Below are 144,179 nucleotides of genomic sequence, written 5' to 3'. Positions count from 1 at the left end.
TCTAGAAGATCCAAGGTCATGAATATTAAAAGCTCCAGGACCAGCTTTGTCGTCTCCAAGACTTCACATGAACCCCATGAATGAATGACATTCATTCTAAAGCAATGTATGCAACATTTTTGAAAAGCTGCAGTTTCCTGTAAAAAGCTTAAACATTCAAAGACCCACAATCCAATACAGCCCAGAGACAGGAAAAGGAACTCGATGCATCCATTCACTCAGAGTCGCCACAGCCCACAACCAAATAGTCTGTCCTCAATCTGGTCCTTTCTAGCAGGAAACTTTCAGAAGCTCAATGGTCTGTTCAGTAAATACTTTGTTGAACCTTCTGGGTCTGTGTGTGTACTTAAAACTATGATTTTGCACACTTTAAGAGTGGATTGCCAGGCCGGGCGGTGGTGACGCACGGCTTTAATCTCAGCACTTGGGAAAGAGACAGGCAGATTGCTGTGAGTTCAAGGCCAGCCTGGTCTACAAAGCAAGTCCACGACAGTCAAGGCCCTGTCTCAAAAAAAAAAAAAAAAAAAAAAAAAAAAAAAAAGAATGATTGCCATTTAGACTTCTCTCTAGTCAGTAAAAATTGGGTTGGACCTTGGAGAAGGTCCACTTACCCACCATGCATGAGGTCCAGGGTCGAATTCCTAGCCCCCATCATCATCATCATCATCATAAAAGAATTTAGTAAGAATTAGTTCTCATCCTTTTTGTTATCTTTCCTGAATTAGTCTAAAGAGACACTGTGTCTACAGGAGTCCACACATGAAGCATGACTGACCTTGCTACATACTCCTCACAGAATTAACCCTGGGTCTACCAAAGCTGCATGAAACATACTTTAGTTAGTTCATGATAAAACTGAGTTATAGGTACATATATTAAGTCTATTGTCCTATCCCTTTGTTTGGCTGGGAGGTTGTTATGTTGAATCAAACCCAGGTTCTGATTTAGGCAAGGCAAGCATTCTACCACTGAGCTCAGCCTAGCTCCTCCTAATGTCTTATCTGTGTTAAGAGCAGACCTTCCTTGAATTTGCAAGTCTCTATCGTAGCTTAAAGTGGTTTCTTTCCTTCAGGCAGTTCCCTAGCTTTCTATGAGGACTATGTGCCTGTCATGTATGTGCATGTCATGCTGACATCCATGTGAAACCAGAGCACATCACCAACGCATTGTCACTGCTCTGGTTAATGTAAAGGACTCGGCATTAGTGTTAGGACACTCAGGGTAATGCTTGGCACATAGTAGTCACTCAATAAACAGAGACCCAACTGAATGAAGAAGGCAGCTGAAACTAGATTCTAGGAACAGTACCCAACTGGAGAAAAATAGAAGTGCACATAATAATTGTGATAAGACAAAATCAACAAGCTTATTGCATTTCTAACTACCGTGACATTTCCCCTATACTTTTAAAGAAAACAGATGAAAGGGGAGAAGGAAGGAGGGTGTGAGAAAGATTTTCCAAATGGCATAGCCTCTCCCTACTGATAGGCTATTGTTCAAAACGCTTCAAGAACACCGTCCCTTTGACCCTACTCCCACCCCAAGTCAGAGCAAAGCAAAATTGGAAAGAGGCTTTCATCATTCGTCAAAGTCTGTGGTTGCTGATAGGTCACCTGCTTCATCCTTGTGGCAGAGTCTGAAAAAATGATTTGTGCACAAAGGGGTGGTCCAGTGGGCTGATGCAAGAAGCCCTTGGCGAGGGAAAACAAGAGAGGTGGCTAGAGCCTACACAGAGTGGATGGGCACAGAGACACCGAGCAGGACGACCGTAGAGTTTATTTGGATATGTTTTGGGTTGGTTTGGTTTTTCAAAACAGGGTCACTTTGTGTATCCTTAGCTGTCCTGGACTTGCTTTGTAGACCAGGCTGGCCTCGAACTCACAGCAATCCGCTTGCCTCTGCCTCCCAAGTGCTGGGATTAAAGGCGTGAGCCACCACCTCCCGGCTCATTCATTCCTTCTTTCACTCACTTGTTCTTGCTCTTTGAGAAGCTCCAGGTCTAGCCTAGAATGCATGTTAAATGCGTACTCTACTTCTGAGCTGAAGGAAGCCCATCTCCAGTCCCCTGTTCCCTGGATCCATTTTTAAATTCTGGGTGGATTTTATCACCTAGAAAGTCATAGGGTACAAAACTTTGCACATTAAAGAAACAAACCCACATTCTAAGCTCTGCTTAGCTCTGTAACCTTAAACAAGCCACAGCTTGCTATAATGAGTTATAATGGTTATAATTAGTCAAACTGCCCTTTGTCAACATGCATGTTTACTCTGTCAACAGCCATTGACTCCATAAAAAATATCTCAAAATTGTATCAATGTAAGTTTTTCCTCAGTTACTTAAAGTGTTCTTTACCCTAGCAACATGTAAGAAATATTATTAAGTTAAATTTTTCATCAGATATAAATATAGCACATTGCTTCTGTGAGGTACAGCTGGTAAACCGCACTCCATCCAGTCCAACCTGCAGACACCTGCAGCTTCCTGAGCTGGGAAGGGAAGTGTCAGGTTTCCATCTAGGGCTCCTCACCCCATTTTACCGGCATTTCAGTTAAGGCTGCAGAACACACTGGCAGAGGTTTGTCCTTAGCATTCAATTGGACCTGGGCTTAAGCGTTTGTCATGCTATCTGTAAGAAGCATGTTCCCATATTCCTTTGTTTCTCTATGTCTCTGCTTCTCCATCTGTACAGAAAAAGGTAACATGCTGGGCAGTGGTGGTGCATGCCTTTAGTTCCAGCACTAGGAAAGCAGAGGCAGGTGGGTGTCTGTGAGTTCGAGTCCACCCTGGTCTACAGAGTGAGTTCTACTATAGCCAGGGCTGTTACAGAGAGAAATCCTGTCTGGGGCTGGGGGTTGGGGTGGGGGGACAAAAGCAGGGATGAGAGAGAGAGAGAGAGAGAGAGAGAGAGAGAGAGAGAGAGAGAGAGAGGAGAAGAGAGGAGAGGAGAGGGGCTCATGTGGGGATGGATAATTGAGGCAGAGCTGGGAAGAGCCCAGCTCCTTCCACTTTTTCTTTCTTCCAGTCCGTCCCAATTCCCTCATCCTTCCATTTCACAGGCCACTTAGACTGAAAGCTTCCTCACCAGGCCCGGGTCTCCTCCCCTCGGCTGTGTTCTCATTTGGTGTTTGTTTTGCCTGGTGTAGGCTTTCAATACGCATAACCTTCGGAAACTCCGTCCAGTCTTCCAGACTCCAGTGAAAGGCTCTCCTTCTCACAAAGCTTTCTTTCCCTCTGCCTCCTGGAAGCTAAGCTCTCTTTCTGGGATACTTAGACCTTGGTTCTTACCCTTTTTATAAAGCTTCACGTTGTACTTATAGTGGTTTCTTCTAAATCTCATCCTCAAAAGAGAATTTTCCTAAGGACACAGTCTCTACTTGCAGTTTCCAGGGTCATCTTCTCACAGGGTTGTCACAGGTACTTAAAGCAATATTTCTGAGTGCCTGAATCAATAACAAATTATATGTATTTGTAAGATAATTCTCTGTGAATTGTCAATGACCAGTTAGCAAATAAGAAGTTCAGATTATCCAAACGAACCTAGAAATTCTGCTTTCCTTTTTACTTTATATTCATAAAAGAATCTGCACACGCTTCCCAGCAAAGTTAATGTCTGCCTTCATTATTTCAAATATTTCATAGTTTCTCATTTTCTGAGGAGAAAAGCAGATTAATTTAATTATGTCACTTCCCAGCATTAGACAGCTCTGGGATTTCATGTATAAGAAACCAAAGTAACCAGTGATTTCATTAACTCAATGGTGGGGAACGTGTCAAAATATCACCTGTCTTTGTACACACTAGTGAGTTGACTGCATTTTTTTCTCTTTTAATTTGTTTGGGGTCCTACAAATGGCATATTAAACACAACTACCATACTCGTTTCCCAGTTGTCTCTCCATAATTCCTTTAGGTTCTGTTTCAATGTCAAAAAAAAAAAAAAAAAACTCTAATACTTTAAAAATAATGTAAATTTTTCAAAGTTAAAAATGAAAAGCAATGCTTCTTTAATATGGTCAAAGATTATGAAACTGAGCCGACATGTCATTTCTGTCGTCCTGGTGGAAAGGATCACCAGCATCTGGTGTAAGCACAACAGAGCCCTTAACTCCATCACACTGTCCTAGGCATGGAAGGAAGTGCTCCACCAAGGACAGGGTGAGGGATAAGTTGGTTATGGGTACGGTCAACATCCGCTCATCCATTTAACCTGCCTGAAGACAGTTTGTCAGCATCACACTGTGAGGGTCCCAGGAAGCAGATTTGAAGCTGGATCACTGTTATTCTTTCTACCGCATTGTTCAAGTATTGTAGACCGTCCACAAGGAGAATTGCAGCACTACGGTGCTCTTTGTGGCTAGTTTATGACTGGTGTATTCTGTGTATGCGGTGAGTGTTGACAATCTTGAAATGCAGATGTTACCAGCCTGAAAGCTAAGCATGTCTTCTGCTACACTATGCAAGAATCTATGGCCTCTAACACATGAAGTACAGGAGAGTGCTTGTCTTAAAATTCAGGACGATGGGGCTAGAGAGATGGCTCAGTGGCTTAGAGCACACATCCTGCTCTTCCAAAGGAATTAAGTTTGATTCTCAGAATCCTTGTTAGGTAATTCACACCACTGTAGCTCCAGCTTCAGGACATCTATCGTCCTCCTCTGGACCCTGCAGGCAACTGCACTCTTTCACAGTCACACATAAACTTATGTGTGGACTGAGTCTGTTAAACACTCTAAGAGGCGGTACTGAGGTGGATGAAAGAAAATGATCAGAGAGAGAGAGAGACAGAGAGAGAGGTGGAGGGGGAAAAAGCTATCAGAATTCACTTGTGAGGCCTGCAGCACCCGGAGAAGCAGACTTTTTGAGAGCTAGTGGAGAGAAGCCCATTCGCTCAGAATTCATGGTTAATGTACAAAAAGAAATGAGGACCTGCATGGTAAAGTGCTTTTCTTTTTTCTTTTAAAAAAAAAAAAGGAGGGTATGAAAAGGATAGAATACAAATAATGAGACACGGCATGGCAATGCTAGCACCACCAAACAAAATAGATGCTCACTCCCAAGTCACAAAAACACAAGGAAGAGCATCATGTAGCAACAAAAAACAGCTAATCCAGGACACGGAGTGTAAACTTTTAGGCATCAAACACTAACAGTCTAGATAATATGAGGCAAATATCAATAGAGCTGAGGAGTAGTCAATTCTACAATATAGAGTAACTAGATAGAAGATTAGTGGGGAAATTCTGACATGAACAGCCCTGCACATGTGTATATATGAAGTGCGGCCCATGGCGCAGCATGGTAGTGTGACCCCCCCCGGCACCTTGGAAGCAGAGGAAAAGGACTGGAAATTCAAAGTCATTCTCTGCTACTAGGCAGGCTGAGGCCAGCCCAGGCTGCATGAGTCTCTCTCTCAAAAGAAAGTGAAAAGATTGGACTCATTCGAGATGTCGCTTCTAGTTGGAGCTGGGCAACACTAGAGAGCTGCAAAAGAAGACAAGCTGAAGGCATTGAACATGCACAGAAGCTGTAAAGGTGTTCTCACACAGTCAAAATAGAAATGACAAGGAAAATACACGCCATCTTGAGATAAGCAAAAGTGAATGCACGTCAATGATCAAAAGCAGTAATTGAGAGCAAAGTCATAACCGGGTATGTCTGTACTACAATGAAAGATGGCAAACCAGCAACTTAACTCTAGGTCTTACGAACTAAAAATTTAAGTTAAACCTAAAGCCTGCATTACCAACCAAAGAGTGAAAACAGAATACAAATGGCATTGTGACGAAAAAAAAAAAATGGTAACGAAACCAAGAATTGATTCTTTAGGAGATTAACAAACTGACCAACAGATGGCTAGATCCACTAGAAATAAAAAACTCATTAATAAAATCAGAAGCAAAAGCATCCATATTACTCTGAAATTTACAGATATAAAAATAGTTATGAGAGTTCTAAGAACAATTCTTTGACAGCAAACTGGCCAAACTAGAGGAAGTGTGAAAAATCCTAGAAACAAACACAATCTTGTCCTAAAGAATAACTCTAAATAGATATAATTCATAAGGGAATTGCAGTAATCAAAATCTTCCACAGAGGGTTGGGGAAGCCTGGACCATATAGGTTTATTGGTGAGCTTATAAATCTGCAGAGTTATAGCCATCTTCTCTGGACTTTGTGTTTCTCAAACAACAACAACATAACATACAAAGCAAAGCAGCACAGAAGCATGCCACTTTCTATCTATTTGGGTGGGCTGATAGTTTATTTTTAGTTAGTTAGTTAGTTAGTTAGTTAGTTAGTTAGTTAGTTAGTGAGTGAGGGTAGGATGGGGTAAGCAGTGATGTGTGTGTGAAACTCAGAGAAGAAGTCATGTCAGATGCACAGATCAAACTCAATTGACCAGGTTTGGTCTAAGTGCCTTAATCTACTGACCCATCTCAGCAGCCCCTGGATGGCTGTGCTTAAAAAGCAACAGTAATAACCTGAATAGTAAGTATTGGTACAAATGTGGAAAAACTGCAACCCTGTGTTCTGCTAGTTGAAATGTAAAATGGTACAGCTAAATCACTGTGCAAAACATACAACTGTGCACTCGGAAAAAATGAAATGTTATTATTCTGTGAGCCAACAGTTCTCCTCCTGTGTGTGTCTCTTGAAGGAGTGGAAAATGGGGTCTTAAGCAAATACTTGCATATTATCCACGTCCTAGCATTGTTCACAAGGTGTAAAAAGTTAAAGCAACCTTTGCCTAATAACAGATCGCAAGGGGATCCACTAAAATGAAGACTATGTGTGAAAAAGAATATGATTTGGGGTTAAAAAGAAATCTTATCACATGTTCAAAAGGTATGAGCAAGGGTCTATGACAATAAAAACCAGCCTGTCATGAAAGGGCAGACACTGTATGACCGTTGGCGTGAGTCTCCACAGTGGTCAAACAGTGGCGGCCAGGGTTCAGGGCAGAGACAGAATGGGGAACCAGGATTGAATGAGAAGAGAGTTTTAGGAGAGCCCTGGAGATGGATGATGGGGACAGTTGTGTAACATGGAAGTACTCAATGTCACTTAAAAGCACACATGAAAATAACTGAAATAGGAGAGGCATGGAAGAAAAACACGAACTTATTTATCTGGACCCCGTCCAAATGGCCAGCATGAGTTATAAAAGTGCTGCTGCTGAAGAAATTTTCATGTTACAAAGATTAATTGTTCCTTAAGAGAGGAGTGTGCAGTATGCTTGTGTGAGCTGCTTCTGGCTGCCTGTGATTTGTATCCAGTTCGGTTCAAACAGTGACCCTATCTCCATCTTTTCCTCCTTTGCTCAAACATTTTAATAAGCTGTTAACCTGAAGTCAGAGACTCTAAAACTTGATAGCAAAAAGCTTTGAATTATTACAATCAGAATGAATTTGCAGAATGCTAACTCGGTAGAAGCACATCTCAGGTCACGAGAAGGAAGGGCTCAGCATTAACAGGACTCCTAGCAAAGACAGCGTCAAGTTATTCAGAATGCAGCCATAAAAGAGTAGCAGGCGGGAGTCTGGGGAGCTCATGAAACCGTGTTCCCTATGATCATGGTAATGGGTCGTGAATCTATACATGTGTTGAAATTCATAGAAATGCATACAAAATAAGAGTCAATAAAAAGAGCCCGAGAGATGATTTGGCGGGTAAAGATGCTTGCAACTGGCTTTTTGATCCACAGAACCCGCCAGGTTATTGGAGAGAACAGATTCCTGCCAAGTTTTCCTTTGACCCCTACACATGCACTATGGCTGGTACACACACACACACACACACACACACACACACACACACACACTAAATGTTATAAAAATACTTTTAAATGTTTTTTTTTAATCAACAACACTTTTCAACAGCACAGATCCCCGTGTCTTGCTTGATAATTTTCATCTTTATTCATCTTCCTTCTTAGAGTCCACAGCCTATAGGGCCCTCTGGCTGCTAGACTGACACTTGTCATTCCAGATCATGAGAGGGAGCAGCTAATTGTCATCTGCACATGCCAAACACTCGACAACGTCTCTTCAAGCAGCCGAGGGCTAATCTGCATTATGTGTGATACGCTCTTCCAATCTCGATCTCTCCTATTTCCACTATTGATTGCTCTCTGGCTTTAGAAATGTATACCCAATAAATAATAACCAGCAGACACATGCCAGCAGCTCCCTGCTACAGAATATGCCTCTTGTCAGCTCTCCCTAGGAAGTAATCAGACCTACACTTAATATTCTTGTAACAATAGCAAAGCGCCTCCGGGATATGATGTGAGAAGCCGGAGTCAGAAATCATCTTTGCTTTATTTATTATGCTGTCATTTACTGTCATGTGGTAAAGGCCAGAGAATCTAATCCCTTACTCCCACTGGGATTAGTAAAGCATTTTTTTTTAATGTAGATTATAGATTTGAACAGCTCATAATCGGACTCTACTGTGGTCTTTTGTTATTCATATGCAATCTGAGTTTTACCGGGAGAAAAGTGAATTTGGGCCACCTTGCCTTACCTAACACCATTTCTTTGGACTTCTTATCTGTGGCAAAAATTGAAAACAACAGATCTAGGGAGATGGCTCAGTTGGTGATGTACTTGCCTTGCAAGCATGAGGACCAGAGTTCAGGGGCCAAACAGAAGAGCAGGGCAAGGCAGCGTGCACTTATGACCCCACACTGGAGAGGCAGAGGAGAGAGTGTGCACTTACTTTTGACCCCACACTGGAGAGGCAGAGGCGGGTGGTCCCTCAGGCTCACTGGGAAGTCAGGCACACTGGTGAGTGCCAGGCCAATGAAAGACCTTGTCTCAAACACAAAGTGAGGCCATTCTGAGAAACGACACATGAGTTTAATACATGCTTACATGCTATCTCAATACATATGAACACACAAACACGTAGACATACCAAAAAAAGCTTTTTAAAAAAACCATAGCTCAAATCTTCTATAGATATGTTTAAATCTATATCCCCAGTGTATATACTTTTAAACGCACTTGTATTGTTTGGATACTGACAGTACCAAGCCAAGGTCATGTTGGGCTTAGAAGAAAAACATATCATAGGCTAGATGTGGTTGTGCTTATATATAATCCCAGGGCTTATGAGGCTGAAGCAGGAGGACCATTCAGCCTGAACAATATAACAAGACCCCATCTCATAAATAATAATAATAATAATAATAATAATAGTTGTTGTTGTTGTTGTTATTATTATTCAGGACTAGAGAGATGGTTCAGTGATTAAGAGCCCATACTGCTCTTCCATAGGACCCAACTTTGATTTTCAGCATCCCGCCTCATCACAACTTGTAACTCCAGCTCCAAGGATCCAATATCTCTGGCCTCTGAATCATGCACATTCATGTACACGTATATCCAACGCCCTCACACACAAACCCACACACACATACCACATAATTTAAAATTTTTAAAGTAATTCAAAATTTGTATCTAAATGTAAGGACAAACTCCTATTTTCTTCATCATTGACTGCATATCTTCAAATATTTATCCTTTTTATTACTGTGTTCCGGCGACCCCTTTAATCGTACCTCAATAAACTCTCTCTAATTCTAGGTAACAGTAAAGGGTTTAAGTCAATGCACTGAGAGACAACTTACAAGTTTCGACATTTTTAACAGTGCTTGAGCAACCATATCGAATTTCTATGGCTGCTATGAAAGAACTCCACAAACCAGATTACTTCCTTAGGCACAGAATCTATGGGATTCTGGGCTCCTGATGTCTTTGGGGATATATGGCTTTGAAGGATCTAGAAAGAATCCTACTTTGTTCCTTCAAGTCTCTGGTGGTGTCAATGACTCTCCAGGCCCTTCTGGTTTCCAGCTGTGTCCCTCCACCTCCGTTGCCTGCCCAAAATCGAGGCAAATAAACACAGTTGCAAGACTTGGACTTTCAGTCTCCAAAATCCAAGGTCAATAAATGCTTTCTCTTTATCGTTCATCCAGCCTTAGGCGTTTTGTTATGGTAAATGCAAAACTAACACAAACTTGATCGTGGACCTAACATGAGCGATGCACTTGCATCCTAGTCCTAATCGTTTATTTCCCTCTTAATGTGCACTACTGACTCCAGATTCCAGAGGAAGTGCTAGTGAGACAGCTCTGCGGTTAAGAGTACTTAGCAGAGGCAGGCGGATCGCTGTGAGTTCGAGGCCAGCCTGGTCTACAAAGTGAGTCCAGGGTGGCCAAGGCTACACAGAGAAACCCTGTCTCAAAAAAAAAAAAAAAAAAAAAGGATAAACCGGGCGTGGTGGCGCACACCTTTAATCCCAGCACTCGGGAGGCAGAGGCAGGCGGATCGCTGTGAGTTCGAGGCCAGCCTGGTCTACAAAGCGAGTCCAGGACAGCCAAGGCTACACAGAGAAACCCTGTCTCAAAAAAAAAAAAAAAAAAAAGGATAAACCGGGCGTGGTGGCGCACACCTTTAATCCCAGCACTCGGGAGGCAGAGGCAGGTGGATCGCTGTGAGTTCGAGGCCAGCCTGGTCTACAAAGCGAGTCCAGGACAGCCAAGGCTACACAGAGAGACCCTGTCTTGAAAAACCAAACCAAAAAAAAAAAGAGTACTTACTGCCCCTGTAGAGGGCTCACCACTGACATGGCGGCTCACTGCTGCCTTAACTCCTGATCCAGGGCATCTGGCAACTTCTTCTAGCCTCTGTGGGTACCAACACGCATGTGGTGCACAAATATTCATGCAGGCTCAAACACATACTCACGAATTAAAAAGATATAAGCCTTTTTTTTTTTTTTTTTTTTTTTTTTTTTTTTTTTTTTTTAAGAAGATTCCATAGGAGTGGAGGGAGCCGCAGAAGGAAGCCTGGAAGGACTGAAAAGGCAGCATTGGTCTGTCTGCCCACCATCCACACTCTTCCCCATTGTTATGCAGCCACCGCCTTAAAGCAGTAAACCATTTGTTTAATCACCAGGGCTTTTCCCTGGCTGCAAGTAATAAAATGCTGTACCCTCTAAAATAATTTCCTAGCTACTTGCTAAGATTCATCTCTGACATTTCATTAAATATGATCATTTAACTGTACAAGTGCAAATGCATTTTTAATTTAGCTTACTGCAGATATTACAGATGTGGGGAAATGAATTCCTGTTGCTGTAGGAAATATATATCATTCACATATGCATGCCGCAAAAGAACAAATTATTAAAAATTACTGAAACTTCTATGAAGATTTGTATTTAACTTTTGCATTTCCAATCCCTGTGTCACTGTGGAAACACAGCGTGTCAGTTTGTCTCCCACGATTCTATGAAGAACGTGTGGGTGGTTCTGTAGGGATCTTGATCAGTGACACTCACCTCTGCCCGTTGACACACTGTAGTGCTAAAGGTGGTGGGAACTGAGCTTCAAGTGTGAAGTTGTGAAGTTAGCACACTTATCACTAGGCAATGGGCTACTCTGTGCAAGAAAAGAAAACTGGAAAAAGTGGACCTATCTACGTACTATAATCCAACTGTAGCTCAGGCCGCAGCTTTAATAGGAAAGCACTAAACTGAAAGCCCATGTCCTTGGTGCTTATGGTCACTGGGTTTAGAACAGCCAAGGAAAGGATGGGCCCATGTTTTAAACCTTGAGATATGAAATCAAGAACTTATACCCTGCAACCCAGCAATTATTACTGTCTATGGTGTCAGGTACTTCCACAGGATGTACTTTCAATCTTATTTTTAAAGTAAACTTGTTTATAAAAAAATCTTTACAATACATTTTAGAGAGAACCAAAGCAAAATAACAGAGGTGTAAAATACTTACCTTAGGAGAAAGTCTATTCTGAGAAAAGGAGAGGCTCGACACCTCCATGCATTCAAAAGCTAAGGGGAAAAGAAATCAATCAAAACGGGTGATGCCAGTGAAATGAACATTAAAAGTGACGGGTACTGAGAAGCAAGCTTTCTTGTCAGCCTGTTCTTATTCATGTCTTAGGTCCACGTCTAAACTATAGATTCAGTGGGAAAGACCCCACCCCACTTGTCGGTGTAGTCTCTAAGTCGTATAATCAGTTCAAGATTTTAAGTTTAGAAGGGACCTTCGAGGTTATCTGGATTAGGTCTGGTGCAGGTACTTACTGTGTCTTAATGGGCCACATGCCGTCCTTCTTTCCTTTACCAAGCTAAGAAGGGGGATGTCTCCAGTGATAGTTGATGAAACAGAATTGGTGAGAAATGATCACCCCTAAACTCTTAATACTTTGGAGTGATAGCAGAGAGTCTCCTTTGTCTTGGTTCACTGTGTGTTGCTGTAACAAAATGCCCAAGGGTAACATATAAACAAAAGAAATCAATTAGTCTCATGCTTCTGATGCTTGCAATTTCCAAGGTCCCTGATTGCATCTTGCAGTAAAAGTGCATGCAAGACTATCTCCGTGGTCAGAGAACTAGCAGTCAGGTGAGAGACCAGCCTGACAGCACATCAAATAACTCTCTCAAGAACTAATTTACTGAGACCTGCATAGATCCCTTAGTAAGGGTAATCCTGACTCAGTCACCTGATCACCACCCAGTAGATCTTGTTCCTTAATGGTCCCCCCCACCCCCCGCTCTACCTCACTACACTGAGCACTAGTTCTGCCTTTGAGCCTTTGGGGGGACAAAAAAAACCACATCTAAACCACAGCATCTCTGCTCCTTGATGAAGCACTTAGGCCAGCCAAGAAGAGCTTTAATTTGTGTGCTGCAGGCTCATACAACGCTGCCACTTACAAATGTCATGATGTTAGTCCTTTTGCGAGTGATGGCACCGAGTGAGGCAGTGTGCCTGCGAGGGATGTAGCTGATCAGCGTCAGTGAGGGGGAACACACCATCCCAAAGCCATTGGGTTGAAATGAGATTATCTTTACAAAGATTTTTCTTTTAACCACAGCAGCAAACATGTCGTTTTTCAAAAGCAGAACCCATAATCTGCTAAATCAAATAGCTTTTGAGTGCAATGTGTCAAAACATTGAGACTTCATTCTGTGTCTGCAAGACCTAGCAAACAGCTAGGCTAAGAGGAAGTATTGAATAAGTCTTCTGCTGTAATTATTTTTGAATACTTTTGGTACACAAGTGTGCAGCGTTCAGACACATATGATGAGATTTGCAGTGTATCTTTCACTCAAGTAGGTGGGGAGCAGCCTTCTTTGTCTTACTTAAGAACAGTAACATTTTTTCAGTTGCTTCTAGAATACAGAAGGATACTAAGTTCCAGCTGTTTAAATATTTTCCTTTTTATCACGAGTGACAAAAGAACCAGTAGCTGTGTGCTGAATAAGGCAGGATTCAAATACACTCACCTAAAATGAGGCAGGACCCTATTCACCTACAGCAATTCCCCAGGGAATAACAGTTAGCTCACCTTTGGTGCATTTCCACCATCTCCTCCTTGAGTTTCTGAATGTCCAGCAAAGCTATGTGCGGTGTATGATTTGAGTGTCTGCACAAAAGTTGATATGTCGAGGACCTGGTCGTCAATGTGGGAGTATTAGGAGGCAATGCCTTTAAGAGATGGGAGTCTACTAACACATAATTAACTACTGCCCATGGAAAGTATTGATATCAGCTTTGCATAGTTTCTTCTCTCAAGTGGAGATGGTTATAAATGGGAACTCACACCTTGGTGTTGTGTAGACAACCTGTGCCTTTTCTAGCATGGCAGTCCTATGAAGATGTAAAAAAAAAGGCGGGGGGATGTCTATTTACCCCAAATAAAGAAGGCACTGACAGGTCAAAAGATACTCCAATGAGTTCAACTTGGCCACATAACTGAGTTTATTAGGGTTATTTACAGGAGCGTGGGTGACTCACAGATGGACAGGTACACCACCCAGAAGTTCCAAGCACTGCTCATCAAACTCCTTTTCATTCGCCTCTTAAGTCTACAAGAGAATCGACACAAATCCGGGGTCAGAGCATTACCTGGCCTTGGCATGTTAGTGATGACCACAGGCTCATGCAACCTAAGACAAAGCCTAAGCCTGGGAAAGCGCAGTGCTTCTCCACAGTGTATCCTTGCTCACATCAAGAATTCTGCAGATCTCTGTAAACACTGTCCAACCATGAGAAGGACAACTTGTTTGGTTGTATTTTTGGCACATGATACCAGATCAACGGCACCTTGCTGCAAAATGGAGTCACTCTGACTGGGATTCAAAAGACCAGTCCCACCAAACCTTTGTATGTTCAAACCACATGACTTGTAGCCAGGATGCAAAGCTGTTTGGACCCTCTGCCCATCAGACTCATGAGCCAAATCTCATTTCTGTGTAAGGTAGCCAGCATAAAAAAAAAAAAAAAGTTATAGCATTACAAAATATCTTAAGGCAGCTTGACCCCTTAGCCACCCTAGCGCAGCAAGAAGCAAACCGTACATTAAAGGGCTGCCTGCGTTTCTCTGACCCCTGTGAAATTTGTACAAAACTCCTAAATTCACCCAGTTACACTCTGGGCCATATCTTACCTACTAGAGTTCTTCACTCATTTGTCTGTTGCCTCCCAGGTTCCACGCCTCTCTCTAAGCTTGAAGATTAGCATGGCCACCTCCTCCCCAGAGTTCTGCCTGCCTGCCTCTTCTCTCCCCCTATAGAATGCAAGATCTTTAAGATGGCCTAGACCCTGTAATGATCTCATGTTTGGAAGTGGCATCCCAATCTGAATACATGGATCCTATTTGAAATGAGTCATTTCTTGGACAATAGATGATTGTGTTCTCACAGTACCAGACAGTGAATGGAGGCTTTCCATGCAGTGCAAAATCCACCCTCCCTACCGAGTTAAAAGAGCCATAAGCAATCTGGAAGATGTGTAAGAGCCCTGCCACCCTCTCCTGAGGTCCATCATCCTCTAAAGACCTGCTTCTCCCGACTCCCACCGCCACCCTCGAGCCCCGCAGGCACCAACCATCTCGTAGCCTGTCTTCTGTTGCTTTACGTTTCTACCATGGTCCATTCTTGAGAAATGATAATTCTCCCTTCTTCACACCCCAGTGGGGAGCCAAGTTCCTGGATCAACCCACGGAAATAATCTCATATCCATCAAAAATGTCTAAGATAATTAATTTTAACAAATGTAACGATGCGGCTGGAATATCATATCAAGCAAGACATTTGAATCTCTTTTCCAATGTAATTCCACAAATGATGCTCTTCCTTGTCTGGTCCCCAGTTCTCATTCTGAGAAATAGCTGCAGAGGTGAAGCCGTTCTCCCACCCTGCCGTGAGTGAAAGGCACAGCACATGGATCTGTGTTTCACTTCCCACACTTGTATTTCATTGTTCCCAGTCAGGCTCCCTGCTAGTCTCAAGCTTGTTATGTAGCCCAGGCAGGCCTTTAGCCCATGATCTGCCTGCCTTAACCTCGTGAATTCTAGCATAACAAGTGTCTCAGTGAGGGTTTCCAACACACCAACACACACCTGGACTGAAAGCAACTTGGAGAGTAAAGGGTTTATTTCAACTTGCAGTTCCACATCACACTCTCTCACCGAGAGGAGCCAAGCCAGGAACCCGGAGGCAGACCCAATGCAAAGGCCGCAGTAGAGTTCTGCTTACTCGTTGCTTGAGCTAAGCTCCTTGGTGCTTGCCAGGTGCATTTTCTTATAGCACCCAGCACAACCAGCTCACAGATGGCATCACCTGCAGTGAGCTCGCCCCTCCCACATCAATCATCAAACAAGAAAATGCAGCACAGGCTTGCCCACAGGCCAGTCTGGTGGGTGCATTTTCTCAGGTGAGGTTCTCTCCTCCCAAATGACTCTAGCTTGTGTCAAGGTGACATAAAACTAGCCTCCACAAGTGTAGGCCACTAAACCTCGCACACGTCTCAATTTTTTTTTTAAAAGTACTATATTTGAAGAAAATATTTTGTTTTCTGTAATCTGAGCTCATTTGGTCTCAGCTCGAAACTATAATACCTTGTTTTGAACTTATATAATAAATTGAGGTCCCTTGCCTTAAACTGCATCCCTCAGTGAGGCAGAACCAATCCCGTTTTTATGGCATGTTGGGTGCTATATGGCCTACACAGAATACCCAGTGGTACTGAAGCAAGAGTAATGCTACTGATGCTGATTAGAATGATGAAGGGATGACAGGCTCACAGCAGTCAGTGACAAACCCTTCCTCTGCTATGATGTCTGCACCACAGAGTAGCCATTTCCTATGACTTTCACATTTCTTTCCTTGCTTGTAATAAACATCAAGTTTTGCTGAAAGGCTTTTATCTACCCTTTGGGTTGATTTGACAGGATAAAAGAAAGTAAGTTTTCCATGGCTGAAGAACTCTTGCTTGATCACAAGGGAACTTAGCAAGAAAATATGTCAAGTAGGATAAAAGAGAAATTGCAGAAGAAAAATAGATCAGAGTAAGCCTCAGATGAACTCCTCTGCATCCAAGAACTAGTTAAATATAGAAGAAATATAAATCTAAGAAACTTAAATGTGGCCAAAGCATGTTTGAAGCTTGAATGTGTCTCAGGAGATGCTGAAGGCGAAGATGTCATCTGATAATAACACTGAGCCTAAAAAGGCAGGTTTAGGTCACCTCTCCCATCAGCCGACCTGGAGCTGATTACCCATGGCAGATAGCTACACGTAATTGCTCTAATCATCCCAGTGAGTCCTTTACCTTGTCCTAGCAAAGAAGCAATGCATTAGCCAGCTTCAGAGGCCAGGCACCCCAAACCTGACATCTCTAAGGAAGTCACATCTATTCTAATGAAAGTATTCCCGGACGCCCTTCGCTGGGGAACAGCTCTATAATGGCTCCAACGCCGGCAGTAGCTAAAGGTCTCATTAAATGAGTTGGGAATTTGTCTCTGCAAGTTGAGCTGAGATGATGACCACTGGGTGGAGACTGATAATAGCAAGAAAGGCAAAGACATGTCGCCCAGAATTGTGTTAAGGATTCAGCTCTGGCAGAGAGCGGAGGATAATTAGGGCTTTGTGTCCTTGGAACTTTTCATGTCAACAAGGAAGCACCCTCTCCCTAAATAAGAAACTGTCAGATCCTGTTGAAGGCAGAAAAAGTAGGGACTGCTTTCCAACCTGCACCTCCTCATTGGATATGCCAACTTATTTTAGCAGGCTAAGCAACGAGGTGTGTTATTTGGATGTGTGTGTGTGTGTGTGTGTGTGTGTGTGTGTGTGTATGTGTGTGTGTGTGTGTATAATGCAAAACTTTTTAACTCTTGAGAAAATCATCTACAGCGTTCCTTAGCATATAAACATTTGTCTTCTTGCTCAGATAATCTTGACAACTCCAAACAAGGCATTCTGAGCCTAAGCAGGAAATTATCTAAGCAGCGCACGTGATGACAAGGGATTTTTCACAGGGAAAGAAGCGTTATGGGGAAGGCTTTCCAATGTGCTAGACTAGTACTGAATCAGAGAGAGCTAAACTCCAGCCACCACTTCCATATGACACTGGTGTCTCTTCACCAACATGCAGCTTTTTATCCACATGGAATTTAGCAGATCTTACTATAAATACTTGCTACCTCTCAGTGTAAAGCTGAGATGCTGGAAGGCAAAAGATGATCCACCCGTTTTCTCCTTAAAGTCTAACCCAGTAATGGCCACTTAACTAACATTGAACAAATGTTGTAAACTGATTTTTTTCTCAAAAATCTGGATCAACTGCTAATAGTTATTTTAACTAAAGATGTTTTTTCTGAAGTAATTATCGTTTTATATACCAGGACACCTACGGCCACTTAAAAATGCCCCCAGGTGGAAGCAGCCATGCTGGAAAATGTTTACAAGCTCTACTGCAGAAAACCGTGCACACCTGCACAGAGCCTTTGCCTTTTCCCTAGGGCACATGTAGATCCTAGTTGCTTTTGTAGAGGAAAGGCCATGCGATTAAGGAAGGAGCAGGGCCCACATTTTTGTTCTGATCAATCACTAGCCCAGAAGGAAAGCTTCACTGGGCCCTTCTCAGTTTAGCCATTCGCCCACCTACAAGGCAAATCTCTGCTTCCAAACTTTCTGCATCTTCCTATGGGGATTCACCTTTGTTTTCAACCTGATTGGGCTCAGAAACATCTAGAAGCTGGTCAAGCATTAGTTGTAGGTGTGGCTGTGTTTCCAGAGATGATGGCACATAGGTCAACAAACTGAGAAAGCGAGAACTTCTCTGAATGGTACCATCCAATGGAATGTAAGTTAGAAGGAGGAAGCTTGCACACACACACACACACACACACACACACACACACACCATGCATGCACATGCACGCACGGCTCCTCCTGAGCAGGCACCTTTTTACTCCTGATGTCAGCGAACATCAGACTACAGTTCTCAGCCTCTGAACGTCAAGTTACACCAGACAGCTCTCTACGAAGCTTCTAGGCTTTTACCTATTCACTGGAGCCAAGGCCTTGGTGCCTCTTATTCTGAAATTTCCAACTTCCAGTTTCTGCACTTCTGCTCAGCACACTTCCATTGTGGGACTGTCCAGCCACTAACCATGAAAGCCAAGCTAATATGTCCCCTCCTCTGATTAGAAATATAAAGGTAAGTGATTGAGTGGAGTGCTTGCCCATCGTATACAAGGGCCCTGGGTTTGATCTGACAGCCACATAAAGTGTATGGTAATTCACACCTGAAGTCTCAGCATGTAGGAGGTTGAGGCAGGAAGATCAAGTGTTCAAGGCCATCTTTGGATAAATAGATAATCTGTCTCAAAAATATACAAATGCACTATCTGAACTCTATACATGTATAGAATGCTGACGAATTCTTGTTCCACTGCTCTTAGCCATGACTGACTATGGTGATCATGGTTACCATGGTCACTATGACCTTTCTTGACTTGGTCCCAGTTTCATTGTCAAGCTTCATCTCTCTCTCTCTCTTTTTTTAAATATACTTTTAACATACTATTTTTATTGATTCTTTGGGAACTTCACATCATGCACCCTATCACATTCAATTCCCAGTCCTTCCATCTCCTTCCCTCCAACCCTTGTGACCCACCCCCCCCCCCGCAACAAAAAGTAAAGAAAGAAAGAAAAAACTTTTTTTAAAAAAGAAAAGTCCAATTTGTTTTATCTTTATACACACCGGAGCATGGTCAAATTCTCAGTGGCCGGCCACTTAAATAGAACCGAGCCACTCCCCTTCTGCGCCCTCGCCGGAAGCCGTCAATTGTGGAGATAACCTCAGCATCCATGTCTCATCTCTTAATGTCTCCATCTCCACCCCCACGCATCTTCCTCTACCTGCCAATGAGCCCTCTCACACCTCCACATACAGAGATGTGCACAGGCCCCATTTACCTGTGGTCTCAGTTTCCATGATCTTAGTTACTCAAGGTCAGCTAACTGTCTGAAAATGTTCAATTAAAAATTCAGAAATAAGCAACTTACACATTTTATTTTGGATAACATTCTCAGCACACTGTGAGTTCTTGCACATTTCACTCCATCCAGATTAGGACCCGAGTCACGCGTTGGTCCAGGGCATCCAAACTGTACCAGTTACCTACCCGTTACTCTCTGAGTAGCCATGTTCCACACCAGAGCAACTCATGGAATTGCAGTGCTTCTGTATAAGCAGCTGGGTTTTCCCTGATAATGATCCCAGAGTACAAGAGTAATGATGCTGGCAATTCAGATGCGCCAAGTGAAGCTGAAAATACATCCTTTAGACAAAAAGATGGAATTTTGTGGTTTAAGAAGAGACAAAAAAGTGGGGTGGTGGTGGTGCATGCTTTTAATCCCAGTACTTGGGAGACAGAGGCAGGCAGATCTCTGTGAGTTCAAGACCAGCCTGGTCTACAGAGCAACTCTGTTTCAGAGAGAGAGAGAGAGAGAGAGAGAGAGAGAGAGACAGAGAGAGAGAGACAGAGAGAGAGAGACAGAGAGAGAGAGACAGAGAGAGAGAGACAGAGAGAGAGAGAGAGAGAGAGAGAGAGAGAGAGAGAGAGAGAGAGAGAGAGAGAGTGCATCTCATGCTGAGAACTACAGTACATAACAGATTCTGAAAGACTGAGGGTACACTCACATAAATTTATTACAGAATATTGTCATAATTGCCCTATTTTACTAATACTCTTACTATGCTTAAATCATATATTAAACTTTATCATAGGTATTTGTATAAAAATGATGTTATCTATATAATATATACATTATATGTCATATGTGAAGGTTACATAGTATATGTTATATATCAACATGTATATTACATACATACATACATTTCCATTCTAACCACAGCTTCAGGCTCCATAGGGGCATCTTGGAATGTGTCTCCCATGAGTAGGGAGTATCTACTCTGTCCATTGCCTGTTACATACATTCCTTCCTTCCATCACCAAATCACCAACTCTCAGGAAATTCACCGTTCTTGGCTTGGCCAGCTATTTCCTACTTATCTCTCAGGTTACAGTTTGAGATCAGTCTCAGAGGCAATCTTACTCCGGGACCAGAATTTGGGCTCAGTGCCCCTCCCTGATGTACACACTGATGCTTGGGAAGAAACTGTTTCTCCCAGAATTGTCAAACTTCCAGAAGCAGCAAATTACCTACTAATTATGGAGCTTCGTGGTCACAGACATGGCTCTTATGCTCAGTGCCCCCTCTGTCTGCACTTCATGCACTTTACCCTCACCTCCTTTTCCATCATCTGGTTATTTCATCAGGCTCCTCTTTTGAAGCACTGGAGGAACCAATGGCCCTTGGAAGCGTCTGGAAAGATCCAGAAAGGACTTTGTATTCTGGGAGGATGTTATTCCCTAGCTGGCATTGGAAGGATGACCGGAAACCATGCAGGACCTAACATGGCATGGCACTTCTGCACTGGGTACAAAGTGACCAGGACATCTGAGTTCCCGAGATATTCATGAGTATCTCCTCCCACCTTGTCTTGGGGGAAAGGAGTGGGAGGAGGAGAGAGAATTTGAAATTTTTTAATTGACCCAATTTGTCCAAAAGGGACCATTTTTAAAGAAAAAAAAAAGACCATTATCTTTAGATGTCAAATGTAAGTCTTTTGAAAATCAATGGAAATGGAATTTCTAGAGTAGTGCATGTCCTAGTTAAAAGCTATAAAGAAAACTTCAAATTTTTTTGCACATCTTCATTATAATATATTAAATTGCCCTGGTTTTATCAATGAGACAAATTACTAACCCAACACCTCTGCCAAAATTATTATGTGTGAACATGATAGATATTTAGGGAGTCAGTAAATAAAACCTGTAAGAAATGTTTAGCATTCTTAGCTTAGTGGTGGCACATGCCGGCAATATAGCCATCCAGGATGCTGGGGTTCAAGGACTGACAGTTCGAGGTCAGCTAGGCCACATAGGAGGACCCTTCCCCATATAAGAATTTAAACAAAAGGGGCTTGGGAAACGGCTCGGTCTGTAAGGTGTTCACTGCTGAAAAGCAATCTCAGGCACTGACGTAAACGTGGAATGCTGTGGTGTGTATCAGTAGCCCTGACAGTAGGGCTAGGGGAGGCGAGGTATGGAGGCAGACTGATCCCTGGAGCTCACTGGCCAGCCTAGCTGAATCGGTGAGCTCCTGCTTCAGGAAGAGAATCTATCTAAAAACACAAGGTGGAGACAGATTGAGGAAAACGCCCAATTTCAACCTCTGCCCTCCACAAGCATACATACAAACACACCACATACATAATACATACACACAGAGAGAGACAGAGACAGAAAGACAGAGACAGAGATGGAAACAAGAAAAAAAGAAAAGAATAAAAAAGAAACACTTAGAACCCCCCAAAAACCAACAACTAAACCCCTTCATTGTGGTTAATCCACATGTGATACTTAGAACAAATTACAAAAGGATAATATTTATGGAGTAGAGGCATTTTCATATTATAAGGAAAGAATATTACACAAGGTTACATCAGAAGCAGAGGCTTCAAGCCTGTGTGTATTTCACTTTTCAAAATATTTATAACAAGACCTAACTACCTTTAAAGGTATAATACAAGAATGTTCTATAAATATGGAATACCATATATAAATCCATAACAATGTTTCCTTTTTTGTTGTTGTTGTTATTGTTATAGGATGTAGGGGAAGCAGTCCCCTAAAAGGCTGGCCTATTGAAGGCACGACCTCTTGCAACCCATGCCCAGAGAGGGGCTTTGGGGAGTGATTGTATCACGAGAGATCTGATTTCATGATCTGACTACATTGGTGGATTCAGATTTTAACTGACCGTTGGAAGGTAGGAGGTGCTGAGAAGCTTGCCATTGACGCATGAATTTGAAGGGTCCCTGGTACTGACCACTTCCTGTCCCTGTACGCTGCCTCCTGACTACCATAGGATGAACAGCCTCACCCACCAGTCCCTGAAGCCATGATGTCTCTCTCCTTTAACCCACAGTCACGGAACCAACCTACCACCAACTGAAACTGTGAGCGAAAACAAGCCCTCTCTCACTTAAGCTGATTGTGCCAGATAGTCTGTCACAGAGACAAAAACTATCCCAAACGTGCTAGGATTTTATAAATCAAAAGTGGAGCTATCTTACACATTAGCTACATATCAGCTATGACAAGCAGAGATAAGACAGCGTGGAAGGGTTTATGTTGGCTCATGGTTTCAGAGATTTCAGTTCTCGCTTGTTGGAACTGTTGTTGGTTTGGGGCCTGTGGCAAAGCAAGACATCACAGTGGGAGCACAGTCCTTTCTTCTCAGAGAAGCCAAGAGAGAAAGAAGGACCCCAACATTCTCTCTCGTGACCTGACTTCCTTTTACCAGACTCCACCTCATAAAGAGACCACCACCTCTCAAGCCCCGAAGACCAAGCTTTCACACGCGCCCTTTGAGAGATACTCCGCGTTGTGTGCTACAACATCTACGTGACCTCGGGCGTGTAATTTAGCCGTTGTATTTCAGGGCTTCCCCAAACGTAAGGTGAGAGAAATAATTCTGACACCAAAGGGAATACCTCAAGCGTAGTAAGGTGACAAGAATCTTAAGTCCCTTTGCCTTTTGTTTCCATATGGAAGTCTAGAGGGGAAAAGGGGGAATTAAAGAGGATGGAGGCCAACTTTGTCCGCGAACACGATGGCCACACCGTCGAAATGGCACGGCGTCTGCTCAAGCTGTTGAAATGGTTGCTTCCAACTCAAGGAACAGTCCTTCCTTCATTTCTTCTGCTCTCTTCTCTTCGGCTGTAAGAGGGGCAACAATGGATCATGTCTTCCCCAATGGCTGCTCCACAGTGAAGCACAAAACGCTACAGTGATCCTGGCTGCGCATCCCTAGCACGGGAGCTACAGACACGGTTCTTCCCTGGTTCTTTCCGAGTCTTCCAGGTAGAAGAATGACTACACGATGGGTCCCTGGTCCTCGAGTAACGGGGAGTAGGACGGGAGCAGGGGGAAGAACACACACACTCTGCAGCAGAGCAGCACAGTAGATCAAATGCCGATGTTCCTGTTGACTAGACCTCAGCTAACAGGAAAGTGACGTTATCTTAGCGTAGTTCACTGTGAAAATCATACTTTCCCTACACTTCACATCGAATTAAGCCGACGATGATTTAAAAAAAAAAAAAGTGGTTGCGCAGATAATGTGAACCAAGCCTGAACCATCATAAATATGTGTCACTGTTCTTCAGCATGTCAGGCACTGCCTGCTGGCGAGGATGCTATCAGCCAGCGTTAATAGCAAAAAGAACGAGAAGACGTCTTTATGTACTTTTTAGAAAGGCATCCTTGAGGTTAAGCCAAGAACTCATTTTTCTTTAAAGAAAATGATCGTCAAACAGGGCTAGGGCGTACACCTGATTTGCATTTCCTCTCCGCATTCCTGTACAGGTTCTCTTACACACGCCTGACTCCGGCACATACATAGCATCTTGCCATTTAATACACATTTTAAAATTAAAATGAAAGAGCCATTTTGATATATTAAATACAAATAAAGTTGTCTGGGGTTAAAGTTACAGTCTTTGCTCTTTCAAAAGGAAGATTTGCTTAGAAGATAAATTTGAATTGGACAGCTGTGTGATTAAAAAAAAAAAAAAGAACCGAGTAACTAATAAAGGCTGGGAGATTGCTCAACGGTAGAGCATTGGTCTGGCTTATGCAAAGATCTAGGTTCCATCCACAGCATCATGTGTGCAAACACAAAAAGAAAACAAAAACTCCTGGTAAGTATATTTAGCACTGCTAGAGAGCAAAGTTAGTGGCCATGACTGCAGTGGTTTTAGTTAACCTGCATAGTCCCTGGAAGACAGTGGGATTGGCAGGTTACATTCCTTATTTCCTGATGATTATCTGAAACTCCTATTTTTTTTTTAAATCAGTTATTTTCCCAAAGTACTGTTCCCATTAAAGCAGGAAGCATTTAGGAAAAATTATATTCTGGTTAAGCCTATGTCAGTCATTTACTCCTCAGGGTAAGTTCTCTTCTAAAAGCAAAATGTTGACAACATGAGTGTGTAGGGAGGTGAAGGTAGCAGCAGTGGGGACAGGAGAAGGTGCTCGTCCTTAGGCGACCTCTACAGCACTGAGAAGAAGCCCCTCAAAGTCTTGCCTTCCCTCCCGAAGGCAACTTCTCTGACTCCAAATCCTACTGCTGGGTGACTTAAACGACTCCCCAGTTACCTCCAGAGGCATGTACAATCCATTCTTTAATGTCTATCTCTTTCTAATTCTTTGTATATAAATGATTAAAGGGCTCACGTGGTTCTGTTACACCTAAATGTCACTGTTGATGGGTTGGGCAAGAAAACCAGAAGGAAGGAGAGAGAGAGAGAGAGAGAGAGAGAGAGAGAGAGAGAGAGAGAGAGAGAGAGAAAGAAGAAGAAGAAGAAGAAGAAGAAGAAGAAGAAGAAGAAGAAGAGGAGTAGGAGTAGGAGGAGGAGGAGGAGGAGGAGGAGGAGAGGAGAGGAGAGGAGAGGAGAGGAGAGAAAAAGTATGTGATTCACTCTCCGAGGAACTGGAATGTACTCTCTCTTCTCAGTGTTGTATTCCCAGCACCAGGAACAGACCTACTAGACAGCACTGTGTGATCATGGGCTGGCCATATGAACACATATCAGGAGACCATCATTTCTACTTTACCCAAACAGCCAGGATAAATAGGATTTAGCCAATGAAGAAACTGAGGCTGAGAAAAATTGAGTCCCTAAAGTCATGCAGGAACTGTGTGGGAGAGGCAAGGCAAAATAAATGGGTTTTTCATTCTGTTGACAGGCCCAGCACCTTGTTCTCCAGGCACCCTGCAAATACAGGGGCTTGCACGGCTCCTTCGATGCTATAGCTTGGTCACTTCTCTCTACATGATGCACCACCATACATTACTACCTCAGAAACTATCAGCTGGGACATGCACCTCGGTTTTGTGTACACTAAGAAGAAAACCATGCTCTCATCTTCACTAAAGGACCTTCATTTGATCTACTAGGCACAAGTTTTATCCTGTATCATACATACCTTTGTGTAAGCATTTTAAAGGCAGGAACTTAATTAAGAGAACTGAAAACATTTGCATTGAGTTCCGCCTGTCTGAATCAGTTTTTGATCCGATCACAGCTAGCTCATGATTACATTTTTTTGCACACATCATTTTTGGTCCCTTAAGGTCATCAATCATGCAGCACTTCTTAAAGCCATAAGAGACCACAACCCCAAAGACGAGGAGCAGAGAGGGCCGGACAGACTCCTGATAGCAGAAAGATGCTGCACCTTTGAGGAGTTCATGGCTGCCACTTCTGTCCCCTAAACATTTGCTCATAGGGATCAGAGGAGTGTTTCACACTGTTGCTGGAATTTTCTTTCAGGATGCTCAGTGACCATCCTGAATGATTATATCTCATGGTTTGGGCAGTGCTCACTACAGATCAACAGTGATGCATTCCACTATCAGAGAGGTTTTAATGTGTATGCATTTGAAATGGATAAAGGGCAGTGTGCGTCGATTTGCTACCTGTGTCCTGTGTCTCCCCACGGGATGCAGGGGCAGGTTTTTTGTCTGGTGTCTTCACTCCTCTGTCTCCAGTCCCAAACAGAGCTGAACAGAGGCAGTCAACTCACATTTACCACAAGTAAGATTAAGTTAATTCATAAAGCCCATTGAGTTTCTAATTTGAGGGCCTTTGTTTACAGTTAACATTGTCTTCTCCGGGCCAGGGCAAGTGCTTACCCAGAATTCACAAAGCCCTCATTTCAATCCCCAACACTAAAATAAAAGCATGGGGGAAAAAAACAGTATTTAGAGGGTCAGTGTATATCTTAGCGATAGAGTATATGCTTAGCTCTAGATGCAATCTCTCTTTATCTCTCATACACACAGAGAGACAGAAAGGCACAAAGGAAAAACAGAAAATAAGGTTGAGAAGATGGCTTCAATAGAAAAATGTTTTCTCCGCACACATAGTGACTAGAGTTTAAGCCCCAAGAAATCATGAAAAAATCTGGGCTTAGTAACATTCCTGTCATCTCAGCACTGGGGAGGCAGAGACAGTGTGATCCTTTTTTTTTTTTTTTTTTTTTTTTTTACAAGTGTGATCCTTAAGGCTCACTGCCCAGTCAGTCTAGCTGAATCAATGAGCTCCAGGTCTAATGAAAGACCTTGTCTCTTGGGCTGGAGAGATGGCTCAGAGGTTAAGAGCACTGGCTGCTTTTCCAGAGGTCCTGAGTTCAATTCCCAACAACCACATGGTGGCTCACAACCACCTATAATGAGATCTAGTGCCCTCTTCTGGCCTGCAGATGTGCATGGAGTACATGCAGGCAGAACATTGTATACATAATAAATAAATCTTTAAAAAATTTTTTAAAAAGACCCTGTCTCAATAATTAAGGTGCAACATAATTGAGGAAAATATCTCATATTAACCTCTGACCTCCACATGTGAACACACACACACACACACACATACACACACGCACACACACACACACACACACACACACACGCACACACATACACGCACACATACAAACACATACACAAAAAGTAAATGAAAAAGTACATTTAAAATAATGTTATATTACAATCTCTGTCTTTTATAAAGTGTATTGATAACTAGAAAGAAAGAGGCGTGGCAGTGGTGGAGCCCACCTTTAATCCCAGCAGTGGGGAGGCAGAGGCAGGAGATCTCTGAGTTTGAGGCCAGCCTGATCTACAGAGTGAGTTTTCCAGGAAATCCAGTGCTTCCCAGAGTAACTCTGTCTCAAAAACCTAAGAAAGAAAGAAAGAAGAAATTTAGTTCTATAGTAAGGTATTCATAATTGATTTTTCTTCCTTTTGTTTACCTTTACTTTCTACCACAAGCCTTATTGTTTATTATTTATAAGGCCATATTATCTGCATGTTATTTAAATACATCTGCCCTGTTTTTTATGTATCATGAGATCAAAACTCCATACTATAAGCAAAAGCATCCTGTCGATTTTTTTGCATTGACTGTTCAATAAGCTAATTTAAAATGCTTTCTACAGCCCTAAGATAAATGAGAAGAAACCAAGCTAGCGTACATTTAGACTCAAAGAAAAGCTCCCCACAAACCACAGGTTTGGGCTCTGGTCTCCCAAGTTAAACCTTTGCGCAGAGGCCCTCGCCAGGAAGGAGCAGAAACTCTCTCTGATCTCAGGACTCTGATCGGAGACACTGTGGGCTTTGGCTCCTCTGCCTGTTTTAGGCAACCCACAAAAGCACAGCCAAGCTAGTAAAAGTGAAGATCAGTCAATGAGTCAGCATCTCAGAGGGGTCACCTCCAATCTAGACTAGGGAAAGGGCTTTACCGGTTACTTCCCCCCCACACACCCCTACCCCCGCTGCGTCAACCTGTCTGAACGAAGCAACTTGCTCGAGGAAAGGGGCATTTGGGTGATGGCTCCACAAAGATCTCAGCCATGGTGGTGGGAGGCAGGCGTGGCGGCAGGAGCAGCTCCACCTGTGGTGGCAGAAGTGCTGAAGGAGCGGCTTGTCACATCACAGTGTGCCACCAAGGGATGGATATACCTGCCCAGATTCACCAGTAACAAACAGCCCACTTCCTCCAACCAAGCTTTACCGGCGAAGATTGCAGGGCTGTCATAGGCACAGGCTAGGGGTCACACATTTCAGAAGAGGAACCTGTAGAAAACAGCTTATATTCAAACCATAAAGGTGGAGGGCTGTTGTTGTTGTTGTTGTTGTTGTTGTTGTTGTTGTTGTTGTTGCCCAAAATCCATTTGATGGCGTAAATTGCCCACCACCTCAGAAGGAAGCTGGGTTTACAAAAGGGTCTTTAAGGAGGGAATTCAGCTAAAGTGAGACACCAGTGTGGGCCTTCATCAGAAGTGACAGCACCTGTGCAAGGCGGGCTTAGGATACAGACACACGGAGAAGGTAGGCCACGTGAGGGCATGGGGAGATGGCCACCTATAAGTCAAGGAGAAACCAACCCTGTGGGCACCTTGATCTTAGACTCTCAACCTCCAGAGCTATGATGAAGCCACCGTGCCTGTATGTGGCACTTTGCTATGCCACCCAAGCTGACTATTAGGCATGAGAGCAAAGAGAGTCTCTGCTCGTGTCTGGGAAGGCTCCCGGACCATCACATGACTTGGGAGAACATAGCTGTCTGTTGGACACCATTAGCGTTCGGAGTCAGCAGGACTCTTCTTTTAACAGACTTTAAACACCAAACGGTTTGTCTGGTTCCCTGTGACCTGCCTCAGACATGGCTTACAGTAGAGATCAACTAGGGAGGCAGTAAATTTGTCTATGAAACATTAGTTTCAAAAGTCTTAGCCATGCTTCAAGTGCCTCGCCTACCAAGCCCCCTATAGTTGCTAGAACTCTGAGCTGGAAATTCTAAGGCCAACCATGGCTCTTCTGGTGATCTAAATAGATGAGAGGCAGGCAACAGAAGAAGAAAATCAGATGCCTGGAAATTATACCACTTTGGTAATTGGCCCTTTTATAACTGGTTCTGAGCTTGTGGTACCTTACAAGATGGAAATGAAAGTGCATAACAGAGGAAACAGAAACTGGCAAATGATTAGCCTGACACCCCCTGTTTGCTAAACATAGATAATAGATTCCTTACTTCAGACCCACCCCCCACCCCTTCCTTAGCAGTGTGGGTTTGATTGCCGTCTTCCCTACAGGTAAATCCATCCACGAGTTCTCAATTTTATAAACTATGCAGGCAGGGGAAGGCATAAGGTCAGACAGCTGTGGGGAGGAAAAGGGTTATCTTTCCCAGGGCTACAACACCAGGCCCAAGTTGGTTTAATTTTTAACCTGGATGTGGCTGTATTCATGGTCCCATAGTGACATCAGCTGGTCAGATCCCCAATAGCAGCCTCTGAGAAGAAAAACTGGCTCTCTTGGAGCACTGCACTCACTGCGCTCTCTCACTCTGCCTTTTTCTTTCTTTCTTTTTTTAATATTTTATTAATTTATTCACATTACATACATCTCAGTGGTTATCCCATCTCTTGTATCCTCCCATTCTTCCCTCCCTCCCATGTTTCCCTTACTCCCCTCCCCTTGACTGAGGGGGATTTCCTCCCCCTGTATATTCTCATAGGGTATCAAGTCTCTTCTTGGTAACTTGCTATCCTTCCGCTGAGTGCCACCAGGCCTCCCCCTCCAGGGGACATGGTCAAATATGGAGCACCAGAGTTCATGTGAAAGTCAGACCCCACTCTCCACTCAACTGTGGAGAATGTCCTGTCTATTGGCTAGATCTGCATAGGGGTTTGAAGTTTACTGCATGTATTGTCCTTGGCTGGTGCCATAGTTTGAACAGGACCCCTGGGCCCACATCTGCCTATCATAATGTTCTTCTTGTAAGTTTCTAGAACCCTCTGGATCCTTCTACTTTGCCATTCTCCCATGCTTCTCTCATCTAGAGTCCCAAGACGATGTCCTCCCCTCTGTCCCAGTTTCCTGGTAAATGAAGACTTTCATGGGACATGCCCCTTGGGCTAGGGTTCAGATATAAGTGAGTATATGCCATTTAACTCTTTCTGCTTCTGGGTGAACTCACTCATTATGATCATTTCTAGTTCAATCCATTTGCCCACAAATTTTGGGAATTTCTTGTTTTTAATAGCTGAGTAGTATTCCATAGTGTAAATGTACCCCAGTTTCTTTGCATTTTTCGATTGAAGAAAAAATGTGCTGCAGAAGACACAGGTATTTCCATGTTTGTGACACATATGTGGCAGATTCTCGAACCCAGAGCTCTTTGACTTTCGTGTCTACTTCATTCCTCAAAACTTAGTGATATTGCTGATGCTTAATTGTCGACCAGTCTTTTTCTCCAGGACCACTCTACACTCAATTCTGTCTCCTGGAGTTAGGCGGTGGATGCTCTCCCACATAGCCAGGGGATGCAGCTGTGAGACAGCAAGACCCAGGGGTTCAGTCTGTGCACAGTAGGTGAAGAGAAGAAACCAAGCAGGCCAAAACATGTCTGGGCTCTCTCTTCAGTATCAGTGCTACTTTGTCTCCAGAGTCCTTTTCTTGTCTGAGCTCAAAAAGTGTCCTAAAGATTCCTCTACAAATGCGTTCACTTTTGCTTGTGGTTTTGTACCCATAATCTTACAGGATAGGCTTTTTTGTTATTTTTTGTTTGTTGTTTGTTTTTTCTTTCTTTGGTCCCTTGGACTGTTTAAGCTTTAGATTAAAAAAAAAAAAAAAGGAAATCCATGCTATAGCACTGTGTAGGCTGGTGTAGCTGTGGCTACTCTGCCCAGTTCTGGACTAGGCACGGCGGAAAGCACGGAGAAAATCAGCTTTGTCAAGGAGCCGCAGCAGCACACGAAACAACTAATTGATGACGAGCCGGTCTGGTTCAGATGATAGACAGGTTAATTACCTGGAAACTCGACAGACAACGATAGCAGAAGTTATTAAAGAGTCGGAGAGCCAGGTGTAGTGGTGGATTCCCATAATCCCAGCCCTTGGAGGTGGTGGGTGAGGATCAGGAGTTCAAGGTTACCTTCAGTACAGATTAAGAGGCCAGACGAAGCTATGAGAAATGGTCTTAAAGTATATAATATAGAATAAATTGCTGCCGTGAAATTATGAGCAATAAGGAGAAGGAGGTATTTAAGAACTTGAGTGGAAGTCGCAGAATGCTGGGGAAGAGGCGATTTAGAATAAAGCACAGAGCAATCTGGCGCGGGGTGGGGGAGGGTGGGGGGACGGAGCCAGGCTGCATGTCGGAAGTCTGAATGGCATTGGGTTAAACGTTGGGTTAAACGAGATGTGGCTCGGATTATTGAGAATCAGAGGAGCCTCTTGAGAATGTAGACTTGAGTAAGCAATCTCAAGCTCAAATGACCTCAAGGATGACCTGTGGCACTGGGCACAACCTACTACATTTTTCTAACAACCGGACAGTAGCAACATGAGCATTGCCGTGCCATGGGAGGCTGATCCAGTAGGGAGAGTCAGAGTCGGACAGTGCCCTGGTCTTCAGCCTTGGCAGTAGCAGCGGGAGTCTAGTGGCCAGGTCTGAAGCGTCCGGTCATTAACTCCTCCTGCTGTACAGTGGAGTGGCTTATGCACAGGCACCGCGACTGGCAGCCTTCAGAAAAGGCCTGCAGGCACTGTCTTCAGTGCCCGTGGAACATCACTTTAACTTATCACGATGCCCGCTCAGATCTCGGAACAGTGCGCATTCCCAGTCTTCAAATACCTATAGTACGTGCTGGATTTTTAAAAAGATGTATTTTTATGTCTCCGCATGTTGGTCTTCTTGTGGAGCTCTTGTCCCCTGCGGGTCTTTCTATTCGTCCCTCCACTTTTCCACAAGACTCCCTACCCTTCACCCAATGTTTAGCTGTGAGCTTCTGCATCTGTTTGGATCCACTGCTGGGTGGAGCCTCTCAGAGGACAGCTATGCTAGGCTCCGGTCTGTGAGCATAGCAGAGTATCATTTATAGTGTCAGGGATTGGCTCACTCCCATGAGGTGGAGGACTTGCAGAGACTGAAGTACCAACCAAGGACCATGCATAGACTGGACCTAGCAGATGGCCCACTCAGGCTTCCTGTGGGCCCCCTAAGGGGGGAGTAGACTGTCTCTGACACGGACTCAGTTGCCTGCTTTTTGATCACTCGCCCCTGGCGGGGCCACAGGGAAAGAAGATGTGCTCAGTCCTGATGTGACTCCATGAGCTGGGGGCAGGGTTCCCTTTTTCTGAGGAATAGGCTTGGGGGGAGGGGGAAAAAGGAGGGAGGGTGGGACCAGGAGGAGAGAGGGTGCTACTATCAGGATGTAAAGTGAATAAATAAATAATTTTTAAAAACTTATTTTTACTATGTTTTAAATATGTGTGCACCTATGAGTGCAGGTGCCCACGTGTGCTGATTATTTTTTAGTTTTTTTTTTAATTTATATATTCACTTTACATCCTGATCATAGCACCCTTCCTCCTCCTCTCCCAGTCCCCCTCTCACTCTCTTCCCCCTATCCCCTACCTTTCTCCTCATAAAAGGGGATGTCTCCCACCAACCCACCCCAACACATCAAGTTGCATCAGGACTGAGCCCCTCCTCATCCACTGAGGCCAGGCAAGGTAGCCCGGCTAGGGGGAAGTGATCAAAAGCCAGCAACAGAGTCCATGTCATAGACAGCACCCCTTCAACTTACTAGGGAACCCACATGAAGATCAAACTGTCCATCAGTTACATATGTGTAAAGGGCCTAGGTCAGCCCATGCAAGCTCTTTGGTTGGTTTGCTTCCATCTCTGCAAGGCCCCATGGGTCTAGGTTAGTGGACTCTTTTGGTCTTGTGGGATTCTTGTGCCCTCTGGGTCCTTCTATTCTCCCCCTAAAATCTTCCATGGGATTCCTCGAGTTCATATAATGGTTGGCTGTGAGTCTCAGCATCTGATTCGATCAGCTGCTGGGTGGAGCCTCTCAGAGTACGGTTGTGCTAGGCTACTGCCTGTAAACATAGCAGAGTACAGATAATGGTTAGTTCTCTCCCATGGGGTGGGTCTGAGGTTGGGCCAGGCATTAGTGGGACTTTTTTAAGATTTATTTTTATTATGTTTTGCACGCGCGCGCGCGCGTGTGTGTGTGTGTGTGTGTATGTGTGTGTGTGTGTATGTGTGTGTATACGTGCAGGTGCCCACATAGTCCAGAAGAGAATGTTAGATCCTCTAAAGCTGGAGTTACATGCTGTTGTGAGCTGCCCAACACAACCTGGGCACTGGGAACCAAACTTGGGTCCTCCATAAGAGCAGTACATAGTCTTAGCCACTGGGCCACCTCTCCATCCCCAGCTTCTAATATTTATAACTAAATTCATGCCTCACAGATTAAAAGGTAGGCAAGGCTATATATATACCAAGATTTTGAAATATCCCCTAAAAAGTATTAACTGTCTCCTTTAGTAGCCCATTGAATGGCTGGGATTCCCAGGGCATATCATCGCTCCCTGGGAATGAATGCAAATCCAGGGCCACATGCAAGTGTCTTAAAGTCAGGACTTGTAACTCATTTCCCAGGATGCCCTAGCGTGCTGGATAGTTTTTGTTGACTTGACAAATATCATCACCAGGGAGAGGGCAGCCTCAGCTGAGGTACTGCCTCCATCAGATAGGCCTGTGAACATTGTCTTCGTTACTGTTCTATTGCTGTGAAGAGACACCACAACCAAGCCAGCCCTTATGGACTAAAACATTTAGTTGAGGGCTTGATTACAATTTCAGAGAATTAGTCCATGATCACCGTTGGTGGGGAGCAGATAGGTAGCAGAGGGGGGAAGAGAGAGACTAGGAAGTCTGGTGACAGCTTTTGAAACCTCATAGCTTGACCTTAGTGACACACCTTCTCCAACCAAGCCGCACCTTCCTAATCCTTCCAAACAGTTCATCAACTGAGACTGGGCACGCAAATATATGAGTCAACAAGGGACATTCTCATCCAAACAACCACATGCCTGTGACTCATTTTCTTGATTATTAATGTGGGAAGGCTCTGCCCACAGTAAGCGAAGCCATTCCTGGGCAAGTGGTCCTAAGTTGTATAAGAAAGTAAACTGAGCAAACAAGCCATGGGGAGCAAGCCAGTATGCAGTGTTCTCCTAAGGTCCCTGCTTCAGTTCCTGCCTCTAGGTTCCTGCCTTGAATTCCTGTCTTGATTTCCTCTGGTGATGGACTATGGCCTAGACGTGTAAGCCAAATAAACCCTTTCCACTCCAAGATGGTTTTGGTCAGTGTTTTATCACAGCACCAAAGAAGCAAACTAGCACACCTAGTGCACAGCCATTGCCCAGCACATAGGCAGATGTTTGCTATGTGGATAGATAGGTCTAGAATAGCTCAAACATAATGAGAAGCTGGGAAATCTTCATGAGGATAGTTCTGATAGGTGAGAACCCGTCTATAGTAAGGATTGAGACCATGAAGACATTGAGAAAATGGGACCAAGAAGAGAGGATGACCGTCAAATACTGGCAGAGATGACCAAATGCCACAAAGGGAGGATTGCTGAGGCCAAACTGCCCTTCTCTGATTGGCTAAGGTGCCAGTCTTACAACCACCAAGGCCCTGCATGAAATCACGTCATCATCGGGCTACCTCTTGGGCCCAGAGTGCAGTGGTGAATGCATTAGTAGGTCCACACCCAGTACTCTGCACACAGTGGGGCAGTGTGCTCTGACCCATCCCATTAACTCTTCACCTACCAGGTTCTGTTCTCAGTGCTCTGTGTATAGTCAGGCTTCTATATCCACGAGTTTCACACCAGCAGATTCAAGCAACTTCAGGTCGAATATATTCAGAAGAAAACAACTGAATCTGTACTGAACACTTACAAGCTCTTTCCTTTTTTTTAATAATTTATTTATTCTTATATTTTTATTTTATGTGCATTGATGTTTTGGCTGCATGCCTCTGTATGAGGGTGTCAGATCTGATGGAACTGGAGTTACAGACCGTTGTGAACTGTCATATGGGTGCTGGGAATTGAACTCAGGTCCTCCAGAAGACCAGCCAGTGCTCTTAACCACTGAGCCATCTCTCTAGCCCCAGGAGCTCTTTTCCTGTCAATATTTTCTAAACAATAAGGTACGGCAACTACTCTCAAGGCATTTGCCTCATACTAGGTATTATAAGTAATCTAGATGTGGTTTAAAATGAGCAGAAGGGTACACAGAGGTTATGTGCAAACATTAAACCCTAAGGGGCCTGTTTGTCTCTGGATGTTGGTTTCCAGGCAGGTGAGATGTTGGATCCCAAGAGGCAACTATATTAACTCCTTTGGTCCTTGTGATTTATACTGTTTCAGAGCTATCTCACTGTACACATGAAAAAAGCTAAGTGCAGAGACGGGAAGTAAGTTTCTCTGGGCTCTGCTCCTAATAATCAGCAAGAAGACTGTGACACAAGCCAGATGCCAGGAAGTTATTTCCTAAACGTGAGTGGAGGAAAGTGCGGCACACACATGCAAAGGAACACTACCAGCAATAAGAAGAAACAAAGTAATGATACACAGGACAGCAGAGGTGAATCTCAAAGAATTTATGGGGAGAGAAAAAAAAACATAGATTTCAGATCATTCTAGTTAGGTCAGATTCTGGAGAACTTTAATGTCTAGTGGCAGAAAGCAGATCACCGGTGGCCTGGGGAGAGACGTGGAGGGTGGGGAAGAGAGCAGATGAGGAAAGTTTAGGAGTGATGGCTATGTTCATTATCTTGATTGTGGTGATGGATTCATGGGCATATTCATATGTCAAAACACATCAGATCACACCCTTTAAATACTCAAGATGCAGTGGGTATCATTAGGCCTAGAAAAAATGTTAGAAATGTTTTAAAGATTTCTTAGCATGCGATGGTGTTTGAGAAAGTTTCGGCAGCAGAAAAAAAAATAATAAATGGGGTTTGAAGTCCATGCAGTGGTTGGCTTCTCTTGGGATGACTGGAGAGATTACCAAAGGGATGCAGGTGTTGCCTCCCCATCCAGATGCTGCTGCCTAGACAGGGTGCTCTGTGGAAATCCATTGAGTTGAATACTTACAGTGAATACACTTTTCCATGTTCATGCTATCGATCAATAAAAAGATTTTAAGAGCTGGAGATATGGTTTGGTGGCTGAGAAAACTTTCTGCCCTTACAGAGGACATGAGTTTGATTCCCAGCACCTACATCGTGCCTGACAACGATCTATAACTCCAGTCTGAGGAAATCCAACATCCTCTTTTGGTCTCCTGGGGTACCAGGTATACACATGATGCACAGACATACATACAGGCAGAACACCCAGACCTATACAATAAAAATTAAAAAAACAATAAATGGAAGACAAGCAGTGGTGGTGCACACCTTTAATCTCAGCACTCTGGGAGGCAGAGGCAGGCGGGTTTCTGTGAGTTCGAGGGCCAGCCTGGTCAATGAAGCAAGTCCAAGACAGCCAAGGCTACACAGAGAAACCCTGTCTCAAAAAAACCAAACAAACAAACAAGGAAAACAAAATAAAGGAAAGAAGGAAGGAAGGCCCATAGACAGTTTAAAAAAGAAAACACCACTTTTACAATTTAGTGTTTTTTAAAAAGAAAACCCTATTTCCATCAATTGATTAACATGTGAGCATCATGCACATGCATGCGTGTACACATTCGTGTGTACACATGGTGTGTGCTACAAGTCTTTGCTCCCTACAGCATTGGGATTACAGCAAGCCAGCTGTTCACAGGGTGCTGGGGATCTGACCTCAGGTGCTAGTGCAACCTATAAAAGGAAACATTTAGCTGCGTTCAAAGGGGGAGTCCATGAGCGCCATGGCAGGGAGCACAGCAACGGGTGGGCAGGCATGGCGCTAGAGCAGTAGCTGAGAGCTCACCTCTAATTCACAACCATAAGGCATAGGAAGCACCACCTGGGAATGGTGCACACCTCGCTGGTAACACACCTCCAACAAGACCATGCCTCCTACTCCTTCCCAGCCAGTTTCACCAAAGGAGGACCAAGTACTCAAACATATGACCCTGTGGGGGCCATTCTCACTTAAAACCACCATGGCAATTTTTTGTTTAAGGGAGGAAGATGACATGAAAGGCGTGTTGGGTAAGGCAACAGAGATAGAGAGAGAGAGTAGAAGCAGATAGGACTAAGATATACTGTACACATGTTTAAAGTTTTCAATGAATAAAAAAAGTGAGAAAAAGACAAAAATGAAGAACTGGGCATTGAGTTCTTCTCACACATCTGTTTGTTATAAACTGTAAATAGAGAGAGAAAATAATCTGAGCGAACATGGGTGTGTTACTGACTTACCCATTGCTGTGATAAAAACATCATGACCAAGGCAACTTATATAAGAAAGCATTTAATTGGGCTTACAGTTCCAGAGGGATAGAGTCCGTGATGGCAGAATGAAACGACAGGAACATCCGGGAGCTCACATCTTGAACCAAGGCAGGAGGTAGAGAACACACTGGGAAGGGCACGAGACTTTTTGAAACCTCAAAGCCTACCCTAGTGACATACTTCCTCCAGCAAGACCATGTGTTCTCATCCTCCCAAACCACCACCAACCGGAGACCAAGCACTTGAGGACTGAGACTTATAGGGGACACCTCGTCCATGCCACCATAGTAGGTAGCACAAAGAAGCTAGGCCTGGCTGTTTCAAAATAAAACTATTTCTTATTCTCAGGCTTGTTTGGCATCTGTCAATGTACACATTAAGAAAGACCTTCCAGATTCCCCTGTTTCTAAGATGGGCATCTACTAGAAGGGCTCACCAAATATATATAAAATAAAGCCCTGTGGGGTGGTTGATCTTGATTTTTAACCTGAGGAAATACAGAATCACTATGGAAACAAGCCTCTAGGCATGCTTATGATAGATTTCCTAGATTATGTTGAGTTGGGAAGACTAGCCTTAAATGTGAACATCACACACACCAACACTCTCTGCTTACTGACTGCACATGCACTGTGAAGAGCCACCTCCTGTCTTCTCTCTATCCTGAGAGACGGTGTCCCCTCAAACTGTAAATCCATTAGATTGCTTCTTGTTAGGGATTTGGTCAGGATGATAAGAAAAGAAATAACACATCCAGTAACATTTTCTTTGTTTTGGGGTTGTTTTTGTTTTGTTTTGGATATTGTTGTTTTTGTTGCTGTTTTGTTTTGTTTTGTTTTGTTTTTGAAGACAGGGTTCCTCCGTGTAGCCTTGGCTGTCCTGTGCTTGCTTTGTAGACCGGGCTGGCCTGGAACTCACAGCAGTCCACTTGCCTCTGCCCCGCTGAGTGCTGGGATTAAAAGTGTGTGTCAGCAAGCCTGGCTTCCTGTAATGTTTTAAAGAAGTTGTGTTAACTCAAGTGAAAAGGGTGGACACAACACAATGAAAGGGAGCCTTCAAAATACCCAAACACGCTTAGCGACTCCGGAAGTCCAGACACCAGAACTATCTGAAGAAGAGGCCTGAGGCAGAGAAGGCTCGGGCTTCAGTGAAGGCAATGGCGGAGAGGCCGGAGGACCTAAATCTGCCCTCTGCCGTCATTACCAGGATCATCATGGAGGCACGGAGCACCATCTCCCGCGCCACCAGTGTCTGCCGTTCTGGATGCCACATCCTGTGCGAATAACTTCGCAGTGGAAGGGAAGCGCAAGACTCTCAATGCCAGTGATGTGCTGTCAGCCGTGGAAGAGCTGGAGTTCCGCGGTTTGTTACGCCACTGAAAGAAGTTCTAGAAGCGTATATACAGGCGGGAGCAGAACGGCAAGAAGGAGGCTTCAGAGCAAAAGAAGAAAGACAAGGACAAAAAACCAGATTCGGAAGAACAGGACAAAAGCAGCGAGGAAGACGATGAAGATGAAGAAAGACTAGATGAAGAACAGAATGGAGAGGAGGAAGTAGACAACTGAACGGAGAGAGTGGGGAGACTGTGGCGGAAGTGACCACCCTGAGGTGTGTTTATGTGAAAGCCGCTCCCTGTCAGGCAGAGCCACCCTCTCTGTGCAGGTGCTTGAGATCAAAATAAAAACTGACCAGAAAGATCAAAACCTGCTCTTGACAGACCCAGCATCTGAGTTCCAGAAACCTGTTTGGCCTCACCAACCTGAGGGCCTGGCTTTTTAGTGTAAGGGATTCTGAATGACAGCATAGTTTGATATTGCGTACATGACTTAAGTACATGGCTGGCTAGCTAGTTTTTCCCCTGATCCTCCTAAAAAGTACTAACTTCCGTGTTGCCTGCTGTGTTCTAAGTCACAGAAGGCACTAAAGACTCAGGGGGGAGAAATGGCGCTTTGATCTTGGTCACCCTTTTTGATTGTACAGTACTGGGCAGCAGGCATTAATGGTCAGGATGGTTGTTTTTTTAGAAAATGATCAAAAAGCTGTGGGAGAATATGGAAATCTCTTCACTTGATGGGGTACCATTACTGGCTTGGTTTCTTGGTTTCTAGACTTAATTAGCTTGTAGTCCTTCTTCATTGACTGCAGATGTCCAGTCTGCTGGGGTGGCCGCACCCCTTTGACATACACTCAGTTTCTCAATATGAATTGGGATCTGTCAACAACAAAAAAGGGGGGGTGACAATTCTTTTAAGTCACTTAATCTTAGAGGGACCCCAGTGCCTGCTGCTGTAGGGCTCACTGCCTCCTCCTGGAATGTATGTAATTCCAGAGTCTCTCCAGGCATTCTTCCAGACTTGTGGCACTCACAAAGTCCAGAGACTTTACTTCCTCCAGGTATTTCCTTTCTGCTCTCCATCTCTCCAGCCTCTGTTTCCCAGCACCACTTTAACTAGTCAAGTGAATACAGTGAAGAGCTTGTTGAAAGTGACTGGTGATTGTTGAGAAGATTTTAATGCCTCATATAAATAAAGAACATTCTTGTTTGAAAAAAATACCCAATCACAAACCAGTAGGAAACAAGTGAAAAGTTTATTCAGCTACAAACCAGAGCTACAGGATGGAAGCAAGGACCACATTGAATCATCCTCAGGTATTAAAACTGAACCTTAATCAAGAACATGGCAACGTGTTTTGGCTTTCTCCCTTGTATTCTTATGGTGTATCTTTACCCTTTCTTTATAATTTAAATTTTATTTATTTGAATTTCATTCATTCTCTCTCTCTCTCTCTCTCTCTCTCTCTCTCTCTCTCTCTCTCTCTCTCTCTCTCTCTCTCTCTCTCTCTCTCTCTCTCTCTCTCTCTCTCTCTCTGTGTGTGTGTGTGTGTGTGTGTGTGTGTGTGTACAAGTCTGAGGAAAATTTTTGAGAGTACATTCTTTCTTTCTACCTTGTGGGCACCAAGGATCAAACTCACCCAAGTCATCAGACTTAATGGCAAGTGTCTTTACCCACGGAGCCAACTCATTGGCCCTCTTTTTAATTTTTAAAAATATCTCTGTAATATACTTAACATACCAAACTATACTGTTTAAACTGTACAATTTAATCAGAAATGAAAAGGGAGACATAACAACAGACACTGAAGAAATTCAAAGAATCATAAGATCCTACTTTGAAGGCATATACGCCACAAAATTTGAAAATCTAAGGGAAATGGACGATTTTCTTGATCAAGTTCACTTGCCAAAGTTGAATGAAGAACAGATAAACAAGTTAAATAGTCCCATTTCCCCTACAGAAATAGAAGCAATCATCGATGGTCTCCCAACCAAAAAACGCCCAGGGCCAGATGGTTTCAGTGCAGAATTCTACCAGACCTTTAAGGGCGAGCTAATACCGATACTCTTCAAGCTACTCCAAAAGATAGAAATGGATGGAAAATTACCAAATTCATTCTATGAGGCCATAGTCTCATTGATACCTAAACCTCACAAAGACTCAACAAAGAAAGAGAATTTCAGACCAATTTCTCTTATGAACATAGATGCAAAAATACTAAATAAAATACTTGCAAAACGAATACAGGAGCACATCAAAGATATCATTCATCATGACCAAGTAGGCTTCATTCCAGGCATGCAGGGATGGTTTAATATACGAAAATCCATCAATGTAATCCACCATATAAACAAACTGAAAATAAAAAACCACATGATCATCTCCTTGGATGCAGAGAAAGCATTTGATAAATTCAACACCCATTCATGTTTAAAGTTTTAGAGAGATCGGGGATACAAGGCACTTTCCTCAACATAATAAAGGCTATATACAGCAAGCCAATAGCCAAAATCAAAGTAAATGGTGAGATACTCAAGGAAATTCCTCTAAAATCAGGAACAAGGCAAGGCTGCCCACTCTCTCCATATCTCTTCAATATAGTACTCGAAGTTCTAGCCAGAGCAATAAGACAACAAAAGGAGATCAAGGGTATCCAAATGGGAAAGGAGGAAGTCAAATTATCCCTCTTTGCAGATGATATGATAGTGTACATAAGTGACCCTCAAAACTCCACCAGAGAACTCCTAAAGCTGATAAACACCTTCAGCAAATTGGCTGGATACAAAATTAACTCAAAAAAGTCTGTAGCCTTCCTATACACAAATGACAAGCTTGCAGAGGAAGAAATTAGGAAAACCACAACCCTTCACATTAGCCACAAGCAATATAAAATATCTAGGAGTTACCCTAACTAAGCAAGTGAAGGACTTGTATGAACAAAATTTCAAACTCTGAAGAAAGAGATTGAAGATGACCTGAGAAGATGGCGTGATCTTCCTTGCTCATGGATCGGGAGAATTAACATAGTAAAAATGGCCATCCTACCAAAAGCAATCTACAGATTCAATGCAATCCCTATCAAAATAACTACACAATTTTTTAAAGACATTGAAAGTTCAATTCTGAACTTCATATGGAAAAACAAAAACCCAGAATAGCTAAAACAATCTTGTACAATAAAAGATGCTCCGGAGGAATCTCCATACCTGATCTCAAACTGTACTATAAAGCAATAGTACTTAAAACAGCATGGTACTGGACACAGCAACAGGCTGGTTGATCAGTGGAATCGAACGAAGACCCAGATATGAATCCACACACATATGGTCACTTGATTTTTGACAAAGAAGCCAAATCCATTCAATGGAAAAAGGATAGCATCTTCAACAAATGGTGCTGGTCTAACTGGAGGTCTATGTGTAAAAAAATGAAACTGGACCCATATTGTCACCTTGCACAAAACTCAAATCCAAGTGGATTAAAGACCTCAACATAAAACCAGAGACACTAAGCCACTAGAAGAAAAAGTGGGAAAGAGCCTGGAACATATTGGCACAGGAGACAACTTCCTGAACAGAACACCAACGGCCCAGGCCTTAATGTCAACCATTAATAAATGGGACCTCATGAGGCTGAGAAGCTTCTGTAAGGCAGGAGACACTGTCAAGAGAACAAAGCGACAGCCTACAGACTGGGAAAAATCTTCACCTACCCTACATCTGACAAAGGTCTAATATCCAAAATATATAAAGAACTCAAGAAATTAAACACCACCAAACCGAATAACCCAATTGAGAAATGGGGCTTGGAACTAAACAGAGAATTCTCAACAGAGGAGTATCAAATGGCTGAGAAACACTTAAAGAAATGCTCAACCTCCTTAGTCATCAGGGAAATGCAAATCCAAAACAACTCTGAGATTCCATCTTACACCCATCAGAATGGCTAAGATCAAAAATTCAAGCGACACCACATGCTGGCGAGGATGTGGGGAGAGAGGAAACACTCCTTCATTGCTGGTGGGAATGCAAACTAGTACAGCCACTTTGGAAATCTATCTGGTGCTATCTCAGAAAAATGGGAATAGGGCTTCCTCAAGACCCAGCTATTCCACTCCTTGGAATATACCCAGAAGATGCTCCAGCACACAACAAGAAAATTTGCTCAACCATGTTCATAGCAGCCTTATTCATAATAGCCAGAACATGGAAACAGCCTAAGTGTCCCTCAGTAGAAGAGTGGATAAAGAAACTGTGGTACATATACACTATGGAATACTACTCAGCTATTAAAACAAGGAATTCCCGAAATTTGTGGATAAATGGATTGAGCTAGAAATGATCATAATGAGTGAGTTAACCCAGAAGCAGAAAGAAATCAAATGGTATATACTCACTTATATCTGCCATACTAGCCCAAGGGGCATGTCCCACGAAAGCCTTCACTTACCAGGAAACTGGGACAGAGGGGAAGGCATCCTATTGGGACTCTAAATGAGAGACGCATGGGAGAACAGCAAAATAAAAGGATCCAGAGGGTCCTAGAAATCTACAAGTAGAACAATATGATAGGCAATTTGGGCCCAGGGGTCCCGCTCAAACTAAGGCACTAGCCAAGGACAATACAGGAGGTAAACTTTAAACCCCTTCCCAGATCTAGCCAATGGTCAGAATATTCTCCACAGTTGAGTGGAGAGTGTGATACGACTTTCTCACATACTCTGGTGCCTCACATTTGACCATGTCCCCTGGAGGGGGAGACCTGGTGGCACTCAGAGGAAGGACAGCAAGTAGCCAAGAAGAGACTTGATACCCTATGAGAATATATAGGGGGAGGTAATCCCCCTCAGGAACAGTCATAGGGGAGGGGAATAATGGGAAAATGGGGGTGGGGGGGAGGAATGGGAGGATACAAGGGATGGGATAAACATTGAGATGTAACAAGAATAAATTAATAAAAAAATAAAATAAAATAAACTGTACAATTTGATATGTAGCAATCATAAGAAATGAACATATACATCCTCTAGCAGTCATTGCATGAGTCTTTGTCATAAAGATGCCGTATCACGTCTTCCGCTGTGACGGACTTAATTTCTGCCTTCCTGGTGCATCCACTGAACTCTCACCATCCTTCCCATGATGGTTCATGTATTTAAGCAGTTAGGTGCTGTGATGATTAACCTCATCATCTATATGACATTTAGAGTCTATGGAAACAAACCTGTTTGTGTTTGTGAGGGAGTTTCCAGATCACGTCAACTGAGTTGGAAGATGTACCCTAAAAATGGGCAGCACTATTCCATGGCCCATGGTCATGGACTGAATAAGAAAGACTAAGCGCCAGCATCCTCCGCTCCCTATCTCCTGACTGTGGACACAAAATGGCAAGCCTTGTGCTTCTGCCACCATACCTTCCTCACCATGATGGGCCATGCCTTCCTCACCATGATGGGCTATACCTTCCTCACCATGATGGGCTATACCTTCCTCACCATGATGGGCCATGCCTTCCTCACCATGATGGGCCATACCTTCCTCACCATGATGGGCCATACCTTCTTCACCATCATGGGCCATTCCTTCCTCACTATGACAGGCAATGCCTTCCTCGCTATGATGGGCCATGCCTTCCTCACCATGATTGGCCATGCCTTCCTCGCCATCATGGGCCATGCCTTCCTCACCATCATGGGCCATGCCTTCCTCACCATCATGGGCCATGCCTTCCTCACCATGACGGGCAATGCCTTCCTCGCCATCATGGGCCATGCCTTCCTCGCCATCATGGGCCATGCCTTCCTCACCATCATAGGCCATGCCTTCCAACTAGGAACCAAATTGAACTCTTCCTTCCTTAAGTTGCTTCTGCTACATGTGTGGTCACAACAATGAGAAAACTAATTGTCTCTGTCCTCAAAGCAGACAGCTGCTTTCAAGGGAATGTGGCTAGGATGCCCTGGCAAGAGGGATTAAAAGCCACAAAATGACTGAGGCTCCCTCTAGCCCTGTCCTCACCAATACTATTAGAAAGAATGTTTCTTGCTATCAAAGACCTCTGATTTACAATGCCTATGCTTTGTCTCTTGACATCACGCAAGCTGATGCAGTGTTTTGTCTCCAGGGGATACAGCAAGGAAGAAAGTTAAGAACTAGCTTTTTATTACTTTCTATCATTTTTCTAAACACAGATTTCCCTGACAATAGAATTTTTGGTTCCAACGGAGGTTGGACAAAAAAAAAAAAAAAGCCATTACAATGAACTTCTTCTTTCAGAGCAAGCAAAGTTTGCTAAGAATGCCTTGGAGGTAGACTGTTGTAAAGAGTCTCTCACTCTGAACAGACAGGTCTGTAGTGTCCTGCCCTCATGACCACTTCACCATTCCATGTTAGAAGAATGAAGTTCTTCTCTCTAAAGAGAGAAGCTTTCACTCTCACCACAGGTCATCCAATTATAATACACAGCTTTCTAGGAAGAGTTAGGAAGGACTGACCCTGGGAGAGACCCATTTCCACTTGGGCCTAGTTTAAATGATGGGTTCCTGGACATTGAGGAGGCGCCTCAAATTAAAACAGGACTCAGCTTCAGGACAAATGCACTCCACATGTTAGCGCCTACATGCCCTTCTAGGGCCTTCTCTCTCTCTTCTACATGATGCTGAGTGTCTTGATAAATAGGACATGATAGAAACGTCACTGTGAGACTTCTAGTCTGGGCCACTTTAGGAACACAGTCGCTGAACTGTATAAAAGCTGCAACTCTCTTCTCCTACATAAAGCTTTCAGATCCCTCCAGGAAACCCCACCAGGAACAAGGACAAATGTAAATCATAACCATGAGCAGTGCTTGAAACGAAACAGAAATGAAAGGAAAGACCATGTCAAAGACAGATCTGAATATTCACTGTTTGTCTAGAATTGTGATCAAACTAGCAATGACAATAATTTCCTCCTTCATTAGTTCACTAGGTCTACTTTCATTAGTTCAGACATCAGAGATATAGTCTAGCTCACTGATAGAGCATAACTTAATAAATAGAAAGATGTTTTCATGTAATGCTTTAGACAAGAAACAAAAAAGCAATTTTACTGTTGACAAAACAGTAATAACTCTATAAAAGGTAAACAATATATTTGAGTTAACTGTTCAAAAATAAATAAGAATGTGCCCAGTAGGCAAGGGACAGTCAAATAAATAATGGCTAGGGGGCTATCTAGGTGATGAAGAAGCATTCAACCCACCAAACAATGATAAATAACCAAAACAAGATAAAATGTATTATTCTGTCCCATAGAGCCATCTAGAACCGACACTGCAGCCTGCAATCATTAGCAAGCTAGGCTCCTTGTTTTCCTGCTCTGATCCTATCTGGATTTCTCCCATGTTCCTTTGTGATTAGTCTAGTCTACATTTTTGTTAGCAGAAGAAAAGGAAGTCAGAGAAGGTACTGTCACATTCCTTATATAACAGTAAGCCTAAATTCTATTCACTGCAGCTTAGCTCCCTGGAAAATGTACCCTTTGTTCTTTTCATTCATGAGTCCACATGAGAACCAATGGCTCTATAACTCAGGAGGAAGCAGGGGGAGGGGCCGGAGAAGGTAACACTGCTGGAAACTCAGCCTGTGCAGAACCCTCCACAGGTGGGGATGCTGGAGTTTTGACAACTGGTCCTGAGCATCCTAGGAGCCAAGTCATATTGCCATGATGTTGTCCAGCTCTGTTTTCTTCAAGAATACTAACAGATACGTTTTCCTGCTAAGAGAGATGGCATCCACTGACAAGCACCTTGTCTCTTTGGCCTTCATCTCAATGCAGAGGCAATGGAGAAATGGCAGCAATCTTCCAACCATGAAGACAAGAAAACACTGCTGCAGTAACGGGACAGTAAGGCAGAACTAGTCCAAGCTCTGAAGGTTAGAATGGCCATGAGTTGCTATGGACAGCATACAATAAGCTTCTTGCTATGTAACGAACTCCCCTGCTGAAGACAGTGTTCTGGGGTTTCTGTTATAATCAACCAAATATGATCTTTCACGATTGAGCAAGCTTTCACAATCGTACTTCCAAGCCATGTAGACCCCTCCACACTCATTTCCTGACTACTGTTCATGTGCTCTGCTGTCTCTTTCTCATATCATGTAGCTACTGCAGTGTTCATTTTAAGATAAATGTCCAACTACTCATAAGCCTACTTACAGCTTCTGGGAGTTCCTTCATGTGCTGGGAATGCTCTACCATGATCTAGGACAGCGGTTTTTAACATGTGGGTCTCCACCCCCTTAGGGATGCATATCAAATATCCTGCATATCAAATATGTACATTACGATTCTTAGCAGTATTATAGTTACTATAGTTATGAAGTAGCAATGAAATAACTTTATGGACACGGGTCACCATAACATGAGGAACTGTAATAAAGGGTCACAGCATTAGGAAGGTTGAGAACCACCAGTCGCGGATGCCCTGGTCTTTGCAAATCACTCCGCACTCATCTTCCATCACCTTCCTCTCCATTTGCTAGGTTCTCCTCCCACTCTGTTCAGGGAAGAGCCGTTTGGCTGGAGGATTTTTGCTCGCTGTGCCAATGACTCTTTCTCAGAACTGGCTCTCACAGCCTTTGGGTCTCATTTCAAGTGCCTCTTCATTAGCAAGAACTTTCCCAGACCCACTTCCTGATTTCTTTATTTACAGCCATTGAGATATGTAAGTGGTTTGCTTTAGCTTGTTTACTGTTTCCATCTGAAGACAAAGGCACTGAGATGAACTTACTGCTTTAAGAGTGAAGTTAAAGAATTTGTTTTATTTCAGAGATCCCAGAAGCAGCTTACTCATAGACGAGCTCACAGATTATCAAGCCTTTGAGTCACTTGCTTCCTTGCCTCTTCCACATATGGAGCTCAGAAGTTGTCTTAGCTAAGACATTGAAGAAGCCACTGCAAAGTCTTGTTCACTTAGGGACTTATAGAGGTAGGTAAGTCATCTAGACATGAGCCTTTTATTTCTTTTTTAATGTACTTTTATTATAATGTATTCATATTGCATCCCAATTGTTATCCCTTTGCTTGTATCTTCCCACTCCCTCCCTCCTCTGATGTTGGGGGGGAGCTTCTCCCTCTCCATCTGACCATAGTTTTTCAGGTCTCGTCTGGAAAGGAGCCTTTTAAAACCATCTTTGAAAGACTTGGTAAGGCGAACTTGAATGCACAGAGTAGAGGCATAGAGATGGGCTAATGCTTCTCTTATAATAAACAGAGGCCAGTACTGAGATGTTATCAGGTGGACAGGAAAATAGTACTTGTCTGTGTGGGTTTTTATCTGGGGCCACACATTCAGGTCCCTACAGAGACTACCTAAGAAACAGAAATGGAAAATATGAGCTAGTGGGGGAAGAAACATGGCAGCTAACCCCCAGCCTCAGCCGTGGGGATGGTAGAGAGAAGTTGGGGGTACTGGTGGTCCAGGGAGAGGATGCTTTCTTCCAAAGAAGATGGATATTTCCAGCTCTCTCCTTGGCTCAAGCAGGAATGGATGCTACCCTCCAGGAAAGCTAGTCTGGGTTTTTATGTTACACCCCTGGGCTGACAGTGAATGCAAATTTTTTTATACTGTCTAGGCCAGTAGTGTGACAAATTAAATAGAAAATGGATGGATGGATGGATAGATAGATGGATGGATAGATAGATAGATGGATGGATAGATAGATAGATAGATAGATAGATAGGTAGGTAGATAAGTAGGTCTAAGCCAGAGCCAGGCTCACTGGCTTCAACTTTCTGACACTCCCATTTCAATTCTACAACTCTGAATCAAGATTTGATGTTTATCTTTAGAAAATAAATACATGAGTTTGCTTGCCCAGTTACTCATTGGCCAAAGAGGAGAGTGGCTGCACTGGGGAGATGGCCATGGCTTCCTTAAAGCACACAACTACATTAGCATCATGAAGCTAAAGGTGGCATCAGTGTGGTGCCTATCCCCCAGAGGGATAGCCTAGACTGGAGAATTCAGACTTGGAGAAATACGCTAACGGCAAGAGGACAGCCCCAGTGACTATCAGCTGGGCTCTGAGATGGCCAAGGGAAAACACATCACAGAAGGTACAGATAAGAAGCACACCTCGGTTACCACCCCCCCCCCCGGATAAACCTGTGGGAAGAACAGCGATGAGGAACTGGGAATGAGCTTTCCCACTTCTAGAGTGGAGATTGATGCTTTAAAAAGATAGAGAGTCTAACTCAAAGAACCTTTTTAGCTTCTTTCTTTGTTGTCATTTCTCAGTTATCCCAAATCCCTGGGAAATTCTGATGACATAGAAGAAGGCAAATGATCAAAGAGAACAGAAGAGGAAAGTGGTACCTGCCCCCTTCATCCCACCTCCACAGGGACTGGAAGGAGGGAGAGAATTCAGGAATTACACACAGCACCTCTAGACAAGGATCAAGAGTGGAACAAGAAATTCTCCTCACCATTGGGGGATGCGGGAAGAAGGTGGTGACTAAAAGCACAGTTAAATAAAAAACAAATCAAAACCTCCTCCAATTTCTATTAAGAAACTGGCCCTTTAGCATCCTTTGGCAGGTGAATAGAGAAAATGTGATCTATAAACAGCCGACTATTGCTTTGCCACAAGGAAGAAGGAGGTCCTGTCATTGGCTTCAAGATGGCTGGACCTGAAGAGTACCGTGCTCGTGCTGCAGAGATGGCTCAATGGCCAAGAGCACTGGCTGGTCCATCAGAGGACCCGAATTCAATTCTCAACACCCAAATAACAGCTCACAATTATGTCTACCTTCAGTCCTGGCGGATCCAATATCCTCATCCAGCCTCTGTGGACACCAGGCCTACTTACTACCTGGACATATATGTGGGCTAAGCACCTATACACATAAAAATAAAATAATCAGTTAAAAAAGAAAAACACAGTGTTTGATCACCACAATTACTGAAATACTTTGTGCACAGAAAACCAGCCCTCTAATGATGTAACTGGTGGGCAAAATCTAAAAAAGTTGAACTCACAAAAGTAAGATAAGAATGGTAGTTCTTAGTCACTGGGGTGGGAGGCAAGGGCTGGAGGTTGGATAATAAGCATCAAAACACGATTCGAGGTAAGCTTTGGTGTTATATAGGGTTCTTTTTTTTTTTTTTTTTTTTTTTTTTTTCCAGCAGTATTTGGGGCTGACCTTTGGACCTCACATATGCTAAGCACAAGCTCCATTACTAAGCTACAATGCCAGTCTAATGGTAGTGGAGACTTGTAATGTCAGCATTCAGAAAGCTGAGGCAAGAGGATTGCAACTGCAAGGTTGGCCTGGGTTACATGAGTTCCAGACAACTGGCCTAACTGCGCGCGCGCACACACACACACACACACACATACATTCACACACACAAGGACATTCACACACACAAGGACACTCACACTGGGGAAAACAGGGGAGTAATATCTAGTGTAGCTTCAGCGCAATAGGATGTGTAGTTTGCAATAACCTACTGTAATCCTTTAAAGAAAGAAGAGCTTGAAGGCTGTAGACACTGAAAAATTATAAATGTACAAGGAGATGGGAGTGCTTATTACCCTGATGTGGTCATTATGCATCGTAGGCATGCACTGGAATAGTGACGCTGTGCTCTATATACAGATGCAATTACATATCGTTTTTTTTTTTTTTTAAAGCAATGGCCGTTAAGATGGGATAACTGTCACTCTCATTATAAAACTGCATTGTGAGTAGTTTCTAAATCGGATTTTAGCTGTAGCACTCTCTGGATTTCTATGTCTTCTCTTACACTCTAGAAATCATAATCGAGTCTGATGAAGGATTCCACACTCTTGTACCTGATGCTACAGTTTGCCTGCGTACTCAGGCCTTTTGATTAAAAAAACTATTTTGTTTTTGCTTTAATATATATATATGGATACACACACACACACACGAGATGCAACACACTAATTCCTCATGGAACCTTTGTGTTATTCCCTCTACTTCTCTATGTGTATATGTATTTAAGAAAATTCTTCTTTCTGTAGGTAGTTTATATGTGTGTAATAATATAAATGTTTATGTAAAAATATTTAATAAAATATTAAAATAAAAAACAAAGAAAGAAAAAGAAAATGCCCATAGTAAATATTTTCAAAGAATTATTACATTGATTTTTTTAAAAATATTTTTGTTTTGTATGTATGCATTTATATTATTACATATACAAAAAATAAACTACAAAAGCAAGAAAAACCATGAAACAATCAGGAGTTATATAAATGTTACATTCTTAGTGTTAATGTGCAAAGCAGATCATGTGCAGAGTTTAGAGTTTGTCAATCCCCCTTCCAGTGTTTTGCATCCTCGCTAAGAATCATCTCCAAGAAATCTTTGGTGTGTGGTTTGCAGTTGCCTGAACACTTCCAATGCAAAGGGGCACACTGTGTTTTGAAAGCAGCCATATCTGTCTTCAAGAAGTTTATCTGAGTCCCCAGTATACCCACTTGTAACTACAAGAGAGAATGAGATGATCCTTAATTCCATGAAAGTATTTTTGCCTCTTCATTTTATCTAGTGCCTTTTCAAATAATTCCACATAAACTTCAGAGTCTAGTCTTCTGCATCACACCAATGTATACACGCTGCAGAGTCAGCTAGCCATGTGCTAAGGGCTATGTTTTCACCCTCTGGGTTTAAAGACGTGAGCAAACTGTTTAAGCAAAATTAAGATACCTACAGGCAAAACCTGACAAAGCACCGCACACTGAGCTACATAATAGATTGAGAGTTTTTTAATATCACGACACTCTCCATCTTCACCTATCTGTCAGCTCCACATCCGTTATTATTAATTTAACACCAGAGAGCCTGGCGAAAGCTGCCAGCTAGCAAGAGCTCACAAATCAGGAGCAGAGGTGGCGAAGCCTCCTCAGAGATTCTGGTTCACAAACTTTATGGGAATTTGAAAAATGCCCCTCAATTTGCAGAATCCTTGATGGGAAATCAAATAAAGGTTGGAAACACAAGTTTCAGTTGCCAAATTTTAAAGCAGAAATGGCTTGAAGACATGGCCGGAAAGGTCATCTGTCGAATTCCAAGCAGCAACACAGGTACACAGACCTGCCTCTCCGACTCCTGTTGGCGTCACCCCCTTTTAATTAAAAGTCCCTTTTCTAGCATCAGCCCGTTCTAAGACACAGTCACCCAGGTGCAGCTGGGCTGGATGGATGAGGGGGAAATGAATCTACCATACTGCAAGCCAAGTTTCCATAGGACTAAGGACCACTTTGGGCCCTGCTATGATTTAAGCATGGACAGTGCCCCCCCAAAAATGTTCATGTACTATAGCGTGATACTGTTTGGGGACAGTATGAATTTTAAGAGGTAGAGAGCCTAAATCAGGTCTAGTGGCGCACACACCTGCAGTCTCAGCCAGCATTCAGGGATGGAATGGCCATGTTCTTTCCAGCCACTTAGACATGGGTACTGAGTTTCTCCCTCAGGTCATGAGGCTTATGAGGAAAGCCCCTTTATTCACAAGTCATCTTGCAGGCCTAGCTACCTAGAAAAACCTTTCATTCTTCTAAGGGATGACTCTCTCTGGGACAAGCTCAGAATCTGTCACCCTTCTTTGAGTGCCAGTCTCCTCTTCTGTAAATGGAGATAATAATAACAGAATTTACTGCCTGGTGGTAGTGGTGACGCAAGCCTTTAATCCCAGAACTCAGGAGGCAGAGGCAGGTGGGTCGCTGTGAGTTCAAGGCCAGCCTGGTCAGGACAGCCAAGACTATACAAAAAAAAAAAAAAAAAATCCTGTCTCAGAAGGGAAAAAAATGATGATGATGATGACAATGATGATGATGATAACTATGATAAATGGAATTTGTTTCCAAGTCTGTTCTGAGAATTGATGTGTTGATACCAATAAGGAATTTAGAACAGAATCCAAGACAGCAATGATCAATATGTGTTCGGTAACCCAGTGATAATGATGGTGAGGAAAAGGGGAAAGAGGAGGAGGATGGGGAAGAGGAGGAGGATGGGGAAGAGGAGGAGGATGGGGAAGATGACCATGATGATTGTGTAAGCTGATGCATAACCATTCCTGAGTTGAAATGTAGTTTGAGTGATCCATGAATGGCTAACTTGGGGGTTGGTGGAAGCCGAGTTCTTTGGTAAACTGGTTGTCAACTCCTGGCTTGTAGTTTTCTGAGACACTTTTGTTTGACCTGCTCTACTTCCCAGGAAAATAGTTTGTACTTTTGGTTTATATTGTTTACTCAAAGACAAGACTCAATGTCTGCACAGTTCATCTCTTCATCCACTCATGACTGTTCTGTGTCTTCGCATGTTTCCTTGTTCATTCAACAAATGTACTTACCTAATGCCCACTCTGCTCCAAATGGGGTGCCACGTGCTGATGACTGGGTGACAAACAGGATGCAGTGTGTGTCCTCAGAAATGTATAGACCAGAGGCAGAGAGGCCATAGTAGGTGGTCTCAATGGATTTGGGAAAACAGATGTAGCTCCGTGTGTATCTGGAAGGCATGTTGGTCAGCTTTTCATTACTGTAACAAACACCTGAGATAACTGTCTTATAAATAAAGGTGGCTGATTTCGGCTCTTTGGTTGTTGTTGTTGTTGTTGTTGTTGTTGTTGTTGTTGTTGTTGCGTTTTGGCTTTTGCAGCTCAAGGGTGCAGTCCATTATGGTGGGGAAGTCAAGGCAGCAGATATTTGACATAGACGACCATGTTGCACCCACAGTTGGGAAGCAGAGTATTGAACGCACGCTGGCGTTCTGTTTGCTTTCTCCATTTTTATTCAGTCCAGGATCTCCTGGCAGGGAATGGTCCCAGCAATAGTTGAGATGGGACTTTCCACCTCACTTAATATCATCAAGATAATTTCCTATGGGCATGTTCAGGGGCCAGGCTCCCAGCTGATTCTTGGTTCTGTCAAACTGACAAGCAATAGGTACTATCATAGTCAGTTTTTGTGTTTTTTTCTGCTAAAGAGTTCTCCAACAAGATCTGAAACATTATAGGAAAAGTGTTGTATAAACCTGTCAATATTTTGACAACTGGAGTTAATACTGTGGAAGGACACACATGTTAAATGGAGAAAGGAGAGAACAAGCTAGAGACTGACACTGAAGGCATCCAAGAGAGGTCATGACTTCTAAAACGTGTGTGTGCATCTATACACAGGAATACTGTGCACATGGTACATGCCTGTATGTACACGTTTATGCACAGCCATATATATATATATAAGGAAAACAACTTCATGTTAAAATCTTAAATGTGTTCTTTTAGGCCCAACCCTAGACAAGTACAAAGGCTTTCTAGTAATTATCAAGGAGTAAAACTAAAAGTTGGCTCATCATTTCTACCGTGGGTTCAATTCTGAGCAGTCGGTCCAGAAGGAATGAGCATGTTGTGTGTGGGAGCATTGTCAACGGTTGCCATGACAACACAGGAATGCTGCTCTAAAAGAGGAATAGAGGAAGCTGATCCTAGTGCAGAAAACATACATAGATATTCCCAGAGGCCTGAGAATACCTAACACTTCCAGAAGCTGCAAAAAAAGGCAAGCAGGACTGAGACAGAATGTGCCAGCCAGGAAATAAAATCACAAGAAGTAATATGCCGCACAGTGATGGCACACGCCTTTAATCCCAGCACTCGGGAGGCAGCGGCAGGTGGATCTCTGTGAGTTTGAGGCCAGTCTGATCTTCAAAGCAAGTTGAGGACAGACAAGGCTACATGGAGAAACCTTATCTCAAAATAACCAAACAAAAAAAGAAAGAAAGAAAAAGAAAAAAGTAATACAAACTTCTTGATGAACTGCATAATCAAGCTAAGGTCTCTCAAATAGATTCTAAGCCTTATAGGGGAGCTCAGCCATCTTTTCCTGAATGAGAAATAGAATAGTAGATTGGTGGCTTGAGACATCTGGGTAGAAGGAAGATGGGAAGGGAGCATAGTGGCTACTGGGACCCTGAGAAAACACAGAAGAATTTCACATATCCTGTGATGGTGGGTGTGCTAAGGCATCGGCAACAAGTAATGGTGAGGTAGCAATAAGGATAGGTATGAAAGAAGTGTGTTTCACTAGATTCTATTGCTATAACCAACACCTGAGATAACCAAGTCATCTGGCTCAGAAAACAACCAACTTCTAAAGAGGGGAGGTTCATTTGCGTTCACAGTTACGGAGATTGCAATATGTGGTTTATCGGACCTGTTGCTTTGGGTGTGTGGTAAGGCAGCACATTGTGTTGGGACTGTATGGTAGAAGAGGCTTGGATACCTTGTGACAGGAGAAGATAGATAGATGGAAGATTGATAGATAGATAGATGAGAGAGAGAGAGAGAGGTACACATCAATATCCAACCTCTCAAGAAGCTGATAAGAGAAAACAGGAAGTTTGAGGCCAGCCTGGGCTACATAGTGAGATCTGCCTGACAGAAATAAACTCAATGGGAGGGAGGTCCTGACAATTTTTTAAGGGCATTACCTCAAGTTTCCAATGACTACGACTAGTGAGTCCAACTCTTAAAGGGCCTACCACCTCCCAAGAGCAGCTAGCTGAGGATTAGACCTTTAAACTCAGGGGCATTTAAGAAATATTCCAGATCTAAACTAGAGATGAACGACAGTAACCCCAAAGCAGTGTGGGCCCAGACACAAATCTAACTTCCCTCAAAACACCTAAGCTTGACGGATGGTTGCTCATTCCTGTGTCTCCCGTGCTTAGAACAGTACCTCGTACATAGAGATGGCTCCATAAGCAATTGGGATAGACACAAGACATGCCCAGACACAGCAGGTGTCTGTGACAGACACAATAGCATCCAGAGCACCTGGACCATGCTCCTTCTATCTATCCACACATCTGATGTCATTTTGGCCCTAACTTTAAAGCCTAGCACAACCTGAGACAGAAAAATAATCATGTAAGATGGAGCCTTGTCAGATGGCAGTATTGCTAAGAGCAGTCCAGAGCAGGGACAGGTTCTGGCATACACAGCTCATTTTAACAGACACTGGGATGACATGCAGAGAGCTGTCATGTCTGCTTCAAGGAGCAAACCGTCCAGTTCGGGTTCCACTTGCCAAATTAATTTCATCTGACATTTCCTTTGTATCCTAAGGTGCCATGGATTTCAAACTTGATGGTGACAACGGCGCATTAGAGCAGCGTTCCATTTGGCAAAATCAATCCATCAAATGATCTTTATTATAAGGAAGGCTGTCCTGATCACCCCAAATCAAATAGACAGAGCAGCTAAAAATACACTTATTGATTCTTTTAAATAAAATATAAGCTTCCTTTCTTTCTCAGGCTTAATATTGAGTGAAGTAGAGCGCACATCAATTCTCCATTACAACAGAGAAAGAAAGCCTAGGAAAGCAAGGCTCTGTGGGCTTGAGAACCAAAAAACTAGATGAAAGTTCTAGATGTTTTGTAGTGGGTCTCAAGTCTGGCTGTATATTAGAATTAGCTAGCTATTTTTTGCCCCCCCTTAGGGTCCAAGCCTAGCCCCTGACTACATAAAATAAAGTCAGTTCCCTAGGGCTGCATGGCATCTGCAGCTTGTAAAACCTCCAGGTGCCTTATGTACAGATCTATTATCTATGTGCACTGAGCAAATAATTTAATGTTATTTATATGAAAATGAAATATGGTCAATAGTCCACGTTATGGGACTGTAATATGGATCTAGAATGCATGCTCGTGCATGTGAGCGTACACACACACACACACACACACACACACACATTCTATGACAAGCATGTTGCTGTCATAATGGGTAAACTAATATATATGGCTACTAACCTTTCTTTTTTTTTTCAATTTTACTAGTTTATTAGTGTCAGAATTGAAAATAAAGATCAAACCAAATTGAAAAGTCCTGTCTTAGGATTTCTATTGCTGTGAAGAGCCATCATGACCATGTCAACTTTTATAAAGGACAACATTTAATTGGGGCTGGCTTACATTTCAGAGGTTTAGTCCATTATCATCATGGTGGGAAGCATGGCAGCGTGCAGGCAACATGGTGCTGGAGAGGGAGCTGAGAGGTCTATATCTGGATCCGCAGGCCACTGGAAGAGAATGAGACACAGGGCCTTGCTTGAGCTTCTGAGTCCTCACAAGGCCACCCCCTAGTGACACACTTCCCCCAACCACACCACGCCTACCCCAACAAGGCCACACCTCCCAATGGTGCCACTACCTATGGGCCTATGGGGGCATTTTCATTCAAACCAGGACAGGTTCACACATTGCAATTCATTGAGTCCCTTATGACTCTCAATCTATAGTATGCTTTCCTACTGTCTTGTTTTCTTTTTTGAATTTATTAGGTGAGACAATCAGAACGTAGGCTTGTTTTCAATGAGTTAGAATTTCCTGTTTGCATCTCCACAGAATCACTTAACATATTCCTCCTTTTATATGAAATTTGTTAGATGAAAAGGCCCAGGCAACCTAACCTGATGATGGGCAGGGTGAGAGACTTCGGAAACTTTAAGACTTTGGAGTCCTAAATGGGATGTCTTTATCAGGCAGCTCCCGTCCAGGCTCAGGGATCTATGCTGAAGAGGCATAGAGGAGGAAGGACTGTAAGAGCCAGACGCGGTGATGACTCAGAGGAAACAGTGTCTTCCACACACAACAGGACAGAGGCACGTATGAACTCACAGAGATGGTGGCAGCACCCACAAAACCCACACACATTCATGTCAGAAGGGGAGATCCTGCACTGAGAGGGGGAAGTGGACCCAGAGCCCCACTCGCTCTCCAACCAAGAAGCCATCTGCAGCTGACACACGCTGGCAAAAGGACCATCAGCTTTCTCCAAGCACTCTCAGAAGCACACTGTGTTAGTCAGGAACGTCTGAGGGTCACAGCTAGCAGAATGAGCATGTGCTGAGCCGGCGCAGCAGGTAAATGAGCCTGTCCCTGAGACTTGCGTGCTGATTTCCAGTCACAGGTCCCAAATGGTAGAAGGAAAGAACTCGTTCAAGAAAGTTGTTCTCTGACACCCACACAAGTACACCAAATATAAAGAAATAAATACATACATACACAAACATAGCATTAAGAGGAATAGATATTATGGGGTGTTTATTAAGTTGGCATAAACAATACTGCTGTCTGCAAATGAGAGAAGTTGGGCGCCCAGTGGCTGTTTAGTACACATGGCTGGATGCCTCAGCAGTCACAATATGGTGCTGACAGCTTGAAGGCTCCCCACCCCCACCCCCGGAAACCCACCAGCTTTTAGTCCACAGGGGAAAGCTGAAGGAACTTGGTTTCCTATACTAGCAAAGCATGGCAACAGGAGAATAATAGCAGATGCACTCACCAGCAGAGGGCAAGAGTGAGCAGGCAAAGCAGCTCTCTTCCCTCCTTTAGAGCTTATGTATAGGCTACCTAGAGAGAATGCAAGCCCCCAAAAGTGATCCTTTTATAAAGTAGTCTCACAGACTCTTCAGTTGATTGCAGATCCATCAAGTTGATAACCAAAATTAATCACCATACACATTACAGCTATCTGTGTTGGGAGTGGGAGACATGCGTGCATATGCATATAAGGAGTGTGTTTGTGGCCATGGATGCACATGCAGAGGCCATCAGAGGAGGTCAGGTGTCTTCCTCATCTCCTGCATTTCCTGCCAGCATCTAGAAATGGCCAGTCTCCAAAGAGCCCCCATACCTTCTTGTGGGAATGGCCCTTAAGCCCAGAATCTGGTGGATTGGGGGACGCCCTGTGCCACTAAGCTGTGTTTGTTTTGAAGTCCTGTAAATAAACATAGCAATCCAGGAAACGCTTTTTTATTTTTCTTAAGACAAAAGCATCCTAAGTTCATCTGGATCTTTTCATTAAAATTCAGAGCAAAATAGTTTGATCTAACCTGGCCTATCTGATGCCTGCAAGCCAAAACCCCAGCGTCCAATACCTACTCCATACCTCTTCCTTTGCTTTATCCCAGAGCGGGCACGCAGTCTTGCCAATACAACACCAACTGCCCTGACACTGTCAGGAGGATGGACAAACGACATCAGCAACCAAAGGCAGAAACACTTCCCACCAAATTTGTTTCCTTCAAGTATATACAATTAAGAGCACACTAATAGGGCTGGGGAGATGGCTCAGAGGTTAAGCACTAACTGCTCATCCAGAGGTCCTGAGTTCAATTCCCAACCACCACATGGTGTCTTACAAATATCTATAATGAGATCTGGTGCCCTCTTCTGGCATGCCGGTATTACATGCAGAAAGAACACTGTATACATAATAAATAAATAAATCTTTTTAAAGATGCACTGATGATATACTTATAAAGTCAAACTAGACTTTCCCCTCACTCAGGGATGGAGAGATGGTTCAGTGATTACGACCCCACACTGCCCTTTCAGAGGACCTGAGTTTGATTCCCAGCAACCATATCAGTAGGCCCACAGACACCTGTAACTCCAGCTCCAGGAGATCCGACGCCCTCTTCTGGCCTCTGTGGGCACTGCACTCATGTGCACATATCCACAGACACATACATATACATAATAAAAATTAAAATCTTTTTTTAAGGGTTTCACACTCTGCAATCATCTCACAATCTAATGTCCAATATATCTTGTTTTGCTTTTCTGGGGATTGCTTTTTCAATCTGATAAATTGATAATGACAAATCTAAAAAGACAGACAAATCTAAAAGAAAGGGTATAGCCTCTCAGCCTGGCTCTATTTCTCCTCTTTCCACCCTTTATAAAGGTTTTCATACATAATTTGGTGTTAAAAACAGAAAGTGCTTATATTCACAGCACACAAAACTTGTTTAGATGGATGGTATGCTTTAAATTCTTTCTTGCCTTGCTTTTTCCACTGGCATATGCTAGAGGCCTTTGGCCTCTGTCCAAGACACCTACACACACACACACACACACACACACACACACACACACACACACACTTACAAACAAAAATAAAAGTTTCAGTCCATTTGAGGCTGGCAGGTAACAGCACTTACCCTCTAATCTCATGGCCTGAGTTTGATCCCCAGAACCCATGTGGTAGAAAGAGACAATAGACTCTTCAAATTGTCCTCTGACCTCCACACCCATTCTGTGCACCGGAGTATCCCCACACACTAAATAAATAAGTATGTAAATAAATGCCTCTGTCGAAAAAGTCTATCTCAGGACTCGGGATATAGCTTAGGGGTAAAGCACATCCCTATAATAGATGAGGTCCTGGGTTTGCTCACCCCACACAACAACAACAACAGCAACAGCAAAAACAAACAAACAAACAAACATGTAACTTAACAGCTATATGGCACCGCTGTCCAGTTATTTAATGGCATTTTTGAAGCTTTATGCATTTATACCATTAGTCCCATAACCAGTTAGCATAGGTTAAATTGGAGCATGGTTTTTGAGACTCTACATTTAGCCTAAGTAGTATCTTCTCTCCTTTAACTTCTTACTATTGGCTTGCAAATACTGTTGTCCTGTTTGCTACTTTTCTGGATCCTCTTACTATTTTGTGAATTCCCCCTTGAGTGAGTTCTCAGAATAGGACACTACACAGTCTGTTACTGGAGGAAATTTGGCTTCTTGTTTCAAAACACATGCTTCTGGCGATTATCTGCTTTGGTTATACACAATTGGGGCAGGGGGCTTTTTTTTTTTCCAAGACAGAGTTTCTCTGTGTCACCCTGGCTGTCCTAGATTCACTTTGTAGACCAGGCTGGCCTTGAACTCACAGGGATCCACCTGCCTCTGCCTCCTGAGTGCTGGCATTAAAGGGGTGTACCACCACGCCCAGCTGGTTGTAACACAATTTAACAAAGTGAGAGGCCAAGGGACTTACTTTAACAAGGATACATTAAAGATTTTTCCATTAAATAAAAAATAAATGACTATCTTTACTTTTTAGGTTTTAAATTGCCATTTATTTTCTTTGCTGTGTGTATGTGTGACTACAGCTGGGTGTACCACATTATCCAGGAGAAGGCCAGAGGACAGCTTGTGGGTGTCATAGCTCTTCTTCCTCTATGTGAGTTCCAGTGAGCAAACTCAGACCATCAGGGCCCTGGCAACAGGAGAATTTCTCCTCTGAGCCATCTAGCCCCTACTTTTGCTTTTTAACTGACTGGGTTTCTTTTTTATTATTATTATGAGTGAGTCTTAAAATAATGTTGAGTGGTGCTGGGCATGGTGGCGCACGCCTTTAATCCCAGCACTCGGGAGGCAGAGGCAGACGGATCGCTGTGAGTTCGAGGCCAGCCTGGTCTACAAAGTGAGTCCAGGATGGCCAAGGCTACACAAGGAAACCCTGTCTCAAAAAACCAAAAAAAAAAAAAAAAAAAAAAAAAAAGTTGAGTGACTTTTCTATATCTATAGAAATGACTGTATTTTCTCTTTTCTTCTATTTATATGATGAATTATGTTAGGCTTATAATATTGAACTTTCTTGAACACTCGAACTAAATTCCACTTAGTCATCATGTGTTCTGTGTTTAAATATGTTATTTGATTGTCTTTATCAATATTATCCATATTTTTAATGTTTAAACTAACTTTCTCTCTCTCTTTCTCTCTCCTCTCTCTCTCTCTCTCTCTCTCTCTCTCTCTCTCTCTCTCTCTCTCTCTCTGTGTGTGTGTGTGTGTGTGTGTGTGTGTGTGTGTGTGCGCACGTGCGCACGTGCATGCACACGCACCCCCGAGTACAGTCAAAGCCAGGATGTATATGGAGGTCAGAGACAACTTGTGGAGCCATAGTCCCCTTCCATTATATGAGTTCCTGGGTGTCTTGGTCACTGTTCTATTGCTGTGAAGAGACACCATGACCACAGCAACTCTTATGAAAGAAAGCATTTGGTCGGGGGCTTACTTACAGTTTCAGAAGTTTAGTCCATTATCATCATGTCAGGAAGCCTGGCAATATATAGGCAGACACTGACACCTACATCCTGACCCAAAGGTAGATAGAGAAAAAGAGGGAGGGAGGGAGAGAGAGAGAGGGAGAGAGAGGAAGAGAGATACTCTGGGTTTGGCATGGACTCTTAAAATCTCAAAGCCCACTCCCAGTGATACACTTCCTCCAACAAGGCCACACCTCCCAATAGCGCCAGTCCCTGTGAGCCTAGGGGGCTATTTTCATTCAAACTACCACAATGTCCAATATCAAAACACTCTTCAGATCTCTAACTCCTTGAAGCTGTGTTGACTGCAGCACATTTCTCTTTCTTAGGCTGTTTCCACACCTGGTCTGCAATTTCCCTTGCCAGGTTTCTGACTCCAGCATCCGGGAGTCTTACACAATCCAAGCTTAATCTTCAGAGCTTCATGCAGTGGCCTCTCTGGGGCCTCCATGCAGGGACACCCCTGACATATGCCTGGCCTCTGTAGCTTGCTTTAACTACAGAGGAGATTCCAGAACCCCTTTCTTGTATCTTTGACTCTAAAGTTAGAACTGGGTGGTGAAGCAGCCACATTCTGCTCTTTGCTGGGCTGAAACTTGCCCCCTCCCACTCAAATACACGTGCATCAGCTGTCTTTTTTTTTTTTTTTTTAGATTTATGTATTCATTATAATATATATATATAGTGGTTTTGCCTGCATTTACTCCAGCAGGTCAGAAGAGGGCACCAGATTTCATTATAGATGGTTGTGAGCCACCATGTGGTTGCTAGAAGTTGAACTCAGGACCTTTGGAAGAACAACAACCAGTGCTTTTAACCTCTGAGCCATCTCTCCAGTCCCCCCTCCCCCCACACACACCCCTTTTATGGTTATCGTCATTGTAAGCTTTTCTTTATTTTTTCTCACAAGTTGGAAGTTTAGCTGGGTGAGGATGAGGGTCTTACCCTGAGCTCACCACTCCCTCTATTTCATGTAGCACCAGGCTTTTCTCTAAACTTTTTAATCTTCTTGAGCACTGGACTTGCCTCTAACATTATCCATCCTGGTCTCCTTTTCTCCTCAACCTGTATCCTTTGTACTTGTCCCTGCACAGCTTGTTCCTTTTCATCACAGATCTGCATGAGCACGACCACACGACACAATCCATACTGGGCTGCCTTGACGTCTCCTCTGCCGGACATTAATCCAACGTCTTCAGTTAGCTTCCGCCAGATTCTTGGGGCAAGGGCACAAAAGAACGACATTCTTTGCCAAAAATAAATAGCATAAGAACAGTCTCTAGGCCCCTTACTAGCACTCTTCCCGTTTGAAACTTCTTGAGCTGGGCCCCTGCGATTCAAATCACCCTCATCCCTGTCTTCCGTGCTCCTGCTAGGATGGCCCATAAGCTCCACTAAGGCATCCAACCACACTTTTACTCCAAAATCCTCCGTATGCCTCCAATAAGCAGCATAGTCAAGCCTGTCATAGCAGTACCTTGCTCCCTGGGACAACCTCTGTCTTGATCACTGCTGTATTTGCCCATGGGGGCCATTCTTATTCAAGCCACCACGTCAGGATGGAACTTGTCTTAGTTAGGATTTCTACTGCTGTAAAGAGACACCATGACCTCAGCAACTCTTATGAAAGAAAAGATGTCATTGGGGCTGGCTTACAGCTTGAGAGGTTTAGTCCGTTGTCATCCCAGTAAGAAGTGTGGTGGCACACAGGAAGACATAGTGTTGGAGGAGCCAAGAGCTCTGTATCCGGGTGGGCATGCAGAAAGAAGAGTGACACTGGGCTTGGCTTGCACATCTGAAACCTCAAAGCCCACCCCCAGTGGCAAATGCCCTCCAATAAGGCCACACCCACTTCAACAAGGCCACATTTCCTACTAGTGACACTCCCTACAAGCCTATGGAGGCCATTTTCAATCAAACCACCACAGAACTCAAGTCTCCTTGCTGGGTCACTGGCCCTTATTTATATTTTTCACTGAGATTGTTCTATAATTTTCTTATTCGGAGAACTCTTTGAAGAGTTTGGGAACGCATGCTTTCTGTTTATAAAACAACCTAAATTTTTCTAATATGTTCTACATAGCTTTATAAACATTTCAATGATTCGGTCTTTAACATTCTGATACACTGTTCTGTGTAACTATCTGGATTCAGCGCTTTCTGTGGGCGGCTTCACTATCCTAAAGAAGAAATTTGCAGCTTGCACAAGCAATCCACCCGTCTCGGAACATTTGGGCCCCGCCCCCTGTCCTGCGCTGACCCCCGCCCCTTTGCGCAGGCGCGTTTGCCATCCGTCCAGCCAATCGTGGAAGACATTTGTGGGGGCCGGACTTCCTGCTCAATCAATACCCTAGCAGTTCAGGCTCCGCCTCCTCCCGCCTGCCCCCCCCCCCCCCACCACCACCACCAGGAACTGGGCCAGAAGATGGCGGCGGCCGCGGAACTCAGGCTGCTGGAGAAGTCTCTGGGCCTGAAGCTGGAGAATAAGTACAGCGCTCAGGGCGAGCGACAGGTGAGGCGCGGCGGCAGGAAAGCTGCGGGGTGGTCCCGGAGCCTACACGACCCTGCCGGGACGCGAGAGTGAACCCGACTCCCCCACGTGCGTGCGGGGCGGGCCGCGTGTCTGGACCGCCAGGCAAATGTCATCATCCTGTCTAGGCGCAGAAAGCCAGTCCGTGGAGGCGTGAGCAGAGCCATGGGTTGAGATCCCTCCAGGAGGCCGTTGGCCGTGACTGCTCCTTTCATTCAGCGACCACCTCACGAGCCGTAGCGGGAGTGGGGCGGGTAGGCAGCAGGGCACTCACCCTCCTTGCCGCTGGCCAGCCCCAGGCCAGTTGAATCGTACAAAAGCGATTCCAGGAAGCCTGGTGGAGAGAACACGGAATGGGCCCTGCTCATTCTGGGAACTCACCTATTTGGATGTACAGTGTGTAGAGAATTGAGGAAGTTACCCGGTTTGGAGCTGTGGAATGCCTGGTGAGATGGAAGGATCCCTATTTCTTAGGCGTGGAAAAGGAATTTTTATCATTTGCCGTGGAAAGACTGTACTAGACTAAGAATGGTAGTGGGAAAACTACTATGAATGATGGCTTGTTCTTGTTTGGGCCCTACTGTTTTTTGGGGGGGTTCTCCCCCGCGTTGGTACAGGCTAAATTTTTGTCCAACTGGAAGCAGTGTTGTGGGGTTTACGCTAACTTAACGTGACACCTGGAAAGGTTAAGTGACGTGCTTATGGTAGGCTGCAAGGCCAGCCTTCCCAGAGCTGATGTGCTTTGTCTTTGTCCCCACTACACCCTCGTTTGGCTTAGGACAACATTGCCAAGACCTAAATCTTGCTTTCAAAGCTTTAGGATGAGGGACAGACACCAGCAATTAAGAGCCGAACAGAGCAAGCACCAGGGGAGGCATACAGTGTGAAGGTGTGGCACAGAGGAAGTGGGATTTAAACTTGAGGGAGAAACTGGTTGTCCAAGGGGTTGGACTTTGAAAGATGTGGAAAACCAATGACTTATGAAAGTTTGGGTCCAGTAAGTCACCCAAAACAAAATGCAGTAGAAAGTAAAACCCAAGTTCAGTTTGAGACCAAAACGTGAGGACTTTGGAGGTCAGAGTGCAGTTTTAGTCTTGTTTAGTTAAAATATTTTACAGCGAGTCATAGTTGGAAGTTTCTGTTTATGTGAATACAGAAAAATGATAGAGATGAAATGAAATGAAGCTTTCATTGGTTGGAAGCTAACAGCAATAGACCAGCAGTAAGAGGTACTCATCAGCACTACCAGTAATAATTACAGAGTGAAGACACTCCAAGGCTCAAGCCGTAGGAGGGGAATACATTAAATTATGGTACGCCAATACATAAGAAAATTGCCCATTCACCCATTAAAAGTGGCTTGGGAAGCTGAGATAGGCAGATCACCAAGAGTTCTAGGCCAGAATGGGCTTCAGAGTGAGACCCTGCCCCACACCCCCAAACAGGGTAACTGAAGACTGTGGCACCCCAAGGTTAATGTGAAAATAATGTTTCTCTTATTTAAACTTGTATTACGACTATGTTAAAGTATATGAAGGAAAGAGAATGCCCTATTCAAACCTTGTGAAATCTGCAATTCCAGAGTTATGGTTTTGAACGGTCATGTGGCTGCTGGGAATTGAAACCAGGTCCTCTCGAAGAACGGCTAGTGCTCTTAACCTTCAAGCCAGCTTTTCAAACCACCCCCACCACCACCATATTTATTTGTTTCGGTGGTTTGCGGCTTTGTTTTGGTTTGTTTGTTTTTTGTTGTTGTTTGTTTGTTTTTCGAGACAGGATTTCCCTGTATAGCCTTAACTGTCCTGGACTCGGATTTGTAAACCAGGCTGGCCTCAAACTCACAGCCTCTGGGATTTAAGGTGTGCACCACCACAGCCCGGCTGTTTTGTTTTTGATACAAGGGCTCACTGTTGAGCCTTGGGTATCCTGAAACTCACTATTTAGACCAGGCTGTCCTTGAACACAAGGAAATCCAACTGCCTCTGGGAGTCCTGGGATTAAGAGTATGCACCGCCACACCCAGCTCTTACTTAATACTTTATAGATTGTGGGGTTTTGGGGTGGGGGTTATTATTGTTGTTTTCCTTGAGACAGGGTTTCTCTGTGTAACCTTGGCAGTCCTAGACTCTTTGTAGACCAAGCTTGCCTCAAACTCACAGCAATCCACCTGCCTCCCAGAGTGTACCATCCTGCTCAACAGGGTGTGGTTTTTAATTTTCCAGAGGATCCAAGGTCACCTTTTGGTCTCTAAGGCATGCCTGTGCTGCACAGACATACATGCAAGCAAAAGAAAAAAAAAAAGTTTAAGTTAAAAAAACAGGCAAGTAATCCTCAATCTTGTAGAATCTATAGCCTATAAAGGGGGAAAGAAACCCAATTCCTTTGTCTTATATAAGAATTCCAGCTGGGTATGGTGGTGCATGCCTTTAATCCCAGCACTCAGGAGGCAGAGGCAGATGGATCGCTGTGAATTCCAGGCCAGCCTGGTCTACAAAGCGAATCCAGGACAGCCAAGGCTACACAGAGAGACCCTGTTGGCGGGAGAGGGATCCAAAGTTGGATGTATTCTCAGAGCATGTCTAGTCAGTGCATGAGGGTCACATTTCCCACAGCATCCGTCTCTAGTTTTGAGTGGCCTGAGTGAGTCTGGCTGCATGAAGAAGTGATAAGCCTTACTTCCAGCTGGAAACATCTGTTTGTTGATACAGGTATTTCAGGCTGCTAGTCCCCTGTTGTAGTTTTAAAGATGCTTTAAGATTGCTACAGCATAGAATCAGGATTGCTGGGCCACTGTTACAAATAGTCTCCTCAAACCTCTGTAGACTTTGCTTAAGTAAAAAGTAGACTTGTATGGGGAGAGGGATGTGGTTCAGTGCAGGGCCCTGGATTCTTACCCCAACACCCAAAAGTCATATATAAACTCACTTTACTAAGCCACTAAGAGTTTAGATCTGGGAACCTGTGCAATATAATTCAGCTACACGGGTATTGCTTGGTTTATGGGTAAAAGCAATCTGTTATTTTCTTGTTTTTTTGTTTTTGAGGCACTCTCCCTATATAGCCCAGGCTAGCCTAAAACTTGTAATCCTCTTGTTTCAGCCTCCCAAATTGCTGGGAGTATAGGCATGGACCACTGCATGTGACCAAGTGTGGGGAGCCTTGAGTGAAATTAACAAGATACTGTGTTTTCTGTCTTTGTGTGTTGTATACTTGTGGTTCTGAATTACTTTGTAATGTTTAGCCAGGTTTTGTAGTGTTACTGCCAATTCCATCACCCAATGAGCTATTAAATTATTAACTCTATGGCTGCTATTGTACTAACTCTCATTTTAATGCTTGCTTCCAGTGTACAGTCATGATGGTCTCTATTTTTCATCTTTTTCCTGAAGAATTTGTTTTTCTTTTTAAGATTCCAGTTCTACAAACAAACAATGGCCCAAGTCTAATGGGATTGAGCACCATTGCGACCCATCTAGTCAAGCAAGCCCATAAGGAGCACCTGCTGGGGAGCACTGCAGAAGAAAAGGCAGTGGTTCAGCAATGGTTAGAGTTCAGGGTCACCCGGGTAGATGGACACTCCAGTAAAGAAGACACCCACACTCTGCTGAAGGTACCCCGACTGTCTGTAGGCTGTTGTGCAGGAGCTAGGAGGCAGAGGCCCTTCCCCTCGGGTCTTCATCCTAGAACTCGGCACTCTCTGTGATCCATGTACATGAGGCGTCTGCATACACTGGTTACCAGCACCTGGAGGGAAGGGAGATGAGGAGCCAGCCATTCAGTAATGGCGCTTTAGCTTTGAAAGATGGAAAAGGCCTGCAGATTGGCTTGAAACTGTGAACGTGTTTAACTATGTAGGCTCGGCCTTCCAGATACAGTCTTAAAACGGTTAGGTGGTAAATTTTGTTGTGTGTTAAAGTATTTATTATATATGTGTGTGTGTATAGATAGATGTGCATATGTATATATAGTCAAATGTTTAAAATATCTACATATTTGTGTTTATTTTATATGTATTTAAAGGTTTATGTGTATACATATATGTGTGTGTGTGTGCATATGTGTGTGTGTGTGTACATGTATATGCACACAATCTAGGGATCCACCTGTCTCTGCCTCCTCTGAGTTAGAGTTACAGGCATATACCACTGTGCCCAGCTTTTTGTGGATACTGGGGTCTCCTCAGGTCCTCATGCTTATGTGCGGGCACTTACCCACTGAGCATCTCCCCAGACAGGGAGCATGGTTTATACAGGGTAAGAACAAAATGGTGCATTCTGACGTGGTCGTACATGGTGCTTAGAATGTTGTTTCTGTTGTTATGTTTTGTTTTGTTTTGTTTTTTGGTGGAGGGTTGTTTTGTTTTTGTACTTTAGCTGATTAGCATCTAATTTGTGATTTTTGAATGAGTCTTCGTTATTGTCGGGTTTTTTGTTTGTTTCCAAAAGGGTCTCCTCACACTAGATCTCCCCCAAGTCCTCCTGCCTCACCCTCCCGACTCGTGTGATTATGTGAGCAAGGTTTATGAAGTGAAGTCTTGGTGCTTTCTGTCTGAGCGGCCTTCTAAATGTTCTAAGTCATATGCCACAGCAGCTTCATGTCACTGTCTAAAGTCAAACCCTTTTCCCCCCCTAGGATCTGAATTCCTATCTTGAAGATAAAGTCTACCTTGCAGGACACAGCATTACCCTGGCAGACATCCTGCTCTACTATGGGCTCCATCGCTTTATAGTGAGTATTTATACGTGGTGGTAGACCTTTTTTTCTGTAATATACAGAGTCACTCTTTTAAATGTTGTGAATTTTAATCATATTTACCTTTCAACATGTGAAATAAAAAATGAAAGTTATTTTAAAACAAGGCACTGTAAGCAAAAACTTGCCACACAGACTATTTGCAGAGTTGCTCTCTTCTACTTTTGACTGCTGTTTTCAGCTCTGTTCTTCCTCCACAGCTCCTGCCTCTGGCTCTGTCGTCCCCCACCACCCCAGCCCTATCTTCTCTGAACCTTCCTACCCAAGCTCTTGCATCTGGTGTCTAGATTGCTAGTCATAACCTAATCTGATGACTCTCATGTACTTAAATATTTCCCTTGCTGTAAAGTATCACCCCATCCTGCCTGACTTTGGCGACATCTTACCGCCACCTTCAGCTGCCCTGCTTTGCTGTATAGACACCACCATGTTAAATGCCTTCATTTTTGTGTACAGAACGAGCTCTGTCCTAGGAATTCCCTAAGCATAGACTGCGAGCCTTAGGAAGTTCCCCTCTGATTGCAGCTAGGCGTTACGCAGTGGTCGGTCTCCTTCCTCCCAAGTGTCTCTAGATCTTTACCCCTCTGACCTCCTCCCATAGAGCCTTTCTCCTTCATAGTCTTCCTCCTCGTTAATGGGCATCTTTCATCCTCAGCTCACCTCCTTAAAAATCCTCCACCACCTCCTCTCCCATTTCTGATGTCAGAAGAGAATTTGCCCTGCCTCTCACCTCAGCTCCCCTTCCCTGCTGGCCCCTTCGTCGTCAGCTCCTAAACTGTTTTCTTAGATCTTTTCCTCCGCCTTTAAGACTCTCTTCACTCCCCACCCCGCTAGCACCCTCTTCCATTGTGGGGCGGGCAAGCTCATAGCATTTTTCTTTATTCTCTACTTCATGCGTGCAGTCAGGGCCTGCCTGGAGTTTGCTGGGTCCTTTCACCCTATCTCTTCCTTCCTGCAATCCTGAATGGCTTTTGCCTGATTTCTTATTATCTCTAGTCCATAGAAAGAAGATACAAATAATAATGTGGGCTATATGAGGTGAGCCTGGTGGCCACTGGGCCTTCTTTCTTAAGGTCAAGCTTTTTCCTTCTCAATAACTGAGAAGTTCCTTAATCCCAACAAGTGTAGATTGCCAGCACGGAAGCGCTTTCCTCTGGCTGCCACTGCCCTTGCTGGCTTTGTCCCCACCTCCCTGCCTAAGCTGTAGCATCCAAAGCCTGATAAATACATGGCTCCTAGGCTTTTCCTGCCCGGGTCTGTGCATCGCTCTTCTCTGTTGCATCTCAGTCCTTGCCTTCCTTCCTCTCAGATTGTTGTATTTCTCAGACATCTGTCTCGGCTCCAGCTCTGACTTCTTGCTTCGGGCTGTCTCAGACTCCTGAAGCTTGCTGCAATGCTCCTTTCTGTTCCTCTTTGGCCCTTGTGGAGGACTTCCTTCAGCTTGAGTTTATTTTACTTGTACTGTAATTGCAGTTTGAAATTTTCTGTCACAAATTGCTAACGTCAGAGATGTAGAAGTCTCTTTTCTGTCTGGCATAATTCCTGGCATACCCTATATGGTCAGGCTTCCATTAATACCAAATAAATGTTTTGAACATTATTGTATACTCTTCAAGAAATAGGATACATAAATACATGTGTAGCTATTTTTACAAGGACCAAGGCAGACCTTTGCTATGTGTTTTAGTGTGTAGAAAAGGCTTTGTAAACTGTAAGCTACCACAGTAAGAATTGATGCAGTTAGATTCTGCCCTCTACAGTAGCAGGTTCCATATTACCAGACTGAGGCAACTACGGAACGGAAATGCTGACGGCACTCGCATCTGCTCTGAACATGCACAAACATCCCTTGTCTTTGCCTTACCACTACACTGTAACACATGCTTACACTTTATCAGCTAGCTCAACCTCCTGCAGGAACTATTGAACTATTATATTGTTGGTCTTACTTAAGCCATACTTCTCAATTTGGATTTACTTGATGTTATTAACAGTTACTTCACAAGTTGGGTACAGTGGCATGTACCTATAGTTTCAGCACTTGGAAGGCTGAGGCAAGCCGGAACTACATAGTGAGAGAGACAGGACAGGGGAGGCTTTATTTTCCCAAGTGGGTGCTGTCAGGCTTCCCTAACACCAAATAAATGTAACATTGCAGTGGCCTAGTTGATTAGCTTAGCACAGCACTTCCTGTGGTACACTTACAGTTATCAAGAGCCTCTGTGTGTGCCCACGATTCTGTATGTGAGGGGGACTTACAATGAACATAAACCTTTATTTCCAAGGAACTGCTGATCTCATTGAAGAGATAGGTTGTTTTACATAAAAATAACAAATTAAAGAAAACGGGACCGAGTGCTGATTTCTGGTCAAAATAAAAAGTGATGCAGGGAAAGACTCATTGACAACTATGTACAGAATATGACTGTCCTTGACTAACCAAAGGATTTGTTACTGATATCTAAAGTTTCTACATTAGCTATAAGTATTTCTAGCATGTAGAATGACCATATAATTTCTCCTCAAAAAGCAGCATGTTTAGCTGGGAAAGGTGTCTGTCTTCTCATCGCTCTGCTAGTGCAGTGATACGGAGTGGGTGAATGGTCCCTGAGCTTAGGAGGAATAGACTCATTTACACAAAGCCAGGAAACGGTGAGGTTGGTGTCTTGTTTCTTTGTCCCCTCCTGGCTTCTCCAGGTGCGGGCTTGTGAGATAAGCAGTGTTTGGTGTTTTTCACCTGTGTGTGTGTGTAGGTTGTGTATCTGTAATAAATGTAGTTTCTGTTGTGTTCTTCAGTGTATGTAATGTATTTACATGTGAAGAAAGCATCACTGGAGCTGAACCATCAATCACAGCAGCCTCTTTCTATTCCATTCTAGGTTCAGTATGTCTTAGTAGCTTTTTGAACTTAGAATGATGACGTGGCACAACTTACCTCATTTCAAAACGAAAAAAGCCTCCAAGGTAAATAGGATTTGCTGCTAAGGTATCCTAGCATCTCTCTGGTGGCAAACATTCAGTGTTTCAGCTTGGGGGAGCCCCTGACTTGGCCTGAGTAAGGCTGCAAGGGCGCTTACATCTCAGCAGAGGTGGTTGCTTCACACATTTAACTATGACATATATTTTGGTGTTATTTAGTATTGAAAGCTTAATACTGGGAGAAATGTGAGGAGACTATCAGCAAGCTAGTGATTGTCTGCAGGGCTTCTTACAGTGTGAAGCTGTCATTACGGAAGATTTCTCCATCTAATTCAAAACAAAGATGGTAGTAAAGTGTATGGAACTCATGCATTTCCTCTGCTGGCACCTGTGCAACATTGTTCTGCTAGAGCATCGAGCACAGTCAGAATTCTACAGTGCAAAATATACCTGGTTCCAGCTGCAGTTACTTACGTCAGGCATCTTGGAAAGCCGGTGGCTGTCAGGACTTAATCTGTTTCCCTCAGCTCTGAATACTCAAGTCGGGGCTGTCTTAGTCTTTACTGCCCATTTGTACCTACTTACTATGGTTTTTACCTGTAGTGACTGTGGTGATTAAAGCTTTGTTATGGTTATCATATGAGCGTTTCTCTGAGTAGTCCTAGCTGTCCTGGAACTCGCTCTGTAGACCAGACTGGCCTCGAACTCAGATCTGCCTGCCTCTGCGTCCCAGTTGCTGGAATTAAAGGAATGCACACCATTACCCAGCTTAATGGTTATCATTTTCAAAGCAACATTGAATTAGAATAATTCCTAAATCTCTGACCATTGCTTTGGGTTTATACAAGTCAAAGTATGTGTCCTCTCCCAGTTGAAGAGCAGGCAAGACATTCACAAGCAGAAAAATCTTCTTAAGGAATAGACCTCAAACTCAAACCGTACAGGGCTGCACCATGGTGTTGAGTGACATTTGTGTTAATTGATCTGAGTACTCACAGGCATGAGAAAGGTGCCCAGCTAGGTATTAAGTTTGAGTACAGAGATACAAAGACTGGCTTAGCCACCTGCTTGTGTTTATCAGCTTTTCCAGCTTTGTTCACTTTAACTGTGTATTGATACTTGCCCAACCCCTCATTCCTTCCCTTACTCTCTTATGTTGTTAGATCCTTACTCTGTAATCAGCACAGTGTACGAAACAAAGCCTTTAGTAGTCAGGGAACCTATGGATCATCATCAGCCCCTAGATTGTTCTGTTGGAAGCCCAGAGTTACAAGTATGGCTGAGAAGATCTGTGATTGCGTCTGACGTAACTCTTCTTGGCATGTTATATTACACTTCATCAACAGTGCCAGTCACTGTGGCTGTTGATTCCAGTGCTAGTGACTGATTGCGTTCTTCAGTGATTCCACTGACAGTCCCTTAGAAGCAAACGGTGCCTTGAGATTGTTGGAGTCCTTTGTGATGCTGTGACTGGTCCCTAAGAATGTTCTGAGCTGAAGTGCCTGTGTTCTGAGGCTTGGAACACCAGTGGAATATGGGTTCTTTGAGAAGAAAAGGGAGAAAGGAGCCCATGAAAGAATCCCAAGAACACCTACCACGTTGACAGTCCAGAGACAGCCTGGTGTCCCTGGCAGGATAAAACCAGCTCTAAGGCCAGTCTGCAAAGAGCTGACTTGAGTGTTTCCCACATGTCTTAGTGGAAAATAAGCAAGTCAGAATGGTATCTATTTGGCTTTAAGGTTCAAAGTAATTACTGAGTTCCAATATAAACAAAAGTGAGTAGGTAGAAGAAAGAGCTGGCAGCACCAGAGACACACTGATGCCCAGACCAGTGAGAAACAGGAAGCAGCATGTGCATTGTGTTCCTCCTTGTGGGGGGAGAGGGGGAGTAAAATAAAATAACTAGGAGGAAATGTTGGAAAGCCAGTGTTATAAATCAGAACCAGTTTTTTGAAATAGTTTGGTAAAGAGAAAAGTCTCTTGCTTAGTTTGTTGACAGCTCTATATGCAAAATGTTTACCAAAATAAATAAAATAACAGAGGCAATGTGCTAAGTTCAGTCATCATTTTCTCAAGACTCAGAGGGGCAAATTCAAGGCCAACATTAAAATGATGTTCTGATCCCTTCAGGAAGCCTATATGTTTCTAGTGGAAGAGTCAGTTAGCTTAAATCAAATACTGGAGAATACTGGACACATCATCTACCCAATAGTTGTTGGGTTAAATTTTAAAATATTAGGAAATTTAGAAGCTATTAGAATTAAAAATTGCTTCATTCTTAGGACGGACTGTAGTATTTAGAGACTCCAAGTGTGAAGTTTGTAGGTTGGAGAATATTTTGGTTTATTTCATCAGTTGTTATTGTTTTAAATAATAGGCCTGGTAGCAGCAAATACTAGTTCTGTACATTAGCAAATGCTTCACAATATAAATATGAAAAAAATATATATATACATATTCCTGGTTCAAAGTCTCAGTGCACAAGCTGAAGACAAATAATTATTACTGTCTCTGTGCTTGGAAGTGTATTGCTCATATTTTTAGTTCATCCTGAAAAACAGCGTCCCATGAAATAGCTAAGTAGAGGTTTGTTGCAATGAAACAGCTCTAAAATTCCCAGATTATTGTTTATTCTTTCATTTTGTAGTCAGTATTGGCAAGGGAACCTGAACCCCGCTAGACAGTGCATTCTGCCTGGGCCACACCCCATCTATACCTAAACTTGTCAAACCTTGCCTGTCTGGGGTTTAGAGGCAACTGTCAAGGCCCCATAGACAATCCTTAGCACAACCAAGCAACAAAAACAGAGCACAATTTTCTCTTGAAGTCCTTGGAGATGTTTATAATATATTGGTAGAGTTAGCATGAATCTGTTTACGAAGTAGTTTCTGAGGACAAACTAAGTTCCACAAGTGACTGCCTCATTGTCTTCTGTAGAATGTGTCCTTTTATTTCAAACCTAAGAATCAAGAATGTGTGAAACCATAAATTTTCTTGTAATAAAAAAAATTAGCCTTTACACTAAAAAGACTTTTGGTCTCCTTAGCTAATAAATACTTAGGGCTTTTTAAATCTCCATACGATGAATTTGTTGCTTTAAACAATCGGTGATGATTAGGTCTTAACTAGCCTCAGACCTACTCTTTGCTATGTGTTCAGTGTGTGCAGCTCCCATGTGACAGAACAGTGATGCTCTGGATGACTTAAGTAAACTGAGTTCACAAATAAAATGTCAGGTAGGAGGCGGTTGACTCTTTATTGTTAACATTGTAGTGTGTTTTATGAGTTATTGCACAGTAGTTTGTCTCTTTGCTATCTCCTGTGGCTTGGCAGGCCTTGTTTCTAGGCACACCTACACACAGCCTCAGGACATCAGCTGGCAAAGAGTGCCTACACACATGCAGACCTCTGCTTGCGTGTGGACCTGGGAGGCACAAGCTGTTTCTATTCTTATTTTCTTTGTGTTATAGAGTCCTTTAAATAAATGGTGAATTAACCACAGGTGAACGGGCTTCACTACCCACACATGGGATAATGCTTCTAGTCTCTTCCCTGTGTGGCGTCCTCTTTACTGAACAACTAAATTCCAAAATTTGTCTTAGAGAAAAACCTACTTTAGAGTCCGATCCCAGAGGAATGATAAGCACCTCTGTCTTTGCATCCTAAGTGATGTGAATGCTGCTTCATCCACTAAGGCATAATCTTTACTGCCCACAGATTGAGGTGCATTGTGTATTCAATCAGCTCCTTTCTAAGTCATGTGCCACTAAACGCAGCCTTTTTATTTAAAAAAAGTATTTATTATGTATAAAGTTGGTCTGCTTTCATGTACACCTGAACACCAGAAGAGGGCACCAAATCTCATACATGGTTGTGAGCCACCATGTGGTTGCTAGGAATTGAACTCAGGACCTTTGGAAGAACAGACAGTCTCTTAACCACTGAGCCATCTCTCTAGCCTTTTCTTATATTAAACTGTAAGCACTTAAAGTAAGTTGCCAGGTCTGGTGGTGCATGCCTATAATTCCTGCACTCAGGGAGGCAGAGACAGGTGGATCTCTGAGTTCAAGACCATCCTGGTCTATAAGCCCTATCTAAAATAAACAAACAAACAAGCAAAAAAACGAAGCAGGTCACTATCTTGGTGGGGCGTGGCCGGGGGAGGGGGATTCCTCTGAAGTTGACAAGGAAGATAGCAATAGTCTTTGACTCCCTCTCTGTCTGTCTGTCTGTCTGCCTGCCTGCCCCTCCCTCCCTCTTTCTCTCCGTCTCTGTCTGTCTCTGTCTCTCTCTCTCTCTGCCTCCGTCTTTCTCTCTCTCTCTCTCTCTCTGTGTGTGTGTGTGTATTAACATGATATTCTTTTGTTAAGATACCAAAAACCCTTCATTTCTGAGGTTTGCTAAGAACTCAGAAAAAGAACCCTATATATTAGTCTTTTGAAAACTCTTAACTCTGGGGGTGGAAAGATGGGTCAGTGGTTAAGAGCAGTGACTACTCTTCCAAAGGACCTGGGTTCAGTTCTCAGCACCCACATGGCAGCTGACAACTCCAGTTCCAGGGGATCTGACACCCTCACACAGACATATATGCAGGTAAACATCAATGCACATTTTTTTTTAACTTTTTTTTAAGCTCTTCTCTCATTTCCTTTTTCCAATAAAGTAAAAACCCTTTTTATATTAATATCAATTTTTATATTTATGGAAAGCTTGATATTTTCCTAGAAAGCACATGTGGTTTTAAACTGAACATTAAAATATTAAACAAATGTATTGCTATCCCAGCTGTCTGCAGCTTTTACTTTGTGTAAATGTGTTGGCTTTGAAGACTGGGGGATTCGGTGTTTTTCAGTTTCTGTCAGTTCCCTCATAGTTTTGACAGCTCTGCTTATGTACAGTGACTGTTGTATGTTGTGTTCTTAATCTCCACCTAGGTTGATCTGACAGTTCAAGAAAAAGAGAAATATCTTAATGTGTCTCGCTGGTTCTGTCACATTCAGCACTACCCAGACATCAGGCAGCATCTGTCCGCTGTTGTCTTCATCAAGAACAGACTGTACGCTAACTCCCACTAGAGGCCCCTGCCGTGCAGCAGCCGGATTCAAAGATAACAGAAAATGTATTTTGGACCATGGTACTAACGTAAATTAATATGATGTTATTATTCCTTTGTTAATGTTGGTGGAATTTTTAAAGTGTAAGCTCAAGTCTGAATGTTTTATTTGTCCCTTAGTTGAAGTTTTGTAATTTTTTAAGGTAAAAATTCAACTGTTATCCAAACAAATCACGGTCAGATTACAGATTATCTCGTTTTTAGGCGACATGGAGTCACTGTCAGTGCTTCTCACCCAGCTGCTCACCGTTTTCATGTTCTTAGATTTTGTTCTCTTCTTAGATATTTATAGTAGTTTATTAATAATCATGATAAATTATGCTGAGGATTCAGAAAGGGAAGGTAGATATATTTGTTCTCAGAATATTTATGTGAGCTAGTAAATGTGGTTTTAAAAATCACCTTTTTTGCCTGTTTCTTTCCTGTAGTCACTATTTACTGAGGTGAACCGAGCTGCTGAGCCCTCCACCGAGAGGGAGTTAAATGAATTCCTTTTAAGCTAATGGCGCCTTTCTCTTGCTGGGCCTATTGAAACAAGTAGTGACTTATACTGGGCTTCACCCTCCCGTTGCTTAGCCAGCAGGCACTGATCAGTCTGCATTGCAGCCCAAGAAGAGCAGAGGCGCTGTAGCCCACGGCCCTGTTCATGCTGTGGCTCCCAGGTCACTGAGAGTTAAAGAGCTTGTCTTTCCAAGCAAAAGAAGTAGAGTCAGGCATAGCATGGCTTTGCATGTTCATGACCCAACTACTGTGGCTGGGTCAAAAAGAACCACGGGTTCAAGGCCAGCCTAGACTACACAGGGAAACTTGGACTCAAACAATGAAGGGCTGGGGTGTAAATCAAGGATGAGTGCTTGCCCACCATGAGCGCTCCTGTGTTCAGTTCCTGGCACCAAGAGAGAGAAGGGAAGGAGTACTAGATAGTATGAATCAGAGTTCTGGGGAAAGGGCAAGCAATTGATAGATATTCAGCACTTTGGGTGAGCCCTGGTTTCTATCATTAGCATGGATTTTAAGCAGAGCAAAAGCCCCACTTCCCCCCTCTACCCCACCCTTGGTGTGGTTTTCAAGACATAGTGTCTCTGTGTATCCTGGACTCACTTTATAGACCAGGCTGATCTTCCTGCCTCTGCCTCCCAAGTGCTGGGATTAAAGGCATGCCCCATCACACCTGGCAAAAGCCCCACTTCTAAACATTACTGCAACGGAAACCAATCTTTCGCCCCTTGGACTCTTAGTTCCAAAGCATAAGTGTTCAGTAAAATGAATGTATTTAAATGTGTAAAGAACAGATGAAATGGTTGCACACTTTAGCAATTACACTACAAGAATTCTAGGTCATAAAGTAGTTTAATAAGTCAGAATGGCCAGACCACTCTCACCCTCGTAGCATTGATGAAATCCCGCTCCTGAAGCAGAGGTAAGCATCACTGGTCTTGTCTCACTTTTGATGGTAATCATAAGAACTCCACATCAGTCTCTTCCTACCTGCTGCTGTCCCTGCGGGGCCAGCCTGCTCGGCGTGGACATCCATCTGGGATAAGACAAAAGGCTGCAGCGTACCAGCTAGTAGGAAAAACCAAAGTCACGTTACCGCCTTTACCGTCCATCCTTGTTTCCTTCAAGATGTTGACCAAGAGACTGTGCTGTTGTCCTTCCCTTGCTGAGATGTCTGTGAGCACTCAGATGTGTGCTGTTCCTTTGAAAGCAGATGCCTCTTTCCAACCATTTCTGTCTGTAATGCCCCAAAACCTGCTTCACTGACCATTCAGTGATTACCCCAAGTGTGTGTTTAGCACCTGCCATAGATAGGCTTTAAGAGTCGGCCATAACCTACAACACATTCTTGCCCTCAGAGAATCCACAACCTCCGACCTGTGAACAGGCCCCTGCGACAGGGCACACAAAGCATACAGAACTGTCTACTGTGTTCTGGGCTAGTACTGGGAACTTCCTGTTCACGCATGCAAGCCTACAAAGCAAGGAGGGCAGACTGCTACATGCTGAACACCACCTCGACCATGATGGAATAAATGGGAATTGTGCGACCTTTCTTGTCCACTGGTGCTGCTGCCCTGATGTGTTTGGCGTCTACTCCGCATGCAAACGTCAGGATCAGATAAAGAATTCCATTGCTCATTCATTAGAATAAATATAGCTTAAAACAATAAGGAAGCAATATCAAAAAAGGCCATTTGTTCAAAGCCACTGTTTTACGAAATTCCTTTACTATGAGCTCACTTCCCCGCAAAGCACGTCATCCAGTTAATGGATCCTTTCAGGAAGATTTTTTTTACAGTCAATAGCCGTCCCCCACCTGCTGGCAGGTAGACCCTAAGAAACTCCAGCTGATGACTGGAGCTTTTTCCTGTATATTCATATGTTTGATGGAAATTATAAATGAGATAATATAAAGGACAAATAAAGTAACATTGAGCGGTGATAACAATACGTTTCTACCACGACAGTTTTCCGGCAATCAGGATAGCTACTGTCCCTCGAGTCCCTTCTACATGTCCTCCCACTGTTCGAATTCTCACTAAATATTTCCAGACTGCACTTGACAGTGGATAATGGGAACCATAGAAAGCGAAGCCTTTCATGACGTGGGACTGCTTTACATGGGAACTTTCATTTCTTACCCCCTGATTTTACCTCTTTATATCCGTAGTTAGCGTCAGAAACGGGCACCATAGGTTTCCTACAGGGACAAGGCGACAGCCGAATGAGTGGAAAGGGTCGCCCACTGCCAGCACAGCATGTTCATTGTGTCTTAAAAGTAAATCTAATTTATGAGATCCTTGCTTAAGTCTATCCAGAGTAGCTTCAAGATCTGATAAAATTTTAAACAGATCCACGATTAGGAAAGCACAGAGCTGCCCTGTAGTCTACACGTACATCCCTCCAAAAGATAAAGCATACAACTGGCAAGTAGTCAGTCGCATTAGAGTCACTGTGAACTGCAGCCTTTTCAGTTACATTTTCCCTTAACATTTGACTTCATTTCTTTAAAAAAAAAAAAAAAAGAAAAAAGACAAATGTTAGGTGAACGTTAATATTAATCTAGCTTTGGCGGAGATGTGCTGACTTAATGGATTAGAGCATTTAGCTTTTTTACCTCAGAGAGCAATATTTCTTCTCTTTCCCCATAATTCGATAATCTGCTACTACCCATTACCAGGGCACTAAATTTCAAATTCTCTTTACACCTGAACAGGCTGCTACATATCTGGCCATCTTAATTTTAGTCTGGATTTATAGACACTGAATTACATTCCTAACCCTACCTGGAGCTCTGGGTGAATTTTATTGCAAAAGCAATGGAGAGAAAAGTTACTACCATATATCTCTCTTGCTGGGCAGAGACACGAGGGGCTCCACTTCCCGCAGCGCTGCATCTTTCGTGGATTGATAGCACTGCTTCGCCCGGCTCTAGGGTTACACACCGCATATCACAGAGGAGACAGAGAATTTGTTTTTTGCAGTAACGATTACTTGTGGAGCCCAGATTCCTGCAGGCTGCCTCTATTCCCAATACCGCCAGTGAATAAAACTAATTCCTACTGCTTCGTAAGTTAGCAAGACTCATCTTTCACTGAGCAGAGGGAAGCCGAAGGAAGGCTGATGGAAAGGCAAGAGGTTGGCTGTTTTTTGCTGTTATGTCTCAAGTGTCTCTGCTTCTGTGATTATACTTCCTTTAGGAATATTGTGGTTTTTTTAAGGTTTTTGTTTGCTTGTGAGTGAACAGGAGTCATGAACCTTTTCCAGCCCAGTGGGTTAATTTGATAGCTCCTTTATGCTGTCGTGTCCCACTTCGACAAAGCCAGGTCCCTAGGGCTCGCCGGTTATATTATGGATCCTGCAGATTTGGCTTGCCGTTCCTGCTGAGTGTCATCTGTCCTTGCAGTCTTGCCATGAATAAAATTTATTCTCCCTCACATCATCTGCTTGAGAAATCTGTGCCTGGCAGGCCTGTCTGTCCACATTAAGTTTGAGCTATGGTAGCCATATAAGTAATTTGACAAGGCGTGGCTTTAAATAATAAGGCCCCAGGCTTGCTTTGACCAAGAAGAGAAACTTCCAACCCCCAGATTACAAATTCCAAAGCTCGTTTGGTGCAATCTCTGAGCTGCGCTGTTGTGTGGTGCAGGCTGTCTGCACGGTGCCATTCCTCCTGCCGGTCTGCAGCACTTACATGCTGCATCCTGCAGACTGGTCTCTCCAGTTCCTGTTTTCAGCATTTGAGCCACAGCTGTTGGGTTAAACAAATCATTACAGGAGTGTCCCTTATCTATAGAGGATATGTTCTGAGACATCTAGTGGATGCCTGGAACTGGAACCCTAGGTAGTGTGTATGTAGCTTTCTATTACACACAACGAAATCCCTAGGATCAGTAGTAACGCAGAAGACAGAGTCACTGGGCTTTCACAGCATTGGGAAATCTGGTCCATGGCCATTTGGGCCCTTTGCTCCCTTTGCTTAAGCAGCTGGGGTGAGGCAGCATATCAAGGCTGGGAACAAGGGAGGCAAGCTGCTCAACTCATGGCCGGAGGGGTGGAGTGTGGTGGTGAAGACAAGGAAAAGAGGAGAGGCTGTCATTCCAAAACTTACTTCAAGGACATACCACCAGTGACCTAATGACACTCCCTAAGGCCCCACCTTTTATTTTTATTTTTTTTAAAGATTTATTTAATGTATATGACTACTCTATCTGCACACCAGAAGAGGGCATCAGATCCCATTATAGATGGTTATGAGCCACCATGTGGTTGCTGGGAATTAACTCAGAACTTCTGGAAGAGCAAAACAGTACTCTTAACTGCTGAGCCATCTCTCCAGCCCAGGCCCCACCTTTGAAAGGCTCCACCATCTCGAAGTCGCACCAAGCCAAGGTCTGAGTCCTTATTTTGTCAACACAGGCATTTGAGGGACATTCCAAAACCTAAACTATAGCAGTACTGTGGGACAGGGGTACGATGGAACCAGGAGGAGCTGGTCCAGAGCAGGAATGTCCAACCCTGGAAATCTCAAGTGAGGACCACTCCCTCCCCTGCCCCGGGCCTGCATGTCTAAGTACACATAGTCCTGTGCTCCCCACCTTTCCTCCCAGAAGAGAGTCTCAGCCAGGTTAAACTTCCCCTCACATTATAAGGCCATGGCCAGCAAGCACCTGGAGTTCCTCCTCATGGAAATAGGTCATTCCCGGCACCTTTGCTCCAGCCAATGATGTACAGTCACCCAGAAGCCTCTACCAACTACCTCCAATCAAGAGCTGCTCAGTGAAGCCTGCCTCCCAAGGGTCTGTTCTCACCTACCACCGAGGTCTCCATCACCCCAGCCATCCTGCCCTCTGCTTCCTCTCAGTCACTGGGGAAGTGGAGCACAAATGGACACAGTACCATGTCAAAGTCTAAATTATAAATTAGGCATTACTAGTTATTTTTCTGTTGCTGTGACAAAAAATACCAAGGCAAAGACTATTTTAGCTTATGGTTTCAGAGGAAAAGAGTCTTCATGGTGAGAAAAGGCATCACATGAAAGCAGGAACAGGAAGCTGGATCAGCACATTTTTATCTGCATTCAGGAAGAAGAAAGCAGGTAAGGCTCTAAACACACACACACACCTGCCAAATCAGTGAAGTACTTTCTCCAACAAGGCTGCACCTCCTAAAGATTCCATAACCTTTTCAAATGACATTACCAACTGGGGACAAGTGTTCAAATACATAAGCCTGTCGGGGGGGGGGGCACTCAAATCATCACAGATCTGGTAAGAAATTAATAACTAAAAATATAAATATTAAATTACTTTAAAGCATGAGCTATTTGCCTGCAGGACTTTCAGTTTTATATTTTCAATCTGCATCTGGCATCAGGTAACTGAAACTAGAGCAGCCACAGATTTAAAAAAAAAAAAAATGTCTCAAGACCCAGGTATTCTACTTCTTGGAATATACCCAGAAAATGTTCCACCACACAGCAGGGACATATGCTCAACCATGTTCATAGCAGCCTTATTCATAATAGCCAGAACCAGGAAACAGCCTAAATGTTCCTCAGTTGAAGAATGGATAAAGAAACTGTGGTACATTTACACTATGGAATACTACTCAGCTATTAAAAACAAGGAAATCCCAAAATTTTTGGACAAATGGATGGAACTAGAAATGATCATACTAAGTGAGATAACCCAGAAGCAGAAAGACTCGCATGGTATATCCTCACTTATAATTGGGCACTAGCCCAAAAGGCATGTCCCATGAAAGTCTTCACTTACCAGATTATTGGGATAGATTTGAGATCCTACTGAGACTCTAGGTAAGAAAAATATAGGAGAATGAGGAAATAGAAGGACCCAGAGGGTCCTAGAAACCTACAAGAAGAACATCATGACAGGTAGATCAGGGCCCAGAGACGTCTGCTCAAACTACTGCACTAACCAAGGAGTAAACATTGAACCCCTACTCTGATCTAGCCAATGGACAGGACATTATCCACAGTTAATGTGGAGAGTGGGCACTGACTCCAACATGAACTCTGGTGCCCCATATTTGACCACTTCCCCTTGGTGGGGAGGCCTGAGGGCACTCAAAGAATAAGCAGGCTACCAAGATGAGACTTGATAGCCTATGACCATATAGTGGGGGAAGAGGTCTCCCTTGGTCATACACCTAAGGGAGGGGAATAGGGTAAAAGCAGGAAGGAGGGAGGAACAGGAGGATACAAGTGAGGAGATAACGATTTATATGTAATCTGAATAAATTAATAAAAAAGAAAGAAAAGAAAACACTCGTCAACTGTCACTATGGGATGCATAGGGAGTGAGCCGCAGCCTTGGCACCAGCAGTGCTCTTCTGGCTTTGGATGCAAGGAGCCACCTGAGGCTTCTTCCAATGGATTTCTAAGCTCTCGTTCAGGTTTTCAACTCACAAGATCTAGAGTAGGGCCTGGGCATGTGGATATAAGTAATGCTGGTGTGATAACCGTTCTGTGAGGGCCTCTGTTACTCTAGCCCAGAGAACTGTCAGACCTCAAGGTAGGCTGCCTAAAACTCAAGCCTTCCTCTTTATGGGTGGTTGAGCCAGGTTAGCTTGTTGTTTGTTTGCTTGTTTTTGCTTGCTTTTTCTTAGTGTAATTGGGATGGTTTTGTTGCTTTGTTCCTATGGAGCAGCTGTCACAGGAGCTTCCGCACAACTCACATAGCATCCTCTGAATGCTGTTGTGTCACCAGAAGCCTCTCTCAGGGGGAACTAGTGTAATTCAGGACAGAGAAGGTTCAGTGTGAGATCAGTGGGATTGCTGCCACCGAAAAGTGATGCTCGCTCACAGCACGCAGCTTCACACCATGCTGGTGCTCACACTGAGCATACCATATGTGTTTCCTAACATTCAGGAAGTTAGTACATACAAATATATACGCTCTTGCCATCAAGACTAAAAATCTTCTCATCTTTTCCCTTGTGTGTGTACACAATGCATGCAGAAATATGACTAGGCAAAATGTAATTTTGACATGTTCAAAAATATATATAGAAAGCACCATTTATCCAGAGACAAGAAAGATAGTAAAATTCCTTCAGAGGAATGATAGTTCCTCCGTTGTGCTTTGGATGTGTCATGTGCCCTCCACACTCCTGTGTTGGACACTTGGTCCCCAGGTGGTGCTGCTCGTTGGGAGGTAGTGGGAACTTTTAGCAAGTGGGCTCTGGCTGAAGGAAGCTGGTCACAGAGTTGCAGATTTGAAGAAAGAGTATACGTAGTCCCGCCCCCTTCCTTGCTGCCTATCTCCTCCTGTCTGTCACGATGTGAGAGATGCCCTGCAGCGTGGCAGGACATTTAATCCCAATGTGATCCCTGAGATTGAACTGTAAATCCCTGTTTCTTGTGATTGAGCCCTAACACACACCTTAAATCCAAGAACTTCCTGTTTACTGTAAACAGGTGCTTAAGGTGTGGTTCAGCCAGCCTTCTACACGCCTTTAATCCAAGAGCTTTCTGTACACAGGATCCAATAGAGTTAACCCTAGGTCAAGAGGCAGGGCAAGGCACCACCTGACAGGAATTACAGAGTAGGAGGGACATTGAGTTGAGGGCTATTTAAGATGGCGTGTAGAAGTAGGTCTTTGGAGCTTTTAGCTCTTCAGCTTTACTCTTGGAATTTTAGCTTTTAGCTCTTTGGCTCTTCGCCCTCCAATTCTTGAGCTCCTCAGCTCCTTGGTCTTTGGCTTTTTGGGCCTTGAGCTAGCAAGCCTTTGGCCTTGGGATTTTTGGCCTTTTCCTCCTGGGCTGAGCTGGTGAGCCTTTGGGGCCTTCTCCTTTGGGACTTGAGCCAAGTAGGGAGTTCAGCTGCATGCTTTCTCTGCCTCTCTGAGCTAGCAGGCTTTTCACCACAGCACCTGGCTCATCAGTCCTTACTGGTAAAATAGAATGATCAGGGATTTTCAATTAAAACAACACTATACTGTGTCTTCAAATTAAAAGTTTCTGCACAGTGGAAGGCACAGAGGCATATGTAGACCTTGACCATCCCAGAAAACAGTACAGCTTGACGACATAGTAAAATCTGACCTGATGTTCACAGGTCAGGCTGATCACGAGGCTCGGGGCATCAGAACTGCAGGAAAGCAGTATGTTCACACTGTGTGTTGTCTCTACTGGGAGGCTGAGTGCTCCATGAGGGAAGAAAGAGGTGAGATCAGCTTTGGTCACCACTCTATTTCAGCTCTCAACATGGTATTGAGTACATAGCAAGTGCTCAATACATAGTTATTATGGAGTTATTTTTTAATAAAAACACGGAGAGTTTATACGGCCTTTTAAAGTGGGTGTGTTTTCTGTCTTCCTTCTTTAGTCTTGCTTCCCCACCATCCACCCACTCCTCACACACAAACACACAACTTCTGAAGTCCTTGTTGCTGCCACATGCAAGTCACATAGTTATTTAGCCTCTTTGTATGTAAAGCGAGAAAACAGATGCCTACTTCAAAGGAGTGCCAGAAGATGAAAGGAATTCATATTTGGAAGGTGCTTACCTCAATATCTGGCAGGTAGCAAATGCTGTGTGAATGTTTGCTCAGTGGTGATGCAATTCTGACACTGTCTATCCAGAGTTAGCAGAGACTTCTGAGGAGGTGGAAAGCATAGTCGTCCATAAATTCCTCATATTTTAAATTGGAGCCACAAGCTCCAGGGTTCGTAAGCCACCCGTGGATTTGCTAATTTACTAAAATAACTATATATCTCGGGAAGTTGCTATATTTACACTGTTTTATCTTAAAATTTCACTGGATTAGCAGGCAAATGGAGAGACACATAAAGTGGCTTGGAAGAGTGCCAAATGTGTAACTTGGGCATCCTCAGGAAAGCATCTTCCTCTTGGCACATGGACGTATGATTGCCAAACAAGAAATCCACTTGAGCTCCAGTGTCCAGAGACTTTATTGGGTGCCTTTAAAATGGCACAGATGATCAAGTCCTTGCCCATGTAATTCAACTCATCCCCCTCTCTGTGCCCTCTTCAGTAGTGGGACAAAGCGTGAGGCTCAAAGCCCCACCACCACCACCACCACCACCACCACCACCTCACCACCCCACTCTCTAGTCACGTGGTCAGTCCTTCCCAGTTGGTCTATGATCCCACCTTCAGTCACTTTGCTAGCATAAAATCAGGTGGGTCCTGGGTTCGTGAATAACGAAGACTGCATCACTTGGAAAGGTATAGAGATTTATGGGATTATCTTCCAGAAAAGGAGGAGAAACACCTATACATTTTTTTTTTAATTAAATTTTATGTCTATGGGCGGTTGCCTACATGCAGGTTCTCTGTATCACATGCAGGCTGGGTGCCCAAGCAGAGTAGAAGAAGGTGTCAGATCTCCTGGGACTGGCATTACCGACAGCCGTGAGCCACCATATGGGTGCTGGGAATTGAAACCAGATCCTCAGAAGAAGTAGCCAGTGCTCCTAACTGTTGAGACGTCTCTCCAGGCCCCTAGACAAATTCTTTATTGTACAATTTAGTTGGTGAACTGAATAGGTAGAGGGGAAAAAAGAAAGCATCTCAGAGAGGCCGAAGGTTAATAAGAAATGTGGGGAAACGGCACAGTTGGAAGACCTCCCTGCCGACCTCACTAACAGGCTTTACTATATTGAAATCTTCTAGTGAGTCATGACCGCTGCTTAGACCTAGGATCTTCTGTTGACTGCTCAAAAATTTCTTCTTCTTCTTCTTCTTCTTCTTCTTCTTCTTCTTCTTCTTCTTCTTCTTCTTCTTCTTCTTTGTCCTCCTCCTCCTCCTCCACCTCCTTCTTCTTCTTTTTCTTCTTCTTCTTCTTCATCCTCCTCCTCCTCCTCCTCCTCCTCCTCCTCCTCCTCCTTCTTCTTCTTCTTCTTCTTCTTCTTCTTCTTCTTCTTCTTCTCTCTCTCTCTCTTTCTCTCTCTCTCTCTCTCTCTCTCTCTCTCTCATATGCATGCATGTGCACAGGCCACATACACATTGTTTAAAATAACAGATGTCCCCTACCCACCCCCACATACAGTACGGGGGTTGACCTGGCAGTTTCCGACACTGCACACAGGTCATGTGACTACGTTTGGCTGGCTGACTGGTTGAAGAGGTCTCTCTCCTACCTTGGGGCTGAGAGTGAGGCCTGTTGGTGCACCTCAGTGCTCACCCTGGCACCCTCTCTCCACATATATCTAGATTAATATGCTTCTAACATGATGGCCACACTCCAGCAGGGCAGCCTGAATGGCCTGGCAAGAAAATCAAAGGAGGATGTTGCTGGGTCCCCCGGGGTGCATTTATAAATACAGTGTGTTCTGCGGGTCAAAGCAAGTCACAAGGCCAGCCCAAATTCAAGGTGAAGGGAAGTAAATCCATCTCCTGACAGGAGGTGCTGATAAAGCTGTGAGTGAGAATAAGACCACTACCAAAATGGAGCCAGACTGAAACTAGCTTTATTAAATATAGCTAGCACAATGGACTCTGGTGAGGTTCGTACCAGGGGTTTCCAGAGTGGCAGCGAATCACATTAGTCAGAGGCTTATGTTGTAGATATTCGATCCCAATGAGATCCCTGAGGTTGTGAACTGTAAAAACCTGTCTTTTGTTTGATGTAGTTGAGCCCTAACACACATCTTTAATCCAAGGATTTAATAAAGTTAACCCAAGGTCAAAAGGCAGAGCAAGAAACCAGCTGGCAGAGATTAAAGAGTGGGAGGGGTCGGGCACACATCTTTATTCCCAGCTTTCCAGTGGCAGAGGCAGGTGGATCTTTGTAAATTTGAGGCCAGTCTGGTTTACAAAGTGAGTCCAGGACAGCCAGGGCTATTACACAGAGAAACCCTGTCTCGAAAACCTTTAAAAAAAAAAAAAAAAAAAAAAAAAAAAAAAAAAAGAGCAGGAAGGACTTTGAGTTGAGGGGTATTAAAGACAGTGTGTAGAAGCAGAAGGGCACATTAGCTTTTTAGCTTTTAGCTCTTCGGCTATTAGGTCTCTAGCACTTGAGCCCCTCAGCTCCTTGGCCTTTGGGTTTGGGGCTTTGAGTTAGTAAGCCTTTGGCCTTGTTGTTTTGTTTTGTTTTGTTTGCCTTTTCTTCCTGGGCAGTCAGCTGAGCTAGTGAGCCTTTTGGACCTTTACCATCGAGACATGAGCTGAGAAGGTCAACTGGGTGCTTTCTCTGCCTCTCTGAGCTAGCAGGCTTTTCACCACAGCATCTGGCTCCTGAGTCTTTATTGGTAAAATAGAATGATCTTGGGTTTTCGATGAAAACAACGGGCTTATAAAGGCAAACTGTACAAGGCTGTGTACTTCCCAGTCAGGGGCAAACATATATCCTAATGGACTTTCTGCCTATGTCCTGCCCACCTATGTGTGATCAACCATATCCAGAGCAGTTTGGGGAACCAAGCTTGTTTAAAGAAGCAAAAACATGTGGCTTATTGTCTTACATGACTATCATCCCCCAGGATTCCAGAAATTTATCTGTCCTCGGACAAGTGGGGCTTACAGGTTTAGAGGTATTTTATAGATCTCTTAATCACAGTAATTTAAACTTAAACCATAACTTTAGCCACCACAGTATATTATGTGGCATGTTTCTACAGATAAGGCAAGAACTGCAGTGACCAATCTGACCTTAGGTCTCCTCATCTGAAAATGAGGATTTTCATAAGTCAGCTCTTCTTCTATTCTGCCTCTACAGATTCAGTCACACAGAGAAAGTATTTTTTAAATGTCACATTGTTGATGGCATGTGTCATATAGTTAAGCCTATAATGACTTCAATCCATAGTAAGAATTGCTCTTTTTTTTAATTTATTAATTTATTATGTATACAGTGATCTGGCTGCATGTACAACTACCAGCCAGAAGAAGGGCATCAGATCTCATTACAGATGGTTGTGAGCCACCATGTGGTTGCTGGGAATTGAACTCAGAACCTTTGGAAGAGAAGCCAGTGCTCTTAACCTCTGAGCCATCTCTCCAGCCCCAAGTATTGCTCTTTTAACCTTGTTGTTATTTGATAAACTATGGCTGCTAAAATTTCTCTTATCATTTATAAGACAAAGTTGGCAATCTAGAATCAGCATTCATTTTTTTTCCCTGAGACATGGTTTCTCTGTGTAGCCTTGACTGTCCTGGACTTGCTTTGTAGACCAGGCTGGCCTTGAACTCACAGCAATCCACCTATCTCTGCCTCCCAAGTGCTGGGATTAAAGGTGTGCTCCACCACTGCCTGGCTTCAGAATCAACATTCTTTACACAGCCACAGTAATGTAAGAAAAACATTCAATTTTAGCATATTGTAGTGATTCTTCACGGGGCTTCAGCAGGCCATGGTCTTAAAAGAAAATTATATCTACAGTGCAGAAAAAAAAATAGATTTCTTGAAAGTGGGGAGAACAATAAGTGCTTTTGAGGACTATGCTTTCTACACATTGATTAAAAAGCAAGGCAATGAAGCTCTATATTTGCTCTTGCTTTAGGGTTTATAACTTCTTCTGCTAGGAATCCCCTAATCTCTGCTTCACCTAGCCAATTTCTCCACATTCCCATTACATTTCAGGCCTGGAGACAAACTCTTGCCTCTTCTGGGAAGTCTTTCCTGATCCCCTCAGCTGCCGGTGTCCACAGGTATGCAACACTGCCCACCCCGGCCCCCATCCTGCCCTTTATGTTGCTTCACATTCCTCCTTTGGCAACAGGCTGAGATCCTTTAGGATGATGTTGTTCAGAAGAGAGGAGCAGAGGAAGGCAGAGGTCACAACTGAGTCCTTGGAAAGACCCCTGGGTCAACAGATGGAAAAGCCACTGGGAGGGTGTGCATTGGTCTTTGTAAAGTGTGACATTTGTTGAGAAAAAGAACATTATGAAATTTATCAAATGTCAGGAGTTTGGTAAGTGGCAACCGGGTGCTTATCTCTTCATTCAAGCAGTCAGTTCTTTTCATAGTTACACATAGTTTTAGTCCGATTAGAAAATGGTTAAAATTTTGTAAACAGGAAAGCCACAGCAGACCTTTTTTTTTTTTCCCCCTTCACAAAAATCACAAGTGAACCTGGTGAAAATAAAGCACGGAGGCATAGGGCTGTAATTCCGGCTAGCAGGAGGCTGAAGCAATAGGATCCTCAGTTCAGCTAGCCAGGATGCCGAGTGAGTCTAGTTTTGGGAGGCCATCTCAGAAAACAAAATAAACAACAACCAAGAAAAACCCAACTCGCCAACCAAAACCAAAACCAAAGTGTCACTTAACCTCTAACCACCTCGCTTCATTTGTTAAAAATTATGATCTGTCTCCTCAGGTTGCTAAGACGACCCTAATGTGACCATTCATGGCAAAATGCTTTATAAAGTAGTGGCGGCCATAACGATGTAGAAAATATGTATATATTAGAACTAATGATATTTTTCTGCACTCCGCCCCTGCCCCAACTATATGTGAGTTAGTTCCTCCAGGAATAGTTAAGAATTAACAGAGAAAGCTTTAATTTTCAGGCCCCTTCGGTACTCAGATCATCTGCCCTAACCCAAGATGGCGGCATCGGCTACGCTCTGAGAGCCTTCCGGGAACCCAACCTCTCCGACGCCCAATGATGATGTAAACACACCGCGCGATCTGGCTCCCACAGGAGCCTCCGGGTTTGCGCCTGCGCCGCGGAGGCCCCGGGTGGGCGGAGCTGGTCGGAATGAGTGGCGGAGGGACAGAGACCCCGGTAGCGTGCGAAGCCGCCCAGAGCGGCGGCGGCAAGAAGCGAGAGTCGCTGGGGACTGCGGGTGCGGCGCACCTCATTATCAAGGGTACGGAGTGGAGGGCGTGGTCCTCCGTGTGAGGTGGGGTCCCGGTGCTCCCCGGTCCCCCCGTCGCCCTCTGCCGCCTGGCCTGCTTCTGTCTCCGCCTCAAGCCGAGGTCCCAGCCCTCACGACCCACGTAAATGCTCTGGGCGAAGAAGGGTGGCCCAAGTTGGGACTAGGAACTAGTTTAGGCTCCACATAGTCATGCAGTAGGGTGACGTCGGTCCTTTCCCTTCTCTGCCTTTGCGCCTGGGTCGTGCCAGGAAGAAAGGACAACGCTTGGGTAAACGTCCTGAGACATTATACACAGTGCACCGATCTCACCTGTCTCCTCTGAGCCTTAGAAGGCTGCGAGCTAAATTATCACAGGAACTCAACCAGGTTTAATCCCTGACCCTCAAAAATCCCTGTTTCCCGCGGAAAATTGCACTTTCCACTGCTTCCCTTAACTCTCTGCTAAGCCCGCCCATCCCTCCAACTTTCAGCTACTGTCCTGTGCTGTCGGAGGATAGGTGTCTTATCAGTGCGGTTTCCGCTGTCATCTTAAGGGATCTGTGGGCAGCCCCAGAGGAGCTGGCTGTAACTGTTAATAGTGTGTTTCATGTTGTCTCTTAAGTTTAATTTGGGGTCAAGTATTATTGTGTGTGTGTATTAAGACTAAGTTAGAATTATTTCTGTGTGCCATCTTAGTGAAGAATTTAGTCGTTTTATGACTGTTGCTGGGCTACTATCACTCCATCCTCAAAAGTTTTTCATCTTGCAAAATTCTGTACGCTTTTATTTTGTTTTGTTTTTCGAGACAAGGTTTCTCTGTAGTCTTGGCTGTCCTAGACTGGCTTTGCAGTAGTCAACTTGTTTTTAGAAAAAAAAAAAATGTCCATTTAAGTCCTTTGTTCATTTAAATTGATTCTGTTATTGAGTTATATAGTTTTTGATATATTCTTGGAAGGCAGCTATGCTGGCCACCTATACCATCAATGATGTTTTATATATATCCTTAGTGCTCTTGAACAGGAGTTTACAGCTATTTTCCCCCGTTTGCCTGGCTGCCTCTCCTTCCGTTGGTTGTGTCTTTTGTGATAGAAGTTTTAAATTTTGAAGTAGAACTGTTTTGTTGTCACTTTTCCCCCCCCTAGTACTGGAGATCAACCCAAAGGCTCCCACATACTAGACAGGCACCACAGCACTAGAGGCTACCCCACCACCACCCCCTTTTCTCTATTTCTTCTTTTGAGACAGGTTCTTGCTTTCACACTCAGGGCCCAAACACACAGCACTCCCTTTCCTGGGTACTGGGAGAGCTTCTGTGTCTTTTCATCCAATAGGCTCGTGAGTCTTCCATGAGTCTTCCATCATCAAAGCCTTTCTGTATCTTTATGAGGAGGTATCTGTCTAACCTTGACATTAGATTATGAACATGTAGAGATCAAAAGATTATATGTTTCAGTGACTTTTTTAATACCAAACAAAAAGAATGCACACAGCCTGGCTAGAGTTGGATTTCTAAAGAAATCTGTATTTTACACATTTACCATAAAACTAGAAGCATTTGTATTTGATATTTAGGCTTTTACACACTGTGAACTATCTTAATGGATTTGTTTTGTTACACTATCACTAGATAACATTGTAACTTCTGTGGTGATGTGTATTTTCCACAGTTGAGGCTTTGGAAGTGACTGATAATCTACTTCTGTGTAGAAGTGAATTATCTGCAGGCGCAGTGAGCGCCTGTTATACCATCAGGCTGCAGAAGCAGATGGCGAAACCAGCAAACCTTAGCTGCTTCTCAGTCATGTGGAAAGACACGGTAACTGATGAGTGCTGTGTAGATAGCACAAACAGCTTGCTCTAGGAGGGACTCGCTGGGGAGAGGTACCTTGGGGGCTTTGCGGGACACGGTACGACAGAAGTAGAAGTTCCCGGTGCTCTGGGAACACAGCGTGTGGGCTGTTCAGAAACCTAGAGGAAGCTGGTGAGAACGGAGGACGATGCCAGGGAAGAATGAGGGCCTGGCAGTTGGAGAGGAAAATGGGCAGGAGGTGAGATGAGTGGTGGGCTCCAGGGCTCCAGGCCGTGGCACTCGTGGGAGCTGCCGCAGCATGGTGTGTTTAGAAAACCACGACTGGTTTGGAATGGAGAACCTTAAATGGACTTTTTGGAGCCAAACTGTATGTATCCTGTTGGCCAGTCCTCGGGCTGCAGATTCAGGCTTTCTCTTGAGAGTAGATTGTCTGCACAATGTCCATAAACTCTCCCAAGCTCTTGGTCCCACTTAGGCAGCCATAACTCTCTGTACACAAGAGCTCCGAGATCTGACTAAAGAACTCTGCATCCTCTGCTGCATACCATGTTTCTCAATAGAGCTTCCTGCATTAAACGCCAAAGACCGCCTTAGAGAAGTGATGCCGCCGGTAAACTGGTTATTGCCAAGAAGAATGAATAGGCTCACCATCCAAGCGGTTAAAATTCAGAATTCTTCTTTCGCAGCTATGGCTTTTTCAGATCTAGTATACAGTAAAGATGCTTAAAACCAACACTTATCACCTACCTTCACAGATAAATCACTAACAGGTCTGCTGGAGAAACTGAGAATAAACCTTGGTGGTAGAGCACTCGCCTAGAGTGTGCAGGGCCACAAGTTCAGCCCCTATTCCTTAAGAAGCCCCACCATGCACCCTGCCCTGCTTAACTTTCATCAACCTCTCTGCTGTCAGCCTCCATCCTGAATTTGGTGATTTGGTGTGTCCCAGAGGAAGTTTTATTTTGCATGTCTTTTTGTTTTGTTTTTTGAAACAGGGTTTCTTTGTGTAGCCTCGGCTGTCCTGGACTTGCTTTGTAGACCAGGCTGGCCTTGAACTCACAGAAATCTGCCTGCCTCCGCCTCTGCCTCTGCCTCTGAGTGCTGGGATTAAAGGCATGCGCCACCCTGGCCATTTGGCATATCTTTAAAGTTTATGTAGATGGATTTATTCCTTCCAAAACTTTTGTGAGATGTACCTATGTTACTTGGTGTCAGTCTGGTATGTATATTTTTATGCCCTGTTCACAGCATTCCATTGTGTGACTGTTTAGAGTGTTTCCCTTTAAATTGTTCTTTGGTAGTACACGTATGCTTAGCAAACATTTTCAGATTCATGTTCATTTGGGTATGTTTTTTTCAAGGTTATATATCTCAGCATGGAGGTGCTAAGGATATGAATCTTCAGCTCTTTAGATGCCATTAGGTGGCTCTTGGACATAGTTCTGCCAGTTAACACACACTGGAAGTGGGCGGTTCCCTCCTGATCTATGGTCAGACTGGACTTTAACCTGTCTTCACCTGTCTATAGAGAAGGGACAGGTTGTATCCATGTGTGTCAATCCTTGGTTCTGCTTTATCTTTCTAGATCTTGGAGAAATTCATTCAAGGCTTCTGGATCACAGACCAGTCACCCAAGGTGAAATTCGCTACTTTGTAAAAGAATTTGAAGTAAGTGTCTCAAATTTCTTTGTTGAAAAGCATTGCCCTAATTGTTAATGACCTGCTACAGAAGGGTAATTCCTGAGGTTTAAAACCTGACTTTATTTTATGTCTACGCTTTTTGTTTTTTGTTTTTGTTTTTGTTTTTTTTTTTTGAGACAGAGTTTCTCTGTATTGCTCTGGACCTCTGTGTGGCCTATCTGCCAGTCTGCCTTTGTCAGTGTCCATCTGTGTGTAACCCGCAAGCTGGTGTGAGAATGGGTGCTTCCTGGCAACTGTCTGCCTAGCAGTGTGTGTGTTGGTAAATAAAACATGTTTTGGGGGCTGGAGAGGTGGCTCAGTGGGTAGGAGCAATGGGTGTTCTTCTAAAGGTCCTGAGTTCAATTCCCATATGGTGGCTCACAACCATCTGTAATGGAATGTGATTCCCTCTTCCGGTGTGTACAAAAACAGAGCACTCATATACATAAAATAAATAAATAAGTCTTTAAAAAAAACATACTTTATCCATCTGTGATCCCTCACATTGCTGGGTGCTGGGATTACAGGTGTGTGTGTGCCACCACGCCCAGCTATTTTTATGTCTCCTTAAAATACATGTAGTTAAAAATTATGAAAAGATAGAAGTACTTGCTAAATGCAAGAGCAGACAACAGGAGATAGTGGCCACATTCTGGTACCTGCTCTAGACTATTTAGTGTTCGTCAGCTGCAAACATTTTATTCCTCCTTTGAAATCAGATAGAGTTAAAAAAAAAAAAAAAAAAAAGACTTCTTAGCAATTGATGAGCCTGAGTTTTCAGATGCATTTGTTGTATTTTCTCCTTGGTTGGAGCATGAACAATCAGGCTGAAACATGCAAACTCTGCCTCTTCCGTTGTGTTCATACCCACACAGTGACCGAGCCTTGTGCTGGGGCCTCATCCAGTGCTTTTCATTGCTTCTGATTGCCGTGCCTGTTCAAATTCAGTTTCCACTCTGCCTGCCACCGTGACCCAGCGTTATTACACCACTTAAAACCCTTTGCCAGCCACAGGATGACACTCAAGCATTCTTCTGTGACTTGCCCCTACTCTGGCTTCCCCATCTGCCACTCCTCACCTTGCATGGGAGAGTGTGTGGTCCTGTTTCACCTTAGTCTACCTCTGCCCAGGCATAAGTGATCTCCTGTGCATTACGTAGTAATTTCCTGAGTTACTGCTAGGCTGTGACTCTGCGGCAGTTGAGGTTCTAGCTTCAGATGAGACTTTGACCAAGGATGTTTGAACCTGACAAGAACAAAGGCTCTCCTAATAAGCCCCTTACAACCACAACAAGTCTATGAGGCATAGCCCTCGCGATAGGCCTGCAGCTCCTGACAGACAGTTTTGCATTCAGTAGGCCCTGTAACCCAAAACTGCCTCATGCCCCACAAGACTTTGACATTTAAAGACATGTGTGCCGTAGGGTGTTGTATGTTACCTGGTGTTTAAGTTGCTTTTCTCGTCACTTTGACCAAATCCTTGAGAGAAGCAGCTTAGGAGAGGAGAAATTTAGTTGGCTCACAGTGTAAGGAGCTGCGTCTCAGCCTGGAGAGGAAGGCAGGAGAGCAGACTGAGCAGGAGAGACTCCTCACATCTGGGAGCACAGACAGGGCTGTAAGCCGGGCCAGCTGTGAACCTCCAGGCTCAGCTCGGTGAACAGCTTCCCTCAGTGACAGTCTATCTTCTATAGGTTCGAAACTTAAAGCAGCGCTACCAGCCCAGGACTGAGAGTTCAGACACGTGAGCCCATGGGAGACATTTCATACTCAAGCCATACACAGAGAGACTCTGTCTCGAAAAAGCAGAAAACAAACAAACAAACAACCCCAACAAAACAAAAAAAGTTTAAAACAAACTGAGTCCAACTAAAAGAAACAAGTCCAAACACTTCTTATGCCAGCTCACCAACTCCTCTCCACTTTCCCACAGCTAATAATATCAGCAGAGTGCTATGTCACTGTGTACAAAAACAAAACACCCTGAAGCCAAAAGGATGCCCACTACACTACCGGCATGCCCATGGTACACTCCATGGGTTGTGACTCTCCCAAAAGGCATCTTCTTCACAGTCTCCATGCCAACCAAGGAGCATCAAGAGTTTGTCCTAGTTGTTTTGTTCTTTTTAGGAACTGTAGATATGTACAGCTCGGGATTTCTTTCTGTATCCACATAGTTACTACCACCTTCTAGAAATGCCAGAAACATCTTCAAATGCCTTGTCATACCAACAGTGAAGTACACAGACTGAGGGCAATGGGAGTGCCTTTTTATTTTAAGAATATTTTGGAGAGTCTGGAGAGATGAGTCAGCAGTTAAGAGTACCTGCTGTTCTTGGAGAGGACTTGGGTTCAGTTCTCAGCACCAATGTCAGGCAGATCACAGCCCCCTTTAACTTCATCTCTAAGGGATCCAATACCCCTTCTGCCTTTCTCAGGCACTGTATTTATATGCACAGACACAAAGACATAATTTAAAACAAAAAAACAAAAGCAAAATAAAAATGTTTGGAGATATGTATAACTTTGATAGTTTTAGGGTGCTCTGTACACTCTAATCCAATGACTTTTTGAGAGACTACAATATGCTCATGATCACTTTTGTAATTAAACCTAACAAGGGTAATAGACATACCTCAAATAAGATATGTTTCCCTACTCTAAGGAATTCACAAGGAGTCAGAAATATGGTTGTTGGTGGTGGCAGTGTGTACATTTTTAAATGCAGCTTCTTTCTTCTCTTAATTTTCCTTCTTTACATTTTTCTTGGCAACTTTAGCAGGCCCCTTGGCACCATCACTTCCCTTTAAACCTGTAGTTTGTAACATCTGTCTTCAGCTTTGTGGCCTTGGTGATGTGTGACTGCTCTTCACTGTCCATTAAATGTCCCACATCTCACTCTGACTTTCTGCCATACATTCCACGGAGATGTCAGGGCTTGTGGCGTTGACCTTGGGATGGAACTCTGAGCAGAATAAGGAACATGTGGACCATGGCTGTTTGGGGCATTAGTGTCCTCTTTCTCCTTTCCTCCCTCAGCTGTCCTGTAGTCCTTCCTTTCCCAGCCACACTGTGCTCTGTCTTCCTTTGCTGCTTCTAACTGTGTATCCTTTTTGCTGGACATTGTCATCTACCTCTTAGAGCAGTATTTGGAAAATTCTTCAAAATTAACAGGGACCTCTGGGTTTTCCTTTTGTGTTCTTCTTTTTACATTTGTACAGAGAAGGTCTGAGCACATAGTCTCGTTAGCTTTGTCAGCTTGTATCACCCCACTATGTAGACCAGGCTGGCCTGGAATTCACAGAGATTCTCCTGCCTCTGCCTCATGAATCCTGGGATTAAAAGCCTGTGCCACCATGACTACCTTGTGTAAGCACTCTCTTAGAAAAATGTTTACCAAAGGCCTGCAGCCAAACCTCACAACTTGAGTTCCATCCTCTGACCCACATCACATGGTAAAGAGAGATCTGCTTCCTCTGAGTTGGTCTCTGACTTCTGCATGAATGTGTGCACACATACTAGAGATGACCATATAGGTAGAGTTAAACAAAATATGTTAAGCATTTGTGTAAGTCACATATTAGGAAATAAAATTGTATGGTAAATAAACAGACACATAGTGACCCACCCTCCAGGAAGTAAGTCATTTAAGAAGGTTCTTTTTTTTTTTCTTTCTGAAACAGGGTTTCTCTGTGTAGCCTTGACTTCCTGGACTTGCTTTGTAGACCAGGCTGGCCTCGAACTCACTGCAATCTGCCTGCCTCTGCCTTCCTAGTGCTGAGATTAAAGGTGTGTGCCACCACTGCCTGGCAAGAAGGTTCTTTAAAGGACCAAGAAATTGAGTATTGGCTGTGTTTGACAAGCATGAGGTCTGTTCTTTTCATGTGCTGACCTTCCTTGTGGGTCCTCCCAAGGACTTAGTGTAGCACAGAACTCTTCCTGAGTGGCAGAACCCACCCCTTCTCTGTTTGCTGTTCCACAAATTAGAAGGAAAAGGCTGGAGTGCGTGCGTGCGTGCGAGATTTAGCTGTAAATAGATTTTACTGCTCTTGCAGAGGACCCAGGTTCAGGTTTTAGCATCCATTTGGTGGCTCATAGCTGTCTGTAACTACAGTTCTAAGGGACGTAATACTCGCTCCTGGTTTCTGTGAGTACCAGGAATGCACATGGTGCACCTGCTAACAACATACAGGTATACACTCAAACATATGAAGTAAAAATACATATAAAGAGAAAGAAAGAAAGGCTGAAGCAGTCAGAGACTGGAGAGTGCTACTCCATTTACAGCGGTTGCACAGACTGTGGACGTACTCAGTAGCACTGGTCTTCTCCCAGGGTGCTATCTCAGTAAGGAAAGACACAGCAGAACCAGCCTTCGCATCTTATCTGTCACTCAGCTGGAGTTCATTTAGAAGAGCTGAAGGGAAGCTCTAAGTCTTTCTACAAAAGGGGGAGTAAATGCCACATGGTGGCAGCATTTCTCAAAATTCCTCGAGTGCTAGTAGACTGTGAGAAGCTCCGTTTTCCTTGGTGTATAAGAGCAGTTGGCAGCCTTTCTCCTAACTCTATACAGCTTCTCCCTGAATGCCGGGCACATTGAGGGTAAAGCTTAGGGAGGTTAGCAGCCTCCTTTGGGCACAGTCCCACTCCAGTGCTTGCAGTGAGGAGCAGTGTGGCAGTTTCCCAGGGAGAGGCATTGTCTTTTAAGTCATTGCCTTATAGCAATACAGTGACTTAGAAGGCAATGCCTCTCCCCGGGAAATAGTGCTAGCTGTAGGTGAGACATCATGGTTTTTCTGATGGCGGGGGTTGGGGGGTAGGGGTAGGAGTGGAGGGAATGAGGGGGTTCCTAGAGAAACAGGCTCACCAGAGGCCTGTAGGGTGGGTAATCCTTTGTGTTATTAGGAAGGGCTTGCACACTCCCTTCAATGCTTTACTGAATACTTATCAAACACCCAGGCATATCAGTAGGAATGTGTTTAGCTGCTAGTCACAGATACATGGAAAGCAGGCCGCAATAAGGGCTTGCTTTTCTTACTTAGTCCTGTGACAGACTTGGAAAGTCCAGGGCTGGCATGGTGGCTCCATAATGTCAGCTGCTTCCAACTTCTGCCTCCTTGGCACATTGCCCTTACACTTAAAAGTGGCTTTGGAGCCTCAGTCACTATATCTGTACTGTATATCTGTAAAAGAGAGGGCAGGCAGGAAGCAGGCAGCCTCTGTTAGAGACGCGTGACTATCGCAGACAGTGCGAGTGCTGGTAACATGGAAGAAAGAACGACAAGAAGTGTCTGTCTTACCAGACGTGTGAAAGGAGTGAGGAATAAGCCATGCAGCCAGGAAGCTTCCAAACGTGTACCAGAAGCAGCAGCTGCAGATCAGGAGCTGCCCTGCCGTGGTGTGATAAATAAGCAGGCTGGTCCTCCAGGAGCTTAGCAGGAGGCGTGACATTTGAGCAGAGAGAGAAAAATAGGTCCTAGGGGTAGACAGAATTGGAACATGAAGAGGCCCTCCAAGTGTGGCAGGAACTGGAAGGAATTGTGTTGACAGGCATTGAAACTGGGTGGTGGACATGGTGGTATGCTCTGTAATCCCAGAACTTGGAAGCAAGGCAGGATGATTGATTTGAGTTCAAGGCCAGCATGGAATATATAGTGAAACTCTGTCTTAGGAAGACAAATAAATAAATTCAAATGAGATATGAGCCGTTCAAAAGAAAACTCCGTAAAGACAGCACCAAGTAGAATTTCATAGTGTCCTGACCTTTAGCTCTCTGGGGCTGACTAGTGTTGTGACTGAAAGATGAATATAAACTATAGTTGTTGGGCTTTTGTCCTCCAATGTCATAAAGTTACGTCTCTATTACAAACATTACTGTTACTATAATATTATTAATAATTACTAGCATTGACTGCTAGGCATTGTCTTAAGCACGTTACATAGGACTTGCTATTAATTTCAACTTGAAGAATTAAGGAATTAAAGTCTATATAGTCTTATGGGAGGTTACACGTCATTGTCTTATTGATGCTAGGCATTGTTCCAGGGATTTTTACCCTGGGAATAAGATGGAACCTTTAGTGCACACATGTTACTATAGCTTTTCCTTTTGTGATTGAGGTAGATAGACTCCTCAATCCCATATGTCACTTTAAAAACCAGCATTTATCAGGCTGGAAATCTCAGAGAAGAGACCATTTATAGCACCATGTGAAAGATAAGCCACTTCCATGGTCCTCATTATTTAAGCTAATTTTTATCGTTAGTAGGCCAAGAAATATGACTACTAATTCACTTGATAGAGCTAGGAGTATAGCTCACTTGGCTCTTGCCCAGCATGTACTTGGTCCCCAGGACTGCATGAGGATCAGATGTTCAAGGCCATCCTCCCCTACAAAGCAAATTCAAGGTTATTCTAGCCTACATGAGACCCGTTCTCAACAACAACAACAACAACAACACAGGATGTGGGATGCAAAAGGATAAGGAGTTTAGAGTCCTCATTAGCTGCTTAGTGAGGCCAGCCTGGCTCTGTGAGACCCTGTCTTCAAAAACAAGAAGGAAGGAACGGCAGGGAGGGAGAGAGAAAGCAGGCAACCTAGAAAGAAACAGAAAAATAAATAACAACAACACACTTGCTAGAGAGTGATTGCCAGTCAGTTGTTCAGCTATATCTCCTGGGATCCTGTTACCCTCCGTGCCCCGCCCCCCCAATCTCCCATGGATGAAGAAGAGCCCGTGTCCTGTCTACAGAGCTCTGCTCTTTTACCTTAGATGCCTTTCTTTCTGCATTGAGAGAACATTCCTCTACCTAATAATGAAGATGTTGATTTACTGTAAGGACTGAAATATTTCCCCTAAACTTGATTCTTCCCAGTTCCAATGCCATCTGGAAACAGCAGCATTAGTGGCATCATTTTTAATGGCCTAGTTTTTTTTCCTCCTCAAATCTTGTCTATGAGAACAAGCAACAGCAAAAATAAAGCCAAGTGGTGAGAGAGTTCCAGAATAACAAGTGGCCAAGTCATCCATAGCCTAGAGGCTTCCGTGACACAAGAAACGCCAGATGAAGTGGAGGCACAGCAGAGGGATGTGGGAAGGCCCCGAGTGCTATAGACCCTCCAAGGCCCTCAAAATTCCCATCAGGCCTTTTTGGAAATCCTGATAGGCCATTTGGAGAACAGCAGAGCCCAGCAGATGGAACCACAGGCTCCACCTCCACAGAGTGAGCATGTAGGTTAAGGCCACACTGAGGAGAAGCTATAGGATCTGAAGACTTGAACGAAGGGTGTTCCAAGTCCTTAAGTCAGAAGCTACTACCATCCCTCTTGCACAACAGAGGAAAACAAACTCCACTTAGAATTGAATGGAGGCCGAGTCCTTGGAGGATGCAGCAGAGTAATAGTCCTTACAGAAGTAAGAAGAGATGACACAGGATGGGTAGAGATCTTAGCCTGCAGTACTAACAAGCTTAGGGGCAGAAGAAAGGTAGAGAAAACCTGTAAGTCAGAATCAGAAAAACTGTCCAGATGATTGGATAAAATGAAACAGTAAAAAAGTGATAGAAAGAATTTGGGAAAATAAAATTTTTGGTTTTTTGTTTGTTTTATTTTGTTTTTTTTTTCAAGACCGTGTTTCTCTCTGTAGCCTTGGCTATCCTGGAAATTGCTTTGTAGACCAGGCTGGCCTCAAACTCAGAGATCCACCTGCCTCTGCCTCCAGAGTGCTAGGATTAAAGGCATGAGGCATTATGCTGACTAGAGAAAATAAAATTTAAAAAAAATTTTTGGAAGTGAGAATTAAACAAAGCCCAGGAATGAATGGACAAAATGGTCATAAAATTAGACTGAAAAAATTTAACGTTGACAATAGGGGGACTCAAAAGGAAGGAATGCATGTTGTTGATGAGTATAGATGACCCAAGACTGTGACAAGCCCGTGGATGAAAAAAGCACCAAAAAGAACAAAAGAGAATTCAGAGAAACTCTCCTGAAATTGTTATTGGACTCATACTGAAGTATGTACTGCTTTCTGGGAAGATTAACCCGGAGTAGCTGATGCTTGAGACCATTTCTGAAAGGGGGAAAAAAAAAACCCCAAAACCACCTTGGACTTTATAGGGGGAAAAATCCAGCCTGAATGAATAGGCCCTTTGTGAAGGGAAGAAAATCCAACTGTTAGCAGATTTGTCTGTGTTGTGCTAGAAAACAAAGGAGCAATGGCAGTGGGCTTTGTATCTGGCCCATCTGCACCCTCCCTGTAGAGATGACAGACACACAATTAGGGCTGCGCGGGGCTCCGGGGATGTTGTGCAGGTGATCTTTCCTGAGGAAGCCTTGCCCATCAGAGTGCATGTCAGACAGAGTTAGCAAGACTCTTTCCTACCAGCATTAAAGGGCACTCAGTGGGAGCCACAAGGTGTCATAGTGGGTCCAGGTGTTCGCTACCAAGCCTGATGACCTGATTTTGATCCCTGGAACTCATGTGGTGGAAGGAGAGAACTGACTCCTTTAAGTTGTCCTCTGGACTACACAGATGTCTGTGTCACACACACATACACATACACACACACACACCATGGCATGTAAGTTTCATCTCACCAGTAAATAAATGAAAATGTAATATCTATGTAGATATACTTATGATTTTTTTGAGACAGGGTTTCTCTGTGTTTTCCTGGCCATCCTGGAACTTGTAGACCATGCTGGCCTCTAACTCAGAGATCTGCCTGCCTCTGTCTCCTGAGTGCTGGGATTAAAGGTGTGTGCCACCTCTCCTGGTGATGATGGCGATGATGATGGTGGTGGTGGTGGTGGTGGTGGTGGTGGTGGTGTTTTTTGAGACAGGGTTTCTCCATTTAGCCCTGGCTTTCTATATTTTTTTTTACATGTTTAGTCATAAACTTATGTTAGTCATAAACTTGATACTAAGCAGCATAACTAGCTGGCTGTGGTAGTGCAGGCCTGTGACCTCAGCACTGGGAGGCGGAAGCAGGAGGCTCAGAGCTTAAGGCCAGCTGCCGCTACCCAGGGAGTTTGAAGCCAGGGCTATAGAAGACCTTGTGTCAAACAAACAAACAAACAAAAAGATGGGGGGTGAGGTGGGGTGAAGAGCGGGTAATGCCTCTGTGGGGCAGAGTGTGGGATATGAGAGTTAGGAGGGAGATGGGGAGGCCTGTGAGAAGTAGGCCATCTTCCCTCAGTGACCACCTCATGAGTAGCAACAGAATTTCAGAGTCCATCCTAAGGAAGGAAAGACTACGGAAAACAAAACAAAACAAGACTATCATCTAAGTGCCTTAAGGTAGGAGAGGAGGCGTCCCCGTCATGGGATGGTAATCAGAGCACTAGCATTATCAGCCCTGAGAACCAGGTTGCCAGCTTCAAAATACAATTTTCTGGGCTAGAGAGATGACTCCGAGCACATTCTTCTCTTCCAGTCCCCAGCATCCACACCAGGTAGCTCACAAGTGTCCACGACTCCAGCTCCAGGGCATCCGGTGCACTCTTCTAGCCTCTAGAGCTAGCTGCACACGTGTCTGTATACTCACAAGCACACATACATTTTAAAAAACAGAGTCTTCCGCTTATTGTTGTTTGCTTTTGAAGAGTTGCGGATGCAAAGCGCACTCAGCACCAACCACCATAGGAATGTTTTGGGTTGAATCTTTTCTCAGTCTAGAGATCTGAGGACCAGTCCTATCTTGCTGTGCAGGTAGCAAAGGAAGCTCCAGGTCAGCTGCAAGACGGTTTGAGGAAACAACCTAAGCTGAGGGCCATTGTGTTGCTAAGATAGGATGTTTGATGGCGGTAGGAGGATTAAATACACCTTTATTTATGTTTTCAACTTTCTATGGGTTTATCAGGAGTTGAAACCTCATCATAATTTCAAAGCATCTGAGTCATTCAGAAAGTACCAGAAAAGGGCAAAAGTAGACCATGCAGAGAGCTTTATATACATTACAGATGTGCTTTTGAGTTTTGGCAAGGATTTTCTTTTTTAGTTATGTGTATGTGTGCCTAGACAAGTGCATACAGTTCCTGTGGGGGCCAGAAGAGGGCGTCCAGTGCCCTGCAGCTGGAATTACAGGGTGGGAGTGTGGGAAATGTGGGGGAGGGGTGAGCCACCCAGTGTGGGTGCTGGCAACTGAGCTCTATCTTGTGGAAGAACAGCAAGCACTCTTAACCACCAAGCCATCTCTCCAGCCTTGTGCTTATAACCCTTACTCATGAATGAAACATCTCTGTATCCCATTCTGTTTTTAAAATAATTTAAAACTATTCATATATACTCAGGGGTGTGTGTGTATGTGTGTGTGTGTTTGTGTTAAACACATGAATCTAGACAGACCTGCACATCGAGATATATGTATCCTTATACTTGAACAAATGGTTAAATACATTAAAAAAGTGTCAAACGGGAAAGTATAAGCCAGGATAGGGAGAAAAGCTAGACTTCTCCAGATACATATTATTTTACAGATATAATTTTGAAGCCATGTAAATATTTTATATAATTTGAAGCAATACTGAATTTCAAAGAGCAGTCTCAAAAATAAAATCACACATAAAGAACTTCATCTGAGTCTCTGAGTGGTGATAGTGTTACCCAGACATTATCAAGTAGCACTGAGTACAACAGTTTGGCTGGTGTGGAGATGATGTCTGTAGTCCCAGAGTCAGGAAGTAGACACAGGAGGATTGTGAGGTCCAGGACAGCCTGGGTTACATAGCAAGGCCTTGTGTTAGACAAACAGACAGTGATTTGATTATACATTTGTAGTGTAATACACCTTCAGAACAAAAAATCCTTTTAAAACATTTTAGTTTTTAGAGACCATATTGATTATTTGATTAAGTGAAAGAAAAGGGAACTGAGTAATTATAGAAACTGGAAAGAAACTGAATAGATAAAAGCAATTTGAATTTGGTCAGTATGACCTCAACATGTAACTTTTCTATATGAATAATATCGTAAACCAGCCTTATCATGGTAGCTCATACCTGTAAACCCAGCACTTGGGAGGTGGCAGAAACAAGAGAATCCAGAGTTCAGGTCCAACCTGTTCATAATGAGTTCTGGCCTAGCCTGGCCTACAGAGGTAAAGCCTGTCTCAAAAACGAAACAAGAATATTTCCTGCCTTTTTCCCTGGAGATTAGACTTGGTGGCCCACCCTGTAGCTGTGAGCAGCCTTCCTACTCTAAGTTTTGCCTCTTAATGCCAGTGGTCTTAGCCAGTTTCAAGCTAAGAGGGAAGTATAGGCGAAATGTGGCCATAACCAAAATGAAGAGCCTGATCAAGAAAGTTAAAGCTCACTGAAGCCATCACAGCCAATTAGAAAAAAAACAAGCAAAAAACAAAAACAAAAATCTAGGGCACTGCAAAAGCTCATGTTTGGGAAGTCTGAGTACCAATGGAGTGTCTAACGACTGAGAAATTTCAGCTGTGTTCAAACCTATGGGATGTGTGCAAAGTCTCCTTCTATTGCCCTTGGATGCTTACTAGTGTTGCTACTCACAATACCAGTGAATATTGTCTCATTTAGCCCAGGCTGGCCTAGAGCTGCAGCTGAGGATGCCTTTGAACAGAATCCTCCTCTCTCCACCTCCCAAGTGCTGTGATTTACAGGCATGTGCTACCATGCCCAGTCCAACTCGTTATTTTTTATTTTTTATATTTTGTTTTTTCAAGACCGGATTTTTCTGTGTAGCCCTGGCTGCCCTGGAATCACTTTGTAGACCAGGCTGGCCTTGCACTCACAGAAATCACCTGCCTGTGCCTCTGCCTCCTGAGTTCTGGGATTAAAGGCACACGCCACCACTTCCCCACTCGTTTTTCCCGCTCGTTATTTTTTAAATTTGCAAATAAAGGAAGGGAGTTGAATGAGGGTTTTTTGCTATTCTTATATGAATGTTGCTCAGAGTAATCAAATTGCTGACAAAAGGCAGTCTTCTCTTTCAGGAGTATCCCTATTAATAAATGAAAATGAAATACCACCGCCATCCTGTTGAGTGGACATCCGCTTCTGAAAACTTCATGCAAACTGATTGCATAGTTAGTTCTAACTGCTGACTTACAGGAAAGGGAAGAGACAGCCAAGGCTGCTAAATTACACCACGGAGAGTCATTCATTAAAACAGACTGTGGGAAACTGTGCAGAACAGATGACTCCCTGATTGAGTGAATTGCCAAAGAAAAATGTGATAGAGGAGCAATCTGTAGACTGAAAACATATTAGCCAGCTGCAGTGTATGACTCTTATTTATATTTTGATTCAAATAAGCGTGGGTGAAAAGAACACTTACAGGACATTTGAGGGAGTGTGAACACACCTTGATTTAATGACGTTAAAGAGCTCTTGCCTTATTATATCTTTTATTTTTAATTTTTAAGATTACTTATTTTGTCCCTATGTGTATGCATGTGCTTTTCTCTGTGTGCATCATGTGCATGGTACCTACGTGTCCACAGAGATCAGAAACGGATGCTGGTTCCCCTGGCAGTGGAGTGACAGGTGGGTGTGAAGCATCTGTGGGCACTGGAAACCGAACCTGGGTCTCTGGAAGATCAACAAATGCTCTCAGCCACTGAGCCACTTCTCCAGCTCCGTGTCTTGTTCTAAGGAGGTGTCTATGTTATAAAGGCGTGTGTTGAAATGTTTACAATTAAATGCTATACTGCGTAGGCTGTGTTTCACATGTCCTGGGAATGTGTGCTGCATGGAGTTTCGCAGGGGAAACAAGTCAGCGTGAGTGGAGTGTTGCTGGGGCTTGGTGATGACGAGGGGCACCATCTTCTTCGTTCAACTTTTGTGTGAGTTTTAAATTTTTCATTACAGAAAAATGTGTAAAATATACGAAACTAGCCACAGCTGTTTCACAAAGATTGCTTAAAGCTCATCAAAAGCCTCAGCATTATAGCTAATTTGTTAAATTTTTTTTTACAGCCAAGCTTAGCAGCCTTCTATTTTAGTTAACATTTTGTTTTATATTAATTTTAGATTTCCAGAAAAATGTCAGGGTTCTCTACAGTGTTCTCATGTACCCCTAACCCATTTTCTCATTTGTAATGTCTTCTACCATGTTTGTAAAAACTAAGAAACAGCACTGACAAATTGGAATTAATAAAACCACCAGAGTTTTCTTGGATTTTTACCAGTTTTTCCATGATAACCTTCCTCATGTTCCAGGACCTACTGCAGGGAACCACCTCGCATCTCATTATGTCCCTGCTGCTCTGTGCTTTGTGACAGTTGCTAGGCTTCCCCTGTCTTTCCTGACCAGCACGGGTCTGAAGAACAGCCTCCCCACCTGGTTGGTCTGATTTTTCCTGTGATTAGCCTGGCCTGATGGACTTTGGCAGAGAAAACACAGGGCTGAGGTAGCTCAGGTCACATCATACCCTGCTCCTGCCCTCAGGATTTCACTGCATGTTAGCCTTGCGTTGCTTGACGGACAGAGCACTTGCAGCTTCCTCCACTATGGGGTGAGGTGCTTCACTTCCCTGTGCTGGGCTTCGGAAGCCGCTGAGAAGTGCAGCCCACACTCAAGCTGGATGGGGAAGGTGGTTGAACTTCCCTTCTGATGGGACATTGAGGCCACACAGGTTCAGTGATTGAAACCCACAGGACTTGGCATGGGGCTGTGTGGGAGGCTGTGCTGTTACAGCTGAGGGTTCTAAGCAATGAGCAAGGGAGATGTATGGAAAATGGCCTGAGAGAAACTAGACAGAAGCTGCTGAAAGTCCTCGCTCCTGGGAGAGTAGGCCTCCACAGCAACAACTATGACAATGTTTGGAAACCATAAATGACCCAAACCTGCTTGAGTAGAGGAGCGCAGAGGAATCCTAGCTGCTTGCACAGACACCTCTGCCTAGCATGGGCCAAGATTGCACATACCTACCGAAACAGACACCGGCATTAACCACATTCTTAGCCCACACACCTTAGGCCCACTAGACTACATTTCCAGCTCACGGGCAGACTCATGCCCGTGTGGAAACCTGCTTCCCAGGCAGGTCTTCAGCCTTGCGGGCCAACACAGGCCTTTCTAAGGATAGCAGGCCTTCACTGCTCACTTCTCAGCATGATGAGGTGTCTGTATATCACTTTGACCACCACTGTTATTTTGAGGAGGAAAAAGGCGATCATAACACTTGTAGCACACAATAATGGAAGCATCATGACAGTGAGAATGATGAAATGGATGTTAAAGTCACAGCAAGGGCTGTTTCTAATGAACTATGTGCCCATGTAAGCATTTCTCCCGTCCATTCTTGAACACAACTATAAAAATATTACTCCTTCTGCAACCCTTGAAGTGTTTCATCATTAAAATGCCACCAGGTTTTGACCTCTTCTCCCAGCATAAGGTGTGTGCATTCAGTAGTAAAAATATAGCAGCATCACAAGCCCATCCACTTGGAACTACAGCCAGTAACTGCTGAGACTTGAGATACTAGTCATTTACTTTCTCTTAATAGGAAAAACGTGGTCTTCGAGAATTGCGAGTTCTTGAGAACTTGAAGAATATGATCCAGGAAACAAATGAGCACATGCTTCCCAAGTGCAGAGACATGATGCAGGACGGCCTGGAGGAGGCACTGCAGAGCTGTAAGTCTGGCTGCTCCTGCAGCCTGGATCTCTAATGTTCCCATACTCAGCTGTGCTCTCCTGGATCTTACTGGGGCGGGAGGAGAGCTCCTGCCTGGAGCTTACTAACAGAGGGAAGGCCAGCCCCAGACAGTGATTGCCCAGTGTAGTCACTAACGTTCTTGGCATCGGTATCCTAAGCGAGATGTGTGTACAAGCATCTCACAAGACAAGCCCTCTAGGATGGGAGAAAAATTCATGCTTTTTTACCTTTAATAAATTTAAATTTTTATCTATAAGAAAATATATGATGACCAGGAAGAAATGAGTTTCTTTTTCAAGTGGACTATGTCCTTTATAAGTGTTCATATTTTATCAGTTTTTTCATTAAGCAGAACATTTTAATGAGAAGAAGTAGCCGACAAAAACATTTGTTGGTGTTCTTTAATATTAGACTTTAACATAAAGAAACTTTTTGTTGCTGTTTAATGTTAACATATCAGATCATCGAGGCTTCTCCTTGGGTGTCTACACTAAAAATTTGTAGCTTGCCCAGGGAGGGATAATGACTGATGACTGAGACAAGCAGAACCAGCCTGGGAGGGAGGGGACAAAGCCAGCCTGGGAGGGAAGCAGGAAAGAGGCCTTTGTTAGAGTCTTATAGAGTCATGTGCACTCTGATGCTGAAGGAGGTTGACAAGGCTAAACCTCCCAAGATCACATTTGATTTCTTCATGTAGAACAGCAGAAAAAAAAGTAAAAAATAAGAGCTGACATTAGGCTTCTGTACACTTGTCTGTTCACACTGCTACAACCCTAATAGGCCTGGCTGTCCTGGAATCACTCTGTAGACAGAGAGATTCACCTGCCTCTTCCTCCCAAGTGCGGGGATTAAAGGTAGGCGCCAGCACCACCGGCTTAGGTAGCATGTTTGTGTGTGTGTGTCAGGTGCACATGTGTGTGCATGGAGGCCAGAGGTCAACTCGGGTGTTGTTCCTTAGATGTCCACCAAAGCTCTTGAGAGAGTGTCTCTCACTGGGACCTGAGGCTCTTGGGGTAAGGTAGGCTGGCTGACCATCAGGCCACCCGGATCCTCGGTGTCTGCCTCCCCAGCACTGAGACTCAGGTGAGCACCCCATGCTGAGGACCAAACCAGTCCTTGTGCGTGTGTGGAGAGCAGCATACCCACGGAGCCCTTAGGCAACCCCTGATAGTCTCAGCTGGGATGCTGAGAAGAACTCTGAGCCTGGGCGTGTTACTAAAGCCGTGGAGACGACGAGCAGCTGTTTGATCTGCTGCAGCTCTGCTGCTGTCAAGCTTCCTAATGATGTCAGAAAGCATTGCCAGTCACTGAGAATATGAACCAAAAGCATGGTGCCTTGAGTGGAAGAAGTATGTTCTAGTGACTGGGATGCGGCCTCTCAAGCACGCCGGGTTGTTTTGTTGGCGTGAGAAACTGGGCAGTGGCCTTGGAACATGTTCTCTACTAGCAGCAGGAGAAGCAGCTTCCGGAGGCCTCCAACATGAGGGTTTGGTACCTAGTTTGCTAAGCCCTGTGGCTCTAATGGGTACAAAGATGACCCTGCAAACTGAGGTTGATTTAAAATTAACCTGGTTCCAGCTGTAATCCTTAGCAGATTTTATTTTTAAAGTTTGACATTTTAAACCTGTTGGGTTGTTTGCTTTCATTTGTGTAAAACCATGAAAACAAGCTTCAACATGGAGTATTTTTTTTTAATCTAAGTAGAACATGAAGAGTGATGAGTTGTGGACATCTGGGCCTGTCTCTAGTTATCTCCTGGACTCCATGTTTGAGACTGGGTGCAGTCGGTGTCTCAGAGCCCTGCAGACACTGGCCTTACTCGCTTGGGCAGACTGTCCTCGGGCTGGGTATGCAGAGGCTTTAGAGCCAAATTCCTCCGATGCGCATCAAAAGCCAGAAAAAGAATGAGATTCTCTCAGGACACAAGAAGGCATTCCCTGAGGGTCAAGCATCAGGCATCCCATTCTGAGGACACAGTGCCTGTGTCCTGCTTACCAGGTACCGAATAGGCGTCTACATTTCACCAGGTTTGAGTGAGGAATCAGGGTTCCTTGGTTTTCCAGTGAGGAGGACAGGGAGCCTGCAGGTTACCTACTCATAGAGCCAACTGTGGCTACACTCGGGAGTATTCTCTCACCCATCTCCTCTCTTGTTAAGCATGGTGAGTTTATTTTTATATTATTGAAAAGAAAGGATATTTTCAATAAGACAAAGAGAAAGCTAGGCATGGATGGTGATTCACCACTGTTATCTTAGTATTTGGGAAGCTGACGCAGGAGGATTGCCAGAAGTTTCAAGACAGCTTGTGGGTATATAGGGAGTCAGACCCTGTTTCAAGGGAGAAAAAAAAAAATGAAAAAGAAAGAGAGAGGGGAAGGGTAGAAAGATAAATAGTGTTTTCTTTGGTAGGATAAATGTTTTCTTTGGTGTTAAGGCTTGAGCTGTGCTGTGGATGTACTTACCAATAGTACATACCAGCCAAGGAAGCGTTAAAAGAAAAATAAAAAGAATGTAATGTATTACACTAAATAATTGCATAAAATAACCATTGCTTTTTAACTGTGGTGAACTTGGCTCTAGACATCTATGCATAGCAGAATGGAGAGGTGGCTCAGTGAGTGACAGCTGGATGCTTAGAGACAGAAGTTGGGGTACCTATTGCAGGGCATTTGATAGGAATGGGATGCCTAGGTTTTAAATTTTTATTTACATTTCGACAGAAAAACTGAGGTAAACCCAGCGGCAGTAACTGAAGACACGTGCCTTTAGAGGACAGGCCGTGGTTACTAGAAGCTTGTCCTAAGGAGGACAATGATGAGAATCCTCTAGAAGACGCAGCCATTTTCTCCCTGTCTCAGCTGCTGGCAGCGTTAGTGAATGCCTCTCCAGGAGATGACTGGTTAGAACTGAGGATGGCTGGGCCAGGACCTTGACCACCGCATCCTTCTCTCTGCCCACCCTCTTGCCATGGAGTTCAGCTTTGTGCAGCTTGGCAGTGTTTGCTTTCTGCCTCACAGTTGTCAATTGTTCTTGCTTACACTACTCAATCCCTTGTTCAGTTTGGTTTGCTTTGGTTTGGTTTTGCTTTAAAGACAGGGCCCAGCTGGCCTCAAGACGGTGGCAATCCTTGTGGTCCAGCCTCTTCAGCTCTGAGTTTACGCTGTGTACAATTGTCTGGTCCATGTTTTTCTCTGCTTCATTTGCATATATAATGGCACTGCTGGTCTCCGTGAGGGTTTTTTGTTTTGGTTTGTTTTGGTTTTGGTTTTGGTTTTTTTTTTTTTAGCTGTGCAGCCTCATATTCTCTTTTATTTGTGTTTTATCATCACATTTGGTCTCTTACTAAAACAGTGTTCATCAACACAGCAAGGAAACCATGGGCGTGCTGTTGATGTTCCCTTCTTTGTTTGTTTTAGAACAGATACCTTACCTTGCTGTCTCATGTCCTGCTCTCTTCTCTCCCTCTCACTTGTTATTCTACAGATTAAAGCATCTTAAAGCTCTAAGACAGGAAAGGGTTTAGCATGTCATCTGGTGCTGAAAACAAGGAGGTCACCTTGTTTTCTCTAACTTAATCTTTATGGGTGAGTTCATTAGGGTGTAGTCAGCAGTCTCAGTTAGTTACTAGAACTTGTCCTGTAGCCCAGGCTAGCCTCAGATTCTTCATCCTCTTGTTCTCCCTCCTGAGTGCTGGGACTACAGATCCGTGTCGCCACGCCCGTCTCTAAAACACTCATGCTTATAGGCTTCGCTCATTGAAGTCGTCACCTGCCTTTGGTTTGCTTTGGTTTGCTTTGGTTTTTCGAGACAGGGTCTCTCTGTGTAGCCTTGACTGTCCTGTACTCGCTTTGTAGACCAACTTGGCCTTGAACTCACAGTAATCTGCCTGCCTCTGCCTCTCAAGTGCTGGGTTAAAGGTGTGCACCACCACCACTCGGCTTGGCTTGTTTGACTTTTGAGATAGGATTTGGTTGTACAGCCCAGGCTAGCTGGAACTCATGGTAACCCCTTCTCCTCAGCCTCCTGACTTCTGGGATTACAGGCTATAATGCCAACTAAGCTAACACAGTAAAAAGCATTTATTATCAATTCTACTTCATTGTTGAGTAAACTAAAATGTATAGTGGTTTAATGTCAATGGCTCGCCCATGATCACAGGCTTTTCTGACTCCCAAATTCAAGTTTAACTTTAGGATGTCACTTTGTCAAACATTTCCCCCCAGGATTTCATATAGCCCACAGTGAACTTGAACTCACTATGGTAGCTAAGGATGACCTTGAACTTCTGATCCTCCTGCCTTCACCTCCTGAGTGCTAGGACTCCAGGCATGTACTGGCGTCCTCAGTGCTACGGATGGAACCAGGGCTTGTGTGTGCTAGGCAAGCACCCTGCCAGCCGAGCTTCATCCAGCCCCTGAGGGTGCCACCTTCTGTGCATCTGAGAACAGCAGCCACCTTTTCTTCTGGCTCATCACTCTTGGTTCCTTCCTCCAACACAGGTTCTCCTCCTTAGTCTGCGTCAGCAGTTCCTATTTACAGCTGACTAACAGCTACTTTTAATTTTTTAATATCTATTTTGTGTGTACGTGCATGCACATGTGTGCATATATGTACCTCCAGCTTGTATGTGTGTGCACCGTGTGTGTATAGGAGCCTTCAGAGCTAGAAGAGGTTATCAGAACTGGAGTTGAAGGTGGCTGTGAGCCATTTGGTTGGCATTTGGTTGGTGCTGGCCACTGAACCCAGGTCTTCTATAAGAACAGCAAGTGCACTTAACTGCTGAACCATCTCTCGAGCTCTGCAACTGACTTATCACTGGAGTGTCCTGGGCCTCCTCTGTGTCTATTTGCTCATAACCACAGTGTCAAGTGTCATCTACTCCACTCTGATGACATGCTCTATCTGGACCACTCACCAGAATGCCAAGGTGTCAAGACAGGCACCTCTGCATAACACAGCACAGCCGAAGTTCAGTTCCCAACTCCATTCTGCTTTCAGAGTTGACATCACTACTCACCTAGCTGAAATCCTTATTTCTTACCAACCTTCCTCCTTCCTCTCTTGCCTGCCTTCCTCTTTGTTAGTGCTCCTGCTCCAATGAAAGGGTGTCCTGGGACTCAGGTTCCCAGGAACCACACAGCTCTGAGGTGGGACAGTGTCCCAGTAGAAGGGTATCCTGAGACTTAGGAGCCCAGGAACCACACAACCCTGAGAGGAAGTCTCCTCAGCAGAGGGAGTGAAGCCCTGAGGGAGCATATCCGGACAGGCTGTGGTGCTATAGTGTAAGAGCTTTGCTTAGCCCCATGGAAGGGTACCTCCAGCTGAGCTGAGGCGCTCAGGAGAGTGGAGTCTGGGCATTCCTGTCTCCTGAGAAAATGACGGTTAGGGCCACAATTAGGGAAGTCTGGGGTGCTGGGCCTGGCTCCTGGAGCTCCTCAGGCAGGGTGAGGGCACACTTTTCCTGCCATGAGCGTTCAGTCAACATCAGGAAAGGCTTTCCCTGTCACACTTTGCCTTCCTCTGATTATGTCTTCACCCCTTCACTGTCTCCCTCCTTCCCCCTGCTCTCCCTAGCTTCATGTTTGCTTACTGCTGATCTCACAGAGTCACAGCTTTAAATATCGTCTATATGCTAGTGATGTCATACTTGTTTTCAGCCTGATCTACCCGCCTCCTCCCACCCTTGAGTATCCCAGAGTCTGTATCCAGCTGCCCTGCATGCTTGTGAGCCTCTCCAGGCAGCCTGCCCACTTCACTGTGGCAGCTCCCACCCTGGCATATGTCGCTATCACATCCTTCTCATGGCTTCTTCTAGTAGCTTCATGACTCACCTTCACTTCTTCTCTTCCCTCCCTGTAGGCTGGTCTCCACATAGACGTAAGTCAGTTTTCGTCTGTACTCTGCTCAGAATCTTCTCATTTTATGTAGGATAAAAACCAAAATTCTCATTCCCTGGAAGTCTCTGCATTGGTCCCCTGCTCTGACTGTATGTCCTACCATTCCCCCCACCCCCCATCACTGTGTTCTGGCCACACTGACCTCCTCACTCTTTCTCTGATGTGCCAAGCACACTCCCACCACAGGGCCTTTGCACTTGCTGCTGCCCCTAGGACATTCTCTCGTTTCCTGCAAATCTCTGTTCAGGCATCAACAGACCTTTTTTGGCCTCTGTGACATTCCCCATACTCCTCCTTTTGGCATTCCTACACTCTCTGCCTTGCATTTTTAATGCATACGCCTGTCCCCAAATGACATGCTAAATCCTTTCCTGTATATCCATCCTCCCCACCACGACAGATCCATGAGCTCAGGACCTCTCCTGCACTGTGTAGCTGCCAGTCTGTGCTTAGCACCTTCTTGCTGCTCTCTAGTTACCTGCTTGGAATCAAGGGCTGAGACCACAGCTTTCATCTGCTCTAGTTCTAGGCTGAGATGTTGGTGCTGTGTGGTGTTGAAGCTCACACATAGACTGGTAGAATTTGTTTCTCTTTTACATGAAGCAAATCAAGACATTGTTAGCTAAGTGCAGCTTGGTAACTATGCAAGGGTGCTCATCTCCTTCAGTAACCTTTTGGAAAAATTAAAGGAAAACCACTTACCCTATGTAGCACATGTACTTGGCCATTAGCACAGCACTCAGAGACTGGCTAAGGCAAGAGTGTCAGGAACTTAAGGCCATCCTTGGCTACACAGTGAGTATGAGGACAACCTTGGCTACTTGAGGCCCTATCTCAGGTGGGGTCACTTGATACACTACTGTTATTTTTCACAAGGCAGTACAGCCTCCTGGCACAGCTAGCAGAAGAGAGTGCTTCCTGCTGAAGAGGGCAGCCGGAAATTGATATGAAGTGAGGGGAAGCCTCTGCAAAATGGGCCTTCTCTTGGTCTTACTGACCATTAGGGAAAGGAATGTTTGGAGTAGTCAAGTGACTGTTTGTTTGTTTATTTGAGATTTTAGAAAGGCAAATTTCATAAGTTCAGAGAAGCCTTTTCTCAGCCAGGTGTGATGGCACACGCTTTTAATCCCAGCACTTGGGAGGCAGAGGCAGGCAGATCACTATGATTTCGAGGCCAGCGTGGTCTCCAGCACAGCCAATACACAGAGAAACCTTGTCTTGGGGGTGGGGGGGTGAGAAAGAAAGAAAGGAAGGAAGGGAAAAAGGAAAGAAAGAAAAGAAAGGAAAAGAGAAAAAAGAAAGGGAAGAAAAAAGCCTTTTCTGAGCTTGTGGCTCAGTGGGGAAAGGTGCTTGCTGCTAAGCCTGACAGCCCTGAAACCGGCATAATGGAATGAGAGAACTAAAATCCAAAGTTGTCCCTTGACTGCCGGAGCATATGTGAATACATAATGAAATTTACAAAGAAGAGTCCTTTCTGTCCTGTGGCTTCATGACGGGAATGTGGGTAACTTCCCAGGGAGTCAGGCTCTGAAGAGGGATAGATGCTCTTTCTAACGTCGGTACAGCTCTGTAGAGGGACAGAAGTGGAGGCTAGTCATGTGCAGCCCAGGAAGCTGTTTTGTTGTTGTTGTTTGTTTCTTGTTTTTTGAGACAGGGCTTCTCTGTGTGTAGCTTTGGCTGTCTTGAAACTCACTCTGTAGACTAGGCTGGCCTTGAATTCAAAAGGGATAAGATCTGCCTGCCTCTGCCACTCAAGTGCTGTGATTAAAGGCATGTACCACCACACCTGGCCCAAGGAAGTTTTTAGAGGCTGTTACAGCTAAGTGTGGTCTTCACGCCTCATCAAAGAAACTTCTTCTACAATAGACAGAAACCACCACAGAAAGCCATAACCAACCAAATGCATAGTTGTAGAGTCCAGTCCCAGTGGATACATCTCCATAACACTCCTGAAACGAGCCAGAGGCTCGTGGAGTTTGCAGTGAGACTGTGTCTCCTAGTAATGTCAGAAGCTACACCCATAAAGTCTCATCAACATGACTTCCCAAACATGAGCTGAGTGTGGGCAATCCAGCACACATGCAAAAATGGATAGGGGAAAGCCCACAAGGCCTCTCAACCCTGAACAAAGAACTACAGGCAACTCAGGAATGCTGAGAGTGAGTGGGAGAAACAGTCTTCCCACAGAAGAGCACAGCAGTTGGTTATGCAATACCAAATGATCAGCCCTGAAAACATACATGTAAGTAACATTATACAGATTGCACAGGCTATATTTAGGAATATATATATATCCATATATGCTTTTAATAACAATGAGCAAGAGGCTATGGATTTGAAAGAGAGCAAGGAGGGGTGTTTGGGAGGTTTTGGAAGGAGAAAGGGGATGGGGATGATATAATTTTGGGGTGGGGGTGCTGTGACAGGTGGCCGCAAAAGTGACATGGTCCTTCAACCTTTCTTCTAATTGTACTCAGGGTAACCCAAAAATGCAAAAGACCTGAGGAGAGAAAAGCAGATTTTTAAGATCTGTTCAGAGCCAGGAAGGAAAAAAGAAAAACAGGAAATGATAGCACCACACTTAGGAACAATGACGTCATACTTACTGCCACAAGAAGAAGGCAGATCTAATCGACTCCTCCTGTTTTGTTTTCATACTTTTGTTAAGAAAAAGAAAATTGATTGAGACACTAATCCTCAGTTCTTAGATGTCATCTGTGATCTAGGAAAGTTTGGTAATAGTTGCTGAAGACGCAGCTTTTGAAAACGAGACGCAGGGCTGACTGTATCCGGGAAGGGGAGGCTTCACAGGTCTCTGAAAGAGAAATCCCTGCCCTGCCCTGGTGTGGACCTGGTTGGGTCAGCCCTGGCTAGGGGAAGGAAGATGGTGTCCCGCTTCAGCGGCTCGAAGAGATGTGGTCCTGTAGGGGAATGCCTCTGCTGAAGGAGTTCCACAGTCACACCGCTGAGGAGAGGGCAGAAGGAGAGGGCACTTTGTGTGAGGCCAGGGGAGGGAACAGGATACTCCGCACATCATTACTTGATGCTGCTTGTGTGTGAAGAGCTACTCTCTTGTTTTGTCTTTCTGGTGGCTAAGGCTCATCTGGAACTCTGTAGACCAGGCTGGCCTATGGGTCTCTCATTGAACCTGAGTCTTGGCATTTTGGCTACACTGTCCCTGCCTTCAGTACTGGACTTGCAGACACAGCAGCTGGAACTCCAAGTTAGGTCCTTAACACTAGCCATCTCCTCAGCTTGTTACACGATTTCAATTAATATTTAATCTCTTATGAGGCATGTTTATTATGCTTTCTCATGAATGATCATATCTATCCTGAGGTCCTGTTGGCAGTTCCTCATTTGTAAAATGAGTGAGACACCTGGGCAGACACTTGCAGGAAAGTTGAGAGAAAAATGTTTCAGAGGAACAAGAAGTACAAAAACCCTGTGGCAGGAGTATGCTTGGCACGGTGGAAAAAGCAAGGTCACTGTGGCCAGAACGGTGTTAAGATGGAAAGGTAGCACTTACAAGATGAGGAGCTGGGGGGAGGGGCACAGCAAGAGCAGAGCCTGGCATGTGGCAGGGCTCCTCGAGCACGTCAGGAACCATTGGGCCAGCAAGAAGGCAGCAGAGCAGCCACAGATGGCCAAGGCTGGCTGTGAGCCTGCAGACTCATCACCTGGTAGAGCTGGTAATGGGAACTGAGGATTCACATCAGCCCAGGGCGTGGCTTTGTGCAATATTTTGTGACCTGAGTCTCTCCTGAGATCCATCACATGAGATCTGGTGTAGATGTCTCTGTTTGCACCATCATGCTAGCAGTCTGAAAGTTTCAGGTTAGAGTACTTTGAGTTTGGAGATGCTCACCTTATATGAAGATTTGTTTCTTAAGAAATGGAAATGATTTAGTGAGTTTTCAGGCTGAGCAGACGTAAATGTAGCAGCATCCCAGATGAGTTAGAAGACAGGAGCAGAGGCAGGATGAGTGATGGAAAGCTGTGGAGGCCATCTAGATGTCAAGCCTTGCCTACGAGAACAGCAGCATGAGTGAGAAAAAGGCAGGGGCTGACGGCTCAGGCCATGGGCTTAGTGATCTGAATGTGACTGTAAGTTCATCTGGCATTTCCCCTTCTTAGAGAGTGTGATTGAGGTGGTTGTTGCCAGCTGTCAGTAGGTTTGTATGTCTATGCTCTTTGGATTACAGCTCAGAGCTCAAAAGTGGTGTCTTTTCCAGCTATACATCCTGAATGTGTTGACAAAATAGACTTTTCCTCCTAGCCACTCCTCCAGCTTGCAACAAATATCTATTCTGAATATATTCTGTTGAGATCTAAAGAATCCTAATAGGTATGTTCCTGGTCAGAAGCTGCTATTGACATCCTACTGTGTGTTTTATTTCAGTGCAAGCAGCTAACGACTCCATCTGCAGACTCCAACAGAGACAGCAGGAACGGAAAAAGGTAAAAATGGGTAATTTGAGCAAAGGGGCATTTAATTCTTGGCATCTGTTATTACACTGTTAGCAGTTACTTTATTCCAAAAGTCTTTGAATTCATTTTCTATGATATACTGACTAAAAGACTGAAAGATGACTCAGCAGTTAAGAGCACCAGCTGCTCTTCCAGCAGACTGAGGTTCAGTTCCCACCACCCACACGGTAGCTCCAGCTATCAGTTACTCCAGCCCCAGGGGATCCTGTGCCCTCTTCTGGCCTCCTCAGGCACTGCATGCATGTGATACATAAACATATATGCAGGCAAAACACTCATACACATAACATATACAGAGATGAAACAAAAAAGATTTAAAGATGGCTAATACATTAAGATATGTTGAAAACATAGTGGTGCCATCATCTTATTTTTAAATGTGTAGTGGAGTGTGCAAGTGTGCTTGTGGATATGTATGCTTCTGGAGGCCAGAGGTGGACATCTGGTACCTTCCTCAGTCCCCTCTGCCTCACTTTTGGAGACCCTGGGCTCATCGATTTGGGTATATTGCTGGACAGTGAGCTACAGGGATCCTCCTGTCTCTGACTGCCCCCAGCCCCCCCCCCAGCTGCCGCCCCCACCCCCACCCTCAGCCCATGGTAACAGCTTCCTGTTTCCACTCACAGCTTTTACCTGGACTCTGAGGTTCTATGTGTAAGTGCTTTACCAACTGAGCCATCCCCTAGTCCCAGCTGTTTTTAATAATTCAAATATAGACTTTTATTTTCAGCACTTCCATAGTCGCTCCAAAAGTGTTGATTGTCTCACAAAGCGAAGCGAAAGAAGAAAAATAGCCTTGCCTGTGAGCCTGAAGCATATTCAGTGTGGCATTGTGTACATCCCTTTAGAAAAGGTGGCAGGTGCTCAGAGGACAGTCCCCAGGAAGGGGTAAGGCCTTAGCTAGGCAGTGCTCTGCTTAGCGGCATCACAACTCATGTGGAAAAGCAGGGTAGAAATGTGAGTTTATGAGATAACTTGGAGTTTTCACCTGGAAATGTCTTATTAGTGTTCCTTTAATTTATTCATTGCTCTAAATTAATAAAAATGCACCTCACATTTACTAGTACAGACGTTGAAACTGCTAGGCACTCTGAAAGCAATGCTTTTTGCATGTGTATTCTCTCATTAATTGAGGTCTGCCACGGCATAGATAGATCATGGAATGAGCCCTTCCAGAGTTGTGATGTTCTGCCCTTTATCTATTCTGGGTCTCAATAGAGAGTTTTGAAGCTCAACAATTCGATGATGTAAACCTTACTGAAAGGACCTGGCGGTTAAGCCAGATGGGTGGGCTACCTCGGTCCCAGGGCCCTGCTCCGGAAGCAGGGCTTCCTTGAGCACAGAGAAAATAACAAGGCAGTGCTGTGTTCGGAGACCTGTGTCGGGCGGGACGCCAGCACCTGCTGAGTGAACTGAAGGCAGGGACCTGAGTGGACATGCCAGCATGCACAGCAGGTACATTTTAATCTTGTGTCATACCAGCTCTGCCACCAGGGGTAAAAACTTGCTTGTTTGTTGAGGTTAAGGCAGTTTCTAGACCCAGGCTACTAAACTCCTGGTGTCTTAAACCATGAATCCTAGTAGAAAAGAGGCCAAAGTGTGCACTGTGGTCAAGTTCAGGAGTCTCGTGTGATCTTAGCAAAAAGAATGATTAGGAAGAAGGCATGGCTGTCCATGCCTGACCCCAGTTGAAAAGGAAGAGTTCAGTTGCTGGGGGGTAGAAGTTGGCTGTGGGAGAGTGAGGAGAATGACATAAGCAAAAACAAGAGGTAATAGCCAGTGACCAGCTTGTTAGAAAATCCAAAGACAACTCTGGGGTGAGTGTAGCGGACCCTGAATCCTATGTGGCACACTTTTTCACTGGGCCCAAGAACATTTCTGTTTGTGAGAAACAATATCTGGTAGAATGCTGGCGGCACATTTTGTTTGTTTTTTGAGACACAGTCTGATATAGCTGGAGCTGGCCTTGTACTTGCTCTGTAGCCTTGAACTCCTGGTCTTCCTGCTTCTAGTTCCCAGGTTCTGTGATTTAGAACTATGCACCATGCCTGACTTTAAAAATTAGTGGTTTTGAATATACTGAAATGCCGTTTTACCAAGAATTAGCATAGAGTCAGTGGGCCTTTCTTTTATAAGGAACTACTCTGAAGTTTTCTTTTCCGGGTAGTTTAATAAATTAATAATCTTGAAGCTATGAAAGAGATGAAAATTCCTTACATTCTTATGGGGATAAACCTTTAGTCTAAGTCCTAATTTTTTTCAGTTTTATACTTACTTAATTATCAGAGGATTGGAAGTGTGTGGCTACAGGTCCTTAAAGTTGTTTGTTTGATTTTACTGCCACCCTACCTCGTTCCAAAAGTTTGACTTGGCTGAGGTTTTAGTAGATGCGCACACAGTCACCCAGACACAGACACACACCATATAATATGTACACACACACATACATATACATACACACACCTATATACACACCACACACACACACACACCGAAGGCAAAGCTTAGCTCCTTGTACAACAAGTATGTGCAGATGTAAAACAACCCCTATTTGCACTTCACTGCCTAGTATTAGTTGTTGCCTTGGGTTATCCAATTGGCTACATTTTGAAAGGCTCTCAGAACAAAGAAAGATGGGAGTAGTAATGGAATAAAATAGACTGTTACCATTAATCAGTAATTCTTTTATGTTAAGACAATTTGTGGAATTCTGTGGGAAGTAAATTTATAAGCGTCATTTGTCCAAATCACATTTCCCACAATTGATATCTAAAAGCACATTCAAAAGAACAATATATGCTCACTCTGCTGTTGTTAGCAGCTCTTAAGAACTACCCAAATCCAGAGTTGTGTTCTGGCCACTAACTGAATTGTGAACTGAAAATACAATTGGCTTGTGAAGTCCATTTGCTCTTGAAAACAGGCCATAGAGAGACACTTGCTCTTAAAAACAGGCCATGGAGAGATGAGGTGGCTAGGGACAGTGGTCAGAGTGTAAACTTGGCCCCATGTACACACATCTCCTTTGGCAGCCCTCTCCAGCCACCCCAGTGACAAGAAATCGACTGTGAGAGCTTCTGTGTCATCTTGGCCATAGTCACTTACTAACTTTAGATAGCTTCCTTTATGATGTTGTCCTGAGACCAGTGACATCACATGAGGCCCTATTGATAGAGTTTGAATACAACCATTGTTCTTGATAGAACTAGAAAGTGCAGAGTAACATGAGTCCATATGGCTCTGTGTAAAATAATGGATAGTTTTAATACTGATATTTCTTACCCAAGTCACTTCTTTACGCCCGTGTAAAGCTCATGTGAAGTTAATATGATGTGTATTACTAACACATGTTGAATCTTTCTGATGCAGGATCTCACCAGCACCCTTCAGGCTTGCCTTAGCCTCCAGATGCTAGCATTACAGACATTACCCATCATGTTGACTTCCCAAAGACCTACCCAACCTCAGTTGGCCTGTTTAGAATTTTCCCTTAGTAGAGTTCCCCAGCCGTGGTGCTGCAGCAGTGTCTCCATGGGGCTATCCTTGGCATTGGCTTCTGTCTGCTAGTTACCACTAACATCTCTCCCATCATGTGTTCCCATGCCAAACATCTCTTCAACATGAAGAAAACTAATGGCTTAGACTAATACGTGCAAAAATGTTTCTCCTGTGTGTCCAGGCTTCATTCACAGACTTGGTTCTAAATGTAGATTAGTTTCAGGATCATTTTCTACTTAAATGTCTCTATTGTGGTACTAGTGAAAGCCAATTTAATTATTATTATTACCTTTCCTGTTGTAACTTAATTTGCTCATTTAGACAAACAGCTAGAAATGTTATCATTTTGGCTATTGACTTTGGCTGCACAATTGTCATTCATTGACTAATTTTCAAAGACATGAAACTCAGTACTTGTTAACACTGTCTCATCCTCTACCCTGTGCCTGGTATCGAGCATTCTACTTCCTGTCTGTAGGAGTTACATTCCTCCAGCTATGTCATATAAGTATACTCGGATGGGCCTTGAACTCACTATACAGTTGGGTGTGACCTTACATTTGATATATGACAGAGGATGACCTTGAACCTCTTGATCCTTCTGCCTCCACCTCTGAGTGGTAGAATCGCAAGTCTCGGTCTCCAGTCGGCTTTTTTGTTTGGTTCTTATTGTTTTGGTTTGTGGTGGTGGAGCCAGGCAAGCACCCCACCAACTGAGCTGTTTCTCTAGCCTGAGATGGCTTCTTTCTTCAGAATTCGGTTTTCAAGGCTTGTTCATCTGGTAATATGCTGCAGAATTTTTGCCATTTTAAAAGCTGAATAGTATGCAGTCATGTAGATATAACATACATATATATTCATGCACTACATTTGTGTGTATATGTACACACTCACATATTCTATACTTTATGAATCTGTATAGCTGTCTGTGGACACCTGGCTCACTTCGCCCATGACTATCCCCAAAATACTACTATTGACATGGCTTACAAATATTTATTCTGCCCTTTCTTTTAATTCTTTTGGGCAAATATCCCAAAGTGGAATGATTGAATTATATGGTTATTCTATATCTATTCTTTTGAGATGCAGCCATTTTATGTATGTGTGTGTGTATATATATATATATATATATGTATGTGTGTATATATGTATATGTTTATGCACTCATGTATATATGTGTGTGTATAATAACATAAACCTTAAGTTTTTATCTTTAAGCATAGTACTTTATGGATTTAATTATCTTTGGTGGTAGTCTTTAAAAAATATTGTATGCCCTTGTCTGTTTTGAAGTATTATATATTTAAGGTTGATTTTCTGTAGAATTGAATATTATTAAAATATTAAAGTTTATATTATAATGAGTATAATATTTACCTTAGAGAAGACAGAGAGGCAAATTATGTGAAGTGTTCCATGCCAGAATCTATGGGGGTCCCATGTTGGGGGGTTTGCTCCTTTCTTCTCCTGCTGATGGCGTTTCTTCCCATCTGTTTGATGATTCCTTTTTCCTTCTGTTTAGCTGCTAGAATGTGTGTGATGTTGGACACTTTTGCCCAGGATCTTCTGAAAATGTCAAATAGACCGTGTAGCTTCTTTTTTTCTTCTGGTTTACAAGTCATAACCTCAGCTAAGCTTCAGTGATGACCTTCCCAGTTAGCTCAGTTTCATTTATATGTGTGCACTGAGAGTATTGACAGTACATGAGCACGTAACTAATGTATCAGAAGCAGGAGAGTAAGCAAGGGTAAGTAGAGGGACTTCAGTGGCTTGGTAGGAAAGTCACAGATCTTCGTTTGGGTTGGGAGTTGTCAGCTTTAACTTAATGGTCACCTGGGCTTTGAGTTCAAGGAATGATTTGCCTGGTAGCAAAATGCTACTTGGAGATATATATTAATATGTGTATATACATATGTGATATATACACATGTATTACATAACATGTTATATGTATTTAGTATACGATATTCTATACCTACAAAATAGAAATACTTGGGGCTGAAGAGGTGGATTACAGTTTAAGAGAATGTATTGCTTTGGACTGGTGAGAAGGCTTAGTGGTTAAGAATCCCTACTGCTCTTCCAGAAGACCCGACTTTTAAGTCAGCACTCACTTCAGGCAGCTCATGCCTGCTTGTAACTGCAGCTCCAGGGGATCTAATGCCCCTTTCTGTCTCCATGGGAATCCCATACACATGGCATACACTAATACAGACACACACACACACACACACACACACACACACACACACACACAAATAAAAATAAATAAATTTGAAAAGAGAGAACACATACCACGCTTGCGGAAGAACAGTGTTCAATTCCTATCTCTGACATAGTGCTGCTCACAAGCTCTTATAAATCCAGCTCCAGAGATCTGATGCCTTTAGCCTCCAAGGGAGCTGACTTCATACACATGCACGCATGCACGCACACATGCACACAGAGTTTTTTTGTTTTTTTAAAGAACAGAAATGTGGATCTTTGATGCTGGCTTTACTAAGAATCTTTTCTAATGGTCCTGTGGCTGACAGTGGCTATGACAGGTGGAATGAATTGAACACGGGTGGGAGGGCTGTGACTTTACCTGAAATACCTGTGTTTTTGAATTATTACAAAACCCTATTGCTAAAAACTGTGATATTAAAATGAAGAAATAAACATTTACCTGGTAGGGATAGACAGTGGGGTGGAGTGCTTTATAGAGGCCTTTTGTGACTTGTATAGTAATATTTACCTTTTGTTAAGTACCTCAGGCCTTGAGCTGGGAGCTTGACAGACATTACCTCCAGTCTTCATAAACTTCATTTATGGAGATGATTTTCTTCACTTCTTTACGCTGAAGAAACTTTTAACTTGCTCAGTGTCATGCATGATGGGTGATCCTAAATTTGAACTGGACCTCCTCCCGGTCTGTATTTCTCTCCATTGAGCTGCACTACCTTGTAGGGAGGGCAGCCTGGGCAGCTGCCTTATGGAACAAATCAAAATGCCAGCTAAGCCAGTTACGGCTTTTCAGGTACAAAGAACGGAGAAAACTGACATCTGGGCATGTGCTAATACTCCCTGGATTTATTAAAAACAAAGATTAGGGTGGGCAAGGTCACAATAAGCAAATAAATCAAGTAGAACAAGGTGCCATTTTTGTGAAGTGTGTAGACTCTCAGAGGTTTTGTGGTTTTGTTTTGTTTTCAAAACTGTATTTAAATAATTTAACAAACTCTTCATGTTTTGTTCAATTTCTGGAGAATTCTAACCTGTAAGACTAACAACTTAAAACAATAATGTGTTGTTAAAATGAGTGTTTAAATTGTTTCTCAAATGCACTGGCTGCTGGAGCCCTTGTGTAGCCCTCCCATCCTACCTCCCTCCCCCTGCTCACACCCCAGTGCTCTGTGCAGCATATTTTAGGGGAACGTTTAACTAAAACCACTCCTTTTAATCTTCATTTGAAAACTCTTGGTTCTCAAAAATGTTGAAAAACTTGGCAGAAAACTTATAGCTAGGGCTTTTCCCCCTTGTAAAAGAAATGTTTAGCAGCCTGTGTAAAACTGCCTTTCCAAAGACCTTGGTAGGAAAGACCTGGGTCTCCGTGCTAAACAGACTGGAGTCTGAGCCAGTAGCCCAGCTCCTAGCTGAGAGACAGTGAGAGGCAATGGCGTGGCCTTAAGCCTTCATTTTTTCGTCTTCAAAACCAGGTAGTATGACCTTACAAGAGGGACTTTTAGAATTGGGAAGCTATACTAAGCAACTACTTTTGGGGTGCATTTCATGGGCACTGAGAGCATATTGACCCCCCAGATCATATCGACTGCGAGAAACAGTTTCACCTTTCCCTAGTTTTGGTGTTGGCATTCAAGTTCACAGTCTAGGAGAGATGGCTCAAAGGTTAAGAGCACTGGCTGTTCTTCCGAAGGTCCTGAGTTCAATTCCCAGCAACCACATGGTGGCTCATAACCATCTATACTAAGATCTAGTATTAAAAAAACAAACAAACAAAAAAACAAGTTCACAGTCTATTCTCTGGCCTCCTTTTTAATTTTTAAATTTTTTTACTTTTACTATTTTATCTTTGGGGGTGGGGTTTCAAGACAGGTTTCTCTGTGTGTAACCCTAGGTATCCTGGAATTTGTTTTGTAGACCAGGCTGGCATCAAACTCACAAAGCTCTGCCTGCCTCAGCCTCCCAACTGCTGGGATTAAAGGTGTGTGCCACCACACCTGGCTTAATTGTTTTTTTAAGTTGAAATATAATTATACTATTTTCTCCTTTCTTTTTCCTCCTCCAACCCCCTCAGTCCCTCTCAAATTGATGGTTTCTCTCCCGCTCCTCTGTGTGTCTGTGTAAAGAAATAAATACAATATGCTATCTCTCTACTGCTGACTTCAGGGCTGACTACTTGGCATTGAACAGCGATTAGGAGGCTCATCCCTGGCAAAGACTAATTCTGCTACTCTCAGGGGTCATTAGGTGCCTGTGGTTCTTTGTCTAGGAGTAGGCCCAATGAGATTTTTCCCTTCCGTGTTAGCATGTTAACTGGTATTATCCTGTTCAGGTCTCTTTCAGGTAGCCATATTGTTGAGTTTCTTGGGCTTAGCTTCCTTGTCATTTCTAGGAGGCACAGTCTCTCAGCAGACTTTCGGGTCCTGTGGCTCTTACAGTCTTTCCACTTCCTCTTCTGAGATGTTCTCTGAGCCTTAGGTGTAGAGGTTGTGCTGTAAACAGATTAATTGGAGTTGGGCACCCCATGATCAATTGTTCTCTTCATTTTGACCAGTTGTGGTTTTTGCTGCAAAGACAGCTTTTTCGATCAGGAGTGAGAGCCACACTTCTGTGGTGATAAGGATAAGTTAAACAGCTGTTGGCTACTGCCGGGATATGGGAGCCACTCCTACACCTTCAGAGCTGCCTTGCCCTGCTGGTCATCGCTGTGGTTCATAGTCATCAAATGCTTTCCTCGTTGGACAGTTTGCATAGGACTTCTAGTAGACCCCAGGAAGGGGGCTTTCAGGTCAGATACAGCTCAAATCTTCAAAGTCTGTATCTGATGTATGTGGTGTCTTCAGCAATTCAGATTTACCTTTATCCTCTGGGAAGCAACTACAGGCAGCAACAATAGCCTGTATTAGTTTGGGAGTCGCTTGGGCTCTCTGGAGTTGGTATACAGGAATTTAGAAGGACTTCACTTGTTCTGTCCATTTGTCATAGGTTCTGGCAACTTGTTTCATAGAACTTAGTCTGAACCCAATCTTTTTCTACAATATTTTATCTGTATTTTTTTTTTTTTTTTTACTCAACAGAAAGAAAACCTTTATTTGTATAGAAATGTTAAAAAGCCATCTTGAAAATAACCTAGCTATTTGACATAAGATGGTGATATCACTTTAAAAACTAGACTGAACCAGGAGATGCCTTGAGTTCTCTAGCAACTGCTAACCTGTGATTCTTCGTTTTGTGTGTGTGTGTATGTGTGTGTGTGTATAAAGCTTCAGAAAATGTAAGACAGTTGTTTTAACTTCTTACAGTGACTTTTTAGTATAGGTTTTTAGACTTGGTTAAAGCTATATGTAATTAATCAGAACTTTGAGAGAAATAAAACTGTGAAAATGACTTGAATTTTTGTCACTTAATGATACTGGATGCCCTAGAGACAGCTGGTGGGAGAGCTCTGGGCTTTGGGCTCAGTCCCTAGAGCCAGTCCAAATCACTAGCACTGTAAGACATGGAGCATTTTGCAAAGTGTAGAAACGTGAGTGTCCATGTTTGTTTATAGTAAGAAAAGTTTTAAATGCTTCTAATATTATACGTTTGTTTGTTTGTTTGTTTATGAGGCAAGGTCACTCTGTAGTCCAGGCTGGTCTTAAACTCACTGCGATCCTCCTCCAGCCTTAGCTTCCCAAGTATGAGGTTACAGGCCTCATGCATAATGTTCTAATGGATATTGAAACGGCTATGCACTTTTAGCGCTGTGACTATCTGGTGACTGTTACAGTAACTGTTGATAAGGTTCTGTTGTGTCATTCTGCATATGTCTGGAAGATGCCATGCGGCTTTCATGTTTTCTTTTCACAGGTGATTAATGAGCACTTGGCAGCTAGTGAGGCGCAGCGCCTGCTCCAGTGGGAGGAATTCATGAACGGACAGCCACAGCGGCGAGCTGACGTGGATGATGAGCACAAAAGAGCCATGGAGAGGCTCAAAGAGCAATATGCCACGATGGAGAAAGAGCTAGCAAAGTTTTCTACCTTTTAAGAATTTGATCTACAGAGACGAAAGAAAGCACTGCCTTTCCCCCAAATCCTCCCACCAACCACATAGCCTCTTCTTCAAGTTCAGCAATACACTCAGTGGCACTCTTAGGTCTGAAGAGAGAAACTGCTGGAGCCAGATAAATGTCCAGTGGAAGAAGAGTGCTTCTGTGCCTAAATGTGATCATTGGAAGAAGAGGAGGGAAAATAGGACACCTTTATCGCTAATCACATTAGGTCCTTTCAGTGATTAGCCTAGAGAACTGTGTGTTAAGAGTCCACTTCATTTTCACCAAGGGTAAATGGGTTGTCATTGTGGATTGAACAGCAGGTGTGACAGCTGCTCTGGGGAAGGGTCACAGCACCCCTGGGGAAGGGTCAGGACAGTGGGCTAGAGACACAAGATCTTGCAGTGCCACACAGTACCATGTGTTTCACTGGGTGACAAGACATACGTGATTAGTGGCCTTGTAGCACTTAATATTTTCATCTTTTAAGCTCTGCTTAGGAGAAAAGTCTCACCAAAATGTACTTTGACTTTTTGCCTCTCCAAGAACTGTTATCTTATACATAGTACTTGCCTTGGCTTATGTGGTTTCGCTTTGGGAAAGCCTGCAAGGAATAACAGCTGCTCGTGCTTCAGCTGCTCAGCAAGCAGTCAGCAGAATCTGCCAGGAAGCACCCCCAGGCCAGGTAAGACCGGCTCTGGCCAGGCCAGAGCTGTTCACTCACACAGCAGATGGCCTTTGGTAGAGGCAAATCCCCTTCGTATTAACATCTGTTCTCCAGCAGGTGTGTCCAGATGGAACATGCCGGCCATCGCCACTGTGAACTTTACGCTCTTAATCTAAGGAAGAACCACATGGAATTGCATTTGCTGTAAATTAAACAGAAGCTCATGCACTCATTTGAGGAGATGCATAGCCAGTGGATTTGAGGCACAGATGAATCTTTCTAGTATTTTCTGTTGCTCTTCAGTAAAGAAAGGCAAAAAAAGAAAATACCTAACTCTCATGTTATCTCAGTGTTCTTTCTCATGGCAGAAAACTGACAATGCTTGCCTGTGTAAATGTATGGCCGACTGTGAAAGCTTCATTCTTGGCTCATGCTGAAATGTGATTAAAGCTAATAGAAGAGATGAAATAAGTATTGAGATTTCTTTCAGTTACACTGAACTTCTGCCAACGTTCTCTGTCTGCTACTGTAGCCTGACAGGGTCATCAATCATCCTGTGGTCCTGGACTGAAAGAGCTCTTGCTGACACAGAAGCATGCAGGAATTTTCTCAATTCTCTTTTGGTAGATGGAAAAGAACCACTTCCAAAAATATCCCACACGTGAAAGGGGAAGGGAGGGGCTGCAAGTAAAAACCCCCCTTTGTATCACAGACACTTTTCGGAATGTTGTTAGTGACCAGCACACCATTAATAGCTGCTGTCACCAAGTCAGAACTCTGTGTGGCAGTGGGCGTGTGCTGTGGTCACTGCACACACAACACAGCAAACACTTCTGGATGTGTGTGTGTGTGCGTGTGTGCGCGCATGCATCACACACCGATAATAGATGATTTACCTCCTAAATTTGCATATAACCTATACCTTTCTAAGGAGTGTAGACCATGCAGTTTCTAAGCTTTACATGCTGGCTCACAAAGCTTTGTGTAGCACGAGTTAATTTCTACGAGACAGTCGGTTTGCCTCCCTGTTGAGTTCAGTGGTGAACCCTCCTCTTGTTTCCCTCCTTTCAAATCATGTTTTTGCTATATATTTTATATAAAAATTTCAGTTGCATACTTCACATTTGTGCTGCGTTCAGCAGACACTGTGGGTTATGTGTGGCTGACAAGAGTACAATGATCAAACGACATAATTTTAAACCATTAGGAAAATGTTGATTTGAGTGTATTTCTGGTTTTAATTGATTTCTCCTTGACCTGTGAGGTTTTCTTCTTGTAACATAATATGGATTTTAAATTGTTTTTATTATTGAACCCTCCTATAGTTGAAGTCTAATCAGAGAATAGATACATAGAAGATTGAATTGTTCAGATTTATCAAGGTTTGTGTTGTAGTGTAGACATGGTCAGTTTTCATACGTGTATCATGGTGATTGGAAAACAGGCACTTCCGGCTGGGGTCTGTTGGGGCAGGATTTCCGATTCTTTTTCTTCTAGATGATCTTTTGTATTCTGTGGTGTATTAGAATTTCCTTTTCTACTTGCTTTACTATTTTATCCCTAAAAGTATTAATTTTTGTTTCATGTCTCTTTCAGCCCCAACTAGATGTGTTTCAAAAAGTAAACTGGGTTTTTTTTTTCCTAGTTATTTTTAGCTAGTAAGTATAATCCACTTATACCTCTTAAAACTACAAGTATATTGAGATCTATTTATATAATTTTAAACTGTTTGACATTTATTTATTTATTAGGGGAGGTGTTGTAGTAAGTATAAAAATATCTAGTAGTATTTATTAGTAAAAAACTATTATTATTATTATGGCGGTTTTATTTAACCCACTATCAAACAATAAAAGACACAGACACCTGATAGATTTTAGATAAGCCTTATTTCACCCGGGGCTGGGCAGATATTAACCCCCTACACTACTCCGTTACCACCCGGCCCCACACCCCATGCCGGCTGCCTTGCTCATGCCTATCTGGGCTCCTTCCCATCTAACAGCACTGTCAGTGCGCGCACGCGCTCTCCATCTGGGCGCTCCTCTCCATGCCGTTCTCAAGAGCTCCTCCTCCCAACCCACGGAGTTCTTCACCTAGCCCATGGCGGATCTCCTCCTCTCTCCTCTGCCTGTTTCTCCTTCCCATGATCCTTCTGTCCTCAAAGCCCAAGAACCTTAGTTCTGCCTTTCATTTCTCCCTGCCCAGTTGTGTAGGACTTTTATTTAGCCAATCAGCGATAATTTTGGAGGCAAGGTTACACAGCAACGTTTGAGGTACGTGATAGTTTGCTCATAAGAGACAGCAAGCAGACCTCGGGGAGCAAACTAATTAACAATGAAGCACAAAACACCAGAGCATGCTATTACAGGGATACAAACCACCACACATGTGGACATCAGAGGGTAATTTGTGGGAGTGAGTTCTCTCTTCTGCCATATGGGTTCTGGGGACCAAACTCGGGCTTACGTTATTTTATTTTGTCTCCTGCTTTTTCACAGCCCCGTTTTTCCATGTACTTGTACTAGTTTTGAAGTTCAATATTCAATTTTTTTCTTTCATGCTCACTAGAAAATTTAACATGAATTAATAGACAAAACCTAAATTTCTTGTTCTTCCTCCTGCTAATTGAGAGCTTTTGAACAATGTCTGATTTTCTCCATCAGCTTACAAATCTAGAATTTTAGCTCCATCTTGTTTGACTCCCAAAGCAGTTTTGTGCACTGTTTTCTCAGCCTTACCTACAACCTGTGTTTTATTTCCATGGAAAGCTGGCAGGGGCAGTTGCAGGGTGATGGTTATTTTCTTCCTCCCTGATTCCTTCTTGTTTCTGAAGCATACCTTTGTCCTCCTCAGGTCACTTTCAGAGTCTTTCCCTTTGGTGACAGACTTTCCCAGCACCACCGATTTCTCCCTCATTACACTGCGAACCCTGGACCATTTCAAAGTCAGTTTCCTCTCCAGCCAGTCTTCCGCTCTCACCCGGTGTTGGGGTTTGAATCTCTGCCCTAAACCCAGCTATTGTGATGACAAGACTGCCTGGGATTCTCCTTTGTAACTGTATGTGGAGCGAAGGCGTGGATGCTTTCCTGCCACCCGCTGAAGACTTTTTTGGGTTCCTAGTCATGTCGGTCCTCCAGTGCAGTCCCTGTTATAGACAGACTCAAGTCCTCCCTGAAACTCAGGAGCTGGAGCTCTAATCCCAGTGTGACTGTATGGAGGGGAGTGGTGTTCTGAACGCAGCAGGCCTCTGTCATCACCACTAGCGTGTTTCTGGGGAGCTTGCTGCATCTTCCTGGGCACCATCCCCATCTATATCAGTGCCCAGGTAAATGGCCTTTTCTAGACAGTCTGCTTCAGCATGGACATGGCTGTTCTCAGCCTGCCGCTCAGGCCTATGTCTTGCTGCTCTCTGCCACCTGTACCGCTGCTGACACGCCTATTTTGATCATTGGCCCGTCTCAAGGGCAGTACTTATCAAGTGAATGATGTGCTACAAATGCCTTCAGAGCCAGGCCCAGGGGATAAGGGTCCAGGTCACCCCCTGCACCTGGTACCTGGGCCTGCATGGCTGTCTGTCACCTGGCAGGATACTCTCACATCCATTTCCTAGACCCACAGCAGAGTGTCTTTCATCTCAAGAGTTACCAGAGTCAAGTACTGTAGTGACTTGGGAGTTCTCCCAGGGCTTCCTAGCTGTAAGAATATCTGTTTGAGTTAAGTTTCTCTTGCTATGATAAAACACGGGCCAAAGGCAACTTGGGGAAGAAAGAGTTTATTGTAACTGTATCACTGAGGGACATTGGAACAGGAAGTCAAATAGGTCATGGACCTGGAAGCAAGAGCCGATGGAGAGACCATGGAAGGATGCTGTCTACTTGCGCAGCCTGCTTTCTTATACTATGCAGGACCACTTGCCCAGAGATGGCACTGCCCACAGCAAGCTGGATCCTTCTAAGTGTTGTTTTTATTTCCTCAGATGAGGGGATGAGATGAGAGCTGTTCCCAAGCTGTTCTAGCTCTTTCTAAACTCTCACTGGGTGGTTCAACTCAGCTGTTCTGGCCCAAACTCCTCTCCAAGCTGATTGACTCAGTCTGGCTTCTCTCAGCTTCTGACCAAATTGTTCTGCCTGTCCTCAAACTAAATCTGGCAGTGTGCTCTAATCTTCTGGCTCCTCGTTCTCTGGCTCATTCTGTCTTCTCCTGTGTCTAGCTTATTCTCTCTGCACTGCCCAAGTAATCAATTCTCGGTAAAAACTCTCCCTCTCTCTCCCTGTGTTGCTCTTAAGCCGTCTCTCTTCCTGTCCTGTTCTTTTGAGACTTGGGTGTATCCTATCTCTGATTCATTCTGTCAAATCTTTCTCTGCTCATCACTTTGTCTGCCCCTCAATTAGATGTCACTTTCAAGCATGCTGTTTCCTTCTATAAGCTAACCTTACCTTCACTGTTTGGGATTAAAGGTGTGATCTAAGGGTTTCTCTGCATTCCAGCCAGATCACATAGGCCTCGAAGGTCTTTGGATGTGATCCCTTCAGAGAAGCCATGCTGCTGGATTAAAATTCCTCTACAGGCCCTCCCACATCAATCATCACTCAAGAAAGTGCCCTACAGACTCACCTACAGGCTGTATAGTGTGGGCGTTTTCTCAACTAAAGTTTCCTTTTTCAAAATGTGTCAAACTGACATAAAATGAGTCAACACAATATCCCAGCCCTAATTATCTGAGGACCCCTCTTTTTCAAGGTACCCTTCTTATTGGTCCACAGTCTTGAAACATGGTCACTTTTCTCCCACAGCATAACTGTGCCATGCAGGTCCCAACAGAGCTTTCCTGATTGTGCAGGGAAGAGCCTTGAGGGTCTGTAATGACATTAACTCCTCACCCCTGTAAGTTCTCACCTGTCCTACAAAGGACCAAGATCTGATACCTCTCCTTGCCTGATTGATTGATTGATGCCTGAGGACCCAGGCACAGAAGAAGGAGAGATTTGAGCCTCCAATATCCATTGTAGCCTGCTGCCTGTTCACAGCCCTGGCATGAAAGTCTGATCATTTTGTAACTAAAGAAAAGAAAAAGAAAAAATACTAAAGTCTGTAGAAGAAGAAGAGGAGGAGACACCAGAGCAAGTGTTCTTGTCTTTTTTGTTTTCTTCTAACCCTGTGAACACAGGGAGGAAGGTCACATGACGGTATGTAAGAAGAGAGTCTGGCTATCTGCAAGCCAGGAAGGGGAACCCCACCACAGCGTTTGAACCACTCCATCTTGGACATCTTGCCGCTAGATCCATGAGAGGAGTGCTTTCCTTTAGTTGAACCACCCACCCTGTGGCAACCAGAGTAGACTGACACCATCCCTGCCTTTTATTCTTGTCACTCATGTAGACATGGCTGCTGGGAACACAGACTCCTCTAGACAGAAAGGATGGGGACACTTTTAAGGTGGCTCCAATACCAGAGCTAAGTTACCCTGTAGGATTGTGGTGCCTCCCAAATCCGCTTCAGTTGTTTTCATTAATTTCCCATGAACTCAGCTATGAATAAAGAATACAGCTTAAGTCATTCCTTGCAGCATTTTGGTGGGTAGTCCATAGCCAGAGAGATCTCTATGTATGGAAACTGCTGAGGAAGTATGTGGTAATTTTGCCACATTACAATTTCCTACAAAAAGAATATGTTCATTTCTTTTGATATTTGTGCCAAATATTTTCTATTATTTTCCTTCTTCTGCATGAACAGATTTGATTGTATCTATTTCTTCTGTATTTTTTAAACTATTCATAAGCTAATGAAAGTCAAACTGAGTACAATAGTCTTATTCTAAGTCTCCAAAATGGGCTGGTGAAATGGCTTAGCAACAGGGTGCCAAGGCTGTTGACCTGAGTTCAGTCCCCAGAAACCATAGGGTAGAGAGGGAGACCCAACTCCTGAAGTCATCCTCTGACCTGCACGCACGCACACACACACACACACACACACACACACACGAATGCACAAAAAATAAGTAATGTGATTTTTAAAAACATGTTTTAAACCTGCATAATTTACCTGATTGCTTAACCTTAGATGCCTTCTATTTTTCTGGCTTTCTTGTGGTTGGAAAAAATGCCCCAGGCTACTACCATTGATAGACACAGAGGCAAAGGGGGTTAAGTCTATACGTAAGTGCACCACAAAAATACTTAAAGCTTTAATTGATTCATCCAGAATGTATGAACTGTTTGGTTGTTGGTTTGGTTTGGGGTTTTTGTTTTGATACAAGGTCTCATGTAGCCCAGGCTGGCCTGGAACTCAGTGTAACTGAGGGTGGCTTTAAGCTTCTGATCTGTTTCCCTTACCTTCCAAGTTGCAGGTATAGCCGCTGGGTTACAGCCAGGGCTTTACTCATGCCAGGCAAGCATTGTACTAACCAGACTCCAACTTTAGTCTCTGAAACTGTCCTTGCTAATATGTATTCTGTAGCCATTTGTCCTAATCCTTTATGTTATAGCTTTGTTCTGTCGATGTGTTGAGACATGTGTCCAAAAACAACTTAGGGGAGAAACCGTTTACTTCAGCTCAGAACTCCAGGTTCCAGCCCATCGTTCTGAGCCAGTCAGGGGCAGAGAGGAGTGCAGCCACAGGACCTGCTTGATTCTTCACTCATGTAATTCAGGGCCATGCCAAAAACCACTGCAGACACAGTCAGGCAAACCTGGTCACGACAGTTCCTCCTAAGTGAGCCTCTCAGTGATTCTACTCGTGGCAAGAACATTTACAACTAAGCAAATCTGAAAGAGATTTTAGCGTTGTCTTAGGAATGTTGACAGATGCTTGACTCCGTGGAGCTCAAGGTCTAGCCATGAAGGGGAGAGGAGAATTTGCATCGCATGCTGCTGCTGTTCCTCGGGCTTGTGCTAAGAACAGTGCCTCCTTGGGACTGCTCTAATGACAGTAAAGCAACATTCCGATGCTTGCAGTTGTATTCCATACACAGGAGGCTTAGGTCTTTAGTTGCGTCACTGTAATGGGGCAGTGACTCCGGAGATACACTGTATACTAATGTTCTGTCCCCACTGAAACTCAAGGTTCAGGTAGTCTATGAAAGAGTCAAAACCAACTCACGGTAAGGGATATAGTAATTGATTTGTATAGTAGCTTCAATAACTTTCCAGTGCTTTGTATGTAATTTTATCTTATTTCATCCTCACAACCAGGAAGTACTCAATTGGTCTGTTAAATAAAAACAACTCACCTCTTTCTGGTGGAAGAACAAAAACCATGTCAGGTAGACTAATTATTTTATGCTTTTTAAAAAAATAAAATTTAAAGTTTAAAAAATTGTATAAGTTATATCATAAAAATCTTTTACAGGTGGATCCAAATTTTTCCTTCATAATTATATAGCTTTCATGAAATATGTATGAAATTTTGTTTTTCTAGAACATTCTACAATATTAAAGGTGTCATATAAAGTAATGAACATGTTAGTAAGCCAAGTTTGGTCATTCTACAGTATTCATACAAATATCAAAGCGTGTCTGGCAAAGAATATAACCTCGGTTAAGAAACAATTTGGCCCAGAACTCAAGGAGGCAGAGGCAGGCAGATCACTGTGAGTTCAATCTACAATGCAAGTCCAGGACAGCTAAGGCTACACAGAGAAACCCTTAGTCACCATGCCTGGCCACCTAAGATAAGTACCTGGGACCACATGATGGAAGGAGAGACCTCGACTTTCACAGATTGTTCTCTGACTTCCGCATGTGCTCTGTAGCATGTACAAACCACACACATGCACCAGGTAAATAAATAAAGATTAAACAGAAGAGAACAAGGATGTGTGCTTTGCATCACTCCTTGCTGCCACCCTCTCTTAGATTTAACAAAAAGCTTCAGAGAGATCAGGTATGATCGTTCACCAACCACCAGAGCACATGGCAGCACTGTGTGGAGCTGAAATTTCACTATAAAGGAAGTCAGAGGGGGAGGCTTTCTAGATTGAGCTTCAGCTTGCACCACGTGGATCCAATTCATGGCTGACACAAGGGTCTGACTTAATGAATTTGCTCACATTGCCAGCATTAACTTCATGTTTGCTTTTGTTGTGGTGCTAGGAAATCTAACCTAGGGCCTCACACATATTAGGCAAGTCCTCTACCCCAGCTCTATCCCCGGCTCCCAACATTAAATTCTTTTTTTTTTTCATTTTTTATTATAATTTATTCATACTTACATCCGATTGTTGTCCCATCATTTATATCTTCCATTCACACCCTCCCTCCCTTTCCCCCATCCCTCTTTCCTAGACCCCTGCTTACAGGGATGGTTCAATATATGGAAGTCCATCAATGTAATCCACCATATAAACAAACTGAAAGAAACCACATGGTATGATCATCTCCTTAGATACCAAAGAAGCATTTGACAAAATCCAACACCCATTCATGTTTAAAGTCTTGGGGGTTTGGGGATACAAAGCACATACTTGAACATAATAAAGGCTGTGTATACAGCAAGCCAATAGCCAATATCAAATTAAATGGAGAGAAACTCAAAGAAATTCCACTAAAATCAGGGACAAAACAAGGCTGCCCACTCTCTCCATATCTCTTGAGTATAGTACTTGAAGTTCCAGCTAGAGCAATAAGACCACAAAAGGAGATCGAGGGGATCCACATCAGAAAGGAGGAAGTCAAATTATTGCTATTCACAGATGATATGATAGTGTACGTAAGTGACCCTCAGAATTCCACCAGAGAGCTCCTACAGCTGGAAAACACCTTCAGCAATGTGACTGCATACAAAATTGACTCAAAAAAGTCAGTAGCCCTCCTGTATACAAATGACAGATGGGCTGAGAAAGAAATTAGGGAAAGCATACCCTTCACAATAGCCACAAATAACAAAGTATCTTGGTGTAACTCTAACCAAGCAAGTGAAAGACTTGTATGAAAAATATGCAAGTCTCTGAAGAAAGAAACTGAAGAAGATAGAAGATGGAAATATATCCTATGCTCATGAATCAGGAGGATCAACACAGTAAAAATGGCCCTCTTACCAAAAGCAATCTACAGATTCAATGTGATCCCTATCAAAATACCCACACAATTCTTTGCAGACCTTGAAATATCAATTCTCAACTTCATATGGAAAAAGATTAAACCAGAATAGCTAGAACAGTCCTGTACAATAAAAGATCCTCTAGAGGAATCTCTGTCCCTGATCTGAAGCTGTGCTATAGAGCAACAGTAATTACAACGGCATGGTACTGGCATAGCAATAGGCTGGTTGACCATGGAATCGAATCGAAGACCCATATATAAACACATACACCTGCAGATTCTTGATTTTTGACAAAGAAGCCAAATTCATACAATGAAAATAAGATAACATCTTCAACAAATGGTCCTAGTCTAACTGGATGTCAATTAAATTCTTAAGAGAAAATATTCTAAAAATGGTAAGATTTCATTTTTTCCCTAAGGTAGAATTTGTAGAGAATTTGAAAAAAATCACAAAATTCATATTTTAAAATTTTGATGTCATCAGAGCCTAAGCACCATTTTTGGAGGTGTGTGCCTTATTTATTTATTTTATTTGTATGTGTGCTGATGTTTTGCCTGCATGTATGTCTGTGTGAGGGTGCCAGATCCTCTGGACCTGGAGTTAGAGACAGCTGTGAGCTGCCATATGGGTACTGGGAATTGAACCTACGTCCTCTGTAAGAGCAACCAGTGTTCTTAACCACCGAGATGTCTCTCCAAACTAGAGGTGTATAGTTTTAAAGAAAATGGTTTATGTAGTTACAGTGAGATCATTGTTTGTAAAATTTAGAAATCCTCTATGATATTTACATGGTATCTTCTGTGGAATATTAAAGTTTTTAAAAATTCACTGTATGTCAAATAAGCTATATTTTACATTATTATCTATACAGTATTCTGCCTGCATGTGAGCCAGCAGGCCAAAAGAGAGCACCAGATCTCATTATAGATGGTTGTGAGCCATTATGTGGTTTCTGGGAAATTGAACTCAGGACCTCTGGAAGAGCAGACAGTGCTCTTAACAGCTGAGCCATCTCTCTAGCCCGCAAATAAATTATTGAAGTAGAAAACAATGTTTAGATGTTGTTAAGAAGATTTTCATTTTTAAGTTATTTAAAATTTTTTTTGATATTATAATTACATAATTTTTCCCTTTTCTTTCCTTCCTCCCATGTGTCCCTTCTTACTCTCTTTCAAATTTGTGATGCTTTTTTGGTGTGTGTGTGTGTGTGTGTGTGTGTGTGTGTGTGTGTGTGTGTGTGTGTGTATTCCTAAATATATAAATACAATTTGCTCAGCCTGTATAATGTTACTTATATGTATGTTTTCAGGCTGACCACTTGGTATTGGATAACCAGTTGGTGTGCTCTTCCCTGGAGAAGACTATGTCTCCTACTCTCAACATTCCTTGGTTGCTTGTAGTTTTCTATGTAGGGTTGAGGCCTTGTGGCCATGTCATTCTCTGCTGCTACTCTCCTTAGCATATCTACTGGTGTTGTTTTGTATGTTTGGTTTTATTTTGGGCAAAGTCTACTGTATTCCAAGTTGGCCTCAAACTTGCTACATAGCTAAGGGTGACCTTGACTGTCTGATTTGTTGCCTCCACCCTCCAAATGCTGGAATTATGGGTGTGTACAATATGCTCAGGCTCTAAACACTTTTGACACTAAAGAATGTCTGTCCTCCTCTTAGCATCTAAAATGTATTTACTAAGACCAGCAGGTGTCACTGTGATAAAAGATTTTCCCTCTTCTATTGGCAAAAATGTGTGTAAGAAATAATAAATTTATATACACATAGCCGAATAAAGGTAGAAAAATGTAGGAACTGATGTGTAACCTGGATAGTTAGGAGCGTTTTTAAAAAATTGTATTTCCCGCTAATTTTCTTCCTATCTTTTATTATGGTGTTGATGTCAGAGTTTTGTTGGGGGGGTTAAAGGCTAAAATATTTTCTGGACTTTATATTAAAGTTAATAAAGTACACATTTTACAAGGCTCCAGTTTGTGTAATAAAATCTGAATCAAGAACATTATTCATAATGGCTTACACAGACTCAAGAAACCCTTAGTGCTTTCTTTCAAATTAAGGAAGAATTAGTGTCCAAAGCATCAGTCAAAGACATAAAACTGTAATTGGTAGAATATGAAAATAGGAATTAGAAGGCTAGTTGTTAGTGTTTTATTCCTCTCTCATATGGAAGCCAAAGTCGAATTTGACCCACAGTGTTCACTGGAGCATTGAGCTGAGTCAGGATTAAGTTCCAAACTAAATCTAGGCAAGAACTGCATTCTGTCATTAAGGAATTTTCAGTTTAATTAAGTCCATATAGTAATAAAAGAGAAAACAAAAAGTACGTAGCAATCAATGACCAGGATCAAACATGTAGCAGGTGATTAAAATAAACAAACTCCAAACTCCACGTAGAACTATCTTTGTGAACTGTGATTAGGGAAACCGTGAATTCTACCGGGTGGAAAGCAGTACCCCAGTCCCGCTTCCCAGCAGCGTTCTGGGAATCTTTCTTGGTTCTTGATTCATCCTTCCCATTTAACCCATGTGTTAGCCAAGCTGGCACTAGCTTCACAACCACCACTTCACCAGCTCCTCTCCCTGAATCCCAGGACGTCACCTCATAACTAGATTCCTTGCTTTTTGGCTGTCTCCCTCTACCTGGCTTTACACAACAGCATAAATCTTGCAGTGGGTAGCATTTGCTCTCTGAAAACACTCCAGTGACTTATCCCACACCATGAACCCTGGCTGTCTCATTTCTTCTCTCACCCATACCCTTGCTTAGGTTTATTTAACTATACTGGCTTTCTTTTTATTTTATTTTATTTTTTTTTATTAATTCATTCATATTACATCTCAATTGTTATCCCATCCCTTGTATCCTCCCATTCCTCCTTCCCTCCTGCTTTCACCCTATTCCCCTTCCCCTATGACTGTGACTGAGGGGGACTTCCTCCCCTGTATATGCTCATAGGGTATCAAGTCTCTTCTCGGTAGCCTGCTATCCTTCCTCTGAGTGCCACCAGGCCTTCCCATCCAGGGAACATAGTCAAATATGGGGCACCAGAGTTCATGTGAAAGTCAGACCCCACTCTCCACTCAACTGTGGAGAATGTCCTGTCCATTGGCTAGATCTGGGTAGGGGTTTGAAGTTTACTGCCTGTATTGTCCTTGGTTGGTGCTATAGTTTGAGTAAAACCCCTGGGCCCAGATCTACCCATCATAATGTTCTTCTTGTAGGTTTCTAGGACCCTCTGGATCCTTCTATTTTATCGTTCTCCCTCAGTTAGAAGAAAAAGTGGGAAGACCCTGGAACAGTTAGAAGAAAAAGTGGGAAGACCCTGGAACATATTGGCAGAGGACACAACTTCCTGAACAGAACACCAACAGGCCAGGCCTTAAGGTCAACAATTAATAAATGGGACCTCATGAGGCTGAGAAGCTTCTGTAAGGCAGGAGAGACTGTCAACAGAACAAAGCAACAGCCTACAGACTGGGAAAAGATCTTCACCAACCCTACATCTGACAAAGGTCTAATATCCAAAATATATAAAGAACTCAAGAAATTAAATACCACCAAACCAAATAACCCAATTGAGAAATGGGGCGCAGAACTAAGCAGAGAATTCTCAACAGAGGAATATCAAATGGCTCAGAAACACTTAAAGAAATGCTCAACGTCTTTAGTCATCAGAGAAATGCAAATCAAAACAACTCTGAGATTCCATCTTACATCCATCAGAATGGCTAAGATCAAAAATTCAAGTGACACCACATGCTGGCGAGGATGTGGAGAAAAGGGAACACTCCTTCATTGCTGGTGGGAATGCAAACTTGTACAACCACTTTGGAAATCTATCTGGCACCATCTCAGAAAAATGGGAATAGGGCTTCCTCAAGACCCAGCTATTTCACTCCTTGGAATATACCCAGAAGATGCACTACCACACAACAGGGACATATGCTCAACCATGTTCATAGCTGCCTTATTCATAATAACCAGAACCTGGAAACAGCCTACGTGTCCCTCAGTAGAAGAATGGATAAAGAAATTGTGGTACATTTACACTATGGAATACTACTCAGCTATTAAAAACAAGGAATTCCCAAAATTTGTGGACAAATGGATTGAACTAGAAATGATCATAATGAGTGAGTTCACCCAGAAGCAAAAAGACTCAAATGGTATATACTCACTTATAACTGGACTCTAGCCCAAGGGGCATGTCCCATGAAAGTCTTCACCTACCAGGAAACTGGGATAGATGTGAGGACATCCTACAGGGACTCTAGGTGAGAGAAATATACTGGCTTTCTTAATCTTGCAACATTCTTGCTTGCACTAGAGAGGCTCTTACCTCCCAGGTTTCTCCCTCAGCTTCTATCAAGTGTCCCTCTCCCACTTTCATCAACTCTCTTTACAAATGCTACCTCCCCAGAGAGCCTTCTCAAGCCCCTAGTCCTCCTGTTTTTAATGAGCAGCTTGTTTGTCTTAATCACTCTGTGTTCTCAATGCCTGGGATACAGGACTTGGTGGGTGGATGTCAGGTATGTGTGTGCAGTGTAAGTGGATGGATGGACGGATAGACTGATGGATGGATGGATAGACTGATGGATGGATGGGCACATGGGTAGCTAGGTAGATCAATGGGTGTTGTATTTTTAAAATCTGCTTTATTGGGTTCTTATACCTCTACCTCCCTTCCAACCTTTATTTCACACTAATCTTTTCCAACCCCAACGCTAGGAAGGAGAGAAAGAAGATTAGAGGGGTAAGGGTCTGTAGACCTCTATAGGCTACTGCCTGCTGATTAAGGACATGGAGTTCCTTGGGGCAAGTCAAATTTTAGTCTCATCAGGATATCTCCAATCTCTCTCCCGGGCCCTCCCCCCCCCCACCTCTTTTCCTCTTGACCGTTTGACACACCAGCAGGAGCAGGCACCAGCAGGAGGAATAGCCACAGCTCCTCTCTTGGGGGGTCCCTCTCTGGAGTCCCCAGAATTAAACTCTCTTCAGCTGGCAGAATCACGCCCCTCCAGAGCATGCCAT

General features: G+C 43.7%; 2 protein-coding genes and 1 pseudogene across 3 annotated transcripts; all 3 read left to right on the top strand.

Moving 5' to 3' along the window:
* Window positions 1-38,442: 38,442 nt before the first annotated feature.
* Window positions 38,443-38,851, top strand: LOC127187007 (DNA polymerase epsilon subunit 3-like; annotated as a pseudogene).
* Window positions 38,852-63,952: 25,101 nt separating this feature from the next.
* Window positions 63,953-77,088, top strand: Eef1e1 (eukaryotic translation elongation factor 1 epsilon 1). Of its 2 annotated transcripts, XR_007833333.1 has the most exons (5): window positions 63,954-64,065; window positions 67,493-67,693; window positions 68,716-68,811; window positions 71,715-71,799; window positions 76,689-76,836. XR_007833333.1 is itself a non-coding variant. In XM_051170213.1 (4 exons), the coding sequence occupies exons 1-4, from the start codon at window positions 63,979-63,981 to the stop codon at window positions 76,827-76,829; spliced, it is 525 nt and encodes a 174-aa protein (XP_051026170.1). In that variant the 5' UTR covers window positions 63,953-63,978; the 3' UTR covers window positions 76,830-77,088. The 2 variants fall into 2 exon arrangements, 1 of the variants encoding a protein (XP_051026170.1); XM_051170213.1 differs by lacking the exon at window positions 71,715-71,799 and having other exon boundaries at window positions 63,953-64,065; window positions 76,689-77,088.
* Window positions 77,089-91,008: 13,920 nt separating this feature from the next.
* Bloc1s5 (biogenesis of lysosomal organelles complex 1 subunit 5) lies at window positions 91,009-129,804 on the top strand. Its single transcript, XM_051170200.1, has 5 exons — window positions 91,009-91,170; window positions 94,554-94,636; window positions 109,128-109,257; window positions 119,579-119,637; window positions 129,241-129,804. Exons 1-5 carry the CDS (start codon window positions 91,059-91,061, stop codon window positions 129,418-129,420), a joined length of 564 nt encoding a protein of 187 aa, XP_051026157.1. The 5' UTR covers window positions 91,009-91,058; the 3' UTR covers window positions 129,421-129,804.
* Window positions 129,805-144,179: the final 14,375 nt, after the last annotated feature.

The sequence above is a fragment of the Acomys russatus genome, chromosome 3, assembly GCF_903995435.1.
Source record: "Acomys russatus chromosome 3, mAcoRus1.1, whole genome shotgun sequence".
Taxonomy (NCBI): domain Eukaryota; kingdom Metazoa; phylum Chordata; class Mammalia; order Rodentia; family Muridae; genus Acomys; species Acomys russatus.
The sequence above is the reverse complement of the archived record's forward strand: the minus strand, read 5'-3'. Positions and strand labels throughout refer to the sequence as shown.

Coding starts and splice junctions, on each gene's coding strand:
- Eef1e1 (XM_051170213.1), top strand. CDS start 63,979: ATGGCGGCGGCCGCGGAACTCAGGCTGCTGGAGAAGTCTCTGGGCCTG. Junction 67,694..68,715: donor ACACCCACACTCTGCTGAAG/GTACCCCGACTG, acceptor TTCCCCCCCTAG/GATCTGAATTCCTATCTTGA. Junction 68,812..76,688: donor ATGGGCTCCATCGCTTTATA/GTGAGTATTTAT, acceptor ATCTCCACCTAG/GTTGATCTGACAGTTCAAGA.
- Bloc1s5 (XM_051170200.1), top strand. CDS start 91,059: ATGAGTGGCGGAGGGACAGAGACCCCGGTAGCGTGCGAAGCCGCCCAG. Junction 94,637..109,127: donor ACTTTGTAAAAGAATTTGAA/GTAAGTGTCTCA, acceptor TTCTCTTAATAG/GAAAAACGTGGTCTTCGAGA. Junction 109,258..119,578: donor GGAGGAGGCACTGCAGAGCT/GTAAGTCTGGCT, acceptor GTTTTATTTCAG/TGCAAGCAGCTAACGACTCC.